At 40.9% G+C, this 144,179-nt stretch overlaps 8 protein-coding genes across 18 annotated transcripts in view; all 8 read right to left on the bottom strand.

Moving 5' to 3' along the window:
* Positions 1 to 7,171: 7,171 nt before the first annotated feature.
* On the bottom strand, positions 7,172 to 28,296 carry supt16h (SPT16 homolog, facilitates chromatin remodeling subunit). 2 transcript variants are annotated; one of them, XM_080052277.1, is made up of 25 exons: positions 27,892 to 28,296; positions 26,165 to 26,257; positions 25,310 to 25,480; positions 24,743 to 24,895; positions 22,729 to 22,875; positions 21,814 to 21,965; positions 21,013 to 21,185; positions 20,195 to 20,285; positions 20,032 to 20,105; positions 17,712 to 17,824; positions 17,115 to 17,180; positions 16,317 to 16,415; positions 15,321 to 15,436; positions 14,576 to 14,729; positions 14,118 to 14,245; positions 13,658 to 13,920; positions 12,684 to 12,802; positions 11,986 to 12,224; positions 11,586 to 11,661; positions 10,988 to 11,157; positions 10,118 to 10,247; positions 9,250 to 9,382; positions 8,566 to 8,640; positions 8,079 to 8,193; positions 7,172 to 8,042 (listed from the first exon to the last, which is right to left on the bottom strand). In XM_080052277.1, exons 1-24 carry the CDS (start codon positions 27,955 to 27,957, stop codon positions 8,084 to 8,086), a joined length of 3,111 nt encoding a protein of 1,036 aa, XP_079908403.1. In that variant the 5' UTR covers positions 27,958 to 28,296; the 3' UTR covers positions 7,172 to 8,042; positions 8,079 to 8,083. The 2 variants fall into 2 exon arrangements, with proteins under 2 accessions (XP_079908403.1, XP_079908402.1); XM_080052276.1 differs by having other exon boundaries at positions 7,172 to 8,193.
* A 786-nt stretch (positions 28,297 to 29,082) lies between these two features.
* Positions 29,083 to 43,029, bottom strand: tox4b (TOX high mobility group box family member 4 b). Of its 6 annotated transcripts, none has more exons than XM_080051677.1 (13): positions 42,913 to 43,029; positions 40,116 to 40,184; positions 38,531 to 38,581; positions 37,015 to 37,302; positions 36,259 to 36,522; positions 34,851 to 35,168; positions 34,096 to 34,176; positions 33,213 to 33,389; positions 32,620 to 32,859; positions 31,991 to 32,215; positions 31,631 to 31,785; positions 31,229 to 31,246; positions 29,083 to 31,069 (listed from the first exon to the last, which is right to left on the bottom strand). In XM_080051677.1, the coding sequence occupies exons 1-13, from the start codon at positions 42,916 to 42,918 to the stop codon at positions 30,985 to 30,987; spliced, it is 1,977 nt and encodes a 658-aa protein (XP_079907803.1). In that variant the 5' UTR covers positions 42,919 to 43,029; the 3' UTR covers positions 29,083 to 30,984. The 6 variants fall into 6 exon arrangements, with proteins under 6 accessions (XP_079907803.1, XP_079907800.1, XP_079907804.1 ...); XM_080051674.1 differs by lacking the exon at positions 42,913 to 43,029 and adding an exon at positions 41,005 to 41,693; XM_080051678.1 differs by lacking the exon at positions 38,531 to 38,581.
* A 1,151-nt stretch (positions 43,030 to 44,180) lies between these two features.
* Positions 44,181 to 86,718, bottom strand: slc12a6 (solute carrier family 12 member 6). Of its 3 annotated transcripts, XM_080052119.1 has the most exons (27): positions 86,596 to 86,718; positions 82,225 to 83,027; positions 74,555 to 74,649; positions 72,788 to 72,916; positions 70,766 to 70,912; positions 69,530 to 69,584; positions 65,928 to 66,058; positions 65,168 to 65,409; positions 64,636 to 64,763; positions 63,831 to 64,016; positions 63,021 to 63,185; positions 62,420 to 62,518; positions 61,555 to 61,612; positions 60,921 to 61,095; positions 60,436 to 60,554; positions 59,939 to 60,037; positions 59,564 to 59,683; positions 59,126 to 59,230; positions 58,509 to 58,677; positions 57,511 to 57,706; positions 56,467 to 56,636; positions 55,750 to 55,881; positions 55,047 to 55,154; positions 54,420 to 54,476; positions 51,683 to 51,957; positions 47,600 to 47,733; positions 44,181 to 46,524 (listed from the first exon to the last, which is right to left on the bottom strand). In XM_080052119.1, exons 2-27 carry the CDS (start codon positions 82,439 to 82,441, stop codon positions 46,433 to 46,435), a joined length of 3,603 nt encoding a protein of 1,200 aa, XP_079908245.1. In that variant the 5' UTR covers positions 82,442 to 83,027; positions 86,596 to 86,718; the 3' UTR covers positions 44,181 to 46,432. The 3 variants fall into 3 exon arrangements, with proteins under 3 accessions (XP_079908245.1, XP_079908246.1, XP_079908247.1); XM_080052120.1 differs by lacking the exon at positions 54,420 to 54,476; XM_080052121.1 differs by lacking the exons at positions 63,021 to 63,185; positions 63,831 to 64,016; positions 64,636 to 64,763 and having other exon boundaries at positions 62,420 to 62,471; positions 65,221 to 65,409.
* A 750-nt stretch (positions 86,719 to 87,468) lies between these two features.
* nop10 (NOP10 ribonucleoprotein homolog (yeast)) lies at positions 87,469 to 90,361 on the bottom strand. Its single transcript, XM_080052079.1, has 2 exons — positions 90,180 to 90,361; positions 87,469 to 88,043 (listed from the first exon to the last, which is right to left on the bottom strand). The coding sequence occupies exons 1-2, from the start codon at positions 90,231 to 90,233 to the stop codon at positions 87,903 to 87,905; spliced, it is 195 nt and encodes a 64-aa protein (XP_079908205.1). The 5' UTR covers positions 90,234 to 90,361; the 3' UTR covers positions 87,469 to 87,902.
* Positions 90,362 to 98,896: 8,535 nt separating this feature from the next.
* Positions 98,897 to 115,096, bottom strand: lpcat4 (lysophosphatidylcholine acyltransferase 4). The gene is made up of 13 exons (XM_080052286.1): positions 114,647 to 115,096; positions 112,616 to 112,979; positions 109,040 to 109,152; positions 107,421 to 107,481; positions 107,089 to 107,147; positions 105,990 to 106,024; positions 104,627 to 104,681; positions 103,166 to 103,248; positions 102,025 to 102,150; positions 101,482 to 101,638; positions 101,107 to 101,199; positions 100,397 to 100,532; positions 98,897 to 99,581 (listed from the first exon to the last, which is right to left on the bottom strand). Exons 1-13 carry the CDS (start codon positions 114,734 to 114,736, stop codon positions 99,406 to 99,408), a joined length of 1,548 nt encoding a protein of 515 aa, XP_079908412.1. The 5' UTR covers positions 114,737 to 115,096; the 3' UTR covers positions 98,897 to 99,405.
* Positions 115,097 to 117,256: 2,160 nt separating this feature from the next.
* Positions 117,257 to 123,889, bottom strand: emc4 (ER membrane protein complex subunit 4). The gene is made up of 6 exons (XM_080052051.1): positions 123,749 to 123,889; positions 122,328 to 122,464; positions 121,082 to 121,193; positions 120,066 to 120,219; positions 119,227 to 119,387; positions 117,257 to 117,977 (listed from the first exon to the last, which is right to left on the bottom strand). The coding sequence occupies exons 2-6, from the start codon at positions 122,417 to 122,419 to the stop codon at positions 117,942 to 117,944; spliced, it is 555 nt and encodes a 184-aa protein (XP_079908177.1). The 5' UTR covers positions 122,420 to 122,464; positions 123,749 to 123,889; the 3' UTR covers positions 117,257 to 117,941.
* Positions 123,890 to 124,903: 1,014 nt separating this feature from the next.
* Positions 124,904 to 142,865, bottom strand: cyld3 (cylindromatosis (turban tumor syndrome) 3). 3 transcript variants are annotated; one of them, XM_080052191.1, is made up of 21 exons: positions 142,833 to 142,865; positions 142,344 to 142,559; positions 141,003 to 141,120; positions 138,655 to 138,815; positions 137,910 to 138,344; positions 137,550 to 137,696; positions 135,047 to 135,152; positions 134,688 to 134,833; positions 133,853 to 133,958; positions 133,238 to 133,460; positions 132,756 to 133,008; positions 132,058 to 132,223; positions 131,335 to 131,476; positions 130,756 to 130,872; positions 130,386 to 130,477; positions 130,080 to 130,143; positions 129,415 to 129,619; positions 128,867 to 128,975; positions 128,294 to 128,412; positions 127,715 to 127,931; positions 124,904 to 126,532 (listed from the first exon to the last, which is right to left on the bottom strand). In XM_080052191.1, the coding sequence occupies exons 2-21, from the start codon at positions 142,512 to 142,514 to the stop codon at positions 126,348 to 126,350; spliced, it is 3,282 nt and encodes a 1,093-aa protein (XP_079908317.1). In that variant the 5' UTR covers positions 142,515 to 142,559; positions 142,833 to 142,865; the 3' UTR covers positions 124,904 to 126,347. The 3 variants fall into 3 exon arrangements, with proteins under 3 accessions (XP_079908317.1, XP_079908318.1, XP_079908319.1); XM_080052192.1 differs by lacking the exon at positions 142,833 to 142,865 and adding an exon at positions 142,648 to 142,772; XM_080052193.1 differs by lacking the exons at positions 133,853 to 133,958; positions 134,688 to 134,833.
* A 297-nt stretch (positions 142,866 to 143,162) lies between these two features.
* Positions 143,163 to 144,179, bottom strand: part of LOC307268871 (adenylate cyclase type 2) — a 35,210-nt gene continuing 34,193 nt past the window's right edge. The window contains exon 26 of the mRNA XM_080051655.1: positions 143,163 to 144,179. This exon is cut by the window's right edge and continues 1,309 nt beyond it. The gene's annotated coding sequence lies outside the window, so the exon portion shown is untranslated.

Here is a 144,179-nt window from a genome sequence, read left to right on the forward strand (position 1 = left end):
TTATGTAAATCAACTGTTTTGAGGAATGTTGTTTAAAAAATTGAATTATTTTCTATGACTATTTTATACATACCAATGGCTGGTTCAACTGTAGTAGTGGTTCTTTTGTTAGTGGTCAAGTCAGTGGTGGACAAAGTTGGCTTGGTTGAAGTTCCCTCTGCAAAATGGAGACATGGTATTAACATGGGGTGATGAAGGCCATCTTTGAATCGATGAACAAAAAACTCTTTTACTCACGGGTAACGAGTTCTGTGGTTGTCGAAGGTGAGCTGGTTGTAGTTTCTTCTGTAGAATGAAAACATTTATAATAAAATTATCTTGATCAAGTTTTGGAGAATTTGTTTAAACAAATATGTTGCATTCCATTCTACTCGGAACTCGGGAATATCCGACTTGGTAGTTCCGATTTCCGACCTGTCTGTGTTCCAGTGCATCTGCTCGGAAAAATGTGGATGCCTACAATAGACTGATGTCTTTAAGGCTATTTTCTGAGCTTCAGATTAATTGCCATTGCGCTGTTAGCAACCAGTGTATGCGGTAAATCAATCATCTTGCACCTCCTTTCTCATCCTAATAACATAACCGTTAGGCTACAGCAAGGTACCATTGCCAGGTACAGGTAGACCCATTAGACTACAATATGTGATGCTCATCTGAAACTCAACATACAGACTTAAAAATCACTTTTTTAGCCAGTTTAACAGTGTCAGAATGTTGCTGTGATGTAATTATCGTCATCTCAGTGAAGTCGGGTGAGGCAGATGTTTCCCGAATATCCAACTCGGAATTCCGACTTGAACCACCGTCTATTGCACTTTTCCTTGTCGGAAATTCCCAGTTCCGAGTACAATGGAACGCAGCAATAAATCTCTAGTTTGACTCTTATACCAGTGGTTGGTTCATTCTCAGTGGTTGTTGTTCTTTTTGGGGTCACTGGGGTTGTCAAAGGTGAATTGGTTGTAGTTTCTTCTGTAGAATGGAGATATTTATAATAAAATTATGTTGATCAAGTTTTGGGGAATTTGTTTAAACAAATAAATCTCTTTTTTGACTCTTATACCAGTGGTTGGTTCAATCGTAGTGGTTGTTCTTAGTGGGGTCACTGTGGTTGAAAGAAGTGAGAGATTTGAGTTATTTGGGGAAAATCCTGTAGAATTGAGATGTTGATGAAAAAATTATGTAAATCAACTGTTTTGAGGAATGTTGTTTAAAAAATGTAATTCTTTTTTTGCCTCTTCTATACATACCAATGGTTGTTTCAACTGTAGTAGTGGTTCTTTTGTTAGTGGTCAAGTCAGTGGTGGACAAAGTTGGCTTGGTTGTAGTTCCCTCTGCAAAATGGAGACATGGTATTAACATGGGGTGATGAAGGCCATCTTTGAATCGATGAACAAAAAACAAATTTACTCACGGGTAAGGAGTTCTGTGGCTGTCAAAGGTGAGCTGGTTGGAGTTTCTTCTGTAGAATGAAAACATTTATAATAAGATTAAGTTCAAGTGGCTACGAGGAACTTTTAAATATTGCTGAAACAGTCTCGTGTTTCCTCTGATGATCATAAATGACATGTTACAGCAAACGAGACCATCAGTGCAAATAATGTTATTTTTTATTTTACATATAGTTTTTCATAATGACTTTGTCATGGGTATGCTCATCCAGGAACTGCAGCTGGCGTAGAACCAGCTGTAACTACCGCTTTTGTCCAAAGGGGGTGCTAGAATTAACACAAATTGGAGGTTCCTCAGAGCACCTTTAAATAAAATAAAAAATACTAAGAATAACACAAGCAGCAGTTAAAAATCTGAAGCAGACTCTTCACTCACCACCTATTAAATAACAGATGAAACTGAGCTCCGTGCTGCACAGATGATTAGACCACTGGCCGTAGCTGCCCAAGTCGGCCGCAGTGCAGCCCTCAAACTCTAGGTTAGTGGGCTGTCCCTGCTCCCAGTTGCGGTAGGTGGAGTTGCCTCCATCTGACCATTCCCATGCCCTTCACAAAGAAAACAAAGACATGTAACGCAATATTCTGCACTTCCTTTAATAATTTTTTTAAAACAAAAATAATTGTTTTTAGAGGCTTTAATAATATTCAATAAAACTGTGATACTATGATTGGCTAGGCAGTAACCATCACATCAACAACAACACTTTCCAAACCTATAGCGGCCGATCCAGACGGCATTTATCCCAGCGTCATTAGCCAACATCTGTATTTCCTTGTTCTCCTCCGCACTTCTAACACTGGCCAGGTCCGTGGAGCGCTGCCTGCAGTAGAGCTGAGCCTCAAACCAGGTCAACTGTTCCTTGACTAATCTGTAACGCACTTTACCTTGTTTAACTGATTAGAAGAAGAAGAAAGAGAGAGAGATCAGAGAAGAGATACACAACACATCAAGACAGTTTTGTGTCTATCTATGAATGGGTAACAACACTTTACAATAAAGGACATACATTAAATAACTCTTATTACATAGCACTGATAAATACTCTGTTCTGATCGGTCTATCACGGCATTCTACAGGTCTGTTATTTCCAGCAAGACAGACCGCTGTCAAGGGTATAATGACCGTTGCTAAGGACCTACGTCATAGTTTTGATGGATAGACATCCACAAACAGGGCTACTACTCGTTCAAAAAACAATGGAATACTTTCTCAACATGACTTTGCACGTATCAGGAGAGCAGGGAACACAGGAGTCATGGTTAATGTCCGACAGGAATCCAGTCAAGACGACGTGAGTACGTTTGGCCGCATATTGACATTTATCTAAAGTAACTTCAGGCTTCAGCCCGCAATAAATGTTCGCCAGTCATTTTCTCCTTGAATTGTGTAATTGATTTTGGGGGATAATGCTTTGCTAGCTAGGTGGAGCTGTTGTTGGCTGATTACATTTACTGTTTGTACAGTGTGCAAATCTTGAATATTGTTAGCATAACAGTAGCTCTGTGGCTAACAGCTGAGCCGAATCCTTCAGTCAGCTGAAGCAGACAGTCTAGCGGGGCAAGCAGACTATTCTCTCGTTGCTAGGTCGTATTGTGGTAGATGTAGAGGTTGCAGTGTAACAGATTTAAAGGAAACAAGTTGTTTTTTGTTAAACTCCTCTGGTTTGGCCGTAGATTAACATAGATAGCGTTGCTACTGAGTAAGTTCCGAGCTTGTAGCGGACTATTTTTGGCTATTAAAACAACATGTTGCTTCAAATAATTGGTTTATTTAGTTAGTAGCCATGTAATAAGCGGGATAATGTAGAGCGAGCGGGTCACTCGCTGCTCCTCTGGCCCCTGCTTCACCTTGTCGGTCTATATTTGTCGCGAGTGACCCGTTCGCTCTACATTATCCCTTACGTAGTTAATGCTTAGCAAAAATTAACTAAACATTAACTAACCATTAATAACTGCTAAGTTAATGCTTAATTAAGCAATAGTTAACGTAAAATAATTAATAGTTATCCAAGCATTTACTAAGCGTTAATAACCAAGCATTGACTAACTGTTAATTATTGTACCATTATTGTAAAGTGTTACCATATGAATGTATATTTATAAAATCAAGTGAGACCAATCATGCAGATGAAGAATTGTCTCTGTAGGCAGTCCGAGGCCACCCAAAATCCATTGTTGGAGATCGTCACACACATCGGGTCCTGAGCGCTATCCCAGCGCTTGTTGAAATCATTTAAATCTAAGTAGCGGTAGTTAAAATCTGGAAATGACCACTTCCACGTGCCATTATGCAGCCCAATCCAGGCCATCCTTGGAGTTGTGGTCTGAGGCAATATGCTATCTCCTCCCGGGGCATTTGTTTCAATGAATTTTTCTTCTACAGCAGGGGCTTGAAGTGGGTTCACCTGGGATATGTAATCTTCTTCAGCGAAGGATTGAAGGGAGTTTAGCTGCAATGTGCTATCTCCTCCCTCCCGGACCCTCCAATTGAAGTTTAGATACGTGTCAACCATCAATTTCACATCCTCAGTGTTGTAGACGGTGGCCAGGTCTGTGTAGCGCTCCCTGCAGTAAGATTGGGCCTTTGAAAAGCTCACGGCGTCTGGGATGAAGTGGTACTGAAGAGGAGGACGGCAGTGGGCAAGAGAACACAGGCCTGGCAATGGAAGACACCGTTAGGAATTAGTAGAAATTTGTGGGAATTATATTCTATATCATTTATTATTGTTATATTATTATTATTATTATTATTATTATTATTATTATTATTATTATTATTATTATTATTATTATTATTTTTATTTTATTTTATTATTAGACAGTTCATGGAGAGACAGAGATGAAATGGGTCAGAGAGGGGAATGACATGCAGAGAACGACAACGGGCTGGATTCTAACCCGTGGTCTGCTGTGAAGAGTACTGAGCCTCTATGGGCGGGTGCTCTAAGCCGTTCATTATCTTTGCAAGTGGGTAACAACAGGGGGCGCCACCATTTAATGGAAAAATTCAAAATGACTTAATACTACCCTTAACCATATTCTTAGACGTAGAAACTGAACACATCCAACTACATGTCCCCAGTTTAGCAAACCATGTGGGGACTTCTGCTATTCAGTGGTTAAAATATTGCACCGGTGGACCAACTTTGCCATCCATACAAGAACACAATTTGTTGACTTTTTTTCTTAATCTTTTTTTGCGAAATTTTGAAAACTTTTGTGCAAATTAGAAATATTTTAAATGAGGGGGCGCCTTTAGCTCAGTCGGTAAGGCGTCCCCCTCCCGGGCCGGGCCCAGCAGCAGACCCGGGTTCGATTCCCGCCCGCGGTCGTTCTCTGCATGTCACTCCCCTCTCTGCCCCATTTCACCTCTGTCTCTCTGCACTATCAATAAAGCATAAAAATGCCCAAAAAATATCTTTAAAAAAATATATATATTTTAAATTAAAAATCGTTCAAGGAATAACCTCTATCGTTATAAAGCTAAAAACCCTTCATGTCTATAATAAGGCTACAGTCTGGGAAAGATTTTCACTCCATAAGGCCGTGGAACACCTGATCTAAGCTGTTACTCACAAGTCGTCCTGCACACATTCTTCAAATAACATGATTTTTCTTTTAAAGCAAGCAAGATATTTTACATTCTTTTGGAAGATGTCGATGCAGTTACCTGTGACAAACAGGAGCACGGACAGCCCCCACGTCATGTCTGCTGTTTACCTGCGACACACACACACACACACACACACACACACACACACACACACACACACACACACACACTCACACACACACACACCAAAACGTTTACCTTTAACACACACAAACCAGAGTGTACTAAGAGACAAACTTGCTTCTAACCCTGTGTTCCAATACTCTAATATGCCAGAAAAAGATTTAGGATTGTCCCAAAATATGTCAACTGTAGTATGCCAAAAAAAAAAAAATGGATGCCCCAATAGATCCAATTGTATTTTGCATTATGAAGCCAGCATTTAGTATGTAGTACAGTAGAAAGAATAAGTATGTGGAGTTTGGAATGCAGAGAACATCTCACACATGCAAAGTGCACAAGGCCCTTATGTATTGGTGGAATTTGGTTCCACTAACTCCACCTATGTAATTAAGAGCAATTTGATGTACTTATACTTCACAAAGGAATTTAACCCCTGATGTGCGCTTCGTCAAAATTACATTTCACAAGGAGATACAGAACTTTTAACTCCTCTGGCAATTTGCAGATTAGAATTTTGAAATCAGGAGTTCTACTTACACAGGGTTCCTTCAGATTGAGTTAAGGCAAGGCAAGGCAAGTTTATTTCTATAGCACTATTCAGACACAAGGCCATTCAAAGTGCTTTAGTACAGAATAGACATTAGAAAAGCGGATGTAGGACTTTTTAAAAATGTTAAACCTTTATTTGACAGTTCAAGTCAGAGTGGAAATGAGAGAGAGAGAGAGAGAGAGAGAGAGAGAGAGAGCATGCGGAAAGATCCCGCACGGATTCGAACCCACGACCACTGAGACAAGGACTGAGCCTATATGATGCTCGCTCAACCCACTACAACACCGGAGCGCCCAATTTAGGCGATTTTAACACCAAAGAATGCCACATTTTTAGATTGTTTTAATGTCACTTAGAGACTTGCTGTAATTGAGAAGTTTTAGACTGTGGTATTTCTACTTTTAATTTAAGTTTATTGAGTATTTCTTCTACAACTTTTGACTACAAATCTACTTATTTTAGATATGAGAAGGGTTCTTCAGAAAGCTACAAATATGGCAGTTGAATTTATACATTTGAAGCATAATACACAAAGTGAAATACTGTACATTGTGTTACACTTAAAGGGGGTAGTTCGGAATTTTGGACAGAGGACCTAATTTCCAAGTTACCCTGTGTTATGTATCATTGGAGACAGTTTTCAACAACTACCCCTTTAAGATTGAAGCAAAATAATACACAAAGGTCTTCACTTACCTGTGGCCGCTTCTCTGCAGTAGCCTAGTGGTCTTAAACAGATTGTTGTCGCCAAACTGTGTTGAGGATTGAGGCATTTGAAAGGAGGTATTTTTTTGGGGGAACTTTCTCGCCAGACAAGTTCCTGGCCCTGAAACCTGTCCCCCCCCCCCAACACACGTGCTTTCTTAAAATCCGAGAGACCTTATAGAATTTTTAAGCAGAACAGGTTTTGCCTGTCAATCATAGAGAGCTATCATAAAGGTGCACTATGCAGTTTTAGAGGAGGGTTGATTTGTTTACATTCACAGAGCATGCAATTGGTTAACAAAACATATTTTCTCTAAATGTAATTCTTAGTACTGAATAATTCTATCATTATAAATCAAAACTGAATTATTTTTAGGAACCAGGAACCAAACATAAGACTAGAATTTGTGTATCCAAAAAAAACTGTTTGCTGCTGTAAACAGTGAAACAGTAACTGTTCAGGAAGCTTTCTAACTTTCAAAATTGTCAATTTCTAAAATGGCGTGCAATCCACTTTTTCAATAACATCCTATTCAATGCTGAGGCACCAGACCAAAGCTGATGTGTGGAGTAAAATACAAATCGTCAAGTACCGAGGAAAATGACTGAATAAATACAGTAAATACAGATTAAATTATATTTGTAAAAAATATTTTAAAAATGTTAACTGACGGAGAGCAACACGTTCCAGCTTTTGGAAAGAAAAGAAAAACCACACCATTCAAAAAGAACTACAATTCCTTTAAATTTTATTACAAAAAGAAAAAACTGGATTTTTCAGAATTAAACAGTACAACAATGCATCTATTCAGAAGATTGAACAAAAGAATAAGGTGGGGGGTGGGGGGGGGGGGCAGGGGGAGCACAAGTGCGAGGGAGAATCTGTGTGTGAGAGTGTGTGCGCATATAAACCCCATTCAAAATAAAAATAAAATTATCAGAAAATGTATCTGTCCTGACCCTTTGAAAAAAGACAATGTTTTATGTTTTCACCACAAACGAACACAAACAGACGATGGCGGTTGGAGAGAGGGAGAGAGAGAGAGAGACATCACGGGAGACCGAGTGTGTCAGACGTTTATCGGTTCGTATATAAAACAGTTGGCAGAGAATATTGACAAGTCTTTTCTTTTATTTATTCATTTTAGTTAAGAAAACGCAGATATTTTTTTTTTAAACAGAAAATAAACAACGCTTGCAATAAAAATCCATTTAGATACACACATGTATACACATACACACAGACACGCACACAGACATGACACCCTGATGGATGGATGGAGGGAGGGAGGGAAGGAGGGAGGGAGGAATGAAGAGGGGATAGTAAAAAGCTAATGAATGGTGTGTGTGTTGGTGCGTGTGTGTGTGTGCGTGCGTGTGTATTGTTCTTTCTCAACACAACTTCACTGACCAACACCAAAATAAGAGGCGTCTAACGTCTATATACACATTGTGTATGTCCAAGTGTGTGTGTGTGTGTGTGTGTGTGTGTGTGAAGTATACAAGTCAAACAGAGCCAGTTGGGGTAAAAGGATGGGTCAACGGTCAACTAGACTTGGCAGTGTGTGTGTGTGTGTGTGTGTGTGTGTGTGTGTGTGTGTGTGTGTGTGTGTGTGTGTGTGTGTGTGTGTGTGTGTGAGATATTTAGCGGCGGCGTTTCTTCTTGCTAGGGGGTGGGGGAGGTGGGGCGCCCCTTCTCTTCTTGCCATTGTTGAGTTTTGTGTCCTCGTCTTCGTAGACGCTTTCTTTGTCGGCTGAAGGGGACAGAAGACAGAGACGCCATTTTAACAATAATCAGTTAATAATAGGTGTGTAATAAAAATCAAATCAAATCAAATTTCAAATTCTCAAAACTTTTCATTATTTTACAGGATGAATCTGCACCTGTGTCCCAAACAATGTGAAGCAGGATTATGGTTTTAAACTTTTAAAAAGAAAAAAAAAAAAAAGAAAAAGAAAAAATTGTATGTAGTCATTTTATTTCAGGTCAAAATCATTGAGATATTGACATCAGTCCCATGAAGGAGAACTCATGGTTCCTTCCTACACTTCCTTAAAAACACAAACATTGAACCCTGACGACCCTTTTGACAGACTGACACACAGATCACACTGGGCGTACGAACCTCTCCTGGCCTCCTCCTCCAGCTCGTCCCAGTCTTTGCCGCTCTCCTCCTCGCTGCCCACAGACGCGCTGAAGTCTGAAACACACACAACGAGACACACAGTAAGAGAGAGTGTGTGTGTGTGTGTGTGTGTGTGTGTGTGAGTGAGTGAGTGAGTGTGTGTGTGAGTGAGTGTGTGTGTGTAGGATAAGTTCATCTCAAGAGTAGACATTTCTCAGCAGAAAACATTCCCTGCGTTCCAATACCCATACTTCCATACTATTCAGTATGCCAGAAAAAGATTTAGGATGTCACATGGAAACACCTTATTTCCATAATTGTCTTAACCGGAATATGGATTTTTTTCATATTCCATTTTATTTATTTTATTTTTTTCTTAATACGCTGGGTATGCAGGTGTGGTCATTATTTTAATTCCAGCCATTCCACATCAATATCTAAATGTTTAAATGGTCGTTTTTTTCCCCTCTTTATCAGATGTTGTATATTTGATGTTTTTGAATTGTATATTGTATTGTTGTTTTTGCTTTGCACTTGTTTGACTCGACGTCATTGTAAATGAGGGTCACCCCCCCACCCCCCCGACTGATCTCTCGGGGATAAATAAAGGTTTAAAGAAATGAAAATGTTTCAGCATGTCCTGTCGCCCCCCAAAAAATAAAATCAATCATGACATAATCGTACCGGAGTCCTCTGTCTCTGAGTCATAGTCTTCGTCACTGTCCTCCTCTTCCTCTCCGACCTCAGACTCGTCAGCTGACGGGTTGAATGTCTCATCCTCGTTCTCCGACTCCGAGTCTTCCTCTCCTCCACTTCCCTGAGACAGACACAGACAGTCAATCAAACTTTATTCATACAACACTTTACATACAACGCTACAGGCAACATTAAAAGCTGGGGTATGTGATTTCTGATTGGTCAAAATTAACATGAGCGGTACACTTTGACCAATCAGAGCGAGGCTCCGATTCTAAAATCTTAATGGCTGTTGGGACTGTCAACTGTTCAAATCTCTATCCCAACTGCTATTTTCTCCCCAAATTCTCCACCCCAGCTTTAAAATGGTTCGTAAAATGTAAGGTTTTGTTAAATTCCCCCCCCTAATCCATAGACAGAGCTACAAATATATTTCAGAAATTAAACCAGCTAATAATCAAACTTGGCCTGAATTAAACAACATGAAGTGAAAGCATGTAGCAACAGAAACGCTATCCCAAACGCTTTGAGGACGAATAGGTTTTAAAGAAATATTATACTAGTAAAATACAACTAAAATGTCAAACTATGTTCTTTTTTGTTTGTGTTACCTAGCAAAGCTTTTGTATATAATATTAATAAATAAACACTGTTCAAATTATTTTAATTTAAATTAATTAAAAATGTGTCAAATGTATTTACGTCAAAACATCTAAGAAAATAAAGTGTTTCTTTACCAAAAATATCAAAACATCAAAAGAAAACCTTACTTTCTACATACATCAAATCAATAGTAACCAGACAGTTTGAGCCCTTTGTGTCCACAGTGTGTGTTGGTCCCGTGAGCTGAACGTACCTCTCCCTCCGGGTCCAGGAAGGACCAGCCGCCCTGCTCGAAGAATCCCTCGGGATCGTCCACGATGGTCTTCATGATCTTGGTCCAGTTCAGCGACTGGACGCCCTCCGTGTACTTGATGTCACACGAGCTGAAGGGGACGGGGGAACACGTTTAAATATGTTAAAAAAATATATAATAATGTTTGATTAGATTTTGCTTTTTAAAAAAACATAGCAACATGTGTGAAAATCCAGTTGGAATTGTCAAGTCGAGACGCAGATGTTTTAAAAAGGTGGATCTGAGAATATCTCCACACAATCTACCTGTCTGTAGTGTGTGTGTGTGTGTGTGTGTGTGTGTGTGTGTGTGTGTGTGTGTGTGTGTATGCGCTGGAAAAAAAAATACACAGCCTAAGCTCTGTGAACCAACATTTTGCTATAGCTACCGTTGGCCCCCGTTGTTTACATACCAGTTTAGAGAGTCTATACTTAGTTTTAACACCAGATTGTTTTTCAGTGCACACACACAGTACACACACAGTACGGAGAGGTAGCGGATCATGAGGAGATATTCCACTGATTGTGACAACAAGCGTTCTCCAGAATCACTGACTCCACCTGTATCTGTTCAGACTATATAACCCAGGCACACACACACAGTACAGACAGACAGACAGATAGACAGATAGATATAATAGACTATATAACCCGTTCACACACACAGTACAGACAGACAGACACAGAGTACAGACACAGACAGACATAATAGCCTATATGAGCGTGTCTCACTTGAGCCACTCCTAGATAGATAGATAGATGGATAGATGGATAGATGGATAGATGGATAGATGGATAGATAGATATAATAGCCTATATGAGCGTGTCTCACTTGAGCCACTCCTTGATGGGGTCGAGGGAGTTGACGGGCACAGCGTTGATCATGGTGACCTTCTTGTTGTAATCCTTGTAGACGATGACGACGTCAAAGTTCTTCAGATGGAACTGAACGCGCTCAAAGTGCACCAGCTCCACCTCGTCCAGAGTCACCACGAACGGAGGCTACACACACACACACACACACACAGACACGTGTATAACCACACACACACACACACACACACACACACACACACACACACACACACACACGTATTTAATCACACACCCAATGTAAAACAGAAAATTAATCATCATGACAGATGCAGAAATATTGAAGATCATTCTTCATGTTTTAACCTTTATTTCTACAGGTAAATCCCGTTGAGACCGAAGACTCTTTTACAAGGGAGACCTGTTTTCCTTTCCCACGTTGCCATTCACACACACATTCATACACCGATAGCAGGCTAACTATCGACATTCACACATTTTATATATGCAATGTGGTTTAAAACATCACTGGATAGAGACTTTATTGAAATCTCTTTTTAAGACTGTTCGTCCCTAGTTGATGTGAATCATGTGCGTCGATGGCCCCCTGTTCTCACCCATTCAGTAGTATTGACGAGGGAACCGGACGTGGGCTGTAAGAGGCAGGTGCTCCTGTAGGGGGCGCCCTGGAACCTACAAACAAAAGCCAAAATGTTCAGTACACCTGCCTTTCAAGCCTATGTAAACCTGGTCTAAAAATAGTAAAAATGTATCGAAGGTGGCTGTTGCAACAAGTTTGACAAATTATTATTTTCCATTTGGATTGATAAATATGCCCAACTCAGATGTAAACTATCATGCAACGTTATTTTTCATTAGTATCTGGAATCAGCGAGTCATTCTTTTTTTAATAATAAATAAATAAATATTTTATTATGCAAATCAAACAGCAGCTTAAAATGGCCTCCTTCCTGAGGATTTTTTTTAATGTGGTTTTAAACTGGCGTCCCGTCTCACCCGAGGTCTCTGAAGGGAACCTCAAACTCCAGCTGTTCCTTGGTGAGCGTCTCCACCTTCTCGATGAAGTTCTTGAAGGCCGATTTGAGCTTGTGTCTCATCTCGCGCTCCATCTGTTCCGCGTACAGGTCGTCGCGGTCGTGCATGTGTTGGTGTTTCCCCAAGTCCGTGGTGATCTCGCCGACCTCCGTGTAGAACTGGACGTCTGTGTGGCGCCGCTTACCAAACATGATGGCGTTCTGGAAGGGAAGGGGACACGATTAAAACATTTTTAAAAAAGGTGCACTATGCAGTTTCAGAGGAGGGGCATTTGTTTACATTTGAAAAGCCTGCAGTTAAGTTTACAAAACATATTTTCTCTGCATGTAATTCTGAGTATTGAATCATTATATCATCGCAAGTCAAAACTAAATTATTTTGATTCACCTGGAACCAAATGTAAGACGAGAATGTTTATAAACCAAACTGTGGGCCCTGCTGCTGTAAACAACCACAACAGTGAAACAGTAACTTTTCAGGAAGCTTTCTAACTTCAAACGGTGTTCCAGGGATCACATTTCCCTGTGAGTAAAGTTTGTTTATTCAGTTATGAGAATATCCCTTAGAAAATGTTCACTTCTCTGACACACCCAAAGTTACACATTGCACCTTTAATCCATATTATTTAATTCATTCAGTGCTAAACCCCGTTGACGTACCCGGAGGTGGAAGTGCAGCACGATGATCATCTCCCCGTCACAGGGCTGGAAGATGGCGTGTTTGATGTTGTTGTAAAGAATGTCGACTTTGTCGCCGCGCACCGACGTGAAACGGAAACCTGCGCAGGGAGGAGAGAGGAGCAGGTCAGGGGGTCGTTTGTTCACAATTGTATCTCCATAGAAACTGTCTCGAATAATTTGAAATCCTATTATTAGTTTGTTTTGTTGTTATTCGAAGCTCAATTCAGTATTTGGAAGTTTTTTTATGCAACAATTTACATCATGACGTCACCTTATCTTAGAGTGCAATTATCTTTATTAGTCAATTTACACGACGCACATTGAAATTCGTCTTTCCGCATATCCCCTCTCAAGTTACTACACTTCCGCTCTTTAGTTACCACACTCCAGAGGGTCAGCCATAGTACAGCGCCCCTGGAGCAGTTTGGGGTTAAGTGTCTACACAACGGTAGAGATGGTGGGCACCGTAGATGTAATAGTTTTACTACTAACACACTCCTGTCTGGTGCCGGGGATCGAACCAGAGACCTCATGGTTACTGGAGGAGGAACCAGAGACCTCATGGTTACTGGGAGGAGGAACCAGAGACCTCATGGTTACTGGGAGGAGGAACCAGAGACCTCATGGTTACTGGGAGGAGGAACCAGAGACCTCATGGTTACTGGGAGGAGGAACCAGAGACCTCATGGTTACTGGGAGGAGGAACCAGAGACCTCATGGTTACTGGGAGGAACCAGAGACCTCATGGTTACTGGAGGAGGAACCAGAGACCTCATGGTTACTGGGAGGAGGAACCAGAGACCTCATGGTTACTGGGAGGAGGAACCAGAGCCCTCATGGTTACTGGGAGGAGGAACCAGAGCCCTCATGGTTACTGTTCTGCCTCTCTTTCCTCTAGGACATCCTACCACCTCATTCAGGACAACCCTAAAAACCCCCAAATGCGTTCTCACCGTTAGTATGAGCCTCGAGCGAGCCCTGCATTCTCTTCTGGGCGATGTTGGGTCTGATGTAGAGGTCTTTGAGTTTGGGGTTGCTGCGGTTGAGGTTGATGACCAGCGAGTCCTGCTTGACGATGCCTTCCTTCTCCTTCTCCTCCGCCTCTCGAGTCTTGTAGCGCTTCTGGACTTCCTTTATGATGCGGAACGCGTTCTGCAGGTTGGTGGCGGGAATCGACAGCTCGCCGGGGGCTTTCAGGTTGGACGCTCGGTACGTACTGAAAGGGGACACACACATAAATGTATAAATGATAGTCAGACTTGATGTGCCTTGTATGTTTTGAGCGTTTTTTTTTATGACTTTAAAAGCCCTTCTAGTAGTGGAGCAGATAAGTGAAAAAAATATATATAAAATTATTTGTTATCATATTTTCAGGTACACTGGAATGTTGCTGTGTCAATCATTTAAACTCACATTTCTTTAACGAATGTTGCGTCTGGGTTTGGGAAGATGTTCCCCTCCTGCCGGCCCAGAGAGCTGCCCGGGACGTAGAAGTTGATTCTCAGGTACGTGTAGTCGCCCTCCACTGACATACTGATGTTCTACACAGTGGGAGAGAGAGAGAGAGAGAGAGAGACAGACAGACAGAGAGACAGAGAGAGAGACACAGACAGAGGAGCGAGAGAAGCCATCAGTCAATATGAAGGACCAGTCAAAATTAAAGGTAAAGGTACTCAAAAATGTTTGTGTTAATTTTTTTTTGTGGTAATTTTTTAGCGTATTTTTGCTTTATTCAACAAATGGAGAGAGGGAGTTGAATGGGGCAAAGAGGCTATTTGATGTCATGCCTCTTCTTGTTCAAACAAAATCAATGAAAACTACAGATACATTTTTAATGGAAGGACAATTAAAGTTGCTGTAGCGGTTTTTACCTTGATGGTGGCGATGTGGAACGGCGTTGCTATGCCGAACACGGGCATGACGACGGTCTCGTACTTCTTGTCGATGAAGATCTTCATTTCTCTGATGTCTTTTTCTCGAGGCAACTGGGACACGTTCTTATACGACACGTTGGACTTCCTGGCCCTGAGGAGATGAGAGCAAAAACACAATTAGAGGAAGAGACAGTTTAAAGGAATACTTCACCCATAAGGAACCGGCGTTCTACCATTATAAAATCACTATTATAATATAATGAATGAGGTTTTTCTTCCCTCAGTCTTCCCTTGGCCCAGCTGTCCTGTTAATCCTAACCCTACATTTTACCACGTCTGATGTCACACTAGTAAAATGTAATGTTAAAAAAGTGAGACAATAAAACACTCTTTCTGCCTTTTCTCAGGCTAGGCTGAACTGAATTCAAAAATGTTTGCACATTTATACTACAAAGGATCTCAGAGTTCAATACACCTTCATATTCCCACCGGTGAAGTAGGTCTTTAATTACATGTGTGAATCCATGGCTATATCGTCTGCTGCTGGCTTTGAATGAAAAAGGTTGTATACGTTTATGGGTTTAAGGTAAAGTGTGTAATATAGTAGTATTTTGGCGACATCTAGTGGTGAGAAATATAGATTGCAACATTCCCAAGTACCAGTCCCGTTCAGAGAATTTACAGAAGCTACGGTGGCCTTCAAGGACAAAAAAGCTATAGTTACTTTGCTTTTCCCACTCACTTCTGTGTCTGCTGCTCTCCCTTCTGCTCGGTCAGTCGGCGCTTTGCTTCCTCGTTCAGGTGGTTGGCCAGTTCCTTCTGATGAGCTCGCCGCTTCTCCTCCGCCGTCATCTCGTTCTGCGTTTAATGATAGAAAGAACTCAGTGATCACACACACAGATAGATATATACACACACACACACACACACACTGAAGAGTTCAAGAGATTTTTGGTATTCACAAAAAGATGAAAAAAAAAAAAAAACTAGAGCCCGACCGATAAATAGGCCGATTAAAAGCCTCTTAGAATAATCGTAACAGGTCAGAAGTTGTCCGAAAAACACCAAATGTTAAAACTTTATTTTTCATAATTAAAAAAAAAGGTGCTACGACAAACTTTTGAATATTTCTGAAAACAGTAAATTTATTTATTTTTTATGTAGTAGCCTACGAGACAACTTAACAAAGGGGGTGCAAGAATGAACAGAAACTGAAAGTTCCTTGGAGCACCTTAAAAAAAATCGGCCAATACATCAGTTATCAGAATGTTTTACTCCCTAATATCGGAATAGTCGCTAAAAAAAAATATATATCCATATCGGTCGGGCCTGAAAAATGACATACATGCAGAATACAGACATGTGTCATGGCTTTGGATGGTCAGAAATAATAAAATAATAATCAAAAATCACTCAAATTTAAAAATAAAAAAAACATTTCCCCATGGATATCTACGTAGAACTGAACCGGTTCAGTCGATGAGATATTGACGAGGGAATAACAACGGATACTTACCTTCCCAGTTAGCTGGTTACAGGAGCACAAAGACAGTCACACCCTTAGTTATTGACACACTGTCAAGGTGGTAAATCAACACTGATCATAGGTATTTAACCACACACAAACACACATATTTAACCCCACACACACGCATGTATTTAATTCACACACACACACACACAGAACCACAAACACACACAAACATATTTAACCACACACACACACACACACACTCACCCTGGTTCTGTCAGCGAGCAGCGCGGCGCTACGAGCTCCCTTCCCCAGCAGTTCTTCGGCATTGTCTCCTTCCTCCTCCTCGTCTTCCTCATCGTCATTCTGAAAAAAAAAAAAAAAAAAAAACGTGTTAAAAAGACGCAAAGAAACATGTTGATGGTCCTTTAAAATGAGCCAAGATCACATTAAAAGTTGATAACGAAATGGTAAAATTTAAAAGGCATTTGTTAAACCTGCAGTGTGTAGAATTTTGGGTTTTATTTCCTAGCAGATTTTGTAGAAAGTAATTATAATATCCATAAGTACGTTTAATTTAGTGCATAATAGCTGAACAAAAATGTTTTGAATATTTTTTTTTCCCTTAGAAAGGGTCTCATATATGTCCATATTTCTGCATATTTTGGACCAAGGCCTAGTGCCGCCATCTTGAAAGTGTCATAGTTGGAATGTCATCAGGTGCATTGTTTAAAATTTAGAATTGTTCTTGTCCTTGAAGGCCACTGTAGCTTCTGTTATTATTCTAAAGGGTTGGGGTTACCCAGGGAGTGTTGCATTCTAGAACTTTCTAGAACTTTCTTGATGATGTCATATTACACACTGCACCTTTAAGCCCCGTTCCTGACATTGTAAAACATTTGCAGTGACGAGTGTTGATAAATTTCTTTTAAAAAAAGTCAAAAGAAACAGGTTGAAGTCATCAAAATGGTTAAAGAAATACATCTTTTAACTTGTTGGTTTTGTTCCCGATTGTTTGTAAAATGACTTGTTCAGTGTTGAAGTGATGAGCAGAGACACACTTACCTTTAAGAAGATTCCAACGTTTTTGATCTTTTTCTTGACCGGTGTGAGCACTGTAGCTGCCTCTTCCTGTTACACAAAACATTTTTTATGCTTTATTGATAGTGTGAAGAGACAGAGGTGAAATGGGGCAGAGAGGGGAGTGACATGCAGAGTACGACCGCGGGCTGGAATCGAACCCGGGTCTGCTGCTAGGCCCGGCCCGGGGGGGACGCCCTACCAACTGAGCTAAGGGCGCCCCTGCTTGGAACTTTTTAAACTATTGCTCATATTATGTTTAACAGGCTGTATGGAAAATAACTATATTGTCACATAGTTTTCATTGCAGCCATTCTAAATAGCTATATAATCTTGATGGATTTTCTTTGTTTTAACTATCTCTTAAATGCAATTTCTAATGTCTAATCTTGATGTATTTTAATCTTGCCCCTGTAAAGCACTTTGAATGGGCCTTGTGTCTGAATTGTGCTATAGAAATAAACCTGCCTTATGGTTTATAACATCAAGTGAAGGATTCATTTTTTTAGTGGTTGTTTATGGACACAAATAAATAGGCGATGCATTCAAGTGTCTTTTGCATTGTGGTAAATTGCAGCTTACCTCGTTGATCTGTATCGTGTCTCCGACGAACAAGGCGTATTTCTTCTGCTCCTCTTTCTTTCCTTCTTTATTGACGAGGTCGGCGAAACCCAAACTGACACTCAACACCATGCCTGGACACACACACACACACACACACACACACACACACACTTTGGTTTTATTCAGGCTTCCTACACATTTTCCATTTCAGAATTCCATACTCAAATTTCCAGGATTCTCAGTAGAATTTTCAGTCTATATTTAACATCTGAATACAAATAGTTAGATATATGCACGATATAGTATAATATTATACCCTGCATATATTTATGGAGGTTTGATTCTACACCAAAAACAATATTTTCAGATTATGTCTTGATTAGTGGTGGGCCGATAACGGCGTTAACGGCTACGTTAACGCCAGACTCTTATCGGGCGATAAAAAAAATATCGCCGTTAATCTCTTAATTCCACCTCCTGTTCGGCTCAGGGGAGATGCTGTTCGCCGTCGGGGTGAACCCCCTTCCGCACGTGAAGGCTCGCTTCACGTGCGGGAAAGCTATAGTGTGAGCGGCCACAGCTTGTATTTTGGTCATATCTAACACTGGACTGCAGGCCTATATAAAAGTGTTGTACCTTTGCTTTCTTTGGGTTAAAAAAAACTCCATCAACTCAGTATCCGTCTAGTCCAAAAAAACTCTGTCAGCTGCTGCTGCAGACGGTGTGCAGACGTGCTCGGAGAATCGGCATCGGCGCATCAACAGTCATTCAATGCAGCGGCAGTAATCATACAACCGAACGGTGTAGAAAGTCCCGTCAGTTAAAAATAGTGATCCAGATTTTAAATCCATGTTAAAATCGGAAGGATATAAAGCTAGTTAGCTTAAAAAAAGTAGCAAACATGTCAACTGTGATGTGTTCAGGCCGGCTCAGTAATATGATTGATGTGTTCAAATGCAACACAAAAAAAAAGAAATTTGAGATTTTGGCGAAACTTGTTTTCCCAGCAAGATAAAATAGATAGTAAAGATGGAATGGAATTATGACCTGTTTAATGTCCTATCTAGAGCTATGATCATATCAGCAATTAAAGCAATAATACAAGTTCTATTTCAACAAAATAATAGAAAATTATCAATTTTGATATCAATAAAGACTTGGATCGTTAAGGAGTCATGAAAATGGTATCAATATCAATACAAATTAACTCTCCTGTCATCTGAGAGAAATTAAGATGATTTAATTTTTTTAACCGTTAGTATTTACCGGTTAAAAATATTATCGGTTGACTGGTTTACCATGGACATCCCTTATACTGTATAAATGTATATCATACATTGTATGTTTTTTTTTGTGTTATCCCAGTTAAGTTTATTATTAATTTTTTATCATTTAATATTACTTTTAATAGTTCCGGGACGTTGGAGCAATAACCTGGTGTTTTGACACTTCAGTGTGCACTGTGAATTTGAAGTAATGTTCAGTTTTTGAATAAAGATGCAGCATTTACAAATGTTTATTTTTTTTATCCGATTCATCGATTAATCGAAAAAATAATCGACCGATTAATCGATTATTGAAATAATCGTTAGTTGCAGCCCTAAACAATTCATCGTTACCTCTTATGGCCTACAGTTCATGTTTAACTGAATAAACAGTTTGTAAACACAAGTACATCTTGTTGAACATTATTTATTTTCATCACCAATTATCATAGTAGAACAGCTTCCTCAAGCAGTTTGTGATGCATGTTGGAAACAGGAGATGAGCCCCTGGTCTGATGCGCCACCTGGCTTGAGAAACACGTTCTCAAAGACTTACTTTGAGTCATTATTTAGGGAGCACACACATATTATGAATGAATTCAAATGAGCCATTTTAATCTAGATTAATCTAGATTAATTTCAAAATTAATCTAGATTAATCTAGATTAAAAAAATTAATCTATGCCCACCTCTAGTCTTGATACATTTGCCTATTTTAGTGGAGAGGGGGCCGTTAATGGGTAATTTATTGTTTTAATTTAAGATTGATGCAAATGTTTAGTTTCCACCTCTAAATGGAAGGTAAGGGTCTATAGAACAATATTGGTCCGAGAGTCAACAGACCTAATTTTTTTTTTCTGAATAAAAAATCTTCAAGAAATCATTATTTCTATTGGGGCCATTTTGGAACCAAAATTGTTCTTTAGACCAATACCTTCAATTTAGCAGCGAAAACAAAACTGGCACATCAATTTTTAATGACTGAGGGTCCAGGCACCGCACTATTTGAAATGCCACCAGTAACGTTGAAACTGTCAAACACAACACAAGGACTTCTTTAGATGAATTCTCACCTTTTTTCAGTTTGTACTGATTCTTTGCGTTCAAAACCAACGAGCCTTCTCTGAACTCGATGCCCATCGCGAAGCTGCAAAAACACAAAATATAAAAATTTATCAGAAAAGTGTGTAAAAGTCAGTGTATTGAATAAGACAGTTGGTTGTTTAGTGCATTTACCCGAGGTTTTTAGTGAGCTTTGCTACCAGGTCTGACTTCTCTTTCTTCACGTATTCCAGAACGGCGTTGTAGGCGTCGCAGATTTTAACACCTTTGGAGGGAGAAAGAAAAGGATTATAAGTACACACACACACACACACACACACACACACACACACACACACACACACACACACACACACACACACACACACACACACACACACACACACACACACACACACACACACACACACACACACACACACACACACACACACACACACACACACACACACACACAAAATCACAATCTCACTGTCTACGCCTTTGTGTGGCACAGTTTACGATGTATAGTTCAGTCCTCCATTATACATTTTATCAGCAAGAATTCTGATTATGAAATTCTTTGAATATTTGAACTGTTTGAGAAGAAAAAGCATTTTGGAGAGAGCTTTAGAAGCAACTATAAAGGCTGGGATTATCAATGACTGATGAATATTGGCTGACAGACAGACAGACAGACAGACAGACAGACAGACAGACAGACAGACAGACAGACAGACAGACAGATAAATGTAAATATTATTACAAGTTGCCAATATCACACTTGGTGGCTTTAACAACAATTACCCGAGTCCCCCACACTCTCAGCCTGCCCGTGAACGCACCGTGCTTGAGTTGTCTGAGCAGCTCTTCTTCCACTAACAGCAGACTAAATATGTCTAGTAAACTCACTGCTGGCCTCTGATCCTACAAAGTGCACCTCAAATGCATAAATAATGTAAAAAAATAAGTCCCCGAGTCTCCCACGCTCTCAGCCATGCCCGTGAACGCACCGTGCTTGAGTTGTTTGAGCAGCTCCTCCTCCACTAACAGCAGGAAGTTGTAGTTGTCCTGCATCTCCTGGGGCGGGTCCACCATGAGCGTGCGCACCAGGTTGGAGCAGTACGACTTGTAGCGGATCCCCATCGCGCACGTGATCGCCCCAAAGTGCATGTGGTTCTTATCACTGGGACAGACAGGGAGGGGGGGGGGGGGATGGGGAAAAACATATGGTAAATGGATGGTAAATATACACTAGCTCTTTTCCCTGGTTTTTCCACAGACCCAAAGCACTTTACATTGCTTTGTACACATTCACTCCAATCACACACACATTCATACACCGATAGCAGCAGCAGCTACCACGCAGGGTGCAAGCTAACTATCAGGAGCAGTTTAGGGTTCAGTGTCTCTTTGCCCAGGGACACTTGGACATGTGACGGGGAGACGGGGGATCGAACCACCGACCCCGCAACCCAGTTCTTGTTTCAGGCTATACATTGTGGCATAAAGCACAAATTCTTTGCAGTAATTTTTTATTTTTTTACATATATTTATATTCTAAATAGGAGCAACTGTAACAAAAACTAAACTCTGAAGACGTCACCTATATCTTTTTTTTGCAAATATATATATATTTTTTCTTACATAAAATTGACCAAACAATTTAACTGAGAGAAAATAAATCAACAGATCTATAAAACTCCAAACAGCTTAATAAAATATCTTCCAGCTTAGTGGAGAAAAAAAAAAAAAAAAAAAAACGGATCTATACAATAGCAAACGACTTTAACTTTGTGTTGAGTGGTTGCTACCTGACGACGCTGAACTTGAGGCTGTAGTTTCCTCCGCTCTGGATGATTGGCGGGTAACACATCTCCACCGTGGTCGGGTCGGCGCCGCTCAGATACTTCTTCTCCTCGATGGCCTTCTCCACAGACTCCGCCAGCTTACTGTGACGCACTTTCTGTTGGACAGACGAGGGAAGAGTTTAATATATACAAACACATATATACCGTACACACACACACACACTTATCTGACATTTTTTCCAGAAACAGGAATTCCAAATTGGTCGCTCTCCAAACTGTCTAATAAAAGCATAAAATACCAAAAAAAAATATGATTTTAAAGAGTAATATAATACAGGCTGAATAATGACCATTTCTTGGGCCGTCCAGTATCGGACATATCGTTTCATTTGGTTGCCATCTTTAATTATACAGCAGTGGTTCTGAGCGTGTGATTTGATTGGACGAGAGACCTTCTATGCGTTCTGAAGGATATGCTGATATGAGCGAACAACATCACTCTGACCGTTCATGGACTGTTCACCAAACTGTTCACAAACCTGCGGCCTTGTACCTACGACCGAATCACAGCAGCGCTGATATAGAGCGACAACATGCTCCCTCTCATGTGCTATTGCTTAAGTGCAACAAAAGTTTTTGTGCCATAACATTTTTTTTGTTTTATAATAATAAATTAAAAACTCAGGGTCAGGGTAGAGAGAGAGACAAGAGCCACATGCACATTTAACTCTGTGGACATAAATAATTGTAATAATAAAGTTGAGAATTACAAACGTTAATCCCTTGAAAAAAAAAAATCATGATTTAATTGTCTGCATCTATGTTCTCTGTACTTGTCTGCAGAAAGGAATACAGATATTTAAAAAATAAAAAATAAAAATCACCACATTACTTAAATCTAGTGTCTGCTCCCCTCACCTCGTCTGCGTCCACTATCTCCATGACTCGCTCCTTGAAGAACTTTGAGTAAACCTCGCTGGTGATGGCCGCCGCCTTCTTCATGAGGTTCATCTCTCCGTCCTCCTTCACCGCCATCGTGTACGCCACCACCGCACTGATGTCCACCTGCAAACAGCACACACTTACTACCGTACTTTCCGTACTATATGCCGCACTGGACAATAAGCCGCAGGTGTTATAATGTTTAATTACCATATGTAAGAGTTCGTGCACAGAGGGGATTGTCGGGAAAGAGATGGCTGCTTGAGGAAGCTCCCACATTTCAACAAACAAGTTGCATATTTGCATAACACGTAAGTGTTACCATTTTGTGCAATAGTAGCTATTAGGGATGGGCACGAGTGTTTTCGCTACTCGTGTGATCGCTTGCATTCCTCGAGGATCAATCGATTCCCCGTTAAACTTTTTTCTATTTTTAGGACGCAACGCATCTGTCTACAGAACAACGGTTGACCGCAATAAAGCGCTCAATGCTTATGTCAAACAGTCACAGTTGCCATATGATATTAAGGATTTATTTTCCACAAGTTTAAAACACATTTTCCTAACTGAAAGTAATTAAATAAGCGGGCCACAATTTAAACCGATCGAGTAGGTCTGCGGTGGAGAGAGAAAAAAGAGAGAGAAAAAAAGCATGGGCTGCAGTTGGCTAACATTCAAAATAGACATTTTAAATAAGAAGGGCAGCAAATACAATACAATTATTGTCCTACAATTTAAACACATAGATAGGCTAAATAACTCACCAAAGCAGTAGAAGTAGTAGGCTAGTATATCCAACCGCGTATGCTCACTCCTGTCCGTGACTAATTACCACGACTAATTCCTCGTTAACGGAACGTTACACCGTCGGCTTTTGAATCTCAATCCTATATTCCATAATAAAGGCTTCTTATCGTTTGCTCGAATGTGCCCGAAGTCAGCCTGGCTTCTTTACGTGTCTTTCCAAGTTTTCCAGCACCGCATTCAGCTCCGCGGTGCTGTGGAGACCACGCACTGGCTGCGCTGCACGGAGGTGGCAGTTATTTGCGGTTTCTGTTTGACACAACGCTTAGTTTATTTAACTTGGATCAAAATATTTAATTTTGTTAAACTTTACATCCGTTTTGTGCCGTTTTGTACACGTATATAACATTTTAAAATAGGGGCGGCCCGCCGGCTGGCCTAAAGGCTACAAACACTAAAAAAAACAAAAAACAATTTTCCTCATCCACCAATCGAGATCATTTGAAACGAGGAGTACTCGAGTACTCGATTACTAACGCCCATCCCCAGTAGCTACAGAATATATACTGTGCTGTGTAATAACAGGGTCGAAAAACGGGGAAAAAGTCGCGGCTTGTAGGCCGAAAAGTACGGTACTCTCTATACTAGCTGACAGGGCATTGACTTACACAAATTAAACACAGGAAAATGTACTCTCTATACGAACCGAGAGGGCTTTATACCTATTGTAAAACTGCACTGATGTCCACCTGAACACAGCACACAGTTAGACTTTATACTAGCTGACAGGACATTGACTTACACAAATTAAGCACACAGGAAAAACGTACTCTCTATAACCAGCTGACAGGGCTTTAAAAGTTATTATCAACTTTCAAATTTACTTTTATTTTCTTAACTTTTTTCTGCAATAATATATATATTTTTTTTTACAAAATTAACAGGCAAAAGTGCTACACAATTTGTTAGATGATAATATAGAGAGATTAATACACTATACATACTTGGGTTACAAAGTGTAACAAATACAGAGATGTGTGTTAGTAAAAAGGACATGTGTTATTGGTTACATGCAGCCATGATGCATCCCTAACATGTATATTAACGTGGGCACACATACAAATACAAATACATTTACACACACACACACACACACACACACACACACACACACACACACACACACACACACACACACACACACACACACACACACACACACACACACACACACACACACACACACCTTCTCCAGGCTCTCTGCGGTGATGGTGTCGTTCCAGCTCTTCATGTATTCTCCGGGGAATTTGTCTTTGCTGAAAACTCCGACCGACTTTCCCTCCTTGCTGCTGCGGATTGCCTCGATCATCTTGTCAAAGTTCGCCTTGTTGCTTTCATTCTAAAGGGACACAAACGGACAGAAAGGTTGGTTTGTTTTCCAAGAATCATATCCATAAGTGCCTGATTATTTTATAAAAAAAAAAAAAAAGAAAAAAAAAAAAGAAATAAATGCTACGAGGAACTTTTTAATATTTCTGCTACAGTCTAATTTTTCCTCTGATGATCATAGACGACATGTTACGGCAAACGAGACCATCAGTGCAAAGAACGCTATTTTTATATAGTTTTTCTTAATGCCTTTGTGATAGGTATACGCTCACCCCTTACTTTTGATAAAATACAAAATAATACATTATTTGTGCATAGAAAAGTAAGAAAAAAAACAAACGCAGGAATGACAACAGAGTCAAAACAAGAAATAGTTCGGAGGGGGGGAAAAAAATGGCGTCTTTTTCACACAGTTTTTTTTAACCTTTTCTCTGGTGAGCAGGGTGATGGGCGGGACTCCGTTGGCGTTCTCGTTGCCCTTGGTGATGGCCACCTGCTTGAGGAAGTCGACCTTCTTCTTGCTGGCGAGGAAGATGATTTTGGTGTCGCAGAAAACCATGATGGTGTCCGTCAACTCGTAACCAAACAGCCAAGTCTGAGGGGAGAAAACAAACGGAATATTATGTTATCTAACCTTTTATTTATACAGGTAAATCCCATTGAGACCGGAGACTCTTTTTCAAGGGAGACCTGTTCCCATTCCCACGTTACCATTCACACACCAATAGCAGGCTAACTATCGACATTCACACAAGGCAAAGGTGGGTGAAGTGTCTTGCCCAAGGACCGAACAACCATGACACAAGTGGCAGGGCAAGAATCGAACCGCCAACCCTTCGATCATTGGCCGACCCGCTCTACCACCTGAGCCACAGTCGCCCCATATTGAAAACACCTGAATGCTAAATAAAGCCTCAGCTCTTTTGGCATTCAGAGTAAGTGACAAGTGACAGGATCGTGCTAGTGGTGAAGTGTGTAGGGCGGTCGTCCACTGGGTTACAGGGTCTGTGGTTCGATCCCCCGTCTCCCCGCCACATGTCCAAGTGTCCCTGAGCAAAGAGACACTGAACCCTAAACTGCTCCCGATAGTTAGCTTGCACCCTGCGTGGTAGCTGCTGCTGCTGCTATCGGTGTATGAATGTGTGTGTGATTGGGTGAATGTGAACAAAACAATGTAAAGCGATTTGGGTCTGTGAAAAACAAGGGGAAAGCGCTATTTAAGTGGAGCCCATTTACCATTTAGTGTGTCTTAAGTAATACGGCCCTTATTTTCATTTACCTGAATGGCTGTGGATTTGGCGTATACAGTCTCTTCGTCCACTCCGACGGACACAACAATGGCGTCAACTTTGCCGAACTCATCTTCACCTTTCTGCAATAGAAAAATTATATAATAAGAATTTTAAAAAAACACAACAGGTAAGCACACTTCAAGTAATTGTATAATAAAAGGTAACACATTGGAAGCCTGTACTGAAGCCTGTACTGAAGCTGTCCTGCTCCATCTACTATAGCAGGGTTACGACTGCGTGAAGCAAGTTACATTTAAAAGATGCTTATAAACGTAATTAAAGATCAATTTACATAAGGCAAAACTGTAGAGAAAAATGACATCAAGTACTTTGAAATTTTGACTTCGTTGGTCCAATTAAAAAGTAAGAGGATCTACTTCAAATTATGAAAAATTAAGTATTTTGGATATTCATTCAAAATTAAAACACATAAAATACCAATTAATGTCTAAACGTGATCATATCAGATCACTGCATGCGTGGGGATCTCTGTGATGCTTATATGATATTTTATTTTATAATAATTATTAAAAAAAAAAAAAAATTTAACAATTATTTTTGTAGTTTGCGAACAGGAAGTCAGAATTTTTTTTTTTTTAAACCGATGACATGGGGATTTGGATTTTATCAGGATCACTTGCTGATCAATTTCAGACATTCGCAAACCAATAAAAGCAATGTTTTTTAGATGAATTAAACATTAAACATACTTGTTCAAGGCTGTACAAGAACCCTCTATATGAACAGTCTGGTAGACAAAGAGAGTTGATGTCAGGTGCTACTAAAATAAAATCCCAGTGAGTGATAAAGTTGAATACTTCTTCAGCAACACTAGCACCTGATGCTACAGAGCACACAGTCTCAATAAGTTGATTCAAAGCATTTTAATAGCACGTTATAAAAGGCGAATGAAGAAGGTGCTTTCTTTAAGAGTAAATTGAGAAATACACTGACAAAGATACTCAGTCATAAAGAAACCTCACCATGAAACATTAAGTTACAACTTCTGAACTGAATACAGAGTTGAAGACTTATTAAGTTGCTGCAATCGCTTAACGTAAAGCAACTTGAAACATTAAATTGTATAACATTAAGTCATTTTCACCAGGCACACACTAAATGCACATGTTAATGTTGATGCTGGCAATATTCTGATGCTAATTAGCCAGCTAACATTAGCATGTTGCAATGGGTAAAATTGACAGTATCTTGTAGTAGCAATACGTTGAAATCATGCGGGTAGGAAATTGGGGTTGAGGGGCAACTTCAACGTCGATATATTCGTCCAAAGTGAGTGACTGTCCACACAGGTTCACTTTCACTACACCTTTAGCTGCTCGGTTAGCCACTGTGCTAGTGAGTTAGCTAGCTGGCTGGCAAACTTAAAAAAGCTAGCAGGCTAGTAACGTGGTGAATGAATAGCTGTTTAAAAACCAAGACTATTCAGGTGAAATATACTCCACACACGTCCAATGAAGGAGATGCATTTCAGTGCAAATAAAGACGTTAAGAGTTTGGTCATGTAACATTGAGGCCTGTCCGCAGCCTGGGTGTCGGAACTGTTAGCGGGGGGGAACCTCAGATTCACGCCGACAACAGAGTCACCTCGCCTGGGTAGAAAAACGCGGTATACCCCCTTTAAAAAAATCACTTTCTCCACGTAAAAGATAACCAAAGATGTTTTTTTTAGCTCCAAAACTTGCCCAGTTTTTACCTTCCAGTTGCCGTATAGTCTCTTGATGCGGCGGTAGTACGCTTCCTTGTCCAGGTTTACCGCCATGGTGGGTGCTGCGATGCAAACTCCAGCTCCCGGCTTCTCTGCTCAGCAGGCCGGATGAGGATGATCCGTGTCAACTAACAATAACGCACTTTCTTTCCTTTCTACACACACACCACTGCGAGATGCTGCTGCTGCTGCTGCTGCTGCTGCCTTTATTAATTTCACCACAAAGGCCTTTTCCACCGGGAATCATGCAACAAATCGAAAACCACCCAGTAACCCTAATAAGGATTCATTCGGTTAAAATCAAAATACGAGAAAATATTAAAAAATATAATGTAAATTGGCGTTTGGCCACTCACAGCCACGCACACACCAATCTGATATAATTGAGTCCTCTCCCCCTCCTTCTCCTTCTCTCGCTCCTGTGGCTGCTTCTTCCTCTCCCTCCCCCTCCGAGAGTCTTCACATATCAGCTATTATGATAAACAAACGTTATTTAAAACCATAATGGCGCCCTACTCGACCTATTTGCGTGATTCTTACATTAATGTTGAGCGGATGATGTAACTAAATCAAATGTCTAAATGCTTGGTGAATTCCTTTGCTCATTTTTTACTTACTTTGATGTAATTTGACGATTTGTGTGGCGCATTTCAGTGTAATTTTTTTGTAGCGCTGCACTGAGCAACAGCGCCTCCTGTCTGGTGTTGACCACGCTGCTTTTTCCCGCCGTGGTGGGTTTTCCCGCCATCGTCATCAAACGAGCTACTGATGTACATCTCGCGAGATAAACTGCAGTGACGAGGTTAACTCTTTTATATCTATTTACTATCTATGTTTTATATAGCTACTATCTATGGGTGAACTATGTTTCCATGGTTTCCACAAAGGAGCTCGAGATTCAAAAGATCTGATGAGTTTTTCCTCTTAATCTAAACATTAAAAAATGTATTTATTTTTGTTATTATAAATAGTTAAATAGGTCTATACGAAAAAAATCTAATATTTGTATAGGATTTGTTCTGTAACTAAGAAAAAAATGCTATCATGTTTGATTAATCAATCTAACGCCACTTCAACTGTATGTCTGAGGCCAAAATGGGCATCACCAAATGTATATTATTAAAACATAAAATATTTTTATTTAGCCTTTACAAACATTTCCAGGATTTCCACAACGCACCAGAGCGATCATGTGACTGGGAACAGCTGAGTGTTTGGAAGCAACTGTGTCCCTTCAATGATTTATTCAACAGACAATTATTTTTAAGTTAAAACACGATATGTTTAAAACAGAAAGCAGAAAACCGCATACATTTCAGGGAAGTTAAAGGTGCTCCGAGGAACTTTCAAATTTGTGTTCATTCTTGCGCCCCCTTTGGACAAAAGCGGTAGTGTTTTTACTACGCCAGCTGTAGTTCCTGGGTGAGCGTACACCCATGACAAAGGCATTAAGAAAAACAATATAAAAATAGCATTCTTTGCACTGATGGTCTCGTTTGCTGTCATGTCATTTCTGATCATCAGAGGAAAAATTAGACTGTGTCAGAAATATTTAAAAGTTCCTCGTAGCACCTTTAAGCAGGAGATCGGAGACGGCTAGAGAAGTGAATCTTATAGCACCGGTTTGGAACGTTTTAATAAAAAAAAAAGCATGAAAGTAGTTTTTTTTTTCCTTCTGAAATTGGCTTGTAAAAGGTGACAAACATTCAGCTGATGGCAGATTCATTTCCACCTCATCTCATAACTGATTACCAATAATTCCCCCTCTTTGGACAACTCCAAAACAAACTTTTAAACCCGTTGTCAGGGTTCCCACGGTGATGCAATTTACTGGAAAAGATATGAAATGTGGAGAAACTGTTTCCAGACATGAAGATGTTTAAAATCGTGCTTATTTGCTGAACCACAAGAATGCCTGGGAAGTCTGTGTTCAATAAATCATGGCTCAAAATGGGGGCGCCCTTAGCTCAGTTGGTAGGGCGTCCTCCCCATGGGCCTCGGCCAGCAGCGGACCCGGGTTTGATTCCAGCCCGCGGTCGTTCTCTGCATGTCAATCCCCTCTCTGCCCCATTTCAACTCTGTCTCTACACTGTCAATAAAGCATAAAAATCCCCAAAAAATATCTTAAAAAACGATATGCAGTAAAGATGTTCATTATTCAGCCATGTGATTGTGAAACAGGCCTGAACATCAAGGTTATGGAAATTGTATAATATTTCATTGAAAGGTCATGGAAAAGTAAAAAAAAAAAAATATATGATTTGTAAAAGTGTGTAGGAAGTAACCCTGCTTTGTGCTTAGTCCAGTTCTTGCTCGTCTGTACATTAAAGGTGGTCTCAGTGATTCTGAACGATTGTTGTCTAAATCAGTTTACAGAGCCGAGGCTATGTATTGGATTAGGGATATTTTTTTACCAGCACACAACAGTACGGATAGGGAGCCGATTGTGATATATTGACAAAAAAATATTTGACAACAAGCATTCTCCAGACTCACTGACTCCACCTTTGGATCCCTTAAAGTAGCCAGTCGACAACCAAAGAGAAAATATCACTCCTCATATTTCATTCACATCAATACATCCTTAATGTAACAGTGAAGGGAACAGACCACACACACAAACCAAGTAGAATTTTTTCTTTAAATTAATTAAATATAACTGAATTAATTCGCAAGCTCATGATTACCTTCCTTGCATTTTTTCTTTTTTTTTCAAAACAATTAAAACCACCAAAAAATTTATATAAAATATTCTGTGTCTTTGATTTTTTTTTTTTCATCATCAAATCCATAATTTAAATTCATAATAGATACATTTTCCGGACAGTTATTTCGGTCTTTTCTTTCTTCTTTTTCTGTGGTATCACAATTCATCCCTCCGTCCGTCCGTCTGTCCAGTAGCATTTAGAGTTTTTATTTTGCGGTCATGTGAGCTCCCAAAAAAAAAATTTAAATAAAAAAAGTGTTTAAAGTACGTTGTAGTGTCTTTCAAATACGTTCCAGGGATCGTCCAATCTCCGTAGTTGTTGTTGTTGTTGTTGTCAAGTCCGTAACTAACGGTTATGTGCCAATACCTGAGCCTCATTCACTCATCAATTCATTTCTCCGTTCGTTTGCATTCCATGTGTTATTTCTTTGTCCTTTTTCGTTTGCTATGGCAGCGCTCCTTCCGTCATGCGTGTGTGTGTGTGTCTCTGTGTGTGTGTGTGTGTGTGTGTGTCTGTGTGCGTGTGTGTGTGTCTCTGTGTGTGCGTGTGTGTGTGTGTGTGTGTGTGTGTCCTCTCCCTATGCGACGGTGGTGGAGTTCTGCCCTCGGATCGCACACCACGCCATGAACACGTCCCTGTGAAGGTGAAAACATAAAAGACAAAGATTAGTTTTACTCTACTTTAGCGAATTTTGACATTTCATACATGTATGCCGGGTGTACAGGTACACACACACACACACACACACACACACACACCCCTTGCAGAGTTCACTTCCCGATTGAAATCGCCCAAAAAACAATTGCCTTCAGGAATTGCTTCTCAGTTCATCACAGCTGAAAAAGTCCCACAACTTCACAAACTCAACTCTTTTAGTGTTAACATATCTAATAAGAAACTGTTTGAACCTTGAACACACACACACACACACACACACACACACACACACACACACACACACACACACACACACACACACACACACACACACACACTTGTTTTTATTCTGTAGCCCATACCTGCAGTGTGTGGCGACGCACTCGTTGCTGCAGTATTCCTTGTCCCAGTCTTTGCTCTCCACGGCGGGGTTACTGCAGCCGGCGCGCACACACGTGTCTCTGCTGGAAGGGGCCGCAACGCTCGGGACGTGAGACACATTCACCTCAAGCTCCATCTGACAGACACACGGGACAGAGGACAAGTTACAGCAGTTAAAAAAAAAAAAAAGAACATCAGTTTTTTTTTTCCTAACTAGATTCTATCTATGGTCAGCTGTTCTATGTGTAGAATAGTAACAATAAAGAGAATGCGATTTGGAACGCAGGGTGTGTGTGTGTGTGTGTGTGTGTTTGTGTGTGTGTGTGTGTTCCGGGTCTTACTCCCTCCTCTGCCACGTCCTCTCCTCCCGTCTCCATGGCGACAGAGGGTCCCAGTTCCACCGTCAGTTCACCGGTCGCCGTGGACACAGACGATGGCGTTTCCCCCGACGACGCCACGATGATCGGAACGCCGGCGTCTGCCTGCTGCTGATTGGCCGATTGAACCACCTTGATCTGCAGAGGGGGCGGAGCCGAGGGGTTGCCGGCGACGACTCGAGGCTTGGCCTGTAGATAGGGGTGGCCGAGGGGGGGGGGACAATAGGCACGGTTTGGTTAGGATATCTCAGTTTTGAAATGTGTGTGTGTGTTCAGTACAGTTTTGGTTCTTAGTTAAGAGGAAAAATAGCTGAAAATAATTAGCTTTCAGCAACTAACAGCTGCAACTTCTCCAATAATAAAAATTATTCTCAAATAAAAGTTATGCACCGCAACCAAAGCAATCTTGCACATCAATGCTATTTAAGCCGTAGTTACATTTCACGGTTTACCTCTGGAACAACCTGTAAGTGCGTAATACACACACACACACACACACACACACACACACACACACACACACACACACACACACACACACACACACACACACACACACACACACACACACACACACACACACACACACACACCTGCAGAGGCGGGGGGGCCTGGCCGTGCTGTAGCCGTGGCGGAGGCGGCGTGCTCTGCATCTGTTGTAGTGGCGGCGGTTGTCGTGGCGAGGAGGCTGCCGTCGCGGTAACGGAGACGCCCCCGGAAGGCAGCGGCGTCGACTTGATGATGATCTTTGCCACAGTGGGAGGGGGGGGGCTCGGGGGGGACGGGGGGTAGAGAGGGGGTTTGATGGCCCCTGTTCTAGAGCGTGTGGTCACCTGTGGAAGGAACAAACGTGTAAGTATTGTTACACGCCCCTAAGATATACACACACATCCCTACCCACACACCCTTACCATTACCCTTACTTACACACACACACACCCCCTTACCCCTAGCCACACAAACACCTATACACACCCTTACCCACACACACACACACCTACTCCTACAAACACACACTCCCCTAAACACGGGGGCACACACACACACCTACCCAAACACACACAACTGCCCCCTCCCCCCACACACACCTACCCCTACAAACACACACACACACACACCCACCCCTATCCCCCCACACACACACACACACACACACACACACACACACACACACACACACACACACCTGTGGGAGGTCCAGGATGATGTTGGAGGTGCAGATGTTGGTGATGGTGTTCTCTTCGGGGTTGTAGTGCTGTGAGCGCGTCGTTGCCCGGGCAGCCAGCGACGCGGCCGCCATGATGGAGGGGGGAGGGGGGAGAGGGGGCGGCGACGGGGACGTGTCCATCACCTCTATGGAAGCCTGGAGGGGACAAAAAGGGGGATGAAATAGAGCAATAGAACATGTTAGAACATTCAAGTATACCCGCCTACCTACTTCCGCTCAATTTTCATTTCCCTTAAAGGCCTACTTCACCGGTGGGAATATGAAGGTGTATAGGATGAACCAATTTCAATTTTTTTTGCACATTTATACTACATATGATCTCAGAATTCAATACACCTTCATATTCGAACCGGTTATGTAGGCCTTTAGGTAGTCAGTCTGGGTATATTCGCGGGTTTTCTCCTGTAGATTTTTTACCTGTCCAATCAGCGAACAGAGGGAGTGGCTGAGAACAATGACGTGCGCAAGTTTCAGTAGCAGAAGCCGGCGCATGACATACGTCACGACCAAACGTTATGAGATTGGTTGGCAGATCCAGAGTGGCGCTGCGCAGATCAAATAGTTTTAAACTTCAACAGACACCCGGGTGCCTTCAAGTGAGTTAACGTTTATCAATTGAGCGATTCCAGACCTTCATTACAAATGAAATGGAGTACGATGGTCTGGTAGGATCAGGCTAGGTGTCCTAACTAGGGATGTGAACAATTTTTCAACTCAACGAAAAGATTTGGACTTTAATGGCCTAACTTAACCATGTGTGTGAGTGAGTGAGTCAAGGTCTTTTCGTGAGCAGCAACACAACTTCCGCCACCAAAAAACGTCGATTAAATTGTCAATTCACCTGGGACATCTGTCTCTCTCTGTACTCCGACATCGCCTTCAAGTATTCCTTCTTCGCTGCTTCGTTTTTCCTCTTGTAAACCTGGAGAGAAAAGAGAAGGAAATGTTTCTCTGACATTAGGGTTGTGTGTAAATCGTAAAGTAGGAAATTTACTCTTAGACAAAATATTCAGAGGACACAATCCTCACTTTAAAAAGGTGCTACGAGGAACTTTTAAATATTTCTGAAACAGTCTCATTTTTCCTCTGATGATCATAAATGACATGTAACAGCAAATGAGATCATCAGTGAACACATTTTTTTATATAGTTTTTCTTAATGCCTTTATCATGGGTATACGCTCACCCAGGAACTACAGCTGGCGTAGTAAAAACACTACCGCTTTTGTCCAAAGGGGGCGAAAGAAATAAACCCAAACTGAATGTTCCTCAGAGCACCTTTAACACAGGGCCCATATACATTCCCTCCCTGCGTTCCAAAATCACATTCTCTTCCTTTTCACTGCACTACATACTAAAGTACAGAAGAGTTTTAGGGCCACAGGAGAGAGAAAAAAAATCAGCTAATAAAGATTTATTTTCATTTTGTCGAGAAATGTCAAGAATAAAGACGAGTACTCCTAAATGCTATTGGAGTTAGTGGGGGCATTTATGTATTTTCAGCACGTGCATGTATTGGGACATCCTAAATCTTTTTCTGGCATACTAAACAGTAGGGAAGTATCAGAATTGGAACGCAGGGCAGTTTCCTCTCACCTGCTTCTGGTCCTCCCCCAGACTGTCCCACATCGAGGCCACGATCTTAGAAACTTCCCCAAACGTGGCGTTGGGGTTCTGGCCCTTAATGGCGGCCTGCGTGTCCCTGAAGAACAGTGCGTAAGCCGACACGGGCTTCTGCGGCTCGTTTGGGTCTTTCTTCTTCTTGCCTTTCTTCCCTTTCCTACCGCCGCCTGTTGTTGTTTTTGCCGCGACGCTTGTTGCCGGGGCCGACAGCGGCGACTCGGACAGCGAGGAGTCGAGAGAGATGACGGCCGGAGAGACGGCCAGAGAGACGGGAGACTCAACCAGCACGCTCTGAGAATGATGCAAGTTAGAAAGAAGATTATACAGTGATTTAAGTTGAGCCCAATTCCACTGCCTATAGTGCACCTTCCAGAGACTTAAAGGTGCAGTGTGTAATATGACATCATCAAGAAAGTTCTACAAAGTTCTAGAATGCAACACTCCCTGGGTAACCCCAACCCTTTCGAATAATAACAGAAGCTACAGTGGCCTTCGAGGACAAGAATAATTCTAAATTTCAAACAATGCATCTGATGACATTCTAACTATGACACTTTCAAGATGGCGGCACTAGGCCTTGGTGCAAGATATGCAGAAATATGGACATATATGAGACCCTTTCTAAGGGGAAAAAAAATTCAAACTATTTTTTTCAGCTATTATGCACTAAATTAAATGTACTTATGGATATTATAATTACTTTCTACAAAATCTGCTAGGAAATAAAACCCAAAATTCTACACACTGCAGGTTTAAAGGCTTTCCAGAGACTTTTTTTTTTTTTTTTTTTTTTACAAAGAAGTGAACATTCTCTAAGGTTTATTCTCATAACTGGATAAACAAACTTTCCTCACAGGGAAATGTGATCCCTGGAACACTGTTTGAAGTCAGAAAGCTTCCTGAAAAGTTTCACTGTTGTTGTTGTTTACAGCAGCAGGGCCCACAGTTTGGTTTACAAACTTATTCTAGTCTTATACGTTTGGTTCCAGGTTCCTCAAAATAATTAAGTTTTGATTGATGATGAAAGAATTATTCAATACTAAGAATTACATGTAGAGAAAATATGCTTTGTAAACTAACTGCAGGCTCTGTGAATGTAAACAAATCCCCCTCCTCCTTAGTAATAGAGACTTAAAGCCCCTGAAAACGGTGTCAATCCTATTTGTCTTTAACAATTTACTGTATATCTGTGATTCGTTAATTCATTCATACCTTTGTTAATTTGCATTTCATGTGTCATGTGTTACTTGTTTTTAAATGCGCTGTACCACCAAGTCAAATTCCCGTGTACTTCTGTACATTTGGCAAAATAAAGTTCCTCTGATTCTGATTGTGTATATATTTATCAAGCAATATAAATAACTTGTATTTTCATCCTCACCCTCCTAAAGTCGTCCATGTCGTCATCCTGTAGTGAGCTGGTGGGGGACGCCCCGGCAGACAGAGGGTTGTCCGGTGACTGTGCCCGCTGCAGGATGCTGCCGCCGCCCAAACCCAGCCCCAGCTCAGCACTCAGCTCTGATTGGTCGATGGTGCTCAGCTGACCGGAGCCTAGCAACGCCTGGCCCATGTCGCCGAGCGGCACGTCGATGGTTACCGGGGACGAACTGCTGAACTGGGAGCCGATTGGATCATGGCCCATATCCTGGAAGGGGACAGGTGATTGGTTAATGGTCTTTCTTTTTATTGATATAGAATTTGATAAAATATACTTTTATATGTTATATTTGTTCCACTTATATAGCGCTTTTCCCTGGTTTTTCAAATCTCTTCACATTGTACACAGTCAACACATTCATACACCGATAGCAGCAGCAGCTACCACGCAGGGTGCAAGCTAACTACCGGGAGCAATTAAGGGTTCAGTGTCTCTTTGCCCAGGGACACTTGGACATGTGGCGGGGAGACGGGGAGACAATAAGCTTTTACAAAAATCTGACTGAAAATAAATCTTCAGAAATATTATAAAACATAGAATAAAGCATTTTACTGTCAGAGGCCTTTCATTTGGATTGATACATATTGCCTATAACTCTTTTCAGATGCTTTACTATCGTGCAACTAATTCCCCAAATAACATAGTTAGAAGGAAGTTGTGTATTTGGGTTTACAGTTACAGGGGGCTTTAAAGACTCACCATTCCCAGTGAGGAGCTGAGCAGCCCGCCCCCTCCGGCCTGGCTGATCACACCCAGACTCAGGTGCTCGAGTCCCTGCGACGAAGCGCTCACGAACGTGGACGCGAATGACGGGTCGTCCCCTTCCACCACCGCGTTCCTGGGAACCACCACGCTGTCGGGGGGGACGCCGTCGGAAAGCTCCCCGAAATGTGACACCACGTCGGACACGGTGAGGGCCGAGTCAGGGTCCAAGGATATGGGAGGGATCTCGAACTCTTCATCGCCAAGACTGGGAGTGTGGAAGGTCTAAAGGGGGGTAGATGGATGGAACACACACACAGACAGGCAGACACACACACACACACACACACACACACACACACACACACACACACACACACACACACACAGGCAGGCAAACACACACACACACACACAGACACACACACACACACACACACACGATATAAGTGTTACAAGAGAAGAAAGGAGGTTAAATTTGAATGGGAAAGATTTGGGATAAAAAAGTTTTGGGGAGAAATTGGGGTCGAAGAGGCGTAAAAAAGAAGGACAGAAAACAACAAGAAAAGGGGGAAAAGATTCAGTTTAGTTATTGCAGCTCAGCAACAGAAAATCATAGAAGAAGAGTTAGTAGAAAGATTTACAGGAAGTTATTTTTTTTTCAACAATTTTAGAGAATGAAATGTATCTGTAACATACATGAGTTCGGTGTGAGGAGCTCGGTGTGTGTCAAACAAATCAAGTTTAGCAAATGAACCTGTTTTTCTGGTGTCGTAAAACCGGCTTGTTTTTAACTTTTAACAGGGGGGGGGGGATGACCATTGTTAAGCTATTTAGCATGTCGCAGAAAGAGGGCGAGACCGAGTGGTACTTGATTTGGGATGCACACACACACACACACACACACACACACACACACACAAGTGCATCCCCTAGCCCCTTACCCTAACCATCAAAACTAAATGTCTAACCCCAACCCTTACACTAACTTAAACCAAATTCTAACCTGAACCTTAAAATCTAGTGTTAACCCTCAAACAGCCCTTTAAAGGCCTGTCCCAAAGTGACAACCAGCAAAAATGTCCTCACTCTTTAGGTCTTAAACTCAAATTGGTTCTCACAAAAATAGTTGTACAAGAACACACGAACACACACACACGCACACACACACACACACACACACACACACACACACACACACACACACACACACACACACACACACACACACACACACACACACACACACACACACACACACACACACACACACACACACACACACACACACACACACACACACACACACTTCATGCAACTCGCAACCTAAAACTCAAATCCTCGGTGTGTATCGCGTGTAAACATTCGTACATTCTTCCACACAGTGTTGTATGATTCACTCGAGTGAAAGGCAGCAACAATAAAAAGAAGAAAATAAAATAATAATTAAAAAAAAGGTGTTTGAATTAAAGTAGCGTGGAAAAATTAAAAGTATTTATAGAATAATTCATACTCCACCAGCAGATCCAGCGAGGCCGAAGAGGTCAATGGGTTTAGTCGCACACTAAAAAATGTCAGTATGTCAGTAAAGTGCACGTTGGAAGCATATTACAATTTATTTTTTAGCCGTTATTTATATGTACTTACACTGGCATCTACATTAAATTAGCCATGACACATTAGAAAAGGCCTTTGTTTTGTACCACACATATTATTTAGGATTAATAAAAAGGTGAAGAAAATCATTATTCACATGGTTGAAAACTTGAAAATGCTAGAATTTTTTTTTTATTTGAGTCAGAAAATGCCGATTCAAAGTTGTGCTGTATGATGAGACCAGTTTGTACCAACAGTTAGTTCATATTATTACATTGAAGTCACAGAGATAAGCCGCCATTTTGTAGTAAAGATAAAACAGCTGGTGATCTTGGTAACACTTAAAGGGCCAGTTTCACGGACATGGATTAAGCCAAGTCCTCGACTAAATTGTACTTTCAATGGACATTCTCCATTCAATATTCCATTTAGTCCAGGACTAGGCTTAAACCATGTCTTTGAAACTGGCCCTAATTATTATTATTTTTTTTTTTAACCTTTATTTATACAGGTAAATCCCATTGAGACCGAAGACTCTTTTTCAAGGGAGACCTGTTTTCCTTTCCCACGTTACCATTCACACACACATTCATACACCGATAGCAGCAGGCTAACTATCGACATTCACACAACTGGACTCTATGTCTGATTTGAAGGGCATTCCACAATCGTCAAGGAACTCTTAACTATCTGGATTAAAAAAATATGCAGTCCGTTGCAAAACAAAAAAACTATTAATTTTGCCTAAACCACAAAGTCAGAATTTATTTTTTGTACAACATCAGAGCAATTAATGTGTTGTACTATAAGAGATGATAAAAAGATAGAAATTTAATTTACACACACACACCCACACCCACACCCACACACACACACACACACACACACACACACACACACACACACACACACACACACACACACACACACACACACACACACACACACAGAGCTAATACTTTGAAGGTAGAGTCAGCGGTTCTGGAGAACGCTTGTTGTCAAAAATCTCTTTGTGTGTCAAAAAAATCAGTGAATATCTCCTCACAATCTGCTACCCGTCCGTACTGTGTGTGTGTGTTGAAAAGAAAATCTGCTTACGTACACAGCCTAGGCTCTGTAAACTGGTATGTAAACAAAGGTAGGCCCACCGTAGATAGCAACATGTCAGTTTACAGAGCCTAGGCTGTGTATTATTCTCCAGAAATCGCTGATACCTAAAAGTCAGAAAGCTCACGAGTATCGTTACTATAATGTGAATCGAAAGTGGCATTAACTCTGTGACTCCAATGTTCAGTAAAACAAGACAGCATTTTCAAACTTTAAAGGGAAAAAGAGTTGATTCACCCTAGAACCTGTGTGTGTGTGTGTGTGTGTGTGTGTGTGTGTGTGTGTGTGTGTGTGTGTGTGTGTGTGTGTGTAACCTGTCAGTGAGAAAAACCTGTAATGCGTGCGTGTAATGTGCGGTGTCACTTTAAGATGTAAATGTAATCGGTTTCTACTACCTCTGATGACGAGAGGAAGGGATGGCCCGACCCGGAGATGGTCAGGTAGTTGTCACTGCCTCCAGGGAACTGAAACACACACACACACACACACACACACACACACACACACACACACACACACACACACACACACACACACACACACACACACACACACACACACACACACACACACACACACACACACACACACACACACACACACACACACACACACACACACACACACACACACACACACACACACACACACACACAAGGAAATTATTATGTTTTACATTACATAACATTTTAGAGAAACAAAATCTGTAGAGAAAAACAGCGATTGATTTTTTTAAGGGTAATTTTGCATAAAATATGACATTTGATCCAGTGAAAAAGTTAGAAGAACTTGTTGTGATTTTTTTGTTTTATAAAGTTGGTGTGTCATTATATTTTATGTCAGGTAGTCTTCGGACTCAATGGGATTTACCTGTATAAATAAAGGTTAAGAAGGTAATTAAAAAAAAACACAAAAAAATAGAAAAAAATAGGTCTATTTATTATGTATCGCTTGATTGATTTAAGACAGTTTTAAACAAATGAAGGCATTATTTTACGACAAATTAATTAATTACTTTTAGAGGAACACTGCTTTAATTTAATTCACAAATATAAATAATGATTCCCATAATTTATAAAAAAAAAATAGTGTCACCTTGTCAGTCCATTGAACTCTTGATTTAAGACATTTTTAATACCGATATTAAAGCCTTATTTATTTAAAATTAATTTGGCTAATTTAATACATTATAAGACTAGGAATCTACAGTAAAACACTGCTTTTATTTTGTTGAAATAGGCTATACAACTCAACGATTTCCCTCATTCATAAAAATAGTGTCACCTTGGTGTCAGAGTCAAATCCATTGAAAGACTGCGGGTCCAAGAACTCTGGGTCCCCGTCGTGTTGCCCGGTACCGTCCGTTAAATCCGAATAAAAATTAAGATCCATCGTTTTATCAATAGCTGGTCCTCATGTGTTACAATCTATACAGCCCCCTTTTAAAGCCAATTTAAGCCAAATGGGACGTTTCGAAAAAAAATTAAAAAAAAATAATAATTTAAATGTGTCAGTGAGAAAAACCTCACCCAGAGTCCAGATGAAACCAGCCAGTGACAGCCTTATTTTACAGCACAGATGTTTGGGCTATACGCTCACACGACTGATAATAAAAAGAGGGACGCATGTGCACGCGAGTAACAACCATGCCCCAAAAATAACCCGGTAACGTGGCTGTGTCTGTCTGTCGCCGGCTCTGCTGTATGTGCTGACTGGTCCTAACGCGCTTTAGCTTTAGCTGTCGGCTTTGCGTTGACGCACAGGGGAAGCGAATGGATCTGGACCACACGCGTTTGGTTTGTCCGTCGGTCCGCAAACGTGTCATTCAAGACATTCAAGACGCAGCCACGCGGGGCTTTAAATTGGGTTATAACTGGCGCGTGATGTCGCTCCGGGGAAAAACGATTAGGATCGTTGTCAAGGTTTCTGAATGAAAGAAAAGCACAGCGAGTACACGGTGTGGTCTGATCTATTTTTTTCTCTTCCGTTTCTCTGGTCTGTCTGTGTGGTGTCAGCCCGGCCAGGCTGAGCAGTGGATCCCAGAGACACGGATCACGGATTGGACAAAACGGAATAAGTCAAGCTGCACGAGGACAACACTGACTGGATGGATGCTGGTGTTTCAAAATAGATAATATAGGCGTAAACATTTATTTTATTTTTTTATATAGCCTATATATATTTTTTTTTCGATTTGTGGATGAAAAACACACACAACAAATACAGGCTTCTAATATAAGGTATTATTACTACTCCATACAATTGAAAGATCCTTTTTTCTTGAGGACTTTTTGGGGCAATTGTCTCTTATCATAATTGATCCAAAAACTTCTATTAATATTATTTAAGATGCCTTTAAACTACATTTTCTAGATTTGTGTTAATTATATGTTAATTGTATTTGGGCTAAGTAATGTTTTGACTTTTTTTTCGGGCCTAGAATTCAGGTCGTCTACTTTTTAACCTATTTTTTCAGCAGGACCAGGGGGAAAGCCATAGATAGTATAATAAAGGGGAAAGGCTATTATTAAGAGATTTTATTTTTAAATTTGTGACAGGAAGCCGTCTGTCATCTTGTTCTTCTCGACATTAAAGAGTTAAATTTGCAACATTTGTCTCATTGTAGCTTTAACAATAAAATGTAGCGACTGGAACGAAGTTTAGCTGAGAACCACACACGATTCAGTCCTCTCTAACAAAGTATTCTTAATGTTTTTTAAGAGTTACATTATGTTATTTTAGAATTCAAGACCTATTTTATCTCCTGTTCTTTACAGTTACTTACTTGTCTTAACCTTAATCCTATTGCTAAGCAGCAGTGAAGGTGTGTCACAGACGAACATTTACATCCATAATTAGGTTGTATAGGGCCTAGATAGGCTAGTAAACGTCTGTAAAAAAAGCTGTATACCATTTCTTTGAAGACTTCACATTAATTAACATAGGCCTAAAGTTATTACATCAACACCATAAATGATGAGTTTCAGTGATAGCAAAGGTTAAAATGAGTAGTCGTCTATAAAAGGGGAAAATAGATGAGATGTGGTTATATTAGTCAAATAAATAAAAGGAAAACAAATGAGGAAGGAGATTCGCTCAACAACTAGGCCTACATGTCGTTATTTTTCATAGAATTAAGACACGTGTGGTTATTTTATTACGTCATAAGTGTCTAACGCTAACTCCTCTTACCTCCATGCTCACCCCCGCAACCTGATATGTTTTGTTTTTGTGTTATTTTCCAACTTTGGCAAAGTGAACTTCGCCCAGAATTGATTTCCTCAAATATCACAACAAGGAAGCCTCTGGTGTCCGGAGTGTACGTAAAAGTGGAAGAGACGTCATCACGCAAGACTGAGAATGGGTGTGGATATTTCAGAATAAAATACCTGTCATTTGATAAACAGCTCTGGAAAAAATTAAGAGACCACTCCAAATGTTCAGTGTCCCCGTCAATTTCTTTATAGGTCCATGGTCAATACACGATCTGAGGAGCCTGCACGATATGAGGTGCGCGTGCGCAAAATGGCCGCCATCGTTGACAGCCCGCTTAGCTCAGAGTGTTTTGGAGAGCCACAGACTGCACTAAAAACAGACTGTAACTCGCTCAATTCTGAACCGATTATCATGACATTTAGTTTGTTATGAAGATAGAACAATTAATCATGCTACTGATTACGTGTTGGAATTAAATTCAGTTACAGGCCGCTGACCCATGGACTTTGTGTGTGTGTGTTTGTGCTCACGGGGAACTTTAGGAGGGGGCGGGGGTGAGGACGCTGACGTGCGTTGCCTAGGCGACTGCGGGCTTTTCATGAGTAGAATGAAAATGTGGGTTTTATAACATAAACTACTGACAACATTTCTACCAAATTACAATACATTTTTTATCATTTAGAGCATTTTCAATAAATCATAGCCTATAGAGATTAAGATTTAAGAAATTTTAAGACTGGTCTCTTTTTCCGGAGCTGTATAATATATATTTTTTTACTGTGACCATTTATACAATATTTATGAATACAACTTTTAATATTTAATCAAAAAGAAGTAAAGAAAAAAAGGACGGTTCTGTTCGGTTGCTTATGTTGTTCTCTACACAATTTCAAAATAAAAGTATAGCATAAATATTATATAAAATTTAATATTTTGATGTATTGGACTTTGCAAATAAATTAGATTATTTTGAAAATACATTCTTTAAAGATATTTTTTTTTGGCATTTTTATGCTTTATTGATAGTGTAGAGACAGAGTTGAAATGGTGCAGAGAGGGGAGTGACATGCAGAGAACGACCGCAGGCTGGAGTCGAACCCGGGTCCGCTGCTGGCCGAGGCCCAAGGGGGGGGGGACGCTCTACCAACTGAGCTAAGGGCGCCCCCAATGAAAATACATTCTTGATATAACACATCGTCATGGTAACATGGTGGTAACACAAAACAGATCACAACTCTTGTAACTTTTCTTTCAAAATTGCTTTATTAATTCCTGTATTTTCTTTTTTCAAGCAAAGTTTTTTTTTTATGATTCCTTTTTATATTAATGTAATTAAAAAAAGATAAAACTTGGGATCTTTTTTCGTCTTTATGTACAAGCAAGAAAAACAAAAAACGATGTTTTTTAGGAAAATAACAATGAACATAAAATAATCCCTGAACATTATAACACTGTAAAAAAAATTTAAAATAAAAATTGAACGAAAGAGTGGAATCAAACACCTCTAGTTTACAGATCGTTACTTTACAACAGACTCACGCACGCACGCACACACACACACACACACACACACACACACTATCAGACAGACAGACAGACACACACACACACACAGGAGGGTGTCAGCAGGTTCAGTTCAGGTGTAAGGTGAGGTGGAGAGTTTAAGGGCACAAGCTCACACTACACAGCGCAGAAAGAATGGTAAACACCATGTAACACACACACACACACACACACACACACAGACAAACACACACACAGACACACACACACACACACACAAACACACACACACACACAGACACACACACACTCTCTCTCTGTTAAGTGAGTGACATTATCGACAGCGTGCAGTGCAGTGGTTTCCCTCCATAGTGGTCCAGTCTTTCACCAGTTTGTCCAATTCTTCACGTCCCGATTCCATCAGCAACATTAAGATTATCCGTTATCTTCTCACCGCGGGATATAGTAGGAAACGTTTTCTCGATTCCCTTATATGTCTTAATAAAGCTAACTCGACTTGACTTGATTCTTGTGAAGTTTACGGCACGGCAGAGATCACCTCGAATAGATTTTGTTTCGTTGATTTAACTTGTGGTTTTCCTGGGGTCTTTTTCTGATATCACAAAGATAAATATATTTGGGGCATAAAGGCAGCAGCCCCCATTTCCAGACTTCCCAATTCGCATGTAATGGCAGAGCGTAATGCTTGTGTCACTGAAAATAACGTAACTGTAAATCATTTCTGTAATTGGCTTTCATCAGATTATGGAGAAGCGGGTTTATGGGAACTCAGAAGACAACATTTTTATTTTATTTCTATCCGAAAACAAATTTTATTTTGTTACTGAGACATGGAAATTGTATTCACATTAAAATTTTGACTTTTTGTCAGAACATTAGACTTTTCCAAAATCATAATTTTTAACAACTTAATTGGACTAAAAGTCTCATCATTATTGTTTTGGCCAAAATTGGGATTAAAAAAAAAATCAAAATGTAAATGCATTATCTTCCCTTAGCTCACTGTAGACATTTAGTTTCATAATTTTTAATTATTCATTGAGCAGTTTTAGTTGTACTCGACTAACTCTTCACTGATTTTTTTCTGCGTTTCCAGGTAAAAAAAAAAGAAGTAATCCACACCGAGGAGTAGATTCTGAGATGTAGCAGCAAGTTCAAACATAATCAAATTCTGAGAAAAAAATAAAAAGAGTTAGCTGTTATCGATAAGCATTACCGGTACTTAAAACAATTTAACCGTGGAAAAGCATCAAGATTTTCCTTAAAACTAGAAGCTCCTCATTCCCTGCGATGCACTGTGGCCTTTCCTGTTATTATGAAGCGCTTGTTTTAAACTTTTCCGAGTCTTCAAAGAGAGAGAGAGGGAAAAAAATAAATCCAAAACTTTTTCCAGTCTTTTTTTTGCTGACTCTCATAAACACGTCACACCTGCGTCCAGAAATACATTCTGTACAGAAAGCAGAAAGCAACCCTGAGTCTGCTCCCATTCTGCCACACTCACTGTTACATCTACATCGTGTATTTCTACGCTGGTCCCTTCTCCAACAAACAAACCTCCTTCAGATGGACCACACACACACACACACTCTTACGCGAACACACACACTCTTACGCAAACACACACACTCTTACGCAAACACACACACACACACTCTTACACACACACACACACACACACAATCACTCGTTTTCTTTTTTTGCTCATTCGTGGAATCGTGTTGGCATTTCCGCAGCGCGACATAAGTGGAATGGAACCCTCGTCATGACAGCGATAGTGTAGCGGCGAGTGAAAGGTATAAAGGGACTGTAGTTGGAAGGGGTTTTGGTTGGTGGGTGTCGGGGGCGTGATGACTGACTCGGCAGCCAATGACAGTCTCTCTTTCTGAGGCCCCTCCCACCACCGTCTCTCCCTCCTTCGCTGTGATTGGGCGGCTCGTTGCTAACGGCTCGTTGCTAACGCTGTTTGTGTGAATCAGGAGTAGATGGTGATGACCTCACTTCCTCCCCCTCGGACCAATAGCACGCGCTCCAGTCCTTCCGTTAGAACCTCCAGGAACTCCATGTCTGAGTAGCAAGTTAAAGACCTACGTTACCGGTGGAAATATGAAAGTGTTTTGAACTCTGAGATCCTATGTAGTATAAATGTGCAAAAAGTTTAGAAATCGCCGGTTCATCCTAGCCTGAGAAAAGGCAGAAAGAGTGTTTTACGGTCTCACGGTCTAACCCTACATTTTACTATGTGTGATGTCACTACATGTCCGAGTCACAAGTCAGAGGGTTTTAGTAGCGATCACACAAAGATGCTTTAGATATCATCTAATGAAAACATGAATTTACTGGATTCTTCCGTCTCATTATCAATGTACGAAAGCTCGTCGTAGCTATATATTCTGAAAAAAGTGCAACCAGCTGTGTTCATTTCTAGTATTTCATGACACTAATAAAGGCAGAGTTATGATATAAAATATAGTAGTGGTACAAGCCCTTCTAGTGAAACAAACTGGGAGATGAAAATCTAATGTTATGTATTATTATTTATTAACCTTTATTTATACAGATATATCCCATTGAGTCCGAAGACTCTTTTGCAAGGGAGACCTGTTCCCATTTACACGTTACCATTCACACACACACATTCATACACCGATAGCAGGCTAACTATCGACATTCACACGAGGCAAGGTGGGTGAAGTGTCTTGCCCAAGGACACAACAACTATGACACAGGTGGCAGGGCGGGGATCGAACCTCCAACCCTTTGATCATCGGCCGACCCGCTCTACCAGCTGAGCCACAGTCGCCCCAAATGTGCACTTTCAATGTCTTCGGTTTACTGCATATTGCACATATTGTAAATATTCTTCCTCATATTGCACATTTCAACTTTTTTTTTCTACATCGTTTAGTTCTGCCTTACCTTTTGCACTATTTAGAATGTATTAGTTTTTTTATACAACTTATCTCATCCTTTCTTATTTTATCCTTTCGTTCTTATTGCCCCAGCGGGTCGGAGATAATCGTAATTTCGATTCCTCTGTATGTCTGGCACATATTGCAGAAATTGACAATAAAACTGACTTGACTTTGACTAATTTGGTTAAATAATGTTTAACCCCCTGTTAAGGCTGTGTTTAGGATACAGTTCTCGTCCCCGTCTGTGTTCCTGGGGGGTCCCGGCATGTTGAGCAGGACGAGTCGCGCGTCGTGGGACTTGTTGACGATCACCTCGTTCAGCTTGACGGCGGTGTGCATCCGCCGCACGTTGGAGTGATCCCTGAGACGGAGAGAAAAATATGCATCTTAAAAGGTGCAGTGTGTAGTAAAAAGTAAAGTAAAGTAAGTAAGTAAAGTAAAATTTATTTATAAAAGCACATTTATAACAGTTTTCACTGACCAAAGTGCTGTACATAGTGCATTCAGTAGGCCAACATGGGCCAACATGAAGGTAAAATAACAACAACAACAATAGAAAAAATAAAGATAAAAAATACAAAATACATAACCCGGACTTCCACACACAAACATATACAGTAGTGTAAAAGTCAGATAGCTAATGGGGAGGGAAAGCCAGGGTGTACAGATGGGTTTTGAGCCTTGATTTAAAGGCAGTAATGGAGGGGGCATCACGTATGTCAGGTGGCAGTTGGTTCCACAAGCGTGGGGCAGCTACTGCGAAGGCCCGGTCACCTTTTTGTTTTAATCTGGATCGGGGGATGTGGAGAAGACCCTTATTGGAGGATCTTAGGGTCCTAGGGGCTGAGTGGGGGTGTACAAGGTCCGCTATATAAGATGGGGCCTGACCATTGAGGGCTTTGAATACCAGGAGAACTGTTTTGAAAATGATCCTTTGTTGTACAGGCAGCCAGTGAAGGGAAGCAAGAACGGGTGTGATGTGTTCCCACTTTTTTGACCCAGTCAACAGTCTTGCTGCTGCATTCTGGACTATTTGGAGGCGTGATATGAGGGACTGAGGGAGACCAAGGTAGAGGGAGTTACAGTAATCCAGCCGTGATGTTATGAAAGCATGGATAATTATTTCAAGGTTGTGATATGATAGGGAGTGCTTTATTTTAAAGATGGTTCTGAGCTGGTAGAAGCTGTTCTTCACTACGGATGAAATTTGCTTTTTAAAGCATAACTCAGAATCAAAAATGACGCCCAGATTTCTAGCGGATGGTTTGATGAATGGGGTTAGACTACCTAGGTCAGTGACGATGGGTTTTTTGAATTTGGAGGGACTAAAGATAATGACTTCTGTTTTGCTATTGTTTAGCTGGAGGAAATTATCCCCCATCCAGTCATTTATCTCCTTGAGACACTCTTGGAGCGTCTGAAGGCAGTCCCCGGATCTCAGAGGGAGATATAATTGTGAATCGTCGGCATAGAAGTGGAATGACAGGTTATATTTTCGGATTATATTCCCCAGTGGGAGCATATATAAACAAAACAGGATTGGACCCAGGATGGACCCCTGGGGGACCCCACAAGACAGAGGAGCAGAGGAGGAGGAGTGCTGACCTATGGACACTGAAAATGATCTATGGGAGAGGTAGGAGGAGAACCACTGCAGAGCTGAGCCCCTTATACCAACCCACTGATGGAGGCGGGCTAGAAGAGTGGGGTGGTCGACTGTATCGAAGGCAGCACTAAGGTCTAATAAGACTAAGATGGCGTTCTCACCTGTGTCTAGCGTGAGGAGTAAGTCATTAGACACTTTTAGCAAAGCCGTTTCAGTGCTGTGGCGTGCCTTAAAGCCAGACTGAAAGGGCTCCAAGACGTTGGCAGAGTTAAGAAATGGCAATACTTGAGAGAGGACTGCTTTTTCCAGAATTTTTGAAATGAATGGTAGTTTCGATATTGGACGGAAGTTATTTGGGCAATTAACATCCAGGTTATGTTTTTTAAGCAACGGCTGGACAACCGCGTGCTTGAAACATGAGGGAACAGTAGCAGAGACAAGGCATGTGTTAATAATGATCAGAATGCTTGAACCGATGGTTTCAATGGCGTCTTTGATGATCTGAGAGGGGATAGCGTCATTGGGGGATGTAGAGGGTTTCATGTGCTTGATAATATCTCTCAGATCTTCAAGGGTCACTGGTGAAAATTTTTCAAATATAGCTTTAACAGCTGGGGGACACGGTGAAGTGCTGGAAGCAGAGGGGGTAAAAGACAGTTTTATGTTTTTTATTTTATCAATAAAAAACTTTAAAAAAGTTTCACAAATGCCTGTGGATGACTCGACCTCTGGGGAGACTTTGGGGTTAATAATTGAGTTGATGGTACTAAAAAGGATTTTCGGTCTGTTAGAGTGTTTGTTAATAATATCTGAGAAATGTTTGGCTCTGGCTTTCTTAGCCGCTATCTGGAAGGCTGCTAATGAATTTCTGAAAATGTCAAGAGAGATGGTAAGTCTATCCTTGTTCCATTTCCGCTCAGCTCTACGACAAGCCTGCCTGAGAGAGCGGGTTGTGTCATCAAGCCAGGGTTGTGACTTAGGTTTGGGATGTCTGAGTTTAAGGGGAGCAATAGAATCTAAAATGTTAGAGCAAGATGAGTTAAATAGAGACACTAAGTCATCAATGCTACAAGGAAGCTCATTTGCAGTAGAAATGGAGCTAGCCACATTATTACTCAGAAAACATTCAGAGAAATGACTAGCAGTGAAAGAGTTAATGTAACGAGACAAGCGACCTGGGGACTTAGCTACAGACAGAGGGTTTGGTAGATTAACATTAAACACAATGGGTTTATGGTCAGAGATGGACGCATCCTCAATAAGCACATTGTCAACAGAAAACCCATACGATAGAATTAAATCGAGGGTGTGACCAAGTATATGGGTAGGCTGATTAATGTGTTGCAACAGACCAAACGAATCAATGACATGACAAAATTCTTTAACCAGGGGTTTATCCGGACAACAAACATGGATATTGAAATCGCCTAAAATCAACAAACGATCATACGATGTGATAAAATCAGATAAAAAGTCTGTGAACTCTTTAATGAAGTCTTTGTTTGGTTTAGGAGGCCTGTAAACCAAGGCGCACACTAAGGGAATTGTAATGGATTCCACTTTTACGCACTGGATTTCGAAAGTGGAATAAGTCCCAACAGGTAGCGTCAGTAATTTAAAATTGTTCTTAAAAATCATTGCAATGCCGCCACCCCTTCCAGTGCTCCTAGGCGTGCTAATGAATGAGCAGTTAGTTGGACAAATTTCACCAAAAATTGATGACTCACCGGCTCCAGTGCTTATCCATGTCTCGGTTAAAAATAGTATATCCAGGTGTCGTTGAATGAAGAAGTCCTTCAGAATGAATGTTTTAGATGAAACAGACCTCGCGTTAAGCAGTGCCAGTTTTGCGGTGAGGTGTTCCGGGGTTATTGGACATCGGGTGTATTCTAATGGGCGAATGTTGTGGAAATTCACACCGCCGCCTCGGACCCGCAGTCTTGGAAAAGCCGGGCTGACGGTTGTCGGAGTCCGGAAGGGAGAGATGAGGAGGTGGCAGGAGTATCTCGGGTCCCACGATCGTCGTGCCAGGTGGAGGTCTGTGCGCACTGAATAGGAAGGCCGACAGTGCCATGGGCGCGCGGGGATAACACCAGCTTCACTCCTAATCCTCACTCGAATGCCGCCGCGTTTGCCTCTACCCCTGCGTCGCTTCTTGCGGCGGGAGACACAGCAAGGTAACCGGCGAACGTATTCCGCGCCAGGGTAGATAAACGCCGGGTGACATCTGTCGGAGGAGCCAAGGCATCCGCTGTTTTGGATCTCCAGTGACTCTCGGATATGCAGGAGCATATGGCGATCATATGTCCGTAAGGCGTCGGAACAATGCCACAGGAATAGCAGATAGAACACACATAGATATAAAAGGGATCTAACAGGTGGGAGCTGAACAGGTAAGAGCTGACGGCAGGCCGACAAACACACTGGCGCCATCTTGCTCTACCACGTCACACACAGGCACAAGGGGTACAATGCTCGGGTGTAGAATTCATGGCATTTTTCAGAACAGACTTTATAACCACTAAACCACGAGCACCCCCCCCCCATATGACTGAAATTTAATGACAGAACTAAGAAATAAGGGAGCGTTGCATTTTAGAACTATCACCACTAGATGCAACTAAATCAGATATTACACACTGCACCTTTAATGACAGAACTAGGAAACAACAAACAAATAGTGATATAGAAAAGTCTGTCTCACGGGCGGATGCTGAGCATGTCTCTGAAGCCCTCTGGCGTGGAGCAGCCGGAGTGCGCGGCGCGGTACTGAGACGCTTTCTCTTTGGTCCACGTCATCTGAACCCGTCTGTGCTCGGAACTCCCGCCGTTGCCGTTGCCGCCGGCGCCGGTGTTGCTAGCGGTGACGGTGGGTGGCCTGTCTCTGTCGCGCTCGTTGGCCGTGTCCGTGTCGTCCTCGTCGTCCGAGCCGATGCTAGTTAGCCGTAGCATGGAGTTGCGGTCCTTCACCAGCTGGGCCTAGAGTTTGGTTACAAAGAGACACACACAGATACGTTCTTTCTCATCTCATACCAAACTCTTTTTTTTCTGCCTGGCCCTCTCTGTAGGTTTCTATGGGACAGTATTCGGGTCACGGGAGAGGAAAATAAATTAAAGGGGGATTTTTTTCCCCATTATGTGCGAACAAAAGAAGAAATGTGTAGAAAAAAGACGAAATACAATGTCAGGGAATTAAACTCGACAGTTCAAAACTTGGGTACGTTGTCTGCTCTGCTCATAAGCAAAACGTTATTAAAAACAACAAATGATGCATCTATGATATTGTAAAGTGGCAGACACTTGGCTACAAACTACTTTTTACTGAAACAAGACGTCCTCTAAGCTCCCCACCAGTAACATGTTGCTCTCTATTTGCACAAATGTATTTAGTCTTTTCCCAAGTGCATAATGTGTATAATACATGCTGTAATTTGAAACAGAAAACCCTCCTTGTTCTGTTTGTTCTTTTCATTGTTTATATATGAAAAAATAGAAAGATGGAGCAGCAGGGTATAGATTGCATCAATGAGGAGGATTGTAAAACTGTTTTTTATTTTTTATTAATTCACTTTTCTAATGTGTATTCTATGCTTGATGTATTTTAATCTTGATGTATTTCGTGACCCTGTGAAGCACTTTGAGTGGCCTGAATTGTGTCTGAATTGTGCTATAGAAATAAACTTGCCTCTTCTTGCCTATATAAATGTGACTCCAAATAAAGATTAAAAAAAATGCATAATGGAAAATAAAAGTGTCCTCCCCTCGTTTTATTCCCCCTCCTGTGTCCCTAATAGCCTTCCGTGCTCTTTCTCTGTGTACCTGTCTCTCTCTGTATCCTTTGGACGCGTTGGAAGTGTTGACCGCTGTATACCCGGACCTGGAGGAAAGACATGCCTACGGACAGCACACAGTCACCTAACTAACTAGTGCTAATGGAAAAAACTAAACGAAAAACAAAAACGAAAAACCAAGCTAAATCTACTCTAGCAGGAGCACTGGAGGATAACTACAGGACCTGAGTCAAATGGCAACAACACAAATATTTTTTTAAAGATGAAGACAAAACTAATTGTCTTTCCAAGCCCCAAATCAAAAATTCTGAGATCAAGAGTAGGAGAGGGGTGAATGGAGGTGGAATAACAGCCAGCAAGTGTCTTTACAGCACTTTTTTGAGGCGGCCAAGTTAGCGAAAAATGGTTCAATTATATTTTAAATAATTTTTTTTTTTTTTAAAAGGCACATTTGACCCAGGTCAGCACATACTATTATCAGACGACCCATCAATTGAATCCTTCAGAAAAAGAACCTTGTAAAGAACTGAACATTAAACGTAAGTGATGATTTGTAAATGTGTATTCATGGTGTATTCTGTATTGGTGTCCTTTTAATAAGATTCATTCCACCATTGATCAATGAAAGTTAAAAGATGTCATAAAACACCAAGGGCCAGTTTCACAGACATGGATTGAGCCAAGTCCTCGACTCAATTGTACTTTCAATGGACAATCTCCATTCATATTCCATTTAGTCCAGGACTCGGCTTAATCCATGTCTGTGATACTGGTCCTAAGACTTTTACTTGTGTCTTATTCTGGAGGATTCAGAGGTATTCACTGCAAAACCGTCTTTGATTGAACAACGTGTGTAACTACCATCAAACTGCTCTACACACCGGTACCGTCATTACCACCGTGTCGCCACAGTGTGAACTTACATCATCAAAACTCCAGCGGACGCGCTGACCAGCCGCAAAATGAGACACAGACTTTCACAATAAAGCTCAACGGAAAAATATATTTTGGTGTCTCGACGTTTCAATCCTGTAAACCCAAATCCACAACTTCCTACTAACTATGTACGTTGGGGAGTCAGTTGTATGATAGTTGATCTGAAAAGAATTATAGGCACATGTATCAATCCAAATGAAAGATATTGTCATTTAGGTTTGGTAATCTTTATAGAAATTCGGTTTAGATGAGGCGGACGGGCTGGCTATGCTCTGGTTATTATGACACAATAAGTATTTTGAACCAATCACAGCAGACTCTCCAGCTTCAATACTAAACGTGACCCTCTCAACCTGTGATGTGTTTTGTGTATGTGAAAATCATGCAGGAAAATAATAATCTTGAAGCCAAAATCATGCGATCACAACAGCACATAATCTCCAGCGTTCTCATACCAGAGAATCTTCAGATATCGCACTTTGATAATTCACCCAAAAACAGGATTTTTATAGATCGTTTTGCTTTGAATTCAATTACATTTTATACGTATTATGAAAATCGTATTTTTTTATATTTTGATGAGAAAAATATGACCAGTTGTAGTAAACAATTTTCCAAGAAGATTGTGAGCTTTTGTTTTTAAGCAGCAGAAGAAAATAAAGAAACTTTCTTTGTTTCTAAACTATCTCTTTTTTTTAGGCCGTCAGATCTCACCTGAGATCTCGTAGGTCCACCTGCCTCTGGCCTACTGCTGCCGCTACCAGGGTTTCCCTGATAAAATGATGCACGACAATAATAGACAGGTCAGGGCCAGCACGTCACGGCTAAGCTTTGAATACAGCCCACTGAGTATTAAAGGTGCACTATGTAACTTTGGGTGTGTGGGAGAAGTGAACATTTTCAAAGGTATATTCTTATAACTTAATTAACAAATGTTCCTCACAGGAAAATTAGATCCCTGAAAGACTTTTTTAAGTTAGAATGCTACCTTAAATTTACTGTTTCACTGTTGTTGTTTACAGCTGCAGGGCCAATGTTTTTATTAACATATTCTAGTCTTACACTTGGTTCTAGGTTCCTAAAAGTAATTTTGTTTTGATTCATGATGATAGAAATATTCAATACTAAGAATTACATGCAGAGAAAGTTTTGTAAACTACACGCAGGCTCTGAAAATGTAAACAGATCCCGCTCCTCTGAAACTACATAGTGCACCTTTAACATATCGAGAGGAAGAATAAAATGTTGATTTGAGCTTGTTATAACTACCGGAGCAGTATCCCCATCTTGAAGGTCCATATGCCAATTATAAACCTTTGCTTCGTACACACACTCGCTCACCTCTTTCTCCCGGTCTGATTTGGACAGTCGCATCTGTCGGAGCATCTGAGATCGCTGCTCCATCATCAGGGTCCGTTCGTAGGTGTACGCACTGATGTCGCTGTTATGCTGGAAAAGAGAAGGAAAAAAACAGGCATTGTTAAACTTGAAGATTTATATTGTTTACAAAATAATATGAATGGCCCACAGCCCGATGGTCCCACATTTTCTAAGTAATGTAACTATATAATAGACAACATGTATGGTGCTCTGGGGCGGACGTAACCAGATGACGACAGTGCTGTGCATCATGCACCGCCGAAGCTGTGATAGTAAACAGAGATGGCTGCGGATATGTTGTTCGAGTTTGAGACGGCTTTCGCCTCGACACTTAGCGTTTTGGAAGACGGCACTCAAATCTTTCATTAGCAAGTAAGAGGAATGTTCTGTTTTGCCGACCGACCTCGGCAAAAGTTAACCCGCTGTTCACTAAACGAACAGGGCTTAATATGTCACCTTGTGCATTGCTCTGATTGGTCGTACTGCTATCCAATTGCGTGCAGTGGCATTTGAAATGCACGCGTAGGTGCCGCCCATTGAGTTGGAAAGGTCTATTGATCGTGGCCAGACCCTCTATCGTTCTAGATATGGGTCTGGATTTCCAGGCTAGCCTTCATCCTAATTCTCTCACAATTAATACAAATGAAACGGTCCTGAATCGTACCATCTCAACCACTTCCACGTCGGCCTCAATGCGCAGGTGGTAGAGGAAGGTTGCCAGATCCTTCTTCATCTGGATGGAGTTATCCTCCATTTGGGCCACAGTGAAGATACGCATCGCACACTTACGCCAAACCTGAGGAGCAGAGAACAGTCAAGCAAAGCAGTTAAGAGTTAAAGCAAAATTATCAATGTAGGAGTTATATTTAAAAGGTGCACTATGTAACTTTGGGTGTGAGAAGTGAACATTTTCTAAGGTATATTGAATAAAGAAAACTTTCCACCCAGGAAAATTGGATCCCCAGAACACTGTTTGAAGTCAGAAAGCTTCCTGAAAACATGTGGCGGGGAGACGGGGGATCGAACCACCGACCCTGTAACCCAGTGGACGACCGCCCTACCCACTTCGCCACTACCGCCCACACAAAATCCCCCTCCACGGAAACTGCGTGGTGCCACTTTCGTCAGCCTCATAGCATAATTGCCCAAATCATATTTACTCTACTCTACTTTTACTCTACATCTACTCTATTCTACATCTACCCTACATCAACTCTACATCTACATCAACTTTACCCCATAACCCTTAAAATATTATGCTAACGAAAAGTAGATGTAGAGTAGAGTAGATGTAGAATAGAGTAGATGTAGAGTAAAAGTAGAGTAAATATGATTTAGGCAATTATGCTATGAGGCTAACGATATTCAGAAACAAACGTACCTTGTGTTGTCGCAGCAGGAAAGGCAGCAGCATCAGCATCCCTCCATCGTGGACGATCCACCAAACGTCTATAAAGCCCTCGGTGCACGGCTCACTGTTGCTAGGGAACAGAGAGATGTTTTTGGGCACCAGCAAGGCCAGGTGGGCTGCTGTGGTCACTCGCACCGTGTCTGCAGGGAAGACAGGGGGCGCTGTTAGGCTGACATCAAGAAAATTAACAATTTTACGCTGATTTTTTCTAACTCAAATTGTTTTATATCTGTATATGTGTATTGATTTTCAAATGGGTTGAAATGTACAGCTGAAAATCATCAAAATATATACTACCTTATTTATTTATTTATTTTACTTACCGTTAAAGGCCTACTTCACCGGTTTGAATATGAAGGTGTATTGAATTCTGAGATCCTATGTAGTATAAATGTGCAAAAAAAATTAAAATCGGTTCATCCTAGCCTGAGAAAAGGCAGAAAGAGTGTTTTTTTAACCCTATATTTCTTCTTCTCGTGACATCACAGAAAGAGAAATATAGGGTTAAAAAAAACGTACTTTGTAAATATTACTGTGATGTCACAGTAAAAGACATCACAGTAATATTTACAAAGTAAGTTTTTTTTTAACCCTATATTTCTCTTTATGTGATGTCACGAGAAAGAGAAATATAGGGTTAAAAAAAACACTCTTTCTGCCTTTTCTCAGGCTAGGATGAACCGATTTCAATTTTTTTCGCACATTTATACTACATAGGATCTCAGAATTCAATACACCTTCATATTCAAACCGGTGAAGTAGGCCTTTAACACTCAACACATTCGCTACACTTACCAACAAACACTTACCAAACAAAGAAAAAAAAAAAATTTAATTAAAAATTAAAATAGCAAAATAAAATCGAATTAAAATAAATTAAAATTAAATGAATTAAAATTAAATTAAATACAATTAATTTTTTAATAATAAAGCCTAAAGGGTAAGTCATTTCAGAGATAGAAACAGGCCCCCTCAGACATATTAAACCGGCGAGTCCCACGGCCCTGTACTCACTGATAAAGGTCTTCCAGGACTGCGGGTCCTCGCTCTGCCTCCATGCGTGCGGCCAGCCCATCACCACCGTGTTGGGCTTCATGCCGCCCAGACCAGACGACTGGATCATGTGACTGATTCCCTCTCGAGGTTTCTGAGCCACGATGCACTGGTAGAAACCCTTCACTCGCTCCTTATCCATCAGGTGTTTTAATGTCTGAAATATACGGGGACACATACAGGTTTATAGGGCTGTGCTGAATACGATTTTTGGGGCTTTTGAAGTTTCTTTGTGGATAAAATGGCAATATCCAGAACGGGAGAATTTGGCGGTAAAATGTCCAAAATGTCCTGAACACTGTTTGAAGTTTGAAAGCTTCCTGAAAAGTTACTGTTTCACTGTTGTTGTTGTTTACAGCAGCAGGGCCCACAGTTTGGTTTACAAACATATTCTAGACTTACGTTTGGTTCCAGGTTCCTCAAAATAATTTAGGTTTTTGATTTATGATATTAGAATGATTCAATACTCAGAATTACATGTAGAGAAAATATGTTTTGTAAACTAACTGCAGGCTCTGGAAAGTGTAAACAAATCCCCTTCCACTGAAACTGCATAGTGCATCTTTAAACTTGCAGTGTGTAGAATTTTGGGTTTTATTTCCTAGCAGATTTTGTAGAAAGTAATTGTAATATCCATAAGTACATTTAATTTAGTGCATAATAGCTCAAATGTTTTTTTTAATTATTTATTTTTCCCTTAGAAAGGGTCTCATATATGTCCATATTTCTGCATATTTTGGACCAAGGCCTAGTGCCGCCATCTTGAAAGTGTCATAGTTGGAATGTCATCAGGTGCATTGTTTAAAATGTAGAATTGTTCTTGTCCTTGAAGGCCACTGTAGCCCCTGTTATTATTCTAAAGGGTTGGGGTTACCTAGGGAGCGTTGCATTCTAGAACTTTGTAGAACTTTCTTGATGATGTCATATTACACACTGCACCTTTAAAAAGAAGTTCCCACCTGTTCTGCAGCGAGCGCCTCTCCGTAGCTTTGCAGGAAGTTCCCGGAGACGACCGTCCCGACGATGGTGAGCCCCTTCCCGGCCTTCAGCTGGCTGGCAAACGTCAGCAGGCGCGGAGACTTCACGTGGGCATCCTCGTCCAGCTTCAACAAGACCAACACCTGCGGCCTGGAAGAGAACAAGCGATTTTAAGAATGAAAAACAGCAGCTTGTACTTGTACTGCAATATCTAAACAGCGACCAGTGCCTGAGAAATACAATGTTTCTGGCAATTTGTCTGCCTGCTTTTGTTCTTTGTTTTTATTATTATTATCTATTATTATGTTTTTCTATTTTATTGTAGATTTGTGATATTAGATTGGCTGGTTATTTTAATTTTACTTTCAGCAATGAATATACCTTGAATGGCCTTGTGTCCGAAATGTGCTTTATAAATAAACTTGCCTTGCCTTTGCAAACTGTGTTCACTATTAGAATTTTTTTTTTTTTAATTTATTTTTGATAATTTTTGGAAGTTGAACATTTCTATAAAGTAATATAAAATAGTTCTGTTTAATGAAAGGTTTATGATGTTATCATTAATTTGGGGATGGTTGTAAAATAAGCATTTAGTTACCTCCAGTTTTTGGTGTGTGGTGGTCCCTCTTCCAACCTCAGGAGGGCGTAACGGGCAGCGCTCAGCGAGAGACCACGGATCCCATCCCCCCACTCTTTCTCCGCTCTGACACACACACACACACACACACACACACACACACACACACACACACACACACACACACACACACACACACACACACACACACACACACACACACACACACACACACACACACACACACACACACACACACACACACACACACACACACACACACACACACACACACACAATAAATACAAGGATATGTACTGTGTATGTTATGACACACACCCCAAGATAAGAAACTAAAAATGGTGTCCGGAAAAACACACACGTCTTTGACCATGCTGTACACGTGTGTGTGTGTGTGTGTGTGGGGGGGGGGGATAATAGATTTCCATGGCAACTTACCCGTGGTACTCTATGTACTTGTAGATCATGCCGGCGATCACCATGGCAACTATTGCGTAGTACCAAGACGATATGAACATGAGCGCCAGGCAGATGATCATCCCCAAAAATGACAAAGTCCTGGACACAACAAAGGCACAGGTCAGGGTATTAATGTGTGTGTGTGTGTGTGTGTGTGTGTGTGTGTGTGTGTGTGTGTACCAGTGTGCGTGTGGTTGTGTGTGTGTCTTTGTGTGTGTGGATGTATGTGAGTGGATGTGTGAGTGAGTGAGTGAGTGAGTGAGTGAGTGAGTGAGTGAGTGAGTGAGTGAGTGAGTGAGTGAGTGAGTGAGTGAGTGAGTGAGTGAGTGAGTGAGTGAGTGAGTGTGGTAGTACCAGTGGTAATAGGAAAAGCGTGGCCTCCAGTTGGGCGTCCTCAGGAGAGTCTGAAGGGCACAGGCCAAGTTCACGAACAGATAACACATCAGGAAGAACCTGGAGAAAGAAAAAAAGAGATTGAAAAAAAGTTCTAATACTGAAACATTTTCATTTGAGTTCCCCCTTACAAAGACACACAGACACACACACAGACACACACACACACAGTGTTAAACAGAGTATTTGGTACAGACTATTTGATTGAATTTATATGAAAACGAATTAACGAATACTTGACCGACAAAAAAAAAATTCAATAGAGCACACACAAAATGAAAATACTCTCACACTTGTGGACATGCACGCGATCACACACACACACACACACACACACACACACACACACACACACACACACACACACACACACACACACACACACACACACACACACACACACACACACACACACACACACACACACACACACACACACACACACAGCATAGTCTCACATAGTGAGGATGGGAGCCACCAGGTCCAGAGAGGCGATGAGTATCCCGAGCTCGGCTATCAGAGCGGTCAGCAGCAGCGCCCAGGTCGGCTCTCCGTTACTCTTCCCGTGACCAAACACCTGAGGAACAGAAAAGCACAAATATATAAAAAGGTGCTCAAAGTAAATCATCTTCAAATTGGGTTTAGTTTATATAGTTTAGACAAAAACACATAATCCAGAATGCAACCTGTTTGCTTAGAGACTTTTAAAGTGACACAGTTCGGCTCTAGCCAAAATAATAATCCATAATAAAAACAGCCCTTAAGTGTTTGTTTTTCTCCTGAATTCCATGTGCTTAACTGTTTAGCATACCGTCGAGAGAAATAAGTGTTTATTATATAATGGTCTAAGATATTATTTTACAGTAATTTAAGCTGTTCGAACACAGTAAAATAATTACGTTAAATTTTGTGTCTCTATAATTAAATTGAACATGTCTCTGACCCGGAGGAAGGGGATGATGTTGTCCTTGGCGATGGCCTGCAGCAGCCGCGGAGCGCCGGTCAGCGATTGGAGGCCGGCGCCGCACGTCGAGAAGAACGAGCCAATCACGATCACCCACGGAGTCGGCCAGGCCAACGTTCCAACCACCAGATTCCCCTTCACAGAGTCTCCAAACCTGCAGGACGCAAACACAGGTGTAAAGCAGGTAATTAGAGCTTTTACAGCAGTGGAATATTGCAAGAATAGTTTATACATATTGCATTAAAGATTTGTGTGAGGAAATGATAAATGTGATTCATTAACAAGAGGAGCTTTTATAAATGTTTTTGACTGTCTTCTTGAGGTTTAGTTATTTTTGGTTTTTATTATTATTTATTGTGTGTGTGTGTGTGTGTGTGTGTGTGTGTGTGTGTGTGTGTGTGTGTGTGTGTGTGTGGACATATTGATTTTCTGTTATTGGAAAACAGACTATTTGATTGAATTTATATGAAAACAAATGAATAAATACTTGACTCACAAAAAAAGAAAATTCAATAGAGCGCACACAATAATTCTCTCGTACTTTTTCACTCTCACACACACACACACACACACACACACACACACACACACACACAGAGAGTGGGATACGTACTTGTCTCTGAGGACGACCCCGTCGATGCAAGCGCCAAACAGAAGCACACTGGTCAGGTCTGGACACACAGCACTCAGGAATACAACACTCAACACAGGATACACATTTGATTTGATTCAATGGCGGTCTAAGTGCTTTCAGACATAATCGTGTACCACCAAGTGAGCATTCAATTTAGCTTAAAGTGACGGTCATAAAGCAAAACATGAAGCCTAAACTGATCTGAACAGGGGCGCTCCGGTGGCGTAGTGGATAGAGCGTGTACCATATTGGCTCCGGCCTTCGTTGCAGTGGTCGCGGGTTCGAGTCCGACCCGTGGACCTTTACTGCAGGTCATCCCCCCTCTCTCTCTCTGTCTTCCCATTTCAACGCTGTACTGTCTAATAAAGCTTGAAAATGCCCAAAAAATATATTAAACTGATCTGAACAGCAACAGCTGAAGAGTATTTTACCTTGACACCTTGTTGCCGAGGTGCTGGATTTGTAGTAGGACGTTTTTTTTTTTTTTTTTTTACCACCAATTTTCTGAAAAACTGTTTTGTACTGTGTTACGATTTTAAACCCATTGGGACAAAAATGTGTTAACGGTGCTTTGAGTTTGTTTTATGTTTAATGCCGCCTTCAGGTGAACTGAAAAAAATATCGTACATCCCAGTTGTAGCAGTCGTTATTACGCAGAAAAACTTGAAGAAGAAGACTTAAGGTTTTCTTTTACAATATGCAATCTTAAGGATGCGTGATTAATTGTGCTCGCTTGTATTTCATGTGCTTGTGGTAACTTGTAAATTAGATATTTCCGAGCAGCACGTGAAGGCAGCATAAGAGTGATTTGATAGCGGTTCTTTAACACATCATGAAAGGATACAGACGATGGAAGTGGTGACGATGGCCAGAATGGTTCCCACGGGGATGGAACGCTGAGCATCTTTCAAATCACCCGACCGGTTGGAACCAGCCATGATCCCTGAGAAACAAAAGAAAATTATTTAAATAAATAGGACTATTATTATGAATATTAATAGAAATATACCTTATTGGCATTGCCTTAACACATTAGAAGGTGCACTGTGTAACTTTGGTTGTGTCAGAGAGGTGAACATTTTCAAAGGTATATTCTCAAAGACTTTAGATAGATAGATAGATAGATAGATAGATAGATAGATAGATAGATAGATAGATAGATAGATAGATAGATAGATAGATAGATAGATAGATAGATAGATAGATAGATAGATAGATAGATAGATAGATAGATAGATAGATAGATAGATAGATAGACAGACAGACAGACAGACAGACAGACAGACAGACAGACAGACAGACAGACAGACAGACAGACAGACAGACAGACAGACAGACAGACAGACAGACAGACAGACAGACAGACAGACAGACAGACAGACAGACAGACAGACAGACAGACAGACAGACAGACAGACAGACAGACAGACAGACAGAGTGCATACCTGTGACAGAGGGGAAGAAGATGCCGACCAACAGTGTAAACGAGGTGGTGATGTCAGCGAACACATACGGATGGTGATTGGACGCTGGGTGGTTGTCATGTGACGAGACGAGCGATCCCTTCTCCACCACTTCTCCTTTGCTGAGGTAGTTGGACCACAGGTTCTCTATGGGGAGGAGATTTAATATGTGCTCTTTAGTGACGTTATTTTAGACTTAACTGGTGGCATTAAGTTAAAATGACATCTTGCAGTTTCTGTAGGTTTTCAACAGGCTTCGAGACCATTATGAATGCAATTTAAGGCCTGTTTTTTTTTTAGCTATAACAATAAAATGTAGCATCTGACACAGAGTTTAGCTGTGAAAGACAAAAGATTAAGTCATTGGAGTAGTAAATAATTAATATCATAAGTTAGTTACAGGTTCTCTATGGGGAGATTTAACATGTGCTCTTTAGTGACGTTATGTTATGCAAGGCTAAAAAGGAAATGACTGGTGGTATTAAAGCAAGTTATCTATAATCTTGCAGGGCTTCTGAAGGCTTCAAGACCATTATGAATGCAATTTAAGGTGTGTGTAATTTTATTTTACGGCTTGTGTATTATTGATCCAGCAGGCCATATGGTGAAAAGTGTATTAGTTTGTCGTGAGGAAAAATTATTGCTGGTTTTCACACTTCTCTGGTTAATTGTGCGGGTAGAGTTTGGAAGAGTAATTGAGAATACAATCGGAAATGAAAGTAAATACCTGGGTAGTAAGTCTGACCCCCCCTCCGCCCCCTCCGCCCCCTATTTCATCTGAGACCCTCTTACCTGAGATGATGCCGCTGGCCATACCGGGGATTCCTTCGATCTCGGAGAAGTTGTTGTTGAGGAAGTATTCGTCACAGGAGGCGTTGAGTTCCGGAGCCTGGCAGAACTGTTTCCATAGAAACGTGGTGCTCTCCACCAGAGAGGGAGTGACGCTGGGGTCAAAGGTCGGCACCGCGGTGCTGTTTTCTGATTGGAGGAAATGCAGTTTGTCAAAAATAAAAAATAATAAAATCAAATGAACTATTCTTTAAAAAGGTATGTACTTTGTAGTTTCATAGGAGGGGGATTTGTTTACCTTTTTACATCATTTATTTCAAAACTACGCACTACTGCTCATCACAATTCAAAATTAGATGATTCAGTCCCTCTATACTTTAAAGGTGCACTATGTAGTTTCAGAGGAGGGGAATTTGTTTACCTTTGCAGAGCCTGGGGTTCATTTACAAAACATATTTACTCTACATGTAATTCTTAGTATTGAATAATTCTATCATGATAAATCGAAACAAAATTATTTTGAGGAACCTGGAACCAAGACTAGAACATTTTTGTAAACCAAACTGTGGGCCCTGCTGCTGTAAACAACAACAACAACAGTGAAACAGTAACTTTTCAGGAAGCTTTTCTAACTTCAAACAGTGTTCCAGGGATTACATATTTCCTGTGAGGAAAGTTTTGTTTATTCAGTTATGAGAATAAACCTTAGAAAATGTTCACTTCTCTAACACACCCAAAGTTACACAGTGCACCTTTAATAGCAATAAGCAACCAAGAAATATCACTCCAACCCTGCTCTGGCACCCACCATTAAACATAGTGAAGTTGGCGTCATCTCTCTCCCCTGGCTCACCCATCTGAATCAGGATGGTTTTCTCACATTGGCCTTCATCAATCCCGTGACCGTTGATAGTTCTATTGCCGAGCATACAAACACTGCGGAATGGAAGCCCATCAGTTAGTCAAAACCTTAAAGGAATACTTCACCCATGCGGAACCAGCATTCTATCATTATAAAATCGCTATTACAACATAATGAAGGAGGTTTTTCTTTCCTCAGTCTTCCCTTGGCCCAGCTGTCCTATTAATCCTAACCCTACATTTTACCCTGTTTGATGTCACACATGGGGAAAATGTAGGGTTAGACAGTGAGACCATAAAACACTCTTTCTGCCTTTTCTCAGGCTAAGATGAACTGTTTTCTAAATTTTTGGCACATTTATACTACACATTAGGATCTCAGAGTTCAATACACCTTCATATTTCCACCGGTAAAGTAGGTCTTAAAGTTAGTCAGTGTTGTATATTTTTTTTAAATACACAATCAACAGTACACTTACGGGAAATTTGGCGGTTTGAAAATAGATACCAGCGCTCCGATGTATATGGAAACTATGGAGACGATGACGCAGGCTAGGAAGATGGAGGCCAGTTTGTTGACGTATTTCACACCGACGAAAACCAGCAGCGACATGAGCAGGAGGCAGATGGAGCCGTAGACGCGCATGTTGTTCAGCATGGCGGCGCCTTCGCCTTCGGGAAGCTTCGACTCAAAGATGGCCGCCTTCGGTGCTATGTACATCTGGGAAGAAGGAGGGAGGGGAAAAACAATGGATAGATTTATATATAAAAATAAAAATAAATTGGAAAGTTTTATTGTTGGCGTAATAATTCAGTTTAAAATGATGTGCCCTAATAGAAGATGTTGATCATATTGCTTACTCCCAAATGACACACTGACATTACATTTTAAAATAAGAAAAACTATTTTAATGCTAAAAGGCAGGAAAATGCTAAGGAAGTATGCCTGCTAGATAAAATTCCACATCAAACCCCGCAGAAAGAGATAATCATTTCTTACTAAAACAGACATTATGTTGTTGAAAGGTAGAGTGGTTTAAAACACTCTCTCATCTTTCACAACAGCACTCAAAACACACCTTTTCACCCTTTGTTTGTTTTGTCTAGCTTTTTTTTTTCTTCTTTTTTTTTTCTTATGATTTAGCTGCTATCGTGAAGGGTCTTTGAGCACTGGTAAAAGCGCTATATAAATGTGATCTATTATTATTATTAACGATGATGACAAAAGCCATAACCCACCAGAAGGATCTCGATGGCTCCCAGGATGTACATGGCTCCGGCGAAGGTTGTCCCGAGGTAGAAACACAAACCGACAGCACCTCCGAACTCTGGACCGAGGGAACGACTGATCATGAAGTACGCACCGCCCGCTGGAAGAGAGAGAGAGACAGAGACAGAGAGAGAGAGGTGGAGGGGGAGAGAGAGAGAGAGAAAGAGAGAGAGAGAGAGAGAGAGAGACAGAGAGAGAGAGGGGGAGGGCGGGAGAGAGAGAGAAAGAGAGGGGGAGAGAGAGAGGGGGAGGGGGAGAGACAGAGACAGAGACAGAGAGAAAGAGAGGGGGAGAGAGAGAGACAGGGAGGGAGGGAGAGAGAGAGAGAGAGAGAGAGAGAGAGAGAGAGAGAGAGAGAGAGAGAGAGAGAGAGAGAGATAGATAGATAGATAGATAGATAGATAGATAGATAGATAGATAGATAGATAGATAGATAGATAGATAGATAGATAGATAGATAGATAGATAGATAGATAGATAGATAGATAGATAGATAGATAGATAGATAGATAGATAGATAGATAGATAGATAGATAGATAGATAGATAGATAGGGGCAGTTTGTACATCAGGTTGGGAAGAAGAGTGGAAGAATATGAAATGGGGAAATTTAAGGATTGATAAGAGAAGAAAAGAGAGAGAGAGAGAGAGACAGAGAGAGAGAGAGAGAGAGAGAGAGAGAGGGAGAGAGAGAGAGAGAGAGAGTGAGAGGGAGAGTGAGAGAGAGAGACAGAGAGAGAGAGACAGAGAGGGAGAGTGAGAGAGAGAGTGAGAGTGATGGATGTTAGTAACATTATGATGTTTGGAGGTAAAGAAAGAGAATACAAGCGGACAGTTGATGAGAGAAGTCATCCTATGCTTGAAGAAATAAGCATAATGTTCAACATGACGCATCGGAGTCAGAACACAGTCGAGATATTTGGTCAAATAATATCTGCAAATTACGCTCTGTAACCGTCTTATTGTTTGTCTCATTTTAGGTTAAAGGAATACTTCACCCATACGGAACCGGCGTTCTATCATTATAAAATCGCTATTATGATATAATGAATGAGGTTTTTCTTTCCCTCAGTCTTCCCTTGGCCCAGCTGTCCTGTTAATCCTAACCCTACATTTTTACTAGTGTGATATCACACGTGGTAAAATGTAGGGTGAGAAAGTGAGACCATAAAACACTCTTTCTGCATTTTCTCAGGCTAGGATGAACCGATTTCAAAAATGTTAACACATTTATACTACATAGGATCTCAGAGTTCAATACACCTTCATATTCCCACCGGTGAAGTGGGGCTTTAACGGTCTTGGTTGACCAAAACAAAGACACCAGACTAGTAACAAACACAGAAGAAATGGAAGACGCAGGCAGCAACAGGTTATTTAACAAATTTAGTTTTAGTATCGGTCTGTACACAAACCCAGGTGTGACATTGACACTAGTATATAAACACTCTAAGTGAAGTCAAACAAACAGGTGAGCCTAATTTGCTGATACAATTTGAAACAGAGCACATGGGGGAATCGTACAGTAAGAGAAACTACCGACTGTGAGATCAGATATCAGTGTTTGGTTTCTGAAACGCAACTCGTTAACAAAAAGGTATTTGTATATTTCTCTTTTCGTTAGAAAAACATAACAAAATTTATCTTAAAATAAAAAATTCAAATAAGCTTATGGGTGTGATGACATAGGTTTAAACATATGTTAGAGGTTAAATGAATAGGAGGGGGGAGGGGTGGGGGGCGCCCATAGAGGCTCAGTCCTCAGAAGCAGTAGACCACGGGTTAGAATCCAGCCCGTGGTCGTTCTCTGCATGTCATTCCCCTCTCTGACCCATTTCATCTCCGTCTCTCATAACTATCAATAAAAGCATAAAAGCAAGAAAATGCCCAAAAGAAAAATCTTTAAAAAATAAAAATAAAAAAGAAGGATAAATGAATAAAAATTGGAGTAAGGGAAGAATGCTACTGAATCGCAGTATGAAAAAAAAAAAAAAAAAAGAGAAAAAGATAATTCTAATTCAATGCGTCAAGTTGTATTTAGAAGCCAAACTCCGGTGATTACTCCGTTGCAATACAGTAAACTACATTCATAACAGTATTAACTGCCATCCGAGACTAGCTGGTGAGAGAAGCATGAGAGCTAGAAGCTGTTCAGTTGAGAAGAAGAAAGCGTGGAATGGAATGCCCGATGTTAGATTGATATTCTATGTTAACGAGGGTTTTCCATTCTACCTTCAATTATCAAAAATGTCACATGCGAGTGGAGATATGTCACACTGCTTTGACATTTGGGATATTCGTCTAGAGGCGTTTCAGTGAAAGGTAAAATATCCTGGGTTTTCTAAAAATGCGTGTGCAGACAGACAGGTAGAGGTAGAGAGAGGGAGAGACAGGACACACAGAAATAACACCAATTAGAAAAACATGTGTGCTGCTACGTCGCTATCGGACTATAGATAGAATTCAAAACAAAGTCTACAGCGGAAGTGGCCGTCTCCGTGGGGACCAATCAGAGCCCTGCGTTCAGACCAAACGTTTGTCCCTTATAGTGGAAGGCAGCTTCTGATTGGTTCATGTAGTCGTCAATCTAGCCTCCAGTGAGACCGGGCCCTCCCCATTTTCCGTCTGTTGAGGCTAAAACTATTAATCTACATTCTCCCTTTTCTTGATGTAGTTTAATTCTGTAGAGGCTGATCCATACCAAGTAATTGATACTTGAAAATCTGTCAATATATAATGGCCGGGCCAACATTCATTATCATAAATTTTAAACTACCTGACCTTATTTTTTTTATTTTTTTTTTAGCACATTAGTAGCCTAGAGGTTACCGCGGATCCCATAAATCCACAACATTGTCGGTTTGCCTCAAGCCGGGGACATTTGTTGCATTTCGCACCCCCCTGTCTTTTCCCCGCTTATTATCCGGCTATATAATAAAGGCAGGAAAATAACTAAATAATAAATGTTTTTAACCAGATTGTAACTGAAATATGCACGGATCAACAACAACAAAAAAATCACCAGCTAATGCTAGTAACGCTAGTAATTAACTGAATGAGGATTGGCTAAGCAAAGTAATGCTAGTAACGCTAGTAATGAACTGAATGAGGAGAGGCTAAGCAAAGTAATGCTAGTAACGCTAGTAATTAACTGAATGAGGAGAGGCTAAGCAAAGTAATGCTAGTAACGCTAGTAATGAACTGAATGAGGATAGGCTAAGCAAAGTAATGCTAGTAACGCTAGTAATGAACTGAATGAGGAGAGGCTAAGCAAAGTAATGCTAGTAACGCTAGTAATTAACTGAATGAGGATAGGCTAAGCAAAGTAATGCTAGTAACGCTAGTAATTAACTGAATGAGGATAGGCTAAGCAAAGTAATGCTAGTAACGCTAGTAATTAACTGAATGAGGAGAGGCTAAGCAAAGTATCATGATTGTATTACTATTCATTTTCTACTCATTTGCCTTCAATTTATTACTTTAAACCTCGTGTATGGAAAGGATGAAAGGATGAAAGAGAGAGAGATGGAGGGAAAGGATGAAAGAGAGAAGAGAGGAAGATGGAGGGATACCTGGCACGACTCCGTTAGTGGCGATTGCACTCATCGATATCGCCGTCAACATCGTCTGCAGAGACACAGAAATACGGAAGACAGATGTGAGTTCATTTTAGAGCTGCAACGATTAATCGACGAATCGATTATCAAAATAATCGCCAACTATTTTGATAATCGATTAATCGTTTTGAGTACTTTTTTAATGAAAAATTTCCAAATTCTCTGATTTCATCTTCTCAAATGTGAATATTTTCTTGTTTCTTTAATCCTATTATGACAGTAAACTGAAATATCTGTGTGTTTTGGAAATAACAATACATTTGAGGACGCCAACATGGGCTTTGGAAAATTTATCAACATTTTTCACAATTTTCTGACATTTTACGGACCAAAACACTAATCGATAAATAATCGATTAATCGAGAAAATAATCGACAGATTAATCGATTATCAAAATAATCGTTAGTTGCAGCCCTAGTTCATTTAACAGTAGTGTGATGTGCCTTTTTTTTTATTATTATTATTATTATTATTTTGATATTTTTTTTTTATATTTTTTTATGCTTTTATTGATAGTGTAGAGACAGAGTTGAAATGGGGCAGAGAGGGGAGTGACATGCAAAGAACGACCGCGGGCTGGAATCGAAGCCGGGTCCGCTGCTGGCCGAGGCCCATGGGGGGGGGACGCCTTACCAACTGAGCTAAGGGCGCCCATGATGTGCCTTTTTGATATTTGTAAATGTTGTTGGTTATAATAAAGAAGTCAATTCAGAAAAACTTTTGCTTCATCAATCCTTGTCTGCTAACATAGCTGGACACCGAATTAGGCAAGACGGGGCAAGAAAAGGCAACTTTATTTGTATAGCCCATTTCATACACACAGGCAACTCAATGTGCCTTACATAGTTACAACAAAGTAAACAGTTGAATAAAAAACTATTTAAAAAGGTGCTCCGAGAAATTTCAGTTTTTGTTCATTCTTGCGACCCCTTTGGAGAAAAGCGGTAGTGTTATTACTGTGCCAGCTGTTGTTCCTTGGTGAGCGTATACCCATGACAAAGGCATTAAGAAAAACTATATGAAAATAGTATTTTTTTGCACTGATGGTCTTGTTTGCTGTTACATGTAATTTATAAACATCCAAGGAAAAATTTGACTGTTTCAGAAATATTTTAAAGTTCCTTGTAGCACCTTTGAAAAGCTAAATTACATACATTATACTCATTAAAAAAAAATCTCTGAAACACTCACACAGCAGCAGCATATGAAGACGATACAGAGGGCTTGCAGCACGCCGGCCGACCCAACCACCCAGGTCAACCGCAGGAACAGGATCACACCGAAGATGTTCTGGAGACAAGGCAGGTACACGCCCATAAAGGTCCCCATCTGTGGAGACTGGGAGGCAGAGAGAGAGAGAGAGAGAGAGAGAGAGAGAGAGAGAGAGAGAGAGAGAGAGAGAGAGAGAGAGAGAGAGAGAGAGAGAGAGAGAGAGAGAGAGAGAGAGAGAGAGGGTTTAATTGATTATCAGCAACAAAGAACCAGAAATGTTCCTTTTTCTGTTAGGTAATCCATTACATTTAGTAGTTTTTTTCTTTCTTTTACTACTTTACACCATTTAGTAAGTATTTTAACCGTTCATAAATTTGTATTAGCATATGAGGAAGAAAGAGGAGAGAGAGAGAGGGCCCAACAAATTTAAGTTTAATTGATTGGTGAAGTCAAAACTAAAGAAATACCGGTTGGTTAACTGATTATTACAACAATAAAAGATCAACATTGGACCCATTTGTATCCAATTTTAATTACAAATTGGCGCTAAATCTTAGTCCACAGCTCCTAAACGTACGGCAGGAATCACTGCACTATATCCCCTAAAAAATGCACCAGACCTTCATTGACGCTTATACTGAACACACAGTAGCTACTGCCAGAATGGAGGATAAACTAATGTTTTGGTTTGGTGCAGATGTCTGTTTATGTGTGTTGTAAAAGAAAAAGCCAAAACATCTATAAATATATTGTGGAAAAATAACCTAATCTTTTGCCTGGCATCTGTTGGGAAGATTTGGCCAATCCAGTAAACGTGCCATGATTCAGAAGAGAAGGGATATGTGGTGAATGACCCTAAGCGACCCATAGCAACAGAGCTTCTTATCTCTTATGTCTTATCTCTTATCTAGGCCAGTCGGCTCCTTATCACAAAGGATTGTAGCTCAGGAAGATCAGGGGCAAATCCTTCTGTTCTTTCACGTTCAGAGGCTGAGTCAGGAGAGCAACAGGGGAAGATATAGTTCACTGTCAAAGCTAATAAAAGACTATCCCTGCGTTCCAATACCCATACTTCCCTTCTATTTAGTATGCCAGAAAAAGATTTAGGAAGTCCCAATACATCAATTGTAGTATGCTGAAAATACCTAGATGCCCCACTAACTCCGAGAGCATTTTGAAGTATTCGTCTTTATTCTTGACATTTCTTGACATAATGAAAATAAATCTTCCTTATCTGATTTGTTTATTCTCTCCTTTGGCCTTTAAACTCTTCTGTACTTTAGTATGTAGTGTAGTAAAAAGAAAGAGTATGTGATTTGGAACGCAGGGAGTGTTTCAAAGATAGATGATAAATGAAAGCGCTCATTTCTACAATGAATGGAATCCACTTGTATAGCCCTTTTCCCTGTTTTTTCAAAGCGCTTTACATTGTTTTGTACACATTCAACACATACACCGATAGCAGCAGCAGCTACCACGCAGGGTGCAAGCTAACTATCAGGAGCAATTTAGGGTTCAGTGTCTCTTTGCCCAGGGACACTTGGACATGTGGCGGGGAGACGAGGGATCGAACCACCGACCAGTGTAGCCAGATAAAGTGTATTTGGAATGATATGCTTGGGCGATGCTATGGACATCAGAGTGAGTGTTACAATAATAGCACAAAATTAATGAAATATTCAGGACAGGACAGTTTGCCAAATTTAAAACTTAGGAGTTGAAGATTGTTATATAATTGTTTTATTTCTATTCTTTTTTTCTTCACTTTTTTTAATGTGTATTCATTGCTTGATGCATTTTAATCTTGATGTATTCTGTGACCCTGTGAAGCACTTTGAGTGGCCTGAATTGTGTCTGAATTGTGCTATATAAATAAACTTGTCTTGCCTATAATAACACTGATGGTGACCCTGTGTTTTGATATGCGCTTGTATTTTTTATTGGACATCAAAAGTCCATTGTAGAAAGGTGACGTATGCAAACAGAGTCTGGTGTGTGTACCTTTCCGGCTTTCTTCTTCTCCCCGATGCTCTCGGCCTCCTCGTGCTCCTTGGCGCCCTGCGTCAGGTTGGTGTAGTTGGCGAGGCGATTGAGCAGAGACGACACTTTGGGCCGAGTGTCCATCTCCTCCTGTAGTGTGAGAGAGAGGGAGAGGGAGAGAGGGAGAGAGGGAGAGAGAGAGAGAGAGAGAGAGAGAGGGGGTGGCATTATAAAATATGCAATGTAGTGCTTTTCCTAATCTTTTTATTTATTTATATATATTTTAGCTGTTTTAACCTTTTTTATTGATAGTTGAAGAGCAGAGAGCAAATGGGGAAAGAGAGGGGGATGACATGCAGGACAGTTCCACGGGTCGGATTCAAATCACGCAGCAACCACTGGGATGAGGCCTGAGCTAATATGGTATGCGCTCTAACCACCACACCACGGGGCAGCCCACTTTTAGTAATTTTTTAATGTTTTATCATTTATTTGTTTCATTGAAGATGGAGTCAGTGATTCTAGAGAACGCTAGTTGACAAAATCAGTGAAAATCTCCTCACGATCCACTAGCCGTACTGTGTGTCAGCTGAAAAATAATCCAGTGTTAATACACAGCCTAGGCTCTGTAAACGGGTATATAAACAAAGGGTATGTAAAGAAAGGGGGACATCTTAGCTAGCAAAATACCAGTTTACATAGACCAGGCTGAGTATAAACACCAGATTTTTTTTTTCAGCGCACACATAGTGCAGAAAGGTAGCGGATCGTGAGGAGATATTCACTGATTTTGACAAGCATTCTCCAGAATCGCTGACCCCACTACAAAAGTTTCTGTTTTGTACATTGTCCCTGTGTGAGAAGTGATAAATAGGGTGGAAGGAGATTAATATAGAGATGGACGGTGGGCTAAGGAATGCAGAGAAGAGAGAGGGATGAAATATACAACAGAAAAATGAGAAAGAGCAAGTAAGAAAATACAAGGAAGGACACACACACACACACACACACACACACACACACACACACACACACACACACACACACACACACACACACACACACACACACACACACACACACACACACACACACACACACACACGGAGGAAACAATGGGAGTGAAGCAAACAAACGGTGACAAGCTCAGAGAAAAGCAGCGGAAAAACCCAGAACAAACGGGGGATTGAGGAGAGAAAGAAGGACTTCACAAGCTATTAATACTGAAATTATCTACACCCACAAGCCATATGCCGGTTTATTTATGACTCTAATTTAGCAGACAATTTGGCAAAGATAAAGCCACTCTCTGTATGCTTCTGTTTTTATCCATGTACTGTGTTACTAAGACAGGAACAGCAGCAAATACATAAAAGGGATTTCTAATTGTGTAACCAATTAAAGTATAAAAGGGAACAGGCATCGGTGTTTCCCCTAGGACTGAGACATAGCAGTGGGGCTATCGTTGGCGCTTGTCATTTCAACACCTATAACTGTATGAAAACCGTAACACAAGTGTGTTGGCATTTTCGAGCTTTATCAGATCGTACAGAGTTGAAATGGGGAGACAGAGAGAGAGAGGGGGGGGGGGATGACCTGCAGCAAAGGTCCACGGGTCGGATTTGAACCCGCGACCACTGCAACGAAGGCTGGAGCCAATATGGTACGCGCTCTATCCACTACGCCACCGGAGCGCCCCAAGTGTCTTTATTTTGAGCCCTGCTACTGAATGAATGTAGGGGAAACACTGTGTATAGTATGATGATTATAATGATTTGTGTTTCAAACCTCGAATAAGGCCAAGTTCCTGTCGTAGAAGTCATCGTCGTCGACACCGTGAGTGTTGTTGATGTAAACGCTGGAGATCTTGGAGTTTCCATCACCTGGACACAGAGACGGATATGATTAAAGGAATACGTCACCCATACGGTACCAGCGTTCTATCATTATAAAATCGCTATTATAATATAATGAATGAGGTTTTTCTTCCCTCAGTCTTCCCTCAGTCTTCCCTTGGCCCAGCTGTCCTGTTAATCCTAACCCTACATTTGTACTAGATGTCAAACTACTAAAATGTAGGGTTGGACAGTGAGACCATAAAACACTCTTTCTGCCTTTTCTCAGGCTAGGATGAACCGATTTCAAAAATGTTTGCAAATTGATACTACATAGGATTTCAGAGTTCAATACACCTTCATATTTCCCACCGGTGAAGTAGGTCTTTAATAATAGGAACAAGGAAGGCACATGGCAGCGTGCCCCCACTCCTATGTAGATATAAAACTAATACGCTCATTAAAAGTAATTTAAAAAATGTTTATTTTCAACTTAAAACACACTTATGAATATTTGATTCCATTTCTGCCAAGTCTGTTCGGAAAAATGGCAACCCACCGTATTTACTCACTGCACCTTTAAAGCAATGTGTTTATGCACACCTGACTCTCCTTTTTAACCTTTCCCCATAGTCATCAGAGCTTGGGAGGGGTTCGGTGATACTCAGATTTCCTCAAACTTTGTATTACACACACACACACACACACACACACACACACACACACACACACACACACACACACACACACACACACACACACACACACACACACACACACACACACACACACACACACACACACACACACACACACACACACACACACACACACACACACACACACACACACACACACAGCATGTGGCAGGTTCCGTTCCGCCTCAGTCAGCACGCACCACTGCATCAGCAGAACCTGAGTCAGCAACTTCACTTCCCTCTTCTCACGCACGCTAGGCAGCAGACGGACGTTTGCGATCATCGCAATGTCACATATAGCAGCCGGGGGAAACGTCTATATGGTGGGCTTGAGACAGATGGTCAACACAGGTCTTTTTGTCAAAATAAATAAATTATAAATGGGTTTTCTGTTTGATAAGTGAACTGGAATTTATAACTGTTTATTGAATTGCATTACACATCTCTCTACAGATTCATCAGACTATTAAAAAGGGAAAATTAATATCCTGCAATCGTGTGTTGAAAATACTAATTAGATCATTTATTTCAAATACATGATCCAATCAGCCATTTAGCAGAAACACCTTCCTGTCTGGATTTCACATTAGTTGAGGGGTTTGAGTGCCATGGTTTATATGTCGAGTCACTTGAAGAAAGACAAAGAAATGCTATTACCGTAAAAATACATCATTTTCTTTCATTCTGTGTTTTTTTCTTTTCTCTTGACAACAACAAAACAATAATAAGAAAAGAAAAGTTGAATTAAAATAAATTAAAAAATATATACATTTTGTGTTTTATATACTTGATACTTTCATCTTAAGGCCTTTAAAAATCCCTTTAAATAAGTTGAACGGCTCCTAGCCTGTGATAAAGGGGCATAAGTAAACTTTTTCTCACAAAATGTAAGGGTCATACTATAAGCCAAAAGTGTTAGAAACCTCTGACACCGATGGCTTTTTTTCTGGCCTGTAAACCTGTCTGACAACATAGCTACTCACTATCTCTGTATCTCACCAGCAAACGATAAAAACACAAAAAGTCAATAGCCGCACAAAGAAAAAATACCAGCATTTGGCTGGTGGGTGGCGACTTCCCATCCCGTTCCCACTCCTTCGTTTGGACAAAGATAACGAGTGTGAAACTGACTCCAACTTGCCGGTTGGGACACACACACACACACACACACACACACACACACACACACATAGACACACACACACACACACACACACACACACACACACATAGACACACACACACAAGCTGGCGTTTGTGTGAAAATATTAAATCACCAAGATCATAACTGTTCTGGCCTTTTACTCGATTGTTCTTCAAAAAAATGTTGACTGGCCGTCGCCGATCCTAAACAGCATATTCCCTGGAAACTCTGTCAAAATTATGAATCAATGCTTCAATTGAATTACAGCATTCTTTGGACACTAGAAAACAAACAAAAAAAGGTTTTACACACACACACACACACACACACACGCACGCACGCAAACACACACAGGCGTGGGAACTGTCCGTGGTATGATCAACATCTAACCTGTTGAGCCAGAAAGATGACCGCAGCACTTGATGAATGATGCAAACCGCTAACACAGACACAATGCAATAGTAACAGCACTGTTTGTGTTATGTGCTTATTCTATGTGAAGCTATAGTGGCAGCCCAAGCATTAAAAAACAATCAAGGGTAGGTTTTAGACTGCTTTGCTTGTTGAATTAATATATTTGGTGTTTGACTGACAAAACAAGTCAGCTGAAGAAGATTCTTTGGACGTTGTGATGGACTCTTTTTGAAATTTTTCCACCAATTTCAATATTTGAAAAAGTGACCAACAGATCGATTGATAAAGAAAAGAATAATTTGTTGCAGACAGTCCTAACTGGACACAAAACAAATGATTTAATATTACTAACAGCAATCCAGAGTCATCAACATCTGTAACTACTTCAGCTGTTAACCGCAGCATTCACACCAAACTTAAATGCAGCTGCTTGTTTATGTGTGTTTTCCCCGAGAGAAATCCTCCACCTGAGATTGCCACACCTGAATATGATAGCGCCTGTGTGTGTGTGTTTATGTGTGTGTGTGTGTGTGTGTGTGTGTCTGTCTGTGTGTCTGTGTGTCTGTGTGTCTGTGTGTTTCTTTGAGAGCAACGAGTGAAGCACGAAAGCTTCTTGAGCCAGCTGCGTCTCTGTCTGTGTGTGTGTGTGTGTGTGTGTGTGTGTGTGTGTGTGTGTGTGTGTGTGTGTGTGTGTGTGTGTGTGTGTGTGTGTGCGTGTGTGTGTACTGCAGGGCTGTAAACACGTCAAATTGAATGCTCAAATCTTTATTGATGTTTTAAAAAAAAAAAAAATAAGAATGGATCACAGTGTCCCTGACCTTTCTGAAAATAACCCTCCACTCCTGCAGCCCCCCTGAGTCTTCCAGCCTCCTGACTCACTCACTTCACTATTTTCTTCTTGTCAACGTCCTGTTTTTTTTTCTTCTATTTCGGTTGTTGCCGTGCGTGCGTACAGCTGTGTGTGTGTTTATTCCTCTGTATAAATGGGCTTCCCGCTTCGACACACACACACACACACACACACACACACACACACACACACACACACACACACACACACACACACACACACACACACACACGCACACGCACACGCACACACACACGCACACCCCCAAATCGAAACTCAATCCGATTAACCGGCTCCATTTCTATTTATGGAGGCTTATCAAACAACGTGGGGCGTCCTGCTCACTACGATGCAACCTCTTAAGTGGATAAACAGGGTTAATGCTGTTTTGCATCTATCCACAGTTATAAACCCCATGGTGCGCCCGTGAATCAGCACAGCTATTCTTAACACACATTTCCGAAAGTGAGTTACTGCACGCGTCGCCACCTGACAACTGCACCGGCACACAGCAGTCGGAAGAAAACATTCAGTATTTAAAGGTGCAGTGAGCGGTTTCTGGAGAATGCATGTTGACAAAATCTGGTATTAATACACACAACCTACGCTCTGTAAAGGGTATGTAAAAAAAAGGGGGCCCACCGTAGATAGCAACATGCTCGTCCACAGAGCCTAGGCTGTGTATTAAGACCAGCATGTCAGAAGAAAACATTCATGAATTAAAGGTACAGTGAGTGGTTCAGGAGAATGCTTGTTGATAAAATCACTTCTTGTCAAAATCGGTGAATATTTTCTCACGATCCACAACCTGTGTACACGCTGATAAAAAAAGCTAGTGTTAACACACAGCCTAGGCTCTGTAAACTGCTATTTACAAAGGATATGTCATCAAAGGGGACCCACTGTAGCTTGCAACATGCTCGTTTACAGAGCCTAGGCTGTGTATTAAGACACAATTTCAATCAATATCCTTTATTTAACCAGGTAAAATTCATTGAGATTAAAATCTTTTTTTCAAGAATGACCTGGCCAAGAAGGCAGCACCATGATACAATAAGAACAATCAACCACAATTCTCATACACCACATTCAACGTCAAGTAAAGTACAATACAAGATCAGGGACAAGACTATATGAAGATTGAAATGAGTACAGTTAAAAATTAAATAAATAAACTCTGCTTTGAAACTTTGTTTTCAGCACACACACAGTACGGACAGGTAGTGGATCATGAGGAGATATTCACTGATGATTGACTGATGTTTCGACAACAAGCGTTCTCCAGAATCGCAGACTGCACCTTTAATGTCACGCTGGACTCTGGACATCAGCACCTGTTAGAGCCGGGTGGCTGTGAAAAGGTTTTTGTGCTGAAGAAGTGAATCTATTCCTGGCTGATGAGAGGAGAGGGGGAAGTGGAAGCTACACAATGGGCTGACGTTACAGTCCTCTGATTGTTCTCTCTGTCTGCGGTGACTGAGCAGCTTCAACTGTTGCTCATTGTGCTGCAAACGCACTAAGGGAGCGGCCAAGAGTCAAGTCCACACTTAAAGCCTCTGGAAAGGACACCTGGCCTAAAATAGTTGAAATTAATATATGATAATAAAGTTGGTTGTCTCAATAAGCTTTTTAAAAATATATTATTGAAATTAAATGTTTAAAAAAATAACTGCTTTTTACAGTCTAGACCGTTTGACAGGGCTGTGTGGGCGTGGCCGTATCAAACGGTCTCCGAGGCAACATTCATTGTTTTTATACAACGTTCGGGCAGAGATCGGCCGTGATTGTTTCAAAATACTGATTGTGTCATGAGAACCAGAGCATATAACCCGCCTCATCTAGACCGAATTTCTGTCAAGTTTATCAAACTTAAATGACAATATCTTTCATTTGGATTGATACTTATGCCTAACTATTTAACTGTGTTTTTTTCTGTTTGAAATGTAGCATTAGTTTGGATAAGCTAGTTCTGCTTGACTACCAGACACAAGAACACAGATAGGCAGCATTTAGAGCCTGTGTACTATAACAGCGTGCTTCCTGTATTTAAAGCATAACTTACTGATTTTACAGCACATTCTTGTGTTAAAACTGTAACTACCGAACAGCTCTGTTTACATATAAATCAATTAAACGCCATTTTACAAATGAACACGGTTGAAGCTCCAACTGGCAGCAAGAGGCCAATGTCTGAAGCTCTGGAAAGGCCTTAAATGACGTGAGGTAACGTAGTGAAATGGCAGAGTACATACATGCGTGTGGGGTGTGTTCTGTGATATCTTAAACCAGACAGAAGATGCCTGAGACTGTTTATAGTCCAGCAGCGTGACCCCTGTAGGTCAGGGACTGTGGAGCGGCCTGCAGACAACAACCACACTACTGCAGCTTCACACGCACATCTCTGTCAGTCTGTCTCTCTCTCTGTGTGTGTCTGTGTCTCTCTCTGTGTGTGTCTCTCTGTCTCTCCGTGTGTCTCTCTCTCTCTGTGTCGCTCTCTCTGTGTCTCTCTCTCTCTGTGTCTCTTTCTCTGTGTGTCTCTCCCTCTCTCTCTGTGTGTCTCTCTCTCTCTCTGTGTCTCTCTCTGTGTGTGTCTCTCTCTCTCTCTCTCTCTCTCTGCGTCTCTCTCTGTGTTTCTCTCTCTCTCTCTCTCTGTGTGTCTCTCTCTCTCTCTATCTCTCTTTCTGTGTCTATGTGTGTGTGTCTCTGTCTGTCTGTCTGTCTCTCTCTCTCTCTCTCTGAATTCAGTCCGTTTGCTCAAGGCTACAATAGTGGAGCAGATAAGTGCTACTATCTTTCAATCTGTGATACAAGCGTGAAAAGTGGCATGAGCAGTCTCCTCTCCATGGGTCACTTGACAAGAAAATTGTCCGAGACAATGAAAAAAAAAAATGAAAAAAAATTTAATGAAAAAACCCATCAATACATTTCAATGAGACATTTTCAAATTCACAATTTCAAATGTCTCGGACAATTTTCTTGTCAAGTGTTCCCATGGAGACTCATGCTCATGCCAATTTTCACGCTTGTATCAGCAACTGAAAGATTTTGACGAAAATAAGCACTTAGCCGCTCTCCTACAAGATAAGTCCTTAGTTGCGTTCCGAATCTCATACTCTTTCTTTTTTCTATTCTACATACTACATCCGACGATAAAAAGAATCTAGTTAGGATGCAGTAGGCATACTATTGGGACATACTTTTCTCTCTTATTTCATCATAACATTGCGCCTTGATCTTGCCTCTTGCTTTTATATCCGTCGCATCCCTGTTTGTTTTCATATGGAGGCTTCGTCGATGTTACGTCACTTCACGTGCGCACTGGATTGTAGGTCAGAATCGCCCAAATAGGATGCAGTTTTCAACACTAACAATCTTGGCCGCATGAAGTAGGACATCCGGGTACTTCTAACCATCCTAAATCTGGCCACAAGAATCGGGACATCCTAAATCTTTTTTCCACATACTATATAGTAGAAAGTATGCGATTCGGAACGCAACCCTTTTGTCTTTTATTATGTTAATAATAATAATAATAATAATAAATTTTATTTATAATGCACTTTATATTCAAGAATCTCAAAGTGCTTAAAAAGGGGGGAACCTCAAAGAAAGTTTAGCCAAATGCTCTTTTAAAGAGATGAGTTTTGAGGTTCCGTTTAAAAAGAGCTGTAGTCTGTGGGGCCCTCAGTTGGTCAGGGAGAGCGTTCCATAGTCTAGGGGCTGCAGCAGAAAAGGCCCGATCACCCATGGTGCACAGCTTTGTATGTCGGGTTTGGAGGGTGTGAGTGGATCCTGAACGGAGTGTACGTGAGGTTGTCGGGGGGGTGAGGAGTTCCTGAAGGTAAAGGGGGGCATGTCCGTGAAGGACCGTTAAGCACCTTCTTCTAACCCTGGTCTTTCAGGTATGTGTGTGACATCATGACACGCTTTCACTCTGAGCCAGTGAGGAGTGGCCAGGCTCAAACGTATGGTTTTAACAATAGATTCTCTGTTGCAATCTAAACAGTGAGGAAACTAGGTGTGTGATATGCACCTGGGGTCAGTCCTTCTGTAAACAAACACAAAACCCAGGAAAATGGACAGCGATTTAGCTCCTTTTTTCGGATCCCTTCAGAAGAAGAAAAACAATCGAAATACCGTGATACCATGAAACTGTGGTACTTTTTCTTGAGGTTATCATACCGCCAGAATATCAAACCAGCCCATTCCTAAACACCACAGTTTGGGCGACTGTGGCTCAGGTGGTAGAGCCGGTCTGCCAATGATCGAAGGGTTGGCGGTTCAAATCCCCACCCTGCAACTTGTGTCATGGTTGTTGTGTACTATGGAAAGACACTTCACCCACCTTGCCTCGTGTGAATGTCGATAGTTAGCCTGCTATCTGTGTATGAATGTGTGTGTGAATGGTAACGTGTAAATGGGAACAGGTCTCCCTTGACAAAGAGTCTCCGGTCTCAATGGGATTTACCTGTATAAATGAAGGTTAAAGAAAAGTTGTGGATTTGTGTGTTCCTCACCTTGATCCAGGGTGCTGTTTTCGGGTGAGTCTCCGTCCCCTGCCCCTCCCGCCTGCCCCCCCGAGGCCTCGCTGAGCGGGTCGCTGCGGGTCACGCTCTCCCTGGAGCCGAAGCGGACGCGGGCGCCGGACCGCGAGCTGATGTCCGGAGACGTGTCGGACAGTCCCGGCAGATCCTCCGCCTTAGTGGGCGTTACTGTGAAGCGCACTGAAGCCATGGCAACGCACTTTGGGGAAAAGAAGAAGTGTAGGGGAAAGGGAAGGGGGGTTTACGTGATGGGTTGGGGACTAGCTTGCGGGGGCTGTCCTGAGCTAAGCTAAGCTAGGCTAGGCTAGGCTATCTCCCAGGTGATACAGAGGTTACGGCGGCCTCTACAGTTTGTCCTTTTGCTGCTGTGATTCTCCATTAGAGCAAAGAGGTCGACTGCCACCTGGCATGTGAAAAGAGAAAATCCTATTTCTTTCTGTCAAAAACTCCCTTCTGATTCTGTGTGAAATCTAGTGGATTTTTTTTGACAAAGAAGAACAAATTCCTTCGCTATAAGTGTGTGAATGTGTAGCGTAGGAGTTCCAAGCACCTATCAGAGGTCAAGTACACACACACACAGACACCTGCACAAAGAGCTGAGGATGTCTTTTTCAAGCTAAATCACTGCACTGAAAAAGTGTTTCTGTATCCTCTCTACCTACACTATCTCTTGATTTCCCATGAATGAAGAATATGGCTTAGGGGGATAGCAGTCCACACATTTGCTATTTCCCAAGTAAAAATGTGTCTGGCAAGCACATTAAAATCTCTTTCCACTGATAGCACCCATCATAGGCAGGACGAGGGAGGGAGGAGGGAGGGAGGGAGGGAGGGAGGGAGGGAGGGAAGGAGGGAGGGGAGTGATTGGAAAAGAGAGAAAAACAAAATTGGAAAAAATTAGTTTATACAGCAAAAACTGGCCTAAACATTTTATTGAAAAGAACACAGTGTCTTAAAATGTAATAGTCGTGAATTAAAATGTAGAAATGCAGCAATGTTATTCATTTAACTGTCTACGTATCTACTGGAAAAGTGTCACCAGATCTATGAGATCTTGTGGTAGCCATGCAGTAGTTCTCGAGCAGTAGATTGTGTAGATTGTTTACTTTTAAAAGATAACTAGACAGTTTTACGATGCTCGCTCTAGTCAGTGGTGCGATAAAAATAAATCCATGCGCAATAGAAAACTGGAAAAAGGAGCGTTGTAACTCCAGTGGGTAAAAGGTTTGGCTCTGTAGGTTGAACCCTGTGCTCTAAAATCAACAAATGCAGGATTCAACATGCTTTTCCTATAGGATACAAATTACTCACTTCAACCGCCAATGTTATAATGCCCATTTCAGCCAGTTAAAAAAAAGAGAGAGGCAAAATTATGATTAAAAAAAGTCCAAATCATTTAGATAAAAAGTCCAAATTATCAGATTATTTCAAACTATTTTTTATATAATTCTGACTTGATTGATTGATTGATTCAATTTTATTTCAGACATATCAAAAAAAGAAAAATTAAAAGCATGAAAATACAATAAAAAAATATGTTCAAATGATTTCACAAATAAAAATAAACAAAAAATAAATAAATAACATATTGAATTGATATGCCTGAAAAGGAGTAGGAAGAAGTATAAACTTATTTGATCCTACCCCTTTTCCACAGCTCAATAACTTTATAATAATTTTTTATATATTTTTTTTTGACTTACATAGGGATATTTTGATTATCAATGCAAAGCGTTTAACCTAATTTAATTGTTTTAGTGGCGGAAACAGGCTAACATACTGTACACTGTTAATTGAGAATCATTGAATTAATTTTTTTACCAAATATTCACTGATTCTTCATTGTCTCTTTACACACTCAATGGGACACGAAGTACGGCATGTTTTTACAATGAGTAACAGGCTGAACTAAGTCAAGCTAATTTTTGACAATGGTGGCAACATCCTTCTACGACGTCATGACATAACTATGAACACAACACACACACACACACACACACACACACAGGGTTCAAAGTCGACTACACGCTTCACTACCTCACTCGTCTTGGGGGGGGGGGGGGGGAAAAGTGACAAGAGACAGGTGGATAGTGCTGAATTGTTGTCTAAGCTCAGAGTTCATAATTTAATTATTAAAAGGAGAGCGGTTCCAACCGGTTGTGCCAGTATTCTCTCTCTCTCTCTCTCTCTCTCTCTCTCTCTCTCTCTCTCTCTCTCTCTCTCTCTCTCTCTCTCTCTCTCTCTCTCTCTCTCTCTCTCTCTCTCTCTCTCTCTCTCTCTCTCTCTCTCTCTCTCTCTCTCTCTCTCTCTCTCTCTCTCTCTCTCTCTCTCTCTCTCTCTCTCTCTCTCTCTCTCTCTCTCTCTCTCTCTCTCTCTCTCTCTCTCTCTCTCTCTCTCTCTCTCTCTCTCTCTCTCTCTCTGCATGCAGGGACACGGCACATTTGCCTAGTATGTATGTGGTAATGCCGTTTGTGCCTCTCACACGCTTTTCTCTGTCCACGATGAAAAGATGAAAGAGGAAGGAGACAGCACAGAGAAACAAATACAGACCACGATAAGAGAGCTACCATATCCGTCTGTCTTGTTCGACTAGAAAAGCATCTCTCTTTCCTCGGGAAGATAGGGGGACAGAGATTTTTGATGCAAATGTACGACTGTGAGGCCGCCTATCCCATTTTGGGAAACACGCCAGCGAGAATATTTGGTCTAGAGTCTAGACAAAGAATAACATGTTTATTACCTACAGGCGAATTCTTCAATACAACAATAACAAGTCTTTAAACAAGGTGGAGTCAGTGATTCTGGAGAATGCTTGTTGTCAAAAGCACTTTTTGTCACTTGAATAGGCTACATACCTCTATATATTGCTGTATAACTGATAAATGCCTTATGATATATGGCAGACTAGAGCACAGAATCAGTAAATTATGATGTGTGTTCACTTCTTCAATTACCAATATATATATTATATATTATAATATATTATATATATCAATAAAATCGAGCTCAAGCAATTTACATGACTTGCTATCCAAATATCTACACGTGGTTCAAAACAATACCTCTTCCATTGCTTAAAGGCTCTATTAATGAAGTAGGTATACATTATTTATATGTATTCTCTTCGGTTTTATCATCAGTAAATCGTTCTGATGTCATTTCCTATTAAAAAAAAGGTGCAGTCAGCGATTCTGGAGAACGCTTGTTGTCAAAATCTATTTAGTCAAAATCAGTGAATATCTCCTCACGATCTATCTACTACCTGTCCATACTGTGTGCGTCGTCTGTCCACTGAAAAAAAGATCAAGTGTTAATACACAGCCTACGCTCCGTAAACTGGTATGTAAACAAAGGGTTTTGAAAACAAAGGGCGCCCAGCATAGCTAGCAACATGCCCGTTTACAGAGCCTATGCTGTGTACAGTAGCCTATTTTCCAAGTGTACACACAGTAGCCTATTGATAGGGGACGGATCGTCAGGGGATATTCACTGATTTTGACAAAAAGTGATTTTGACAACAAGTGTTCTCTAGCATCGCTGACTCCACCGTTAAAGGGAAGTTACGCTAAAATTGCTGCTGCCATTACATTACAATTAATGAATAAAAGTATTGAGACAAACATAAGGATGTAAACCCCGTCCTATTATCTTACCTAGCTGCCAGTGTCTGTCATGGGGGCTCGGGTTAATACGGCGCTAATCAACACGATCCATGGACAGGCGAATAGCCCAACACGCCTTCCTTAATGGGGATAAACATCCTTTGAATAAGTCCTAAAGAGCTACATGAGGGAGAGCCCAGCTGATGTTGATGCTCGCTCAAGTTGCCATTGTAAGCCAATTAAGACAGCCATAATAATTCTGGCTTAAACCGGTCACTAAACAGCTCCAGATATTGATACATAAAACAGAGCTTGATACAGTATGTGCGGGTGTTGTTTTTTGGACCTTACGTTAGACAGCTTTTTTTTTTCATGGCACAAAGGAATGCGGCATCCGCGTGAAGCTGCGGTTTCGTGGACGCATTTTGAAAGAAAAAAAAATTAGAAAGGCGCGCAGTTCATGTGGAAATAAACTGTCGGAGAGCATAGCCTGTTAAGCGATAAAATATGCGTTTCTTTATTGAAAATAAAATCGTTACATTGTGAAAGCAGCGCTGACCCATCACCTGTGTTACTGTAGCCATGGGTAACACTGGGTTCCACCGGCTGAGGTGGTCGCTCGCTCGCGCTACAGTCGTTACAGCTAGCCGAAGCTAACGTTAGCCACGCCGCTGATTAACTCTCAGTGACAGCGACGAATTGAATTCTCAAACGCGACATATTTCTCACGTAGAGCACATACCTTTCTCACGTTCCCTTTAAATACAGGCTCCCTTTGTATGGCTGTGTTCAGTTACATCTGTGGGGAAGATGTTGGCTGCTCTCCCAGGTTTTCTCGGCACTACTTTTTTTTTGTGTCCAACTGTAAAAAAAAATAACATACGAGGGCGCCTCGCGGGTCCCATTTGACTTGCCGTCGTTTCAACCGGTTTCAACTGCTTGCGCATGCGTGATGGCGAACAAGCGTCCCAAACTGACTGGGAAGTGTAGTTCATAAAGATAAATATTCATCTCCAAAGGGAAATTGTATACTGTAGAGGTAAATGCAATATGTGAAAATAGACTGCAGTTTCTCTCACACAAATGTTCTTTTGCTAAATTTAAACAATTTTGTGTATGATTTTAAGGAAAAACACCTACAATTTGAGACAATAACTTTAAAAAGATAAATTATAAACTGCTATTAAAACTGAGACTTGTTATATTATTATTTATTTTAATGGATTTTTGTTGACCCCTGGTTGTCTGTTATATTATCACTTTTAAACATGAATAAGCTCTGTTGCAACATCTTGTCAATCATACCCTTTTAAAATGAATTTACTATAATTCTTAGCATTGTCAAAATATCAATATACTACTAGGAAGCCTTAACTAGGCCTGACATTACGCTAATGTTTTTCCTCTAATATTGTGGAATCTATAATCGGGTTCTTTCATTAGGAGTCAAACATACACACAGCCTAAAGATATTCTAATTTCTTAATGCTGGAGAATCATGCACTTGAAGATCGCCCATGGGTGTTCAATTGTTGTGAGATCTTGTTGCAGTGAAGACCAAAGTATATGATAATATTTCGTACTTATCAAACCATTCACTGACCCATGGAAGCAGTTTTTCCTCCACTCATTCATTCAGGTTTTATTCTTGATTTGTTACCACCATCGATTTTTTTTAACACTCGTGGACAACCGACTTCAAACCGCCAACCAAAGATTTATTCAGCATGAAAAAAAAAAAACATGAAAAAAAATCATCAATCATAAATGAAAATCAACAAACAACGTTAGCCTACAAAAAAAATGGACAGCTGATGCCCGTCCTCTAAATCTGGGGCCAGGATCTTTGGCTGGAAAAAAAAAATTAAAATAAAATAAAATGTAATAATGGAACTGAGGAGAGGGTCCTGGCTGTTCTTCCATAACTCGGGATCTTGAATGTGTATTTTGCCTTTTGTTTTACAGTCACATCTTCTCCTTAAACACTCCTTTCCTTGGTCTTCTCTCCATCCATCCATCCATCCGTCCGTCTATCCATCCCTCACTCCTCTACAGAATAGGTCTGGGCTGCTGGGTGAGCAGGAGGCCGAAGCGTTTCTTCACGGTGACTCTGTGTCGGGAGAACTTGTCATCGGGGGAGAATCGAGCCGGATGGGCCGAGCTGGTGGGCTCGCCATCGGGACGCAGCTTCTGTTGGTGTCAGGCAAAGAAAAACTGTTGATTTCATAGGATAATAAGACACAAACACAGTTACAAGTGCCTTTTTATAAGTGTGGGAATGTTTTTATTCCAATGTATGTGTGTGTTGTCTATATTGCTGGTATCGTATGTCTTTTACATGGACCTTGAGTCTAATAATAAAAGTTGAGGATGATTTACGCATGTATAGATTAAAAAGGGAAGTGAATTAATAAAAAAGCCTTTAAACTCCAAAATTATAAGCAGGGCTCCAGACTGCGACCAAATGCTCGCATTTTGCGACCAATTTTTGAGAACGGAAAATTTGCCGGGATTTGTTTTCATTGAGAGAGAGAGAGAGAAGGGACAGTCCGCGAGTGATCAATGAAATGATCAACTGCGTGGCTCACGTGACCTACTCTCCTCTCAGTGTCCCGCTGTCGTCACGTCTTTTACATGTTGCCAACTGGCGACTTTTTCCGCTATACCTGCCGACTTTCCGCCATAGCGATAAGGCTGTTAAAGAACATCTTGCAACTTTTTTTTTTAACCGCGCTCACGAGAGCAGAGCAGCAACGGCTTCTGTCTACTCCTCACCGCTGACAGCCATCACTCACACAGCCAGTCTGAGCAGCCCCCCGCCACCTGCAGCAGCCAGCAGACAGACAGCACTAAATTACTTGGTCAACATTTTCTATTAATTGTGCCTCTTTCAGAATTGCATATAATGCAAATTAGTTGATAATGTAATGTAGCTACTTGCTTTTGGGCCAATAACTATTTTCCTTATAGAGGAGTCAGCAAAAATAAAGGAGGAAAAAATCAGAGGGCTCGGATGTAGAAGGGACTGTGGTAAAAATGGGCAAAAAAAAAATCCTTTTCCTAAAGGAATGTCTGAAGGATTTCACATGGTGATGCGAAATCAAAAACGCAATGAACTGTATCATCTGTTGTCAATCTGGTCCAAAACATACACTTTATTTAATGCCTTATTTAGTTAAAATTGGGAAACATTTGAATAGATCCGTAGCAGGTCCATTTAAGGTGTGCCACTAAATTTTCTGCTTGCGCCCCTAAAAATTCTGAGTTAGGGGCGCAAGTGCTCCTAGTAAAAAAGGTTATTCTGAAGCCCTGATAAGGCAAGCAGTATAGTACCCCAATCAGTGAGTGTTGTACTTAAACTTGTGAGGTACGGTCTCCAGTGATTAGTGTAGTCAAATATTAGTACATAAGAGTTGTAAAGCAAACAAACCCAGATTAATACATAACATTATTAAGTTCATAGTATGTGGTGTCTGTCTGCCTGTATCAACAATATAGAAACATAATGTAGTATATTCATTTTGTAATTCATGTCAGGCAACAAATGGTTTCAGCCTGTCTATGTTTTGTAATAACAACAATGGCCACATGTGTGTACTGTAGACAAATCTATCTATGCTGTGATTTTTCAAACTTTTTTGAATTTTAAATATATGCCGAAAACCCAATGTGTGCTTTAAATACACAGTTTAAAATTAAGAATTGTTTTCCCTCATTTTTGTATCAAGGTCCCATGTTGTTTTTACCTTTGTATGTGTGATCTGTGTGTATGCACGGTTAGCTATAGAGTATTTATACTATATGAGAATATGTGAGAAAACAACATTCATTGACAGGACTTAATAGCTTTATAGCAATTTAAAAAATATCACAGACTTTATGAATTGCATGTTTTTGGTGAGAAGAGATCGTAAATGTAGCCTATTAGTTTTTTGATGAGTATTAAATTGTTTTGGACTTGCAAATAAATAGAATTCTTGAAACTGGACTGATTGCATTAATACATAACTTTAACTCGCAGCCCCAGTTAAATTTCACTGCTTAAGGTTATTACTGGTAGTACTACATGCCATTTCTAACAGATTAATTTGAAGAAGCATGTCACTGGTAGCATAGTTGATCACATTTTTTAATCTAGCTGTTTCAGGCCCCCAGCTTCTAGCTTATAACAAAAACGCAAAGACGGTTGTTTGCAGTGTTGTATGTAGTCAAATAAGCCGTAATATGATCATACTTATGTGAAACTACGCTATTATAAAGTAGTAAAACATGTTTTTTCGCTCTAAAATGTTAGGTATGGAGGATGTAAATAAACCGTAACGTTACCTTCAGGGTGTAGATTCTGTCCCCGTTCTCGTTCAGGTAAAACTGCAGGAACATCTCGACGGTAATGTGTTTTCAAAACTTACAAAATAAACCAAATAGGCTGTTTGTTGTCGAAAAACACTCGAAAGTCTCAGACAACACGCTATAGCTCTTCTCAAACCCCACGTGTGGCGAAGTTTCTCGTTGGTCGGAAGGAGAGCGGATATCCGGGATTTGGAATTCAAGCCGCAAAGACTGCTGGGAAATGAGGTTTTCTTATATAAGCCTCAGCCCAATGTACTCAAGTAAACAAAATACATATATAAATTGTATTTGGGATAAAATTATAATGCTTTCGTTCGTAAATGAACGTATAAATGTTTGGTTGAAGCCAAATACCAATTGTTTTATTTTTTATTTGTATTGAGTTGACAATCATATCTCTGACTCTGTTGTCATGGAGATGATTAGCTGGCATCACATAAACCCACATTTGTGTTAATATTATGATTTTGATTAATTTTTTAACAAAACACCATGAAAACAAAAACACAATTTGAATTTCTATTCCACCCAATTGAGAAAACTGTAAAATCTCTGTAAAAATGAAATATTAATTAACTTGCTTTCATCTCTTCTACCACATGGTATTACTTTTAAAAACTTACTTATTATTAAAAACATTAAACAAAGAATCTGCCTAATAAAGTCTATGATCAATAGAAACATAGTTGTCTGAGCGTAAAGCCTGTAGCTACATTAGAATGAATGCTTTTCTTTGTGCAGCTGCAAATCAGATTAATTTTTTCATCAAAATACAAATAACATGTAATAATACTGTACAGAAAAAAACAACAAACAATACATAAAACAGTAGTACAGTTTAATTTCTGATCATTTATAATTGTATATATGTTTTTGTAATAGGCCTAGAGTATCCTATCTACTACTATCTATCTTATTTAGTTTGGAATGTTCATAAGCAGATCACTTTCAAATCTAATCAACTTCAATCATGTTTATTTTCAAAAAAGACATGGACCAGCAGACCCAAACTTACTGTGATGAAGAATGAAGAGTAACCAACTGCTATAAGACAGGTAGGTCCTGTGAGAACTATTTGATTAATGTGCACTAATAGTTAACACTAAACAACAGTGGTAACTTTGAAATGGCATGACTGAATTAGTAAACAATTAGTTCTTGATTGGGAAAGTATGATTTCACAAAGGAGAGATGTAATACTGAAAAAACATGTTGGAAACAGAACTGCCTCAGTCTACAGTTTGTGCAGTCAATGGAAGATATTCAACAACCATTTAGGAAGTCTTGTATACCAGCTTCTACACAGTTTTACAATGTACAAAAATAACTTTGCACTTTCTTAGTATTTATTTCTTGTATTTCTTGTTTTTTTTTAATCTTTTTAAGTATGTAAGCTGAGGAAATATGTGTTGTTATGTCTGTCTTGTAACTAACTTTCTGTGAATAATTATTAAAGGATCTATCTATCTATTTATTTAAAAAATGTTTAGGCCTAAATCAAGAGATAGGAGGTAAGGTAAGTCTTTATGAAATGCAGGTTTTGCAGCAGCACAAAGACAGAAATAAGTAGCCCAGATATAAAAAATATTTGAGGTAGGCCTATATAAAATAATTTACTTAAACTTTTAGTGCCGTGTTGAATCAAGTGAAGTGACTCTGTTTTATTGATTTATTTAGTTTTTTACAATTAGTTTTTATTTACCTTTTTGCCAAGTTTAATTTAATTCTTAAAGTTTTGTATAGTTTTAACTTGAGAGGGGTGTCGGGGAATGTGTGTGTGTGTGTGTGCGCGCGTGCGTGCGTGTGTGTGTGCGTGCGTGTGTGCGTGTGTGTGAGGGGGAATTAGATATACATGTGCTGCTAATGGTTGTCTGAATTTCCTTCGGGGTTAAGAGATAATAAAGTTAGTAAATGAACGTGCAAAACATTGCCTTTTATTCTCACTTTTCTTTTCCAGCTTCATTTCAAAGGGACCAGAGATGGATCCATTGCTGTTTCCTCTGCCTGAGATGCTCCTGAGCGACAGAGAAGAACCAGGATTCTCTCATTTCCCGCCACATTACCACCCGCCGCTGCTACACGCCGACAGATCCACCGCCGCTAGAGTTGATCGAAACTCCCGCGGCCTTTCAGGGACCTTCGTTGAGACCAGGCACGAATTCATCCACCATGTTGGTCACTTCTCGTCCCCTCCGCTCAGAGCCTCTACAGTGGCGGACATGTTGCAGAGGATCGCCAACTCAGAGCGGGAATCGAACCCGTACCAGCAAGGCATGGGGCACCTGATCCCAAGCCCCATGATCCAACCCCTGATACAAGCCCATAACAGTCCCCCATCTGGGTTGACATCTGGGCCCTTACCGGAGCTCATACTCGCGCCCTGTTCTCCCCGGGACCCCCACTGGATGAATGTGAGCCCCCCTGACGCCCCCCCGCCCAGAGGGGATGGCTCCAGCCCCTATGTGATGGTCCCGACAGAGTGCTGGTACGGCCCGTGTCTGCCTCCTCAGTCCTGGCTGCTGCTGCCCGAGGTTCAGCCCAACTGGTGTGTGTGTCCGCAGGCACCAGCGCCCGTCCATCAGCCCCGCACTCTAGAACAGTAAGGGACATGAGACAGAACACATATTACCCCTTTAAAAGGGGTCACCGATTATGCAAAATGCACTTTTCTTCTTCATGGTTTTTCAACATTATTTTTGTCTAGAGACTCCGAAAGTATGAGAAAAAACAACCCTCTCGTTTTCTCAAATTACACATTTCAGCAAACCTGTGAACAAAACCTGTTTTCTCTCCCCTCATTGATGTCATAAGGGGAGAAGCCACGCCCCCGCATTACCAACCTTACTTTACTACTTCCAACTGTGAAATGCAACAGCCCCATTGTAACAGTTACTGGCCAATCAGAGCAGACTGGGCCTTTTGGATGGAGGGTCTTAAAGAGACAGGCTCTAAAGCCGAGCGTTTCAGACAGAGGCTGAAAAGAGGAGATTTAGCAATGGCACTGTGAACATTTCAGAGCGTTTTTTCGAACACTTCACAATGATAACAGTTTGTAGAAGGAACACAATTTACAAATAATAACCTGGAAATTAGCATATTATTATATGACCTTTAACACCGAAGACATTTTTAATATCTGAATCATGGTTGTGTATTTGATTTCAGACCAGATGTGCAGTTGAGCATAGCGGCAGAACCCGCAGCGTCAGGGAAAGAGCAGCATGAGGAGGAAGCCGAGGCACAATGTCAGAGGACATCAGGGGTTCATATGAAAAGACAGAGAGGTGAAGCTGCAAGTCAATGTTGGTGTATTTATTACTTGCTCGATCCATACAGCAACAAAAACAGTAAAATGCTATGAACGCATCAGTAATAACAATCTTTTGACTATAATAAATAACTCGTAAGAGAAATAGTACTTTTCAAAGCACATTTAGCTTATAAGGCTTTGTAGGTTTACATAATATACTGAATTATTGTGGTATTTGAAGGGTCTGAGGGCAGAGGATGTCATTCTGTATGGAATGTGAAGCTCACTGAGGCAAATGTCTATTTGTGATATTGGGCTATACCAATAAAACTGATTTGATTTGAACTATAAATGCGGTAAACGTTCAATTCCTTTTGTCGCTCTTCTCCATATTCCCTCGCAGAAGAACAACAGAATAATTGTTTATCTGTCGAGGTCAAACTAGAAGCAAGCAGCTCGAATGATGGAACAGCCGAGGCCGAGGTTTCTTCTGGATCTGGACCATGTTTGGACGAAGAGACGCTGGCCGAACGAGCCTTTGAGGAATACATGACGATCATGGATGCCATCAGTCCCAAGGTCGGTTGTTTTACATAATTTTTGGGCATTTTTTATGCTATTTTATAAGATAGTTAGGGGATAAAGAGGTGAAATGGGGAAGAAAGGGGAATGACATGCAGAGAACGACCAAGGGCCGGATTCTAACCCGTGGTCTGCTGTGAAGAGGACTGAGCCTGTATGGGGCGGGCGCTCTAACCACTACACCACAAGCATCCCAAGATTATTATTTTTAGCCATGATACACAATTTCACCTAATCAATGTTTTCGTAGGTACAAAAATTGAGATAATTTCAATGTTTTGTCACTTTGAATAGAACAGAATATCTTTATTGTCATTGTAACAAGTACAACAAAATTAAGTGCAGTCCTTGTTCAGTGCAACAAAACATCACATTGAGGTAGTACGTATGCATAAATAAATAAATAAATAAATAAATAAATAAATAAATAAATAAATAAATGAAAACTTGTCGCTCAGGTCAAAGAAGCCGGGGAGAGTAACAGCGAGGGGGACGAGAATGGGAAGATGCAGCTCAGAAACAGCTCATTTCTGGATTATCTGGATGAACTGTGCAGGGACAAGGACTTTGTCACAAAGGTGAGTTATCAGTGGCAGTAGTACAACATTCAACCCATCACATCGAAGCCTTTCAGTTAAAGTTTCATCCCATTATTATTATTTAAAAAAGGTGCTACACGGGAACTTTCAGTTTGTTTTAATTCTTGCACCCCCTTTGGACAAAAGCGGTAGTGTTTTTACTACGCCACCTGGTTGAGCGTATACCCATGACAAAGGCATTCAGAAAAACTATATAAAAATAGCATTCTTAGCACTGATGGTCTCGTTTGCTGTTACATGTAATTTATGATCATCAGAGGAAAAACTTGACTGTTTCAGAAATATTTAAAAGTTCCTCGTAGCACCTTTAAGTTATTTGATTGACAGATTTTCGTTTAATCAAACGGGCAAAAATAAGACATGATAGTGCAAACACAGAATTTTTTTTAAAGTTTAACTTTCATAAGCAAAGTAAACATCCCTATAATCAAAGTGTCTTAAACTAAGGAAAAAGGGTTTTATTGTCTCCGTGTCTGTGTTCACCTCTGTTTCCCAGGCTGGGTCGACACTGAACTCAGATTACATGGATTCCATCCTTTCCTCAGACGGAGAGATCATTGACCTTCTTTCACCGGAAAAACAGGAGAATTCTGACGCCATTGGGCTTCTTCCATTCAGGGAACTAAACGAAGTGGTAAAAATAACACAAAATAAGAGTTGTGTGTGTGGCTATGATTTGTTTCTTTTGTATTATGACAGGAAAAAAACAGAACGCTGGTATCATTTTCCAATGGCAAGTAGAGTCATTGCCAAGATATAAGCCACGGTAGCAGCATCAATTATCTTTTGTAAAATGCCACTTAGGTAATCTTTAATTGTCATCCTTGTTTTTTTCGTCAACAGGCTTTGGAGGTGATCCTGCAGGAGTTGAATCTTCAGGAGCCTTCGCATCCACCTTCTGCCAGCTCCATCAGCGACCCCGTAACTGAAGGAACATCCCCGGCAACTGCACCCCAAAACGGACAAAAAAATGCACCTCAGAGAACAAGGGATGTCGAATCAAAGGAAGGTTGTGCAAGCAGTCCTCCCGTCCCCCGTTCAATCGTAGAAGCTCCACCGCTGACCAAGGCTACAACAGTTAATGCTGTGGACTGTGGCTTTAACTCATTGCTGGAATTGTTGACAAACATCTCCTCCAAAACCAGTCCTGCTCCTGATTCAGAGGCAAAGGGCAATGATGCATCGGTGGAGGAACATTCAGTCATTGTTCAACCTCAATATCTGTCAGAAGAAGAACCCTCAAGGTCCATTTCAAACGTTAAAGGTACAAAATCAGCTCAGTCACCGCGAAAGCCTCAAGAAGAAATACCTTGGGATCCTCTTGACCCTAACACCATTGCCGTCAAGGATTCTTCTCCAAGTATCAGAGTTGATTTGTCGACAGTCAGCCCACCAAAGTCACCACTTGTTCCCACAGAAGTTCTCTCAGAAACACCCTCAATGTCCCCTTTAAATCTTGAAGCAACACCATCAGCTGAAACGCCCCAAAAGTCTCAAGATGAAGTACATCTCACTGGGGTTCCTCATGATTACGAGTCCCCTTCAACCTCCAATGTTCGAGGGTCTAATCAGGACCCTCATATTATTACCGACAATGGATCTGCGCTTGGTTTAAGAGTTGATTTGTTGACAATTAGCCCACCGCAGTCAGACAGACCTCCAACAACACTACCTCGGTCACCAGCTCAGATAGGGGAGTCTGAAGAACAATGTAGCCCCAAGACGTCCTCTTCTCTTGAGGACTACACCCTTACCACGCGAGCTAATTTGTCCTTCGTGGAAGAGTCTATTGATCCTCTGGTTGATGGTCATTTCTTAAGCTCAACGCCTGAAAAGCAGACAAAGCGACCAAATATTTTGCAGGTTTCTCAAGGGTTAGCATTCTCTGAACTCCTGGTGGGAGAAGGGGGGGAAGCAGAGATAAAATCTGAACACTCAATGTCCCTTTCAAACCTTGTTGGCACACAATCAGCTCTGTCGCCCCAAAAGCTTAAAGAAGAATTACCTCTAGCTGGGGATATTTCTGATTCTGAGTCACCCTCAACCTCCGCTGGTTCAGGATCCAACCAGGACAATCAAGCTATTACAGGGAAGGATTCTTTGCTTGGTTTCAGTGTCGATTTGTTGACAGTCAGCCCACCACAGCTAACCGGTCCTACAACACTACCTCACACACTGGCTCAGATAGGGGAGTCTGAAGAACAATGTAGCCCCAAGAAGTCCTCTTGTCTTGAGGACTATGAATTTCCCAAGCCAGAATCCAGTGATCCCTCGGTTGATGGTAATCTATCAGAATCAGTGTCTGAAAACCAAACAGAGCCATCAGAATCAGAAGAATTACTAGTTTCTCAAGAGTTAATATCGTCCAAACTCTTGGCGGTAGAAGAGGGTGAAGCGGAGAGAAAATGTGAGAAAGAGGAGAACAAAGGGAACGAGACAAAACTCAAGGTAAAAATTATCATCAGACGTAGTCACAGGCTGTCAGATCCGACTGACAGAGAAAAGGCAAGACTGAGGAAATCAAGTGAACATAGCCATACGCATTTGAGCATGGAAAGTGGGGCAGAAAATGCTCTGTCAACCGAAATGGCCCAAGAGGAGAAAGATATCGGTGAGGGGAGGGCAAACAGAAAAGAGGGGATTCGAATGCCCAGCTTCGTGAGGAGAAAAACTAGGAGCACAACAACTGAGGGAGAAGTGCAGGTTATTCCCCTTCCATCCGCTAGACCTCGTGGCAAAATCAAAGGCAGACAGACGGGGGAAAGTGAGATAGGGGCCACACCCGATGGAGAAATGGACAACAGCAGCAAACAGGAGGGTGCAACTGAACCACAGACTCTGCCCGTCTCTAGTGAGATGAGAGAAAGCAGGAGAGATGGGGAGGAGAGTAGGGAGAGGACTGAGGATGACAACTCAACAGGACGCAAGACCAACCAAAACTGCAGCCCTGAATCTTTTCTGGAGAGCCCAAGAGTTGACGCAGGTAATCATTTAGTAAAAGTCTCAATACAAGAGTCAACAGGGGAAGGTTTACCAGGCGAGATGAATCTAGATTTAACCCCAAAACTGTGTTCAAAGACGCAGCAACAGAGCAAATTAAGCGCAGTAAAGGGAACTACAACTTGGGACTTTTACAAATTAAGGTCACAAGCTCAAAAGCCAAATGTGCCGAAAAGGACAGTGATTCATTCAGAGGCAGACGAACCAAAGCGTCCCCCTTCTGACCCCAAATCAAATCCAGACCAGGAAGTAAGTGTGAAAGGTGAAGACGAGGAGGCGGAATGTCCAAGCCTCCTATTGAGTCCGACAAAAAGGTCCAGGCACGAATGTGAAACCTCCCTACGGAGCCCAAGAGTTCAAAGAGGTACTCGTTCAACAAAACACTTTATAAAAGAATCAGTAGAGGAAGAATTGCCAAGTGAGATAGATGCAAAAAGCTGTGAGAAAACAAAAGATTTAAACCCAAATCTGTGTCTAGAGACGCAGCAGCAAAGCAACTGTAGTGTAGTTGAGACGGGTCTACACGGAGGAGTTAAGGGAATTGAAACTTGGGACTTTTACAGGTTAAGGTCACAAGCTCAAAAGCCAAATTTGACAATGATTCAAGCGAAGAAGAATTCTCCCGAAGCAACCGATCGCCTATCCGACCCCAAGACAAGTCCAGAGCAGACACGTTTGAAAGGTGAACATGATGAAGAGGAAGAATGTCTGAACCGAATGTTGAGTCCGGTGAAGAGACAGCGGCATGAAGAGAGGGAGACGGTGGGGATCGAGACAGAAATATCGATCGGGAGTCCGACTAAAAGAGGAAGGCGAAAGAGCAAAGTGGAGGTTAACTTGGAGAAAGGCAAAGACGAGGTGGTGGTAGTAGATTGTAAACCCAACCCACCTGTAATGAGAGATTATAATAGGAATGCTAAGGATGGAAATATTTCGGGCGTAGCGGCTGTAAAGAAAGCTCATGAAGGCTTCAAACCCACAGCCATGAAAACCAGATCAAGTCGTGACCCAAGTTTACCTTTCACGAGACAGGCACGGGTCTACGCACAACTGTCCACAAAATATAAAGATTTTATTCTCGGTAAAACAAACGGACGACAACGACGGCCAGAGAAGGAGAAGAAAGGAAAGGCAGTAAAAGGGAAAAAAGTGCTGAGGAGATTCGGGAAGATGGATAATTAATATGAAAAGCCAAGAGATGCAGAAGAGAAATGCACAGGTCGAATGATGAGAGAAAAAAAATACATAAAAACTTATTTAAAATGAGTCACAGTTTAATTGTTAAATATAAAAAAAACATGAGAATGTAAGAATTAATTTCTTTAAAATAAACTTTGATTTACAGAGTCTTCACTTTCGTCTTGCACATGCCATTGTCCCGTTAACAAAAAAACATTAAACGTACTGTACACAAGAAGGAATTCTATAAATACAACATTTTTTTTAACAAAATATCTGGAAGGTACACTGGTAAACGTGAACACAACTTCAAGTAATATATATAATATACATTTATCTTGACACACACACACACACACACACACAGTGGCCATACTTTAAAGTTATTTCATGATGTTCTATTGTTTTGCATGGCTGACTGAAGTAAAATGTTACAGTAACACATTTAAAATAAATCCGTACATCCAAACTCACACACAGAAACACATACATACACACACGCTAAAAAAATACAATACTTTGTCATCGATTATTATGGTTCAATTTGTCCCATTAGGATTCCAAATACATAAAAATCTAACATAAGAAATCCTCAATCCGTCTTGTTCTTGCTGTGGAGCGTTCCGTTGCTGTTGTGCACGTTTCCGTTTTGGTTCACAGCGTCCCCATTGGCCAGCGGCAGCTCGGGGCCCGCCTCCTCCGGCTGCAGGTACTCGTTCACTACTCTCCGATAGGTTGGGTGGGCAGTCAGCACTCGCACCAGAGATTCTGTGAAAAACAGGGAAAACGTAATGAGTTTTTTTTGGGGCATTTTTATGCTTCATTAGAAAGTTTGGAGAGACAGAGGTGAAATGGGGCAGAGAGGGGAATGACATGCAGAGAACGACCACGGGCTGGATTCTAACCCATGGTCTGCTGTGAAGAGGACTGAACCTCTATACCTCTAACCACTACACCACAAGAACCCCCATACGTAATGAGTTTTTAGCCTTTAAAACAAAATCTAGCTTTGACTATTAAAAAGAAAACCTAAATAAACCAAACCCTTAAAAGTCACGGCAATTTCAGTCATATAAAATGTGATTACAGGGAATGACAATTCAGTGTCCTTAAATCAAGCAAAAGTTTGATGGAGGCTGGTGCAACTCGTCACTGGCGTAAAAAGGTTTTTATTGTTCGAAATGACTTGTGATGATCTAGTCTGTTGTCCCGCTAACATATAACACTAGGTTGTGCTGCTGAACTCATTACTCACCCTGGGTTCCAAATCACATACTTTTTCTTTTTACTACACTACATACTAAAGTACAGGAGAGTATGAGGGCCACAGGAGAGAAAAGAAAAAGAAAGAAAATCAGATAAGGAAGATTTATTTTCATTATGTCGAAAAATGTCAAGAATAAAGACGAATACTGCTAAATGCAATTGGAGTTAGTGGGGCATCCCGGTATTTTTCGGCATACTGCAATTGACATGCATGTATTGGGACATCCTGAAACTTTTTCTGGCATACTAAATAGTAGGGAATTATGGGTATTGGAACGCAGGGATTGTCTTAAAACTCATTCATGAGGGACACTGACCTTCAGTGAGCCGGCCCTGGTCTGAGGCCGTAGCGTAGAGCTCAGTAGTGTTGCGCTGATGAGCTCCCAGCAGCGCCTCCATGAGTTCAGACAGCTCCTCTGCATTCACACTGCCGCTGCACTCTCTGGCAAACAGCTGGAACACACAAACAAGGAAAAAACCATGTTAAAAATGTGCACTATGCAACGTTAGGGTGTGTCAGAGAAGTGAACATTTTCAAAGGGATATTCTCACAACTGTTTAAACAAACTTTCCTCACAGGAAAATGTGATCCCTGGAACACTGTTTGAAGTTAGAAAGATACCTGAAAAGTTACTGTTTCACAGTTGTTGTTTACAGCAGCAGGGCCCACAGTTTGGTATACAAACTTATTCTAGTCTTACGCTTGGTTCCACATTCCTCAAGATAATTTAGTTTTGATTTATGATAATAGAATTATTCAATACTAAGAATTACATGTAGAGTCAATATGTTTTGTAAACTAACTGCAGGCTCTGCAAATGTAAACAAATCCCCCTCCTCTGAAACTACATAGTGCACCTTTAAACAACAGCAAGTAAAAAGGTCATAATAACAATGTGACACATGGGATCTCCTGCATGTCGAAGGTGTTCATTGTTTAGGCTAGAAATAACCCAATAGAACTTAATAATAATAAGATACTCAATTTAAATAGCGCTTTTCTCGCACTCAAAGCGCTTAAACCTACAGTGAACGCTGTGTGAAGCAGCGCCTTGAAGCCGACGCGTCCTGATGAAGCAGCAACACACAAGTAGATCTGTCTGAGGTCCACCGTTTGGTCCTGAAGGAAAACAACACAAATAGTTTCACAAGTTTTCAGATGCAGTTTTACTTGATATTTTCTTATGTTCAATATGATTTTGGTTACTATATGAATAACAAAACTAAGAAGCAACAATCTTAAGATGGTTTGATTTCTTTAGTTATGTGCTAATTCTCACAATCCAAAGCAATCTTTTTAAGTTTGTTAACAACAGTGAAAAAAAGCTTTTGTTTTGATGGATGCATGATTAAGCTCTCGCAGATGAGAGACACACACACACACACACACACACACACTTACCTTTGAATACAGAGCACTAATAGCTTTGACTGTCTTTACATCCGTCAGCCCGAGAATCGATGCAAATTCCTCTCTGCTGGCTTTAGACGCCTGCTCTCCTGACCGACACCTGTCAATCATTCTCTCCAGTGCTTCATCCACTTCCTTCGATCCCAGACTGTGTGTGTGTGTGTGTGAGTGAGTGAGTGAGTGAGTTTGTGTGAGAGAGAGAGAGTGAAAAATATTTGTTATTATTTTTAACATCTGTTATACTTTGTTAATACCATTATCCACAATACTCATGCCAATAAAGCTTTTTGAATTGTAAAAGAATGACATGAAGATGGTGAGGAGAAAAGTAGAGGGGGGCGCCCTTAGCTCAGTTGGTAGGGCGTCCCCCCCCCATGGGCCTCGGCCAGCAGCAGACCCGGGTTCGATTCCAGCCCGCGGTCGTTCTCTGCACGTCACTCCCCTCTCTGCCCCATTTCAACTCTGTCTCTACACTATCAATAAAGCATAAAAATGCCACAAAAAGTAGAGGGTATGAAATAAGGCGTCTCTTACCCTTTCAGATATAACAGTGAAAGCGTTTCGCGGCCTGGAAACTCCACTGGGAGAGAGAGACCGCCCAGTTTGCTGACGGGGATTCGCCCCTCCATCACGTGATCTGTGGCGGGGATTCCTAGAGCCCTGAAGCAAAGCAGAAAGGTTTATTTAGAATATGTGAAGCCTCTGCTGTGTGCTGGTTAGATCAATAGTCCTGTTATGTTGGCAGAATTTCTTTAGATGCAGGATATTAATATTGATATGTTTCGTTCTGCGTTAGGGGTTCTAGGTACTTTGTCATTTTTTTGTTTACTTGCATACATAAAATGCATACTGTCATTCAACAGTGCAAAACAAACAATAAACTATCAGACATATAGAGCTACATATACGTAAAAAACGTAAAATGTTCATTTTGGCGTCAGAATGAACTGACCAATAGAAACCATCCGGTTATGAATACAATACCAAGTTCTCAAATTTTTAAACTTTTTTAAATCTGGTAGTTCAGCTACTTTAGGAAGATGGAACCCGGTTTACTATTGTGCGTGACACAAAATCTAAGAAATAAGCAATAACAGCTGTTTTTTCTAATACCTCCTTATCACCAAAGTATATTCGTAAAAAAAAATTAAGGGCATTCCGTTAAATAAATAAATAAATATGGCTCTTTGTTATCATCTAGTGGAAGTTGTGGGAAAGTACAACATCTGCAAACTGTTCTGATCACCCATTTGATTTGATAAATATTTACTGTCCCCGAGGGGCAATTTGTTCTGCATTCAGTAGTAAAAACAATGTCACACAACAAATAATCATAATAAATACAAAACACAGAACATAAAAACATGAAATTCTAATAATTGACTTTGTATAAGAAAGACAAAGCTGCTACCCTAGTTTGTTTAGCCACCCAAAATGATGTGTGTTTTGGTCCATATTGAGAGAGAAGGACTAGTATTAGAGCATTCCCTTGGCAGAACTGTTTGTTCTAAATCCCAGCAGCAGTATACTCTTCAGATAAAAGTTCAACAGCACTGCTAGGAATTTATACTATTTTTTTTGTGTCAACAGACAATTTTAACATTTCCGTAGCCAACAGAGTAAATCTGGGAGACATAAATCATTAAAACAAAAGACCGAATGTTTTGCTACTTACTTGGCCATGAGCTTCTGGACATTGTCCGCGTACAGACTGGAGTTGTTCTTCTCCTCCTCTGAAGGCATGTAAACCGGCAAGAACTGCAAGACAACAACACCGTTTATCTTGTGTACCATTTTTGCACGATTTAGTATTTACTTAATGTAATTACTGTTTATCTGCATGTTATTATTTATCTTATTATTATTGTTGCTGCTCCTATTGCACCGTGCGTCAGAGACAAACGTCATTACATTACATTTTATTTAGTTGACGCTTTTACCCAAAGCGACTTCCATTAAGTGCATTCTACAATGAAGGTACAAACTCAGAACAACAGGAATCAAGTAAGTACTATAGCTTCAAATAAACCAAACTACAAAGTGCTACATGTAAGTGCTACAGATGTAACAAGTGCGATGTTGTGTTTAAAAAAAAATAATAATTTAGTCAAAGTACAGTCTGAAGAGATGTGTTTTAAGGCTGCGGTTTAAGATGTGTAAACTATCAGCTGATCTGACGTTAATGGGGAGCTCGTTCCACCATTTTGGAGCCAAGACAGCAAAGAGACGGGATTGTAGTCGAGTGACTAAGTGATCCTCTGAGTGAGGGAGCAGCCAGCAGATTGGCAGATGCCATTTGGACTCTTATGTAAGCCTGCATATTCTAAGGATTGACAATAAAGTTGACTTTACTTAGACAGCCAGCCATTGTTTTGTTTTGTTAGTTTTTTTTCTTCATTTTGAGTCACAGTATCAGGTAAAAGGTGAGACAGGGTGTTCATGAGATGTGTCACGTCCTAGAGACAACGGTAAAAACACGTAACTTCATTTTTTGAACGACTTACACACCAAACCTTTAATGAACTGATCTCTCCTGTTTGTCTGAACACACCCACTAGTGAGGAATGTCATCAGTATTGTGTGGCTTGGTTGCAGCGGTTGCCACGCCCACCAGCTCAACTGAACACACCCCAATACACTTGTTATCACTTCAAAACACTGCAGGTCAAAAACAAATCTAGCAGGTGTTAAAAAGGTGCTACGAGGAACTTTTAAATATTTCTGAAACAGTCTAATTTTTCCTCTGATGATAATAAATGACCTGTATCAGCAAACGAGACCAACAGCTGGTGTAGTAAAAACACAACTTATTTTGTCCGAAGCGGGTGCAAGACTTAACACAAACGTGATTTTCATCTGAGCACTTTTAAGTTACTAAATCTTTGTATTTTGTACTTGATAGAATAGTTTTTTTTTTTTTTTTCCATCAAGGTTTCACATCCAAAATAATCAGCACAACCTCAGGTAATTCTCTGTCACTCAATGAAATCTCGTCTGCACTATAAAATGGAAAATTTGTCCATGAAAAATCATCAAAACATTAATTTTGTCATGTTTCATTAAGGAAATATGTTTTTTTCTGTTTGTTAGTAGTTAAATCAGAGCAGTGAATAGACTTGGTCAACTTTAGACTCACCTCAATTGTCATGTTGGTGTAGAACTGTGTAAGTGTGTGCCACAGCGCCTCGTACCTAGGAGGAGGAAGAGGAAATATTTAAATTTAATGTTGAAATATCAGCAGTCATTGTTAGCGAGAAGAAGAAAAAAAAATGCATCACGAGTTCACTGAAGTCCTGGGCACGTGCCGAAAATATTTTAGAAACGTTAAACCATTTTTACAAAGATGAAAACTGCTCCAGGGGCGCTGTACTATGGCTGAACCCTGCGCTCTTACACCCTACGAAGTGCGGTAACTTGAGAGGGGAGATGAGAAAAGACCAATTTTATGGTGCCTTGTGTAAATTGACTAATAAAGATAACTTAACATATTAAACCTGTATCTTTAGATTAGTAACCAATTCTATTTATTTTCATTTTCTTCGGTTTAAATCAGCTGAAACAAACAGCCACCATAGAGCAACATGATTTTGATTTAATGAAGTTAAAAAAAAATTCCTTGGTGACTACAGCTGGTCATGTCAACTACAGCCATGGTAAATAAAATGTAAAATGTGTTTTGGTGCATGCTTTTATACTATAACTTGCAGCACTTGATGAACGCATGCACACAAACAGGTCTATAACGTATAATTTGGCCAAGATTTTAAGGTGGGCCATTTGTGTAAAAATTGCTATTATCATATGTTATCTAATATCTATAATAAAGTCAAATATTTTCTGGACACCTTTTTAAAATAAGGCAGAATATACAACAAGGGGAGGGAGGGATTAAGGTGAGTTTAAAGATATATTTTTTTTTGGCATTTTCAAGCTTTATTTGATAGTACAGGGTTGAAATGGGGAGACAGAGAGAGAGAGAGGGGGAATGACCTGCAGTAAAGGTCCACGGGTCAGATTTGAACCCGTGACCACTGCAATGAAGGCCGGAGCCGATATGGTACGCGCTCTATCCACTACACCACCGGAGCGCCCCAGGTGAGTTTAAAAAGTTACAATAGATTGTTAAATAATTTTCCAGATTTACATAACTTCCTGCTTATGTATAAACCCGTTCTTTTACTATGTAACCAAAGGCTTTGTGTCTACTCCATCCGGCCAAAATCAGCATACTATTCAGGCGATTCTGACCCACAATCCAGCGTGCTAAGTGACATCACATCGACGCAAGAGGCAAGATCAAGGCGCAATGTTATGATGAAATAAATAAGTAAAAGTATGTCCCAATAGTATGCCTACTGCATGCTAACTAGATTATTTTTATGGTCAGATGTAGTATGTAGAATAGAAAAAAAGAAAGAGTATGTGATTTGGAACGCAGGGAAAGTGACCTGAGGAAATGCACAATTGAATAAAAAAAAAAAACGGACGGAGGAACTTACCAGGCTGTTCCTTTGTATGTCCAGCGAGTGGTATCCTGAGGAGGGAGAGCCATAAAAACACAGTGATCAAACAGTGGACCACACACACACACGGGTGTAGAGTTCTTTTTTTAAATATTTTTTACAACATGTATAAATTCTAGATAGATTCACTTTTATACACCCTGCAGGAGCCAGTATGCAAACACGCGAGGCCTAAATAAACATAACAGGCCTGCTCATAAACATGCCTTCAGCGCTATAAAATGCAGGATAGTTTAGTAATGTACACACACTGTACTGTACGTACCGAGGCAGTGACAAGGCAGACGTGACATGAGGGTGAGCTGTGTGTGGGAACAAACTATGTCCTGTGCTGCATGTGCACAGGTATGCTGTTGGTCGACTTTGAAACATTCAGCTGCTGTTCTATTAATAGTTCTAAACCGTTGAGGGTTTTTTTTTTTTAAATGGACCTACAATTCAACCTTTTTACATGCAGTAAGAAAAGGGCTTAATCGACTTCTACATTTACAAACCTTTTTTAATAATAAAAATAATAATAATTTTGTTATATTTTTTTCTTCAATAGCTTATATTTATTATACAGAAGCTCATTGTATTTGATCTGATTTTCCATTTCATATCAAATTAAAAATCCTCATACTAAAGTTTTGTGGACTAACTTCTAGAGATGCTGTGGGGGTAAATTGGACATTATTAAAATCAGGGTTTTTATTAACTTTTTGTAAATCAGTGTTTGTTTGATTACAAAACCAACATTAAAAAAGTACCTTGCTAGTGTTCAGTTAAAATTATTAAATAAGATCCTGAGGGACCAATGAAAAATGAATAAATAAAACATAACTTAACACTTTATTTTTTTACTTATTTATGTAATGTTGTGAATCTGTGCGATCGAAATAAACTAAACTGAAACAGTTAAGTTTTTTCTTACTATAAAACCTTGATATCATGGCCCCAAGTCTTCAGAAAGTAAGTCAAAAGGTAGTTTTTAACAGTTGCCCTTTTAACAGTAAAAAAAAGTGACATGTACATGTATGTGCATGTACCACTTGTGGCATGTTTACAGACCCGCCGATCCAGCAGCTTCACTCACCAGCTTGTTGGGGTAACGCAGGAGAACAGGTTGGACTGGGACGCCAGGTAGAAACGCACCTGGTGAGAAATGAAAATCACATGAGACGAGAAAGAAAGAAAGAGAGGGAGAGAGAGGGAGAGAGCGAGAGAGAGAGAGAGAGAGGGGGAGAGAGAGAGAGAGAGAGAGAGGAGGAACTGGAATGAGACAGTAGGTCTTTAAAAAAAACTGGCAGCTACACCCTTTCAGTTACATTGTTAATGTTTGGTGCAATTGGCAGTAAGACATTGGTACGTGCCACAGAGTCAGGTATGAATAAAAGACAGATGGGACTCAATGCAGCCAGTACTCACCATGTTTGAATTTGATGAGAGACTGGCCGTTAGTGGTGGTGCCCTCTGGAAACATCAGCATCTAGCCAAGAATGAAGAAATGGGATTTATTGAGTTTAGAAGTTAATATATATATTTAAGATTATTATTTTTTTTTTTTATGCTTAGATAGTTTGGAGAGGGAGGTGAAATAGAGAGAGGGGAATTACACGTAGAGAACGACCACGGGCCGGATTCTAACCTGTGGTCTGCTGTGAAGAGGACTGAGCCTCTATGGGAGGGGGGGGGCGCTCTAACCACTACAACACAAGCGTCCCCGAATTTAATGTCTTTGATTAACAGAGCGAGGATTTAAAGAAAAAAAAAAAACTTATATCCAATCTGACATGCGTGTGGTAAATGTACAGATGGTTATAAAAATAAAATAAAATAAATCACCTACATCTTCATGGTCTGTGCATGAAGCCGGACCAGAGGTTACTTTCGCCTTTTTATTAAGGATTGAAAAGGTGCAGTCCGTGATTGTGGGGAACGCGTGTTGTCAAAATCAGTGAATATCTTCTCACGATCCACTACCTAAAACGTACTAGCTACGGTGGACCCTCTTTGTTTACATACCAGTTAACAGAGCATAGGGCATGTTTACAGTACGGACAGGTACAGAGTGGATCATGAGGAGATATTCACTGATTTTGACACAAAGTGATTTTGACAACAAGCTTTCTCCAGAATTGCTGACTGCACCTTTACGGATGCAGTAAGAAATGTGCGTCGCTTAGCTCAGTTGGTAGGGCGTCCCCCCCCCCCCCCCCCCATGGGCCTCGGCCAGCAGCGGAACCGTGTTCGATTCCAGCCCGTGGTCGTTCTCTGCATGTCACTCCCCACTCTGCCCCATTTCAACTCTGTCTCTACACTATCAATAAAGCATAAAAATGCCCAAAAAATATCTTAAAAAAAAAAAAGTATGTCGTCGTCCCCTTCTCAGCTAAATGTCTGTATCTAATCTTGATCAGCTGTTTGCTGCTGCTCAAGAAGAGATCTATGAAACAGAGTAGATCAGCCAATGGTTTTATAAACTGTTTCAACTGTTATACCTGTCACTACCGGCAAAGAGAGATTAGATGAGTTTGATAGGAATTTCCACTTCTGTAAACTAGACTACAGCCAAGATGGTGGCAAACGGCGGCAGTTCAGTTTCAGTTTATTTCGATCAAAACATATTCACAACATTACTTACATAAGTTAAACAAATTCAATAATAAAAAACACACAAAATAACACAAAGTTGTCATCGTAATTTATATATTAATTTCTTATAAATAGTGGCGAAGTGTGTAGGGCGGTGGTCCTCTGGAGTGCAGGGTTGGAGGTTCGATCCCCCGTCTCCCCGCCACATGTCCCTTGGCAAAGAGACACTGAACCCTACATTGCTCCTGATGGTTCAGAGAGCACCTTGCGTGGTAGCTACTGCCATCGGTGTATGAGTGTGTGTGTGAATGGGTGAATGTGGTAAGAAATGTAAAGCGCTTTGGGGCTGAGAAAATCGGCTAAAGAGCGATATAAGTCAAGTCGGTTTTATCGCCTAGCAAGGTGAAGCAGGTTACGTTGTCATCGAGTGACAGATGGTTCTGACATCTCACCTGCGGCCAGTAGCCGTCGGAGGTCAGTCTCGCTGTAACCTGGGCGATCGCCTTCTTCCTCGACTCTGGATCCTTTCTGCTCACGAGCACCGACTGGTTGAACTCCAGCAGAGCTGAAACACACACACACACACACACACACACACACACACACACACACACACACACACACACACACACACACACACACACACACACACACACACACACACACACACACACACACACACACACACACACACACACACACACACACACACACACACACACACACACACACACACACACACACACACAGTTGGTTCTTTGTTTAGGTTGCTTACACTCTTTTTTTGGTCATGTCACTTCAGTTTTATTGGCACATGGGTGTGGTTTAAAAATTCCAGGGCCCGGTTTCCAATATAAATGCAAAAATTGAAATACGCAGCGTAGCATTTTGTACAAATGTTAAACATATGGCTCACACGTAGTTTGTTTACACGGGCAAAAACATCCTAAACTTTACATGCCTGCCTTTAGAAACGTAGAAGCTAGGGATCTTATTTGCAAGTCAAAGTGGGAGGTCTGTTGTGATATTTTCTGTGTACCATCATCATCATAGGATAATGTGTGTGTGCCGGGCGAGGAATTGACAAGGCAGACGAGACATATTTTGATTGTTTCCGTAACATTATCATGTCCTCAGTTATCATTTGTTAGTCCGTCTTTTCAGTTAATAAAAAAACACTCTCAAACTACACGCATCTGGACTCTTGGATTTGACAGAAAGGAGCCCGCGTAAACCACTTCTTTGGAATGCAGTCGCTACACACACCCCAATATAAATAAAAACAGTTCCACAAGAACACAAATCCGACCCAGAACAAGAGGGGGGAAGTGCCAGAGCAGTGAGTCCATTGTTTATCTTGAGACTTCCTTGCATAATACTCCTATTTTACCCGGCCCCTCCCTCTCACATGTTACTCCTTTGCCCCAATATAGTAGATATGCTAAACCAGTGCGGGAGATTTTCCATGTGTGAGCACGCAATAAAACTGCCCTTTGGCCACAGATAAACGATTGTTGCTGCTGATATTAGAAACTGACCCTGAGTTCCAATCTCCATACTTCCCTACTATCTAGTAGAGTATTTCCAGAAAAAGATTTAGGATGTCCCAATACATGCACATCAATTGTACTATGCTGAACATACTTAAATGCCCCACTAACTCCCAATAGCATTTTGGAGTATTTGTATTTATTCTTGACATTTCTGGACATAATGAAAAAAAAAATCTTATCTTATCTGATTTTATTTATCTCCTGTGGCCCTTAAACTCTTCTGTACTTTAGTATGTAGTGTAGTAAAAAGAAAAAGTGTGTGATTTGGAATGCAGGGACATTGGTTGACGGTTATGTAATTGAGGCCCCTCTGTAGTCTCTACAAGTTCCATGTTACAAACGTGACTGATGTTAACAAACGACTCAGTCCTGCCTGATTGTAACTGCCAGCGCTACGTTTTTCTGGCACGGGGAGAGCTCCATTTCCTACCATTTATCAGTGGCCATTGCCAAAGTAAAAAATTAACACTTGCACGTCCAGCCACAGTGAATTTCCATTCTCTCTTTTTTTCCACTGTTATGTTCCTAAATGTACACACTACAGCCTCCATTCCTCCACTAGGAAATTATGTCAATTCAAGGGGGAGGGGGAGGAATGGGCAGACGTGAAACGGAGTAAAGTTTCAATGCTTTTAAGTTGACATAAACTTCTGGTAATCGCACACACACAAAAAAAAATCAATAATCAAAACCAAACGATATTAAATTTATAGTGATACAAAACAGAAAAAAGCAGCAGAACTAATGTTAATCAAGCAATAACAATACTTCTTCCTGCTTAAACCTGCAGTGTGTAGAATTTTGGGTTTTATTTCCTAGCAGATTTTGTAGAAAATAATTATAATATTTTTTAGAATTATTATTTTTTCCCTTAGTAAGGGTCTCATATATGTCCATATTTCTCCATACTTTGGACCAAGGCCTTGTCACCGCCATTTTGGAAGTGTCATAGTTGGAATGTCATCAGGTGCATTGTTTAAAATTTAGAATTGTTCTTGAAGGCCACTGTAGCTTCTGTTATTATTCGAAAGGGTTGGGGTTACCCAGGGAGCGTTGCATTCTAGAACTTTCTTGATGATGTCATATTACACACTGCACCTTTAAATAAACAATTATTTGATCACAAAATTGCTGTTGATTAAATCAACCTATCAGCATCCTAATCATGTCAGCTCTTTTTAAATGATGCACCACAGAATGCTCCTGTGTGTGCGCGTGTTTAAGGTGTGTGAAGGAAGTTCTGTTAAAGGGACACTGTAATGTGACATCATCAAGAAAGTTCTAGAAAGTTCTAGAATGCAACGCTCCCTGGGTAACCCCAACCCTTTCGAGCTACAGTGGCCTTCAAGGACAAGAACAATTCTAAACAATGCACCTGATGACATTCCAACCAACATGGATTCCTCCATACGACTTACCCTCTCAATGTAACATTAATATTTGTAATTCTCCGCTCAGGAGGATAATTCAGATTATTGGCAGAGGTGATTTTACACCAATGAGGACATATTTATGAATGAGGATATTGATTTTAGCTAATAAATTACTTAAAATGTTACACAGTGTCCCTTTAAGGTTGGAGGTCAACTCAGGTGGAAGAATATTTCAGGAGACTTGGATGAATTATGAAGCAATATTTATTACAGACTTGGCCAAGGAGAACCGGACTGCAACTCTTGTGACTTGCACTTAAATTCTGACAAACTCATGCTTAGAGCTGTGTTTTAACCTCTCGCTATCTCTACCACCTCCCCGGCTCGGGCACCAGGCGTACCCATGTTTTGGTGCATAGCTGAACACAGTGAACAATAACATTCTGGAGTAGAAGGAGATGAGACTTTATCTATACAACTGACCTAAGTGTCTCCTAACAGGCTCCAAGGCTGACCTAGAGTCTGTGAGACAGACACACAAGATAGGCATATATGACCTATTCATCTTCACCATTAATATTACAACTAAAGACCCAAAATTCCCTCACAAGGTGCAGTTCTGGAAAATGCTTTTGGTCAAATCAGTGAATATCTCCACATGATCCACTGCCTGTCCATGCTGTTTGTGCGCTGACAGAAAAATATGTGTTAATACACAGCTTAGGCTCTGTAAACAGGTATGTAAACAAAGATGCCAACCATAGCTAGCAACTTGTCTGTTTACAGAGCGCCTACACTGTGAATTGACAGCCCTGGTCAAATGATGCGCCGAAGAAGGCTCCTGTGTGTGAGTGTGTGCGTGCGTGTGTGTGTGCGTGCGTGCGTGCGTGTAAAGGTGCAGTCAGCTATTCTAGAGAATGCCTTTTGTCAAAATCACTTTGTCAAAATCAGTGAATATCTCCTCACGATCCGCTACCTGTCTGTGCTACATCAATCACTGACTGCACCTTTAACTAAACCCCACCCCATCCCCTTTCCCCCACCCCATCCCCTTTCCCCCATCCCATCCCCTTTCCCCCACCCCATCCCCTTTCCCCCTCACCTCCTATGACCGGAATGCCCACGTTCTCGGAGCGGGACACCACGGTGGCGAGCTCGGTCTGACAGAGCACCATCATGTCCAGGAAGCTGCTGTGTGGGGCGACCACCAGAACGGGGGCCTCTTTCAGGTCCGCACGCCGCCCTTTGATCTCCACCCACAGGAAGCCCAGGCAGAAGAACGCCGCCCGGCTGAGATACTTCACGACGGAATGGAACATCCAGCGACGCCAGCCCGTGATTGGTCGAGAGCATTCCTCGTCAGACAGGCCGGCCGTGCGAAGCCGCGCGATTGGCCACGAGGTCAGGAAGAAGAGGGCGCCCAGGAAGATGCGTATGGGGAAGAGGACGCTGCCCAACACGATGCCCTACGGATCAGAGGAAGAAGAAAGGGGTTCATTTTAAAATGCATGGCTCTCTCTTTTCTCCACTTCTTTCTGAAAAACTTGTGTTCAAAAACCATAGTCACATTTTTCTGGATATCAATCAAAGTCTCATACTTGTCTTTAGACCATGTTCTAATAGAATGGAAGTTTTCGCTTTTCAAAACGCCTCCGAAATCGTTTTATTTTCAGTTTTAGCCATTAGGCGTGTAGCCGCTAAAAGGAGTCGTAGTGAAACAACCGTTGCTTCGGCCGGCCCGGCCTCCGATGGCGGGAGGAATATTCGTTTATCACTATATTACTTTACAACGACGGGGTGTAATTTAAAGATTACATACAGAGAATCATCGGGGATTAGTAATTTATACTTCCATGGTCGATAAACAATCCAACTGTGCTCGTCCCGCTTAGCTTAATGCACGGACATATTATAACGTTACACTGCTCGAGAATGAAACGTACCCTGCGCGTCATGCTTTAGGGGCGTGCCAGGCTCTCATGAAAGCAGTATGGCAGCTTCCTTGTTGCTTCTCTGCGCCAATGAGCAGCTTTCATAGGATTGAATGGGCGCCATGTTTCAATACGGTGTCCATTTCTTTATATGTCCATGGGCCATCTGTACCGTGCCCAAGTACTGGTAAGTTTGTCCCCTAAAGTCTAGTTCGTTTGACCAGTGTGGGCAATCGTGCTTGGGCACATGGTAGACTGGGAATTTTGGAAGGCGGGACTTAAAACTGAGCGTTTCAGACAGAGGCTGAAAAGAGGAGATTCAGTAATGGCACTATGAGAAATGTAAGTTTCTTTTGGACAGGACACTACACCTTGAAAACTGTTTTCTAGTACAGTCGCAAATTACAATTTTAAACATGAAAATTTGCATTATATGGGACCTTTAAACAAATCTCTAGCCAGTATACACAATTCTAAAGCTTTGTGACTTCTGATTCCAAACTACAATACTGAAGAAATTGCTTAATATGTTTTGTTTACACATGTCAAGAAGATTTATGTCTGCTGTAGCCTTGTAGCCTACTTAAAAAGTGGGAGACAGTTCAATGGACTGAATAATTTGGCAACCATTTCAGCATCCATTAGTGTGTGGGTGAAAATATTCCTATCATTATACTAATGGCACGCCATGCATGTCGCCAAGCCCCGTCATAAGAGTTGTGCAACTCCGTGGTATGTTGTTGTCATGTCTGCCTGTGTCTATCCGTGTACAGTTTATGACTCGGCTGTTTTGCATTAGACAACAACGCAAGCACAACTAGCCTATTTGTTCCCTTATGGATAGTTTCTGGAGAAGAAAAATGCAAACTCGCTCGTATTTAAAACGGAGAACAGAATTATGAAGAAGACTAGGAGTCAAAACAGACGTTATAGATGTAGCACACGTATTTCACGGACTCGTTTTCAGTTGGACTTTAGTTGACGGGCTGTTTTGAAGACAAACGCAATGAAATTACATCCTGATGATCTTCAGGTGGCAGATTTCGGGGAGCTAGGATGAGGCTCTTACTCATCGCTAAACCCAGCTGCGACATAAGCCTTTTTTGGATTAGGGCCAGTTGTTCAGCCTCTCTCCCCTCCATTTTCCCCCAGCCATTTATAATAAAAACATTGATACTTTTATGTATTTTTTTTAACATTACCCTTGTCCTTTGTGCGCGGGTCAGCTTCACCTCGTGGATCATAGGATGTGGATACTCTGGCGTTGCCGAGTGACAGTCGTACCTCTCCATGGCGACGAGGTCAGTCAGAATGTTCAACAAAAAAATTATAATAATAATAATAATAAAAAGGTGATTTTAAACTCCCTTATCGGTTGAAAAAAGGCAAAATGTGGACGAAATATGATGTTCGCGTGTTGACACTACCCTAACCCACCAAATAAACGTTGTGTCTCGCGCAGTTAAAATGTAAAAATAGAACGTTTTCTTTAAAAAAAAACGGCTAAAGAGGAAGCAACAGTTGAGGCTGCTGTTGACGGCCGAAAAAAACAACGGAACCAGCACAATAGACGACGATAAACTGGATAAAAGCTAACTTTTCAGGCTTCTATCCACCACACGCTGACGAACAAACAACCATAGCGTATCTGCTTTTTTTGTAGACTCTCCTCTTAACCTGTCCCGCCCCCTTAACTGCCTGACCGTCCTGCCCACCGCCACAGAGCGAGGGGATGGGGGTGGGTCCATGGGGGTGGGTTTGGCAAGTCCAACCGGTCCCTGCTGAAACCTGAAACTATCAACATTTAGGGACATTTTGGGGGATTCAAGGTATGGAAGCCCATTTGGGACAAAATAAGAAAAAATATTAATTGGAAAAAAATTAATATAGCCTAGGACCTAGGTCAACCCATAGTGTGTCCAAAATGTAAAATATAATTTTAAATCCTGCGATGTATTTATAGCCTACCACATTTTGTGTCTGAAATAGCCTAATGATAAAGCTACATTGTCAAAAAAAATGATAACCCTAAATGTCAAAAATGTTGACTCAAAATGATGAGAAATTAAATAATCTTTCTCATAATTATGAGTTTCTACCTCAATATTTTGGCTTTGAAAATGTCAAATTATAACATCCCTTCAGTCTTTGAAGAATGTATCTGATATAAGAAAGGAATGTTTGAAATAGCTATTAGCCTACATAACATACATGTTTAAAGGAGAGATAAAAGGGTTGGGTTTCTTGGTTATCAAGCTTTCAAGTACTCGACTCTCAAGTTTTCCCTGTGCCCTACCTCACTGCTTTTGTTCCTCTGGCTTCTGATACCAGTTCCAAACACACGCCCAGAAAAAACATTTAAAACATTTAGAAACCCATAGAGAAGAGAAACTAAGCAAAATAAGAGGGTCGACAGTTCATGAGGTCGAAACTGCTTTTTATTTCTGGTTCAGTTGAGAAGAAAATGATTATATAATGTTGCTTTAATAGACTAGTCATAGGGCACATATGGGAACCAAGTGTGAGGGAATTTTGGGTCTTTAGTTGTAATATTAATGGTGAAGATGAATAGGTCATATATGCCTATCTTGTGTGTCTGTCTCACAGACTCTAGGTCAGCCTTGGAGCCTGTTAGGAGACGCTTAGGTCAGTTGTATAGATAAAGTCTCATCTCCTTCTACTCCAGAATGTTATGGTTCACTGTGTTCAGCTCTGCACCAAAACATGAGTACGCTTGGTGCCTGAGCCGGGGAGGTGGTAGAGATAGCGCAAGGTTAACTTAAAACACAGCTCTAAGCATGAGTCTGGCAGAATTGAAGTGCAAGTCATGAGAGTTGCAGTCCGGTTCTCCTTGGCCAAGTCTGTAATAAATATTGCTTCCTAATTCATCCAAGTCTCCTCCTGAAATATTCTTCCACCTGAGTTGACCTCCAACCTTAACAGAACTTCCTTCACACCAGGAGCAGCTGTAGTTGCTCTTGAATTATTTTCTCAAGACCATTTAAATTGTGTAGTGCTCCTTCAATAACGTTAGATACTCATCCTAAAATTAAGAGGATAAATTAAAACAAATATGGTTAGTAAGTTTTATGCCATATTTCCATGTTCTTCCATGTCTAATTTCTATGATACTACAGTACGTCCATGTTTGTCTAATTCAGCAAATAAAAAACCCAGAAAAAAACATTTGAAAATAATCAAGATAATTCCTCACATTGATGCAAATCTCCTGTAATAGAAAAAATATGCCAGATGTGCTAAAATAACCAGAAATCAGAGGACAGGCTTATGGTATAGTCAAACAATAGTCCTATTGCATAATCACGCTTGTCTTGTGGTAACAATGTGATCTGAAAAATTCTGAAATTCTTGAGCAAAACACAATTGTTATCGAACTTTCAACATTATTGGCCGAGAGTCTGTAACTGTTGATGCATGATAGTGTGTTCAGAATTTTCTTTTAACTTCCATATTTTCTACGTGAAACACAAGAGGGACAAAGTATTTTTGCATAAAAACTTGTTGCAGTTTTTCCACCTCAAGTTATTTGGTTACGTTTTCCTCCACAACCAGTTCTACAAACACAAGCTGTCTCTCGCTATTAACATAACACATATTTCAAAAGTACACAAGACGTGCAGCTCAGTGTGTGTGTGTGTGTGTGTGAACTCTCTAGAATTATTTAGATAATATAAGAAATTTTTGAGTGATTTTGGTATATTGTACGTAAGCATTGAAAATTATTTAACATATTTATCACAACTTTCCAGGATTCCTCAAAACAGAAATTCAACATAATTTGTATTTTCATCAAACATATTTATTGAAACAGTTGAAAACATTTTGATTCGGCAAATAAGGATTAATTGTTTGGAACATTTCCATAAAGCAAACCATTATAAATTATTAACACAGACCTATAAATTAAGACAGGTTAGCAAATGGTGCGGCTGAGCATGCTGAAATAAACGATGACGGACAAAAAAAAAGGGTTAAAAAAAAGAAGAAAACCTTATTCTACTGTATTATCACCTAGTAAGTCTTATTTTACTGACAGAATTAACCTAGTTTTCAGGCTGTGACGGTCCTTTTTTAGATGGATTAATTCATTTATTAATAGAAAATGTTTAATTCTATATTGTGTAAAATAACGTCATACATAATCTCCTATTGTGTTGTAAAGAAAAATACAGTTAGTGACTTTTATACCTTTATTAAGATAAAAAAAAAGAATTGTTAACAACAGACATAAAGCCAAGCAGAAGGCTGAAGTTAAGTTAAGTTAAAGTTTCGGTCAAAAAAGGCAAAAAAACATAGGTGTATTTTTGTGTTTGTGGCGAATGAAACATTGTCTTGCCTGCTGTCACCCCAGCCAGCTGTAGACGGTCTAATGTGTCGTGGACAAGAAGAGTGAAAAGGCTTCAACAGGTAGCCAGGACTGTACAGTATAATAACTTCTGTCAATATTCAAAAATCTGGTATATGTGCACGTCGTCTTCACAACACCATGCCTCCGCCCATGATCTCCATTCTCTGTGGAGAAAAAAGAAATAAACGGTTATAATATAAATAAAAATAATAACAGACTGTGTTGGGGATCTTACTGGGAAGTTGTTTAAAGTTGCAGTGTGTAATAATATCTGAATATTTAGTGGCATCTAGAGGTGAAAGTTCTAGAATGCAACGCTCCCTGGGTAACCATAACATTAGTAATACTTGAATGAATATGAATATTATATTCCATTTCTACCAAGTCTGTTAGGAAAAATGCCAATGAATTCAACGCACTGCACCTTTAAGGGAGAAAAAAATACATTGAAAGGATCGAGATCATTTATATTATTTCATAACTTTTGTCTTGACACTGCAACAGAACAAACCAGTTTATTGTTTACTTGCATTTTATCATGGCTATAAATGTCATGACAGAATAGTGGTATCCTGCCCTCTGCTGGCCTTAAAGTGAGCGTGCAACACATGACATGTTCAAACGATTTATCACGATCAGAGATGTGACATGAGAAATAAACCCCTAAAAACTGAACATTTCTAATTTAAAACGTGCTACGAAGAACTTTTTAATATTTCTGAAACAGTATCATAACAGCAAACAAGACCATCAGTGCAAAGAATGCTATTTTTATATAGTTTGTCTTAATGCCTTTGTCATGGGGTATACGCTCACCTAGGAACAACAGCTGGCGTAGTAAAAACACTACCGCTTTTGTCCAAAGGCGGTGCAAGAATGAACACAAACTGAAAGTTCCTCGGAGCATCTTTAAAGAACCAACAAAACTGAAATTTAGGGCCCAGCACTAATGAGACACAAAGAGTCACTCTGCACTTACTAACAAGATAAACTGGCGGGAAAGCGGTTTTAAAAAAATCTATTTTTAGTCTCATTCATTTACGGTTCTATGAAGGCCAGCTAGTCAAAAACCGAAAAACTTGGGGGCGCCTTTAGCTCAGTTGGTAAGGCGTCCCCCTCCCGGGCCGGGCCCAGCAGCGGACCCGGGTTCGATTCCCGCCCGCGGTCGTTCTCTGCATGTCGATCCCCTCTCTGCCCCATTTCACCTCTGTCTCTCTGCACTATCAATAGAGCATAAAAATGCCCAAAAAATATCTTTAAAAAAACTTAAATTTTTTTTTTTTTTTTAAACTTGAAAAATATCAAGTTTAAAGAACAAACAAAAGTAGATTTTAGGGCCAGGACTAATATAATAAGACTAATACAGATTGTCTACATCACTCAAAAAGTTTTTTATTTATTTTATTTTTTTACCGTAGGCGGTTCTATGAAGGCGAGCCAGTCAGAGGAGTGTGTGGGCAGCAGTCCCATCGACTGACACTTGTAAATGGCTAGCGCGGAGCCGAGGAGGTTCCCCACCAGATAGACCAGACCCTGCAGCCACTGCTGACTGGAGCTCTCCAGCAGCTTGAAGGCTGAGGACACAAGACACACAGGGACACTTTGACACACTGATTCTGATCAAAGAATGGGGGAAAAAATCTTAACGTTTGCATATAGTTTAAACAATGTCATTAGAAACCTGTAAAGTAGTGGTTGTTTGTTTTGTCTTTGTGTTCACTCTTTCAGTTGAGGTGTGTGTGTGTGTGTGTGTGTGTGTGTGTGTGTGTGTGTGTGTGTGTGTGTGTGTGTGTGTGTGAAGAAGGAAAGGGAATCAAATTAAAACACAAATTTAAAAATGTGGAGTCTGGAGAATGCTTGCTGTCAAAATCACTTTTTGTCAAAGTCAATGAATATCTCCTCATGATCCACTACCTGTCCATACTATGTTTCTACACAGCTTAGGCTCTGTAAACTGGTATGTAAACAAAGGGGCACATCGTTTTTTTCAGTGCACACACAGTACAGACAGGTAGCGGATCGTGAGGAGATGTTCACAGATTTTTACAAGCATTATTTTTTTTTAGCTATTTTTTCTTTTATTGTCAGTTCTGATATATGCGAGACATACATCAGAATCAAAATGGCGTTTATCTCTGATCCACGGTGCAATAGGAACGTTACAAAAAATATAGAGTAGAATAAGATAAACATAAACATTATTTAGACATTAGATACATTCTAAATACTAAATGTAAATGCTTTGTACTCACTGGCTGACATGGACATGAGCGCCTGGATGGGTCTCCAGGCCATCATGCAGACCATCATGATGGGGAAGATGGAGATGGTGTTCCCCGACATGTACATGATGAACAGGTTCATGGGAATCTGCTTCAGCGGCCCGAGAGCCACGTCCCAACAGCGCTGTAGAGGCAACGAAAGGCAAGTTCATTTCTATAGCGCAATTCAGACACAAGGCCATTCAAAGTGCTTTACAGGGGCATGACATATACATCAAGATTAAAATACATCAAGTATAGAATAGACATTAGAAAAGTGAATGAAAAAAGGGGAGGGAGCAGAGAGACAAACACTAAGGGTTTACTTCTGGTTCTGCCATGTATGTTACACTGCTGTATGGATGATTAACACCAATTATTAACACAAATGGCCCTAAACTCTCGGTATATTATGGAATTACTTTGAACTATTGTGGTAGTTTAATCACTTTTCTGTGATTTTTTTTACTTTTTAAAATGAATTCAGAAAACTACATTTAACATTGACAAAAAAGCTAATTTTCTACTTGTGAGGAAGTAAACCTAAATGTAGTCTGACCAAAGAATCTAGAAGGAGATGTTCAAGGAATCATAAATAGCTGAATGAGTAGACATTTCCATAGGCAAGGCAAGTGTATTTATATAGCACAATTCAGACACAAGGCCATTCAAAGTGCTTTACATGGGCAAGATTAAAATACACAATACACATTAGAAAAGCGAATGAATAGAAATTGAACATTTAAATACAAATAAGTAGACATTTCCATAAAGAAAATTAAATGTCGGGGCGCTCCGGTGGTGTAGTGGATAGAGCGCGTACCATATTGGCTCCGGCCTTCGTTGCAGTGGTCGCGGGTTCAAATCCGACCCGTGGATTTGCAGGTCATCCCCCCCCCTCTCTCTGTCTCCCCATTTCAACTCTGTACTGTCTAATAAAGCTTGAAAATGCCAAAAAACATTAAAAAAAATAAAAATTAAAAAATTAAATGTCTTCCTGCGCCTACCTTCTCCACAAGGTTCTTGTCGGTCTCCTGGATGCTGGTGTCGGGGACGGGTTTCTCAGAGTAACCGATCGGGTAAACAACGTCTCCCTGTCCGCCCTGACGATCACGACTCCTAGACAACAACAACAGACACAAACATGTTTAGCTTCTATTCTCTCTACAGACTCTTTCATTCACTTTGCCTTTGACTGACAGCTGTTGTTACCGTCGGTTACTAATCAGTGTTATCGCGTGGAAAACAACGTTAAAGCAGGAGATGATGCACTGGTGAAAGCTGCATCCGATGCTCTGTTAAAGGGGGTTTGTTTCTAGCTATGGTGGGACCCCTTTGTTTACATTTAACCTTTAATTATACTTGAGATTATTGAGGAGTGACCATCATTCCCAATAAGTAACATACCAGTTAACAGAGCCTGAGCTGTGTATTAACAATTGATTTTTTTCTTCAGCGCACACAGTACAGACAGGTAGCGGATCGTGAGGAGATATTCACTGATTTTGAATAAAATAATCGCTGACTCCCCCTTTAAGTGTTGTTAAATGTTTGTGAATGAACTTAATGTTTCCTTGTGCCTTTATTTACACCAGTTTTTTTTCAGCACACACACACTAGTTAAGTTAGTTAAGTTAAGTTATCTTTATTTGTCAGTTGTACACAAGGCACATTGAAAATTCATCTTTTCTCATCTCCCCTCTCAAGTTACCACACTCCAGAGGGGGTCAGAGCACAGGGTCAGCTGCAGTACAGCGCCCCTGGAGCAGTTTTGGGGTTGAGTGTCTTGCTCAAGGACACAATGGTAGAGATGGTGGGCACCGTAGACACAATACCAGCCTCTGCTAGTTTTACAACTAACACCCTCCTGTCCCGTGCCGGGGATCGAACCAGCGACCTCATGGTTACTGGTCGGCCACCTTACCTCTAGGCCATCCTACCACCCCCAAGGCCATCCTACCACCCCCACTATAGACAAGCAGCGGATTGTGAGGAGTGTTGGTAAATGTTTGTTGATGAACTAAATGTTTCCGTTGTACTGTGTGTTCCCCAGACTCAGTCACAATTACACACACACACACACACACACACACACACACACACACACACACACACACACACACACACACACACACACACACACACACACACACACACACACACACACACACACACACACACACACACACACACACACACACACACACACACACACACACACACACACACACACACACACACACACACTTGTACCGTGTGTTCCCCAGACTGAGCTCCAGAGCCCACTTCATCCTGCGGCCGCCGCCCCTCGTCGACAGAGCTCCTTGTCCCCCCGGAGACGCCATGGCAACCAGCTGCAGTAAAGGACCTCAGAGACAGAAAGCAGCAACCTACATGAAGAGGTAAAAACAACAGACAGACAGACAGACAGACAGACAGGCAGACAGACAGACAGACAGACAGACAGACAGACAGGCAGACAGACAGACAGGCTTTCGTTTAGGTTCAGTTTTCCTCAGGGTCCTTGTAGTGAATGATCCGGGGACTTCCTGAGTGTAAACAGCAAATTAACTATCAAAATATATAATGAGACACTAAATTAGGGGCTTTTAGATTTAAAAAAAATGAGATTAACAATAACTGTGGCAAAAATCAGCTGCTCTCATTGTTTTCAAAAAAATTCTGTGAGTTTTGTGTTTTCTTTAACATAAAGACATTTTAAAAAGAGTCTTCGGATAAGCCCACTGTTGTATCCCCCTCTCCATGTGCTGCATACTATGTTTGCTATCTTTGTCATTCAGTTCATTTTAAATCGTGCAAATACTAAAAAAACTTTTTACTCATAACTGTAAAAATCTATCGGAATCAGACCCATGCACTAGTATCTAACTGTGCCATCAGCTGCTCCATACACGTTTTAAAACTGGTTTTGCGACAGATATGACCAATCGTGTAGTGTTATCTTTTGAAACAGAATTAAAAAAAAACTGCCAAAACAACTTACATGCAATTCTCTTGCTTTACAATCTAATGCTGATGGCCCATTTCATGTGTATTAAAGCTTACTCATCTTTAATTACAACTAGTTTTTTGATACAGCTAAAAGGATATGAATGTAGGCATCTTGTTTTATGTAATGTTTTTTATACCCTGGTCCTATGGAAAACTACTGTTCAGACATATTTTCAGGATTTTTCATACGTTGAAAGCAATAAACACATTGTATATAGGTTACAGGCCACTTGGAAATGCTTCAATTGCACCTGCTGCAACCAGGACTGTTAAAACAATAAATCATTCCATATCCGTCTCTAGTTCACTAGATAATATCGGTGTATTCCTCTCTCACAATAAACATGAAGTGTTTTTGTAATTAGATGTTATAAGCAATTTCCTCATTTAACGCAATCTGTAACGTTCACGGTCCGTGTGAAGCTAATCTCGACAATCCGACATTAAAACACTTGTTATAAACAAAGGTTCATTGATTAACTAACAACATTGCTTTGATTGGCAGCAACGGGCAACATCTCAAGGAATATCATGTTTACGTTATAGCAATTTATACATGACAATGCTGATATTTAAAACGAGCCCACACGACGCACATCAGCAGATTACTGTCACTTGACATACCGTTACATCTAAAATAAGCCAAAACACCGTTCACTTACCTTACAGGAACCTCCAAATCACTGCTTGAATGTTTAATTTATCGTTATTTGTTGTTGTAATAAGCAAAACTGGGCGATAATGACTGAAAATTAGCTCGCTGTTTTGAGAAACTGCTCGACCCTTCCGTTGCTTGCTCGCTGGTTCCTGGGAACTTCCGGCGTAATGATGACGCAGTTACGCTGCCGAGGCGAGTGTTACGTGACGTGCGCCCTCTAGCGGCACCTGGGGAGATGGATAGATAGTTGGTATGGGCACTGGGGAATAATCACATTTTCTCATAAACTAACATAAATGCTTTTTTTCTTATGTAACTAATACCAACGCATGTATTTATAGATGTAGGGATAGTGAACAAGTTATTTAAATTTTAGTTTTTTACCGTTAATTGAATGTTCATATATATTTGTATACTTCAGTCTTTATCTTACAAACACATATCCCTATATGAACAAAACAGTGAAAACACCAAGGCACTCTTGTTGAAAAAAAAAAAGGGAAAAGCCTTTGTTGATGTGGCTAACGCATGGCAAAAAGCAAAAAATGATCTGCCTTTCTTCAACATATCCCTATATGGATGGTAGGATGGCCTAGGAAAGGGGGCCGGCCATTAACCATTATGGTAACTTGAGAGGCGATACGCGAAAAGACAAATTTTAATGTAGCAATTGACCAATGAAGTAACTTAACTTAAACCTGCAGTGTGTAGAATTTTGGGTTTTATTTCCTAGCAGATTTTGTAGAAAGTAATTATAATATCCATAAGTACATTTAATTTAGTGTATAATAGCTGAATTCTTTTTTTTTTAATTATTTTTTCACTTAGAAAGGGTCTCATATATGTCCATATTTCTGCATATTTTGGACCAAGGCCTAGTGCCGCCATCTTGAAAGTGTCATAGTTGGAATGTCATCAGGTGCATTGTTTAACATTTAGAATTGTTCTTGTCCTTGAAGGCCACTGTAGCTTCTGTTATTATTCGAAAGGGTTGGTGTTACCCAGGTAGCGTTGCATTCTAGAACTTTGTAGAACTTTCTTGATGATGTCATATTACACACTGCACCTTTAAATTATAATTGAGGGCTGTTTGGATAAACAATTATGTCCCTCCACACTTTTCAATAGAAACACACCAATACGAACATTTAGAAGAGTATCAAGGCATTTATTAGCTGTGTTATATTAAACAAACCCGCTAGCGATTCAAACAGTGTAAACATCTGTGTGCATTCTTTACAGTCAGTTGAAGGCAATGATTTCAAATATACACAAAAGCTAACTGACATGTAAATAAAGCAGTGCAAATTTAATTGTAAAGTGTACATGCGTTATAGGTTACAGGCACAGCGGCTCTGTACAGTGTGTGAGCATAATTCAGGCACAAGTAAGGCACAGGTAAACTCAGGTAAACTCAGGTAAACTCAGGTGTAATGCCCGATACTGCCATCCATCAGAACAATTGCACAACAAGACAAGACGGTACAAAGCTCCTTTAACAAACAATAAACTACTTTGTTTATTAGGCTCATTAGACGACGTTGGTTATACTGTTACTCTCATGTTAAAAGGTGCTACGAGGACCTTTTAAATATTTCCGAAATCAAATTTTTCCTCTGATGATCATGAATTACATGTAATAGCAAACGAGACCATCAGTGCAAAGAATGCTATTTTTATATAGTTTTTCCTAATGCCTTTGTCATGGGTATACTATACGCTCACCCAGGAACTACAGCTGGCGTAGTAAAAACACTGACGCTTTTGTCCAAAATGGGTGCAAGAATGAACACAAACTCTAGCCGATTGGTTCTTAGATAAGGCCTCGATACGAGTCCAAACTGCAGTTCACGTTTGGTTCAAAAAAACGCATCTGGAGTGCGATTATGTTGTTCCCATTTCATTGCTATTTCAAGCTACGATACGATAGCTGCATCAGAGGAAAACATACATTAATTAATTCTAGAGATATAACAATGTTTGGGGGGCGCTTGTGGTTTAGTGGTTAGAGCGCCCGCCCCATAGAGGCTCAGTCCTCTTCACAGCAGACCACGGGTTAGAATCCGGCCCGTGGTCGTTCTCTGCATGTCATTCCCCTCTCTGACCCACTTAATCTCTGTCTCTCCAAACCGTCTAAAAAAAAATTTATAAAAAAAGAAAAACACCAAAATATATAATAATATATTAAAGACCTACTTCACCGGTTGGAATATGAAGGTGTATTGAACTCGGAGATCCTATTTAGTATAAATGTGCAAAAAATAATTAAATCGGATCATCCTAGCCTGAGAAAAGGCAGAAAGAGTGTTTTATGGTCTCACTGTCTAACCCTACATTTACCTTCTTGTGACATCACAGTAAGGGTCAGGATTAACAAGACAGCTAGGCCAAGGGAAGACTTAGGGAAGACTGAGGGACGAAAAACCCAATTCATTATATTATAATAGTGATTTTATAATGATAGAACGCTGGTTCCGTATGGGTGAAGTATTCCTTTAACTAAAAAAATATATAAATTTGACTATGACGGTAAACGGTTTTGTATTTTGGACCTGGCTGCATGGTTTTCGATCTGACCAATAACATCTTTGCCTGAGTTGTGTCTACTTGTACAGGCTGAGTTCAGGGCTGTGGTAGAGACACATGTAGGAGTCACACAGGAGGCGGCGTGCTGACTCCCGTAAGGACGAAGCATCGACCCGCCTCAGCTCCTCCTCTGATAGGCCGAGGTAACGACCCACCTCGGGACACGCCTTCACATGGGGGATGTTGAAGCCATTTTCACCGCCTGTGGGGAAGAGCACATAAGATAATGATAAGCACATTGTTGGAGCCATTATGCTGCTTTATTGTTTGTTTTATTTGGTGACGTGTAATTCTGTGTGTTGACCACTGGTGGAGCTTTGGGCTCAACAGAAAGCATAAAGGTAATCACCGGGCACGGCCAGGTGTGTGTAATTGGGAAGCAAACAATTTTGTACCGTGAGCGTGGCGTGATATGTCAGTGATATGTGTTTGAACTGCATAGATCTAATGGAAAGGAACTGTACCTACATGAATGAATCAACAGGAATATGTGTTATTGGTGAGCACCATAACAATCAATAAACGAGTCACAGCACTCAAAGCGATAAGTTTGTATCGGACATTTATTACTGGCACCACAAACACGCGTACGACGGCTAATGTAGAGTCGGATAATTGGCTCTACACACATAGATAATCCCTTTTATCTCTAGTTGAGTGTGTTCTATCCCAGCAGTGTCTACTAGAACTTTCGCGCACAGAGAGAAACATGGCAGCACTGTTTAGTTTTTGGTTCAGTTTGCATGATGTAGAAAAGAATGAGAGAACAGAAAGTAAATACATTTATGGACAAGTAACTGATGGAATTCATAAACAGGGGAGTAAGAGGAAAGGTGCATAAGAAAAAAAGAAAAAACTGTTTAAATTATATGATTGAAAATGATATTACAGCATACTAGTGTAAAGTCAGGGAGAAGGTGCTTCTTTAAATTGACAACGTGTGTTTTGTTGTGTGTTGTTGCTGTATGTAACCAAAAATCCTTTGGCTGGCTTGCTTATAGACCCCTCACCTTCACGGTCGGCTATGCTGTCAAAGAACAGCCAGTAATGAAAAATACACAATCATTTAAATGAAACATAACAGCTCAGTTTATGAGTGAGAGAGAGAGAGAGATAGAGACACAGAGAGAGAGAGACAGAGATCTATCGAGCATTGCATATTTTTTTTGATTTGATTTGATTCAATTTATTTCAGACATATCAAACATACAAAACAAAATGAAAAGCATGGAAATACAATAAACAAAAATTATGTTTTCACAAAAAGAAAAGAAAAAAAGAAAACAAATTATCTGTATTACTGAGATATGCCTGAAAAGGAGCAGGAAGAAGTATACACTTATTTAATCCTACCCCTTTTCCGTAGTAAAAAAATATTGTTTACCTTCGCGGTCAGCCATGCTATCAAAGAACAGCCAGTCAGTGGGTTGTGGTCCGTGCTTGACGAAGCTGACGTAGTGGCTTGTTTCGATGCAGGTCACGGCGAACAGAGACATTCTCTGGCGGGTGGAGTGCAGAGGGCCGGTCCACGGCTCCCCGCCCGCCCCAGGGACAGCCACCTTCAGCGGGCCGTGAGACGAGCGCTTCCTGTGACTGTGGACCTGATGATCGAACACAGACAAGAATGAAACCAGATTTTAGATAGATAAACTTTGCACAAAAAAAGTAAGAAAATGTGTGTTTGGGCGAGTATTTTTATTTGTTGTAACAATGATTCTTGGAAATAAAGCTTATACTGTAGGAAGGCCTGTTTATTTCCCTTTTAAAATGGTGCCACACTTGCATTTTCCTTAAAAATGTGGTCACTTTTTTTTACATGTCTTCTATTGATCAGTAATCAGACTTATACATATATTATAACTTGCCTAGCTGCCGGTTGACGCCATAAACAAGATATGTAGTCTCTATTGTAAACATTAATTTTTGGTTTTCTCAGATGAAGTCCAAACTATGAAGCGTCTACCTGTGTGTTGCAGGTGTGACAGTATTGTTTCAGATGGCCGGGCGTGATGTCTGGGTCGTCATAACACTGGAGACATTCCCACTCAGCGATGGCCTGACAGATGCTGCACTGCCTCAGGGCTGGACAGACAAAGAGAGACAAAAACACACTTTACACTGGGTTCAGTACAATAAAAAACCTATACATAGGAGTATACTATATTCTATGAGTGAAAAAAAACTAAATTATAAGTGTACAATTCTGGAGAACCCTTGTTGTCAAAGTCACTTTTTTAAACGTAACAGTTTACAGAGCCTAGGCTGTGTATGAGACCTGCATTGTTTACAGCGCACACACACACAGTACGGACAGGTAGAAGATATTGACAAAAAGTGATTTTGACAACAAGCGTTCTCCAGAATCACTGACTCCACTTTTAAAGTACAGAAACAAAACAGCGACTAAGTGAAACGCTGCCAGACTGTGGAATGCAAATAAATGTACAAATACAAATAAATCAAATAAAAATAAATCAAATATACAAATAAAAATAAATAGAACTGATTTGAATGCGTCTCCGGAGCTTCTCCTTACTGTCGTCCAGCAGGTCTGTGATGTCGAGGCTGAGCGAAGGCAAGATGGCGTCAAACATCTTGAAGTCTTTTCCAAACCGAGGCATGAGCAGCAAGAGGCAGGAGGGCGCCTGGTGGGGGGAACAACACACACCATATGAGAGTTAATGGCGTCTTCACAATACGGTGAGCTTTAATCCGACATTTTGGATTGGAAGTGTCTTGCCCGAAGACACAACAACCATGACACAAGTGACACGGCGGGAATCGAACCGCCAACCCTTCGATCATTGGCCGACCCGCTCTACCACCTGAGCCACAGTCGCTCAAACATTAAATATTGGGCCTTTTTACTTTCATGCCAATATAGCCCATTTGAATTTGATTTAGAATTATGAATTTCGATTACACTTATCTATTAATACAGACAGGAGGTACACTTAACACATACAACCTATGACGACAAAAAAAAAACAGCAACAAACAACATGCAAAGTAAAATAAAGATACACACAAATACATAAAATATAATAATGGAAACTTTCATCTTTGACCTCGTTTGTGTTTTACCTCGACAAACTTGAGTCCGGAGTGCAGGAAGGAAGACTCGAGTAACGTTTGGACGCTCGCGACCCTCATTCGACTGGTTGGTATGGAGACGGTTGGTATGGGCGAGTCGCCGGGAGAGAGGGGGGAGGGGGAGGAGGGAGAGGGGGGGAGAGTGGGAGGAAACAGCTGGTACAGGTGGCACTGCTGAGGCTGGTGAGACATTGACCTGAAAAAGACAAGAGAGAAAAAGATCACTTTTAGATGGGTTAGACATGTTTTTTATTCTTATTAATAAGTATATACTATTACATATACTATACTATACTATACTATTACTACTAGTTAATACTTAATACTATTACTAGTACACACTATTTTTTGTATTGCATGTCTTTTAAATGGACCTTGAGTCTCATAATAAAAGTTGATGATGAATAGGGTGGTATTTCTTTGAAGTAAATTTGTCTTATATTTGGTATTTTTAAGTGGATCTCAACCCGCTTGAGTTCTAATTGCGATCTCTCGTCAACAGTTTGACCATTTTTAGATGTTTTATTAATTGCTTTGATTTTCCTGCAGCAAATGTAAGCGCCTTTTTCAACCTCCATTATTTCCAAAAATAACAACTGGCCTGAATGATAATGGATCAGTGTGTGTTTGTGAGAGACTAGTGGCAGCGATGTTACCTGATCTTGAGGAGCGGCTCGACTTTGAGGAGCTGGAAAAGCTTGTTGAGGAACTCTTCAGGATCTGACGAGAGAACAACAACAACATTCCTAAGTCTGAACACACACACACACACACACACACACACACACACACACACACACACACACACACACACACACACACACACACACACACACACACACACACACACACACACACACACACACACACACACACACACACACACACACACACACACACACACACACACACACACACACACACACACACACACACACACACACACACACACACACACACACCTTTCTCTTGGTTGGTGAAACCTGTGTTCCTATTCGCAGCCTCCAACAGTCGTCTCAAGGCCATGGTCTTGCTGGCACACACATATCCATACCTGAGAGGAAAAATACAAAAACTGTAGTCAAGAGCACAGTATTTTCCTCCGAAAATGAAGTGGAGTAGAAGTATAAAGTCACATAGCTGGAACTAACTCGAAACTGCCTTTGAGTGAATGAGTGTGTGTATGAATGGGTGAATGTGGTAAGAAATCTAAAGCGCTTTGGGGCTGAGAAAATCGGCTTTAAAGCGCTATATACGTCAAGTCCAAACACAAACTAATGAATTATTAAATAAATAAATTACCAGCACTTTTCTTGAGCCACATTTCCTCACCTTCGTAGGGGGTTGACTATCTCACAGCGCAGCAGGTCCTGAGCCTGACTGGAGTCCGTCTCCGGCTCCGAGGGCCAAAGCAAAACCCAGTCCGCTGAGCTGCAGCAGGAGAACAGACTGCACACACACAGACAGGGGACAGAGAGAGCGAATACAATAAATGACCGTACTTGTACTTTTGCATCGGGAGGACCGATGTAGTATAAATGGATTTTTTTGATTTTTATCCAGTCGAGAAGATCTACATGTTTTTACTTCGTAGAGTGTTCTACTTTCTTTGACTAATAATTCTATCATCACAGGTCAAAACAAAATTATTTTGAGGAACTTGGAACCAAACGTAAGACTAGAATGTGTTTGTAAACCAAACTGTGGGGCCCTGCTGCTGTAAACAACAACAGTGAAACAGTAACTTTTCAGGAAGCTTTTCTAACTTCAAACAGTGTTCACAGGGATCACATTTCCCTGTGAGTAAAGTTTGTTTATTCAGTTATGAGAATAAACCTTAGAAAAATGTTCACTTCTTCTCTGACACACCCAAAGTTACACACTGCGCCTTTAAGCAGCCTTGTATGTTACCTGAAGAGCGTGGCGTCCAGGTAGCAGGAGTTGAGGTGTCCCTGGATGCCTCTCTTCCAGCCCTCGTACAGATCTCTGGCCTCGTCCTCGTCCACGGGAGGAGTGTGTTCCTCCACACGCTCACTGCCCCACTCCGCAAAGGCTGGAGGGGCGCACGGAATACATCATTTTGTTTTTTTATTTTTTTGGGGGCATTTTCAAGCTTTATTTGATAGTACAGAGTTGAAATAAGGAGACAGGGAGAGGGGAGGGGGTGGGTGACATGTAGCAAAGGTCCACGGGTCAGACTTGAACCCGCGACCACTGCAACGAAGGCCGGAGCCGATATGGTACGCGCTCTATCCACTACACCACCGGAGCGCCCCATGGATTACATCATAACACTGTTGCTATAGCTGCCTCAGTAAAGTGGCTATGAGGAGCTTTCAGTTTGGGTTCATTCTTGTTAACACCCCCTTTGGACAAAAGCGGTAGTGTTTTTACTACGCCAGCTGTTGTTCCTGGGTGAGCGTATACCCATGACAAAGGCATTAAGAAAAATATCAATCTTTGCACTGATGGTCTCGTTTGTTGTTACATGTTATTTATGATCATCAGAGGAAAAATTAGACTGTTTCAGAAATATTTTAAAGTTCCTCATAGCTACTTTAAGCACAATCCAAACTTTACATAAATACAGGTGACCACACCCACACCCACACCCACACACACACACTTTCCTACCTATGGAGTTGCATCGCTCCACTTGATTGACAGGCGTCTCTGGAGCGGGAAAGCGAGAGTCTCGTCTACAGTTGCGTAGCTTGACAAACAGTCCCTTGTTGGCCGAGCAACGGAAGTGTCGTTCCCCGAGGTAACTGCCGTCTGTGCCTGCAGACAGCTCCTGGTCCTGACAAACACAAAGCAAAGTGTTTGATTGATACAAAGTAAAAATATTAGACAGTTGTACATACTAACCAGTTTTATATATAGCCTATATATTTTTTTTAAGATATTTTTTGGCATTTTTATGCTTTATTGATAGTGTAGAGACAGAGTTGAAATGGGGCAGAGAGGGGAGTGACATGCAGAGAACGACCGCGAGCTGGAATCGAACCCGGGTCCGCTGCTGGCCGAGGCCCATGGGGGGAACGCCCTACCAACTGAGCTAAGGGCGCCCCCCAGTTTTATATTTTTAAGATTTTTTTGTTGTTGCAGTTTCCCGCGACGCTCTAACCACTACACCACAAGCGCCCCGTAAACAAACCTTGATTAAGTGGCTTACAGCGCTTGTCTTGCAATTTTCTCTGTATGAAACGATTTTGGGAACAATTAACGGGAACCAATGTCAGGATTTCAGTAACCAGTTTACCCTTTGGCCAACATTTCAATAATACATACATCAAACAGTATCACCATTTTTTTTTATATGTTCCCCTTACCAGTTCAATTCCCGCCACTGGCTCTGATATCCCACTGATGCGTCCGATCCAGCGAATGACCCCAAACAGTGGCGGGTCGTTCACTTCCACCATGGAGCCCACCTCCAGATCGCCCTCCACCCCGTCCACTCCCTCCTCCCCATCAAACACCGAATCCTCATGGTCGTTGCCAGGTAACCTTAGTGGCGAAGGCGGGCTGTGGTTACCGTTGCCGTGCTGTAGCGGTTCGGCGACTTCGACCAATGACGTGGGACTGTGGTTTTTTTTTGTTATTATTATTATTATTCAATTTTTTTTACTTTTGAGAACAAGCAAGAGACACAAACATAAACAATATTCCCACAACACACACAGACAGACAGACAGACAGACAGACAGACAGACAGACAGACAGACAGACAGACAGACAGACAGACAGACAGACAGACAGACAGACAGACAGATAGACAGACAGACAGACACACACACACACACGTACGTACCTGTTGGGTTTTGGAGGTGGGACAGGAGGCAGCTGTATGTGTTTGGAGGCAGGTTTGGGAGGGGGTAACGGAGGAGGTCTGAGAACAGGTCTGTTTGGGGGCAACAGGGCGACTTTAGGGGAAGTAGGGAGGGGTGATATAGGGCCCGGTTTAGAGACGGGGGGCGGTAGGGGCTTCAGGGCGGGGTTGGGATATTGGAAATGGTTGTGCCGTTGTTTTGGCTCTAAAGAGGACAAAGAAATGGAAATAAGTGTTAGATGTTCCTCAGGTGTACAAATTATTATAATTTTGGATAGATAGATAGATAGATAGATAGATAGATAGATAGATAGATAGATAGATAGATAGATAGATAGATAGATAGATAGATAGATAGATAGATAGATAGATAGATAGATAGAAAGATAGATAGATAGATAAAACAACCCTGACACAAACAATTAAAACCATTCAAAACTTATATAATTAAAAAAAAAATTGGAATAAATAAAACTGTGTAAATGTATAATAACTTGTTTGTTTTTTCCGTATCTTATCTTATATAGGCTTTGTAGAGCAACGTCAACTAATTCTTTACATATTACTGAGTGTGTGAGGCCTTGTTGTGTTGTTTACCTGGGGAAACCTTGGTGACTGGCAGGAGGGTTCCATAGTTGGGTGAAGGAATGTGGCAGAGCTTCTCTCCCTTATAACTCCCGTCCCAGTTTCCAACCGGAGCGTCCTGCACATATAACACACAGAGAACAGATTTAAAAGAAAACTATCAAAACAAACACATGTGACTGCCCTTATTAGGAAAACATTATAATAATATGATAATAAATGATTCTGAACAGTTATATGCATAGTTAGTCATGAATCTAGAAAACAAAACTGGTTGTGAAATTGAAGACGACATTCCAAACTCCCTAAAGTTACAGACAAACTACCTTTGCATAAGTAACTCATACAACCCCATTTCAATAACACTGAGCTATCCCTCCAAGGCTTTTTTAGATCAAGGTTTTTATGCAACACAGCCAATGCTATTATTAGAGTGGACAGTGAGACATGGCAAAAAAGTAAATATGGAATCAATCTCCTCATAAAATCATACAGTGGTTTTATCTGTTGACGTTTGTTTGGTTGTTTGTTTTATTTATATCCCCATTAACATCAACATAAGCTAGAAGCTTTTCTTCAACTCCAAGAGTTTTTTTCTTTTTGGGCATTTTTAAGCTTTATTAGATAGTACAGAGTTGAAATTGGGAGACAGAGAGAGAGAGAGGGGGGGGGGGGATGACCTGTAGTAAAGGTCCACGGGTCGGACTTGAACCCGCGACCACTGCAACGAAGGCCGGAGCCGATATGGTACGAGCTCTCTCCACTACGACGTCATCGGAGCGCAGTTTTCATTGTGACAATACAATTCACAGAATCACTCAACACAAACCAACTCGTTGGTACTAACCAGCAGGACTCCGACGTACATCCCTGAGGAGGCCCGTCCCGGCAGCAGCCCGACGTACTTCACCTCCCCCCCGTGAACTGCCTCGTCTGTGGGGAAACACACGCGCTGTCCCATGTGGAACGGTGGAGGAGAGGTCGACCGTCTGTCTAGATAGATAAAACAACCCCGACACAAACAATTAAAACTATTCAAAACTTATATCATTAAATAAAAAATTTGAATAAATTTAAATGTATAACATGACAAAAAAAATACATATTTTTTTTTACAGAGGCCTTATCTTATCTAGGCTCTGTAGAACAACGTCGACTAATTCTTAACATATTACTGAGTGTGTGAGGCCTTGTTGTGTTGTTTACCTGGGGAAACCTTGGTGACAGGCAGGAGGATTCCATAGTTGGGTGAAGGAATGTGGCAGAGCTTCTCTCCCTTATAACTCCCGTCCCAGTTTCCAACAGGAGCGTCCTGCCACATATAACACACAGAGAACAGATTTAAAAGAAAACTATCAAAACAAACACATGAGTGCCCTTATTAGGAAGACATTATAATAATATGATAATAAATGATTCTGAACAGTTTTATGCATAGTTACAGACCTGCAAACTCATAGGAGGTGAAAAAGGTGACAAACACCCGTCCCTTCTAGGGGGGTCGGGTGTTTTTCGCTGTCCAAACGATTGGCTATTGTTAAATATCATTCACACAACCAGAGTTCTCCACTATTGCCTCCAATGTCCAGCTGGGTGAAAATAATAGCCAGCTGAGATCCTGACCCTCCTAGGGGGGTCCGGGGGTATGCCCCCCCGGGAGATTTTTTTTAAACTTTTTAAAGTGAAATGCATGAATCTGGTGCACTTTGAGAGGGAAATTAAGAGGCTAAATCTGAGGAATTTTGTGTGAACAAATAATTTGGAGACACTGGGTCGGATGAATTAGAAGCTTCTTGGATTTTCCATTAAAATGTTAATTTAAAATAAAATATTATGCAGGGTCCTCTGGGTTGGGCTGGGTGCTCTTTTTCTTTTATGGGACATATTTCTCTGTAATATAATGAATACATTTAAATGCAGTGAGAGGAATGAAGCAGAAGAACTCTGTTGTCCAGCTATCTTTTTTTCCACAGATGAGGCTGAAATAGGTTATACAGTGCATGGGCATCTGAGCCCCATTTCCAAATGTTTTTAAATAAACTCAATACACACTGGACGTGAACGTGACGTGATCAGTTAAACTTGGATTACCTCCCAGATGAACTGATTAAATTATTGGGCTATTAACTAGGCTATCTAGATCAAAACATTGTATTATTTTTTTTGTATGATATAATAATATGATGTTAATATCAAACACACAAACTAAAAAATTAAAAAATTAAAAAATTGGGGGGGCCTGTCGGTCGGCTCTGATTGTGAGCGCACTGCAGACACTTCATTTCTGCAATGTGCGCTCATTAAACTGTCAGCTTCACTTAAGAGTCCTGTGTGGGTCAACAGTGCAGTGCAAACTATGCAGCATAAAGTTATAACATTCGTCTACGACCGTGATGTTAAATCACCTTCACACAAAGTCTCCGCCCCAGCAAAGCAGCGAGTCGATCGCTGTGACGGTGAAAATCACCGGGACCCGGGAGACCCAGTGAGCGAGTGAGACGCCGCTCAGAAAAAAACTCTGTGGTTTGATGGATGAAATCAGTCGGGGATATCCTGCCCGTTAACTTTGTCTACGGGAACGGCTTCCGCGATCTTTTTCTATGTCTCGAGTCTAACAGAGAGCCATGTCGGCAAACTGACAGCGCGACTAAATAAAGGGAGTGTATAGTGAGCTGCGTCCCTCCGTTAGTTTCTGTTTCAGTAGGCTGTTACATTAACCTCTGAAGCATTGACAGTGTTTAATCAAAGCCTCTATTTTTTTATTATCAAAAGGGCTTTGATTGAGACTTTTAGCCAATTCTAAAGTCTGAACACACTGCGGCAGCAGTGATGCTTGTGCCCGATCTTAACGCTGATTGGACAATACTCATGACGTCTACCAAAGATGTTTTATTGCCAAGATAACGATATTCCCTTGTCTCACACACTACGGTAACTCGCCCACACAGTCCAGTCTGGGAAGCGCTGGCTGACTTCTCTGGCAGCTGCCGCTACCCCCCCCCCCCCCCCTCCCAAAAACAAAAACTCTTCGGATCTATACGATTCACGTGGGTCATATATTTTGATTCTAAACGGCGATTTTCGCCGAAAAGCGACGAGTTTGCAGGTATGTAGTTAGTCATGAATCAAGAAAACTGGTTGTGAAATTGAAGACGACATTCCAAACTCCCTAAAGTTACAGACTAACTACCTTTGCATAAGTAACTCATACAACCCCATTTCAATAACACTGAGCTATCCCTTCAAGGCTTTTTTAGATCAAGGTTTTTATGCAACACAGCCAATGCTATTATTAGAGTTGACAGTAGAGACATGACAAAAGTAAATATGGAATCAGTCTCCTCATAAAATCATTCAGTAGTTTTATCTGTTGAAGTTTGTTTGGTTGTTTGTTTTATTTGGGTCCCTATTAGCTGCAGCATAAGCTTTTCTTCGTTGGGTCCTACAGTTTTTTTCTTTTTTGGGCATTTTCAAGCTTTATTTGACAGTACAGAGTTGAAATGGGGAGACAGACAGACAGAGAGAGAGAGGGGGGATGTCCTGTAGTAAAGGTCCACGGGTCGGACTTGAACCCGCGACCACTGCAACGAAGGCCGGAGCCGATATGGTACGCGCTCTATCCACTACGACGTCATCGGAGCGCAGTTTTCATTGTGACAATACAATTCACAGAATCACAACACACACAAACCAACTCGTTGGTACTAACCAGCAGGACTCCGACGTACATCCCTGAGGAGGGCCGTCCCGGCAGCAGCCCGACGTACTTCACCTCCCCCCCGTGAACTGCCTCGTCTGTGGGGAAACACACGCGCTGTCCCACGTGGAACGGTGGAGGAGAGGTCGACCGTCTGACCTGATTGATTAATTAATTGATTAAATTAATTTCATACACATCAAATACAAAATTAAACATATCAAAAAATACAAAACAAAATAAAAAAAGCACAAAAAAACAATAAACAAAAACGATGTTCAAATTATTTCACAAAAAGAAAATCACATAAATTCAGTCGACATGATTTGCCTGAAAAGTAAGAAGTAGGAAGAAGTATAACACGTATTGCACCTGGTTATGAGCTGTGAGGGGGGCCGACTCCGCTGTCCGAGGTAGGATGCCCAAAATGTGCTGTGGTTGCTGGGGAGCGTTGCTAGGACGGTGCTGTTCATTGCTAGGGCGATGCGGTTCGTTGCTAGGGCGATGCTGGTGGAAACTAACGTGACGGCCGTGATGACGCTGTTGTTGTTGTTGTTGTTGTTGTTGTTGTTGAGGATGTTGATTAGGTCGTTCGATGTTGCTATGGTGGCCGTTGCCGGGGTGATTATTGCCGCTGCTGATGCGCTGTTGGGGGTCTCGATCGCGGGGTCCCGGGCCGTTGCTGCGCGTCCAGGAGCGGAGTCTGATGTGGCTGACGGGCAGGAACAGGGCGCAGGATTCAGGACAGCTGAACAGGCGGTGGCCTTTGAAGGAACCGTTTCCCTTTCCTTTACCGACAGCTGCGCCCTACAGAGGGGACAGAGAGAGGTAAAGACAGAACCAGGGGGTTTAACAGGTAAATAACTGACCAATCCAGTGTGAATACACAGCCTAGGCTCTGTTAACAGGAATGTTGCTAGGTACGGTGGGCTCCCTTTGTTTACATACCAGTTTCCAGAGTCTAGGCTGTGTTTTAACACCAGATTTTTTTCAGAGCACGTAATTTGGATACTGGCTGTTGTGGAAAGACAGGTTTTTAATCTTAGGAAGATTAAATGTCATAATAGTGTCATTAGGTGAAAGAGTTTTTCTCTTCTATCCTGGACCTTGACGTTACCTTGAGCTCGACCCCAAACAGCACGGCGCTGCTGCTCCCTCCGGGCAGCGGCCCGATGAATCTCAGCTCGGCCTCCGCCAGCTCGTCCTGCAGCCCGATCTGGACCCACAGCGGAGCGCTGGCCGGCAAGCTCACCAACTGCTGCAACTTCCCGGGGTTATCTGGAAAAATAATAATAATAATGTAAATAAATAAAAAAACAATGAAGGAGCGCTCTGTGGTGCAGTGGGTAGAGCGTGTACCACATAGCCTCACTGCTCAGTCGTTGTAGCAGAGGTCGCGGGTTCAAATCTGACCCATGGACCTTTATTGCATGTCATCCCCCTCTCTCGCTCTCTGTCTTTTTCTCTCTCTCTCTCTCTCTGCTCATTTCCACTTTGTACTCTCTGATCTCTTTGAAGTGTTTAAAAAAAGGTTACAACACCAAGAAAAAATAAATAAATGAAAACCTCACTTCTAAAGGACGGAATAACTAATACTGTAACTTTTGGTTTCATTTTTAGGTCATAAAAAGCACAAGCGGTTAGTAATCCATCTGTGTTTAGAAACAAGCCAGTTTCTGAATGAAAGGTCCGTCTACTGTGAAGTATAGTGTGAACTTCGACAATGACATTTTTTTTTATCCACTTCCCATTTCCGCTCAGAAAGACGCAAACTTGACCTCTGTCTGACTCCTCAGCGCTTTTTAATGTCATGGAGATCCAATGTTCCTCTTTCAAACTAATTATAATTTTTTTATTCAAAGCAAAACGTTTATTCTGATGATGTACGATTTTTAGTTTGTACTTTGAATTAAAGGTGCAGTGTGTAATATGACATCATCAAGAAAGTTCTACAAAGTTCTAGAATGCAACGCCCAACCCTTTCGAATAATAACAAAAGCTACAGTGGCCTTCAAGGACAAGAACAATTCTAAATTTTAAACAATGCACCTGATGACATTCCAACTATGACACTTTCAAGATGGCGGCACTAGGCCTTGGTCCAAGATATGCAGAAATATGGACATATATGAGACCCTTTCTAAACGAAAAATAAATAATTAAAAAAAAAAAATCAGCTATTATGCACTAAATTAAATGTACTTATGGATATTATAATTACTTTCTACAAAATCTGCTAGGAAATAAAACCCAAAATTCTACACACTGCACCTTTAAATAAAACATCAGACAAATAACATGGAACAATTAAAAAAAAAAAAAAAAACGTTAGATCAGTATTGTTCCAGCTCCTATATTGATCCATTTGATACAGGCTTTGCACCAGCCAACTACTGATGCTAAATTAAAGATGCACTATGTAACTTTGGGAGTGTCAGAGAAGAAGTGATCATTGTCTTAGGTATATCCTCATAACTGAATAAACAAACTTTCCTCACAGGAAAATGTTAGCCTGGCTGCGCCCGCCTACCTACTTCCGGCCAAATTTCATTTTCCCTTCAGTAGTCAGTCTGGTGACGGGGCGTATTAGTGGGATTCTGCTCGAACAAATTTCTGTGTCCAATCAGCGAAGAGAGCGAGCGAGTGGCTGAGAACGATGACGTCGAAGTCGCGCTCCAGTTTCAGTTGCCAGAAGCCGGCTCATGACACACGTGACGACCAAACGTTATGCGATTGGTTGGCTAATCCAGAGTGGCACTGGGCAGATCCAATAGTTTTAAACTTTAACAGACACCCGCCTCCAAGTGAGTGAACGTTTGCCAATTACAGCACTGCCAGACCTTCTGTACAAATGAAATGAAGTACGATGGTCTGGTAGCACCAGGCTAGGAAAATGTGATCCCTGGAACACTGTTTGAAGTTAGAAATCTTCCTGAAAAGTTACTGTTTCACTGTTGTTGTTTACAGCAGCAGGGCCCCACAGTTTGGTTCACAAACATATTCTAGTCTTACGTTTGGTCCCACATTTTGCCTCACTATAATTTGATTTATGATGATAGAATAATTCAATATGAAAAATTACATGTAGAGAAAATATGTTTTGTTAACTAACTGCAGGCTCTGTGAATGTAAACAAATCACCCTCCTCTGAAACTGCATAGTGCACCTTTAATATGTACTACTCTTCCCACTGGTACTCTCTGTAACAATACTTAAACAATAAATAAACTATGAAACTATAAATGTGGGGTGCTCCGGTGGCGTAGTGTATAGAGCGCGTACCATATTGGCTCCGGCCTTTGTTGCAGTGGTCTCGATTTCAAGTCCGACCCGTGGCCCTTTACTGCAGGTCATCCCCCCTCTCTCTCTCTCTCTGTCTGTCTCCCCATTTCAACTCTGTACTGTCTCATAATGCTTGAAATTACCAAAAAATAATCTTTAAAAAAAAATCAATAAATGTATTACGTAAAAGTCGTAGGCGAGCTTCCGGATCAGCCACCGGCTCCAACAGGCCGTTAAATTCTGCCGGGATTTCAAACAGCAACTTCCGCTCTAGTTTCAACATGAGGCCATTGTCTAACACCTGCAAGAAGGGCAGAGAAAAGGAAATACATTAGGAGGGCACACGGGGGCACACACACACACACACACACACACACACACACACACACACACACACACACACACACACACACACACACACACACACACACACACACACACACACACACACACACACACACACACACACACACACACACACACACACACACACACACACACACACACACACACACACACACACACACACACACACACACACACACACAGTGTCAATAGGGATTACAATTAATTGGGTCTGTGACTAACTAAAGTAGTCAGTGAGATCATTGTTGTTAAACTGCCAATTATTTTAATTAACTAAATTAATTAAACCTGCAGTGTGTAGAATTTTAGGTTTTATTTCCTAGCAGATTTTGTAGAAAGTAATTATAATATCCATAAGAACATTTAATTTAGTGCATAATAGCTGATTTTTTTTTCCCCTTAGAAAGGGTCTCATATACTGTATGTCCATATTTCTGCATATTTTGGACCAAGGCCTAGTGCCGCCATCTTGAAAGTGTCATAGTTGGAATGTCATCAGGTGCATTGTTTAAAATTTAGAATTGTTCTTGTCCTTGAAGGCCACTGTAGCTTCTGTCATTATTCTAAAGGGTTGGGGTTACCCAGGGAGCGTTGCATTCTAGAACTTTGTAGAACTTTCTTGATGATGTCATATTACACACTGCACCTTTAACTATATACCATCAATCATTTTTTCAATATTTTAGTTGGAGTGAGTTGAAGTTATGATTAGTTTTCTGTATAAATGAACCAAAATCATCCCGATGAATTGTCTGCACAGTAAAGAAAACTCCAATTTTAATCTTAAGCCAAGGTAACATATCTAAACTAAAGTTTGTCATACCAACTGTCCAAACCCCCAAAATATTCAGTGTATTGTCATAAAAGAGAAAGAAAAGCAGCAAATCCTGATGATCCTGATAAAATAGCACTAATCAATTTGACATGTAGGCCTATGCTTGAAAAATACTGAAACTAATATCTGATTATTAAAATAGCAGCTCATTAATAAGAACTGATAAATACCTCTGATTTATATTTAATTTAAGTGATTGAGTGAGTGTGTGTGTGTGTGTGTGTGTGTGTGTGTGTGTGTGTGTGTGTGTGTGTGTGTGTGTGTGTGTGTGTGTGTGTGTGTGTGTGTGTTGTGTGTGTGGTTAATATAAAAGCCTGCCCTACCTTAACCCAAATAACATCGTCTGGGATCTTGCCCGAGTCTTGCTCCAGGCAGATGAACCCCCGCTGCAGGCGAATGGTTCCGTCCAGTTGATCTTGGACCTTCAGGTCGGTCGACATCAAAAACATTTTGGGGGGGCGGCGCTTCCGGTTCTGCTCATAGCCCCCTGACATCTTTACGTGTAGCTGGTTACCACGGAAACTAACTTCTTAATTTCTCTGTAAAATTAAGGAATAAAATTACTCACAAAGCAAACGATAAGAGGGTGGAAGTAAGTTTTAAGTTCCCCCCCCCCGTCCAGTCCACCTCAAGTGACGGAGACGACAGGTAACGACGGTTGAGGGAGTAACGTTCGCGTTTAAACTTTCTTCATTCTAAATTCCATTTGTGAAAAAAATAAAGCACGTGCCGCATTTTTTGCTGTACTTTTCGGCTCAACAAACTACGTAGTTCAATTTACTGAGACATGTAGGCGTTTATAAAACACTCACCAACTTCATTTACTCCGACCGTCAACATTTCCCCTCATATTTAAAGGAGCTACGCTTCAACAACACAGTGAAGCAGGAAGCAGTGACTGGCACCAGCGGGAGCCAATAGCAAACGAGCGGTGTGTCGTCTTAGCCAATCAGAGAAGGGTGTGGGCGTTACCGAAAATCAGAGGGAAATTCCACAGTTCTTCTTGATGGGGAAAGTAATATGAATGCACACACACAAACACACATCAGTGCTTTTATAGTTTTTATTAGTTCATAAATAGAATAGAAAAATATTTCCCTATATAACAAACTCTTTATGTTTACATTCAAAAATTCACTTCATCCCTCATGGATATATAGGCTATATTCTATATACTAGAAAAAACGGATACATACGTTGTGCTATTATCAACAGTGGGTTGCTAATGCAGAACTCCACAAAAAAAAAAATACATACAGCATATTAGAAAGTGCAAAGACAAATGTGCATTATATGACTTTTCAATTACAGCATCAACTGTAATTTATATCTACATGGCGGCAGTTAATCTCACCGACTCCAGCGGTGAGCTATGAAAAGAAAACAGTAGTAGGCCTAGATAATTTCCTTTCTGGTCTGTGATACAGTGAATGGTAAATGGCCTTCACTTATATAGCGCTTTTCCCTGTTTTTTTTCACAGACCCAAAGCGCTATACATTGTTTTGTACACATTCACACACACATTCATACACCGATAGCAGCAGCTACCACGCAGGGTGCAAGCCAACAATCGGGAGCAATTTGGGGTTCAGTGTCTCTTTGTCGAGGGACACTTGGACATGTGGCGGGGAGGCGGGGAATCGAACCACTGACCCTGTAACCCAGTGGACGACCGCCCTACCTGCTTTGCCACAGCCGCATTCAACAAGTCATTGTCTACTTCTACATTTGTACAAGTGTATAGGGTGTGAGAACTTCTTAAATTGTTTCATTTTAAATCTTTTTCATCAGACGTCAGAGGTTAAACAGTACAGGATTTCAAAATAAAAGACATAGATTATAGAAACAAAAACAACAACAAAATATACAGGACAAAATTCTGTGTTTTTTCTTCTCTCCGTTGCCGTGGATACTCACAGATTTATCTTGTCACTCAGGGGCGGTTGGAAAAGACTGACAGTTATCAACCATAGACTGTTTCATAGTGTTTCAAGTGCACACATTTTCTGCCACATTTTACTTTTAATAACATTTAATGACTCATAATGCTCTCTCTACCAAACTAAACCGAGTAAATGCTGTTTGGTAACTTTTATGAAACCACAATTGAGTAAAAAATATTGTAAATAACCTCATACAATATTGATACTTGTACAAT

This window comes from Ammodytes marinus (genome assembly GCF_949987685.1).
Source record: "Ammodytes marinus genome assembly, chromosome: 23".
Taxonomy (NCBI): domain Eukaryota; kingdom Metazoa; phylum Chordata; class Actinopteri; order Uranoscopiformes; family Ammodytidae; genus Ammodytes; species Ammodytes marinus.

Coding starts and splice junctions, on each gene's coding strand:
- supt16h (XM_080052277.1), bottom strand. CDS start 27,957: ATGGCGGTAAACCTGGACAAGGAAGCGTACTACCGCCGCATCAAGAGA. Junction 20,106..20,194: donor AAGCTCACTAAAAACCTCGG/GTAAATGCACTA, acceptor GTGTTTTTGCAG/CTTCGCGATGGGCATCGAGT. Junction 15,437..16,316: donor TGCTCGCTGACAGAACCAGG/GTGAGTGTGTGT, acceptor CATTAAACGCAG/AACGAGATGACGGCGGAGGA.
- tox4b (XM_080051674.1), bottom strand. CDS start 41,112: ATGGATCTTAATTTTTATTCGGATTTAACGGACGGTACCGGGCAACAC. Junction 38,582..40,115: donor CCTTCCTCTCGTCATCAGAG/GTAGTAGAAACC, acceptor GACATTTTTTAG/TGTGCGACTAAACCCATTGA. Junction 36,523..37,014: donor TCAGCTCCTCACTGGGAATG/GTGAGTCTTTAA, acceptor GTCCCCTTCCAG/GATATGGGCCATGATCCAAT.
- slc12a6 (XM_080052119.1), bottom strand. CDS start 82,441: ATGGCTTCAGTGCGCTTCACAGTAACGCCCACTAAGGCGGAGGATCTG. Junction 64,764..65,167: donor TTCAAACCGCCAAATTTCCC/GTAAGTGTACTG, acceptor TCCATTCCGCAG/TGTTTGTATGCTCGGCAATA. Junction 46,525..47,599: donor CACAGACGGGGACGAGAACT/GTATCCTAAACA, acceptor CTTGCTACTCAG/ACATGGAGTTCCTGGAGGTT.
- nop10 (XM_080052079.1), bottom strand. CDS start 90,233: ATGTTCCTGCAGTTTTACCTGAACGAGAACGGGGACAGAATCTACACC. Junction 88,044..90,179: donor ACAGAATCTACACCCTGAAG/GTAACGTTACGG, acceptor TGACACCAACAG/AAGCTGCGTCCCGATGGCGA.
- lpcat4 (XM_080052286.1), bottom strand. CDS start 114,736: ATGGAGAGGTACGACTGTCACTCGGCAACGCCAGAGTATCCACATCCT. Junction 106,025..107,088: donor TGCGTTACCCCAACAAGCTG/GTGAGTGAAGCT, acceptor CTCCCTCCTCAG/GATACCACTCGCTGGACATA. Junction 100,533..101,106: donor TGCTTCACACAGCGTTCACT/GTAGGTTTAAGC, acceptor TGTGTGTTCCAG/CTGTTTGCCAGAGAGTGCAG.
- emc4 (XM_080052051.1), bottom strand. CDS start 122,419: ATGGCGTCTCCGGGGGGACAAGGAGCTCTGTCGACGAGGGGCGGCGGC. Junction 119,388..120,065: donor GCTCATGTCCATGTCAGCCA/GTGAGTACAAAG, acceptor TTGTGTCCTCAG/CCTTCAAGCTGCTGGAGAGC. Junction 117,978..119,226: donor CCTTCATAGAACCGCCTACG/GTAAAAAAATAA, acceptor TTTTCTCCACAG/AGAATGGAGATCATGGGCGG.
- cyld3 (XM_080052191.1), bottom strand. CDS start 142,514: ATGTCAGGGGGCTATGAGCAGAACCGGAAGCGCCGCCCCCCCAAAATG. Junction 130,478..130,755: donor ATAGTCAACCCCCTACGAAG/GTGAGGAAATGT, acceptor TTTTCCTCTCAG/GTATGGATATGTGTGTGCCA. Junction 128,976..129,414: donor CCGGACTCAAGTTTGTCGAG/GTAAAACACAAA, acceptor TCCCCCCACCAG/GCGCCCTCCTGCCTCTTGCT.